The sequence below is a fragment of the Chelonoidis abingdonii genome, chromosome 1, assembly GCF_003597395.2.
Source record: "Chelonoidis abingdonii isolate Lonesome George chromosome 1, CheloAbing_2.0, whole genome shotgun sequence".
NCBI lineage: Eukaryota > Metazoa > Chordata > Testudines > Testudinidae > Chelonoidis > Chelonoidis abingdonii.
The window spans coordinates 129,264,048-129,408,226 of record NC_133769.1 but is presented as its reverse complement, the minus strand read 5'-3'; the positions used below and the strand labels follow the sequence as shown (position 1 = coordinate 129,408,226).

At 41.6% G+C, this 144,179-nt stretch overlaps 4 protein-coding genes and 1 long non-coding RNA gene across 18 annotated transcripts; 2 read left to right on the top strand and 3 right to left on the bottom strand.

Moving 5' to 3' along the window:
- Positions 1-24,915: 24,915 nt before the first annotated feature.
- Positions 24,916-35,812, bottom strand: MED21 (mediator complex subunit 21). The gene is made up of 4 exons (XM_032767301.2): positions 35,465-35,812; positions 34,098-34,212; positions 31,493-31,593; positions 24,916-27,693 (listed from the first exon to the last, which is right to left on the bottom strand). Exons 1-4 carry the CDS (start codon positions 35,504-35,506, stop codon positions 27,517-27,519), a joined length of 435 nt encoding a protein of 144 aa, XP_032623192.1. The 5' UTR covers positions 35,507-35,812; the 3' UTR covers positions 24,916-27,516.
- A 3,133-nt stretch (positions 35,813-38,945) lies between these two features.
- Positions 38,946-70,037, top strand: TM7SF3 (transmembrane 7 superfamily member 3). Of its 2 annotated transcripts, none has more exons than XM_032767297.2 (12): positions 38,946-39,393; positions 53,730-53,884; positions 55,265-55,415; positions 56,144-56,264; positions 58,254-58,425; positions 59,688-59,865; positions 61,643-61,729; positions 62,234-62,314; positions 63,067-63,219; positions 64,831-64,928; positions 66,506-66,668; positions 67,532-70,037. In XM_032767297.2, the coding sequence occupies exons 1-12, from the start codon at positions 39,309-39,311 to the stop codon at positions 67,792-67,794; spliced, it is 1,707 nt and encodes a 568-aa protein (XP_032623188.1). In that variant the 5' UTR covers positions 38,946-39,308; the 3' UTR covers positions 67,795-70,037. The 2 variants fall into 2 exon arrangements, with proteins under 2 accessions (XP_032623188.1, XP_032623191.1); XM_032767300.1 differs by lacking the exon at positions 38,946-39,393 and adding an exon at positions 55,079-55,162 and having other exon boundaries at positions 53,805-53,884.
- Positions 48,557-50,962, bottom strand: LOC142047402 (uncharacterized). The gene is made up of 2 exons (XR_012656649.1): positions 49,759-50,962; positions 48,557-49,105 (listed from the first exon to the last, which is right to left on the bottom strand). It is a non-coding gene; the product is annotated as an uncharacterized LOC142047402 (long non-coding RNA).
- Positions 70,038-73,406: 3,369 nt separating the features above from the next.
- FGFR1OP2 (FGFR1 oncogene partner 2) lies at positions 73,407-90,447 on the bottom strand. 2 transcript variants are annotated; one of them, XM_032767293.2, is made up of 6 exons: positions 90,267-90,447; positions 85,234-85,370; positions 84,179-84,296; positions 82,687-82,829; positions 79,317-79,430; positions 73,407-76,094 (listed from the first exon to the last, which is right to left on the bottom strand). In XM_032767293.2, exons 1-6 carry the CDS (start codon positions 90,268-90,270, stop codon positions 75,957-75,959), a joined length of 654 nt encoding a protein of 217 aa, XP_032623184.1. In that variant the 5' UTR covers positions 90,271-90,447; the 3' UTR covers positions 73,407-75,956. The 2 variants fall into 2 exon arrangements, with proteins under 2 accessions (XP_032623184.1, XP_032623186.1); XM_032767295.2 differs by lacking the exon at positions 90,267-90,447 and adding an exon at positions 90,096-90,203.
- Positions 90,448-90,495: 48 nt separating this feature from the next.
- Positions 90,496-128,976, top strand: INTS13 (integrator complex subunit 13). 12 transcript variants are annotated; one of them, XM_032767287.2, is made up of 18 exons: positions 90,496-90,571; positions 91,367-91,495; positions 94,218-94,465; positions 97,659-97,733; positions 100,700-100,902; positions 101,883-101,963; positions 103,867-103,957; positions 106,374-106,502; positions 108,283-108,367; positions 113,245-113,334; positions 114,293-114,382; positions 115,947-116,125; positions 116,977-117,147; positions 117,561-117,715; positions 118,912-119,142; positions 124,353-124,492; positions 126,653-126,788; positions 127,669-128,976. In XM_032767287.2, exons 2-18 carry the CDS (start codon positions 91,405-91,407, stop codon positions 127,706-127,708), a joined length of 2,235 nt encoding a protein of 744 aa, XP_032623178.1. In that variant the 5' UTR covers positions 90,496-90,571; positions 91,367-91,404; the 3' UTR covers positions 127,709-128,976. The 12 variants fall into 12 exon arrangements, with proteins under 12 accessions (XP_032623178.1, XP_032623179.1, XP_074926209.1 ...); XM_032767288.2 differs by having other exon boundaries at positions 90,551-90,567; XM_075070108.1 differs by having other exon boundaries at positions 90,563-90,730; positions 94,234-94,465; positions 116,977-117,151; positions 117,565-117,715.
- The last annotated feature ends 15,203 nt before the right edge of the window (positions 128,977-144,179 follow it).

Genomic DNA, 144,179 nt, shown 5'->3' with positions numbered 1-144,179 from the left:
ACTATTTAGTGTCTGAGCTGGAGATCTGGGACCAGAGTAGACCAAGACAGTGCCACCAGGGAGGAAGCCCTGGGGTACGGCCCGATACTAGGGTTGGGACTACTTAAAGGCTGTACACACACTTGACCAGAAGGGGTGCTTATGAGATGGGTGCCATGCTGGTACAGGCCTCCCTGCTCCCAACAGAACAAATAATTTAACTCTGCTCCATCCCAAAACAAGTGCAATTTTTTTTACCCTACTCAGCAAGAAGATCAATCAATTTTGGCATCTCACACTCAAGAAGGAGGATTTTCACTCCTCCAGCTCTGAAGGAAGCAGGGAGGCCAATAACAGCAGATGTTCTTCAGTCTCCCAGTGAGGCAGCAGCAGCAGTTCTTTATCCTCCCCACAGTCCGCAGGGAGGGGGAACAGAAGGAGCCAGTGATGGGCATGAGTTACTTCAGAGTGGGGAACACAGGACCATATCTAGTGCAGGGGAAGAAAGGAGCTCTTCCCACTACATGTGCTGAGGCCCATTACATGTGATGAGGCACCCGTCCTGCTTTGCTGCTCCTCCCCAGGAGGCAATGAGAATGGGGAAAGACAGCCTGTCACTTGGAAACTTCTCCTCAGAGCCAGAGGAGAATTTGACTCTGCAGTCTACAGGCAAACCCCAAAAAGTTAACAGGTCTGAGAGCACTCCAGATTGGCACCCTCCCAGGATAGAGAGCTAGAAACTGTTTGGTCCAAGAGCCATTAAACAGAGATGAGGAACAGCAGGAGATTGTGTTTTAAGGAAGGAGGGAAAGCCCTTTAATTTCTGCTCCCCACCCAAGCAGAGTTCAGACCATATAAAATGCAGTCAGTAAAATAATCTCTCTTGCAGGTCAATCTGCTCACATCACTCCCCTCTTTCAATCCCTCCACTGTCTGCCTATCAGCTATCACTTAAAAAGTACTGGGCACCTGTTGCAGAGCTCTGTATAAATCTACCTCCCTTATGTAGAATCCCTTGTTGAGCTCCACACAGCTTCCTGCTCCTTCAGCTCCACCACTGTTCACACTTGCCTGTTTGTCAGCTGCTCAGACAATCAACTCTGTGCTTCCTTCATATGACTCTCTATTCATGGGTTTTACCTTCCTGAAGTCTTCCTCGTGGCCTCTCCATTTTTAATTCCTACATAAGATCCCATGGCTATTGTGCTGCCTATAATGAGTCTTGTTGATTTGTTTGGAAAAATCCCTCTTGATGTTCTCCCGTCTGGACCTCTGTGTACTTCTGCCGAACCTTACATTGGAACCTCCTCACTGTAAGGACTGGCCCCTCTTGTCCATCTGGAAATACCTAGCACATCATTGGCATTACCACAAACCAATAACAGGACAGTGTGTTGGACAGAGAGGAAAAACTAATATTTGTTATGATTATTGTGGAAGAGGACAAGATGACTCTGTGGTTCTGTCATACTAGTCTCATACTCTGTCCTCATTAGCAAGATCAATTGATTAATTTGGCCTTTAGTCAATGGGAAATGCCCTTCCATCCCCACATACATTTGTAAAATTCAAGGTATCCAGATCACTACTAATCAAAGGTCATTTTCATTTAATGAGTGTTTGATGGCCTGACATGAGTTGGTGGCCTCAGTCCACTGGATATATGACCACAAAGCAAAACCACCACAGTAAATGGCACGAATTGCTTCTTTTCTGCTGAGAATGTTAACCCGGGTGCCAAAGGCTGAATGGACATGGAGAATGGCAGAGTACCACAGTCCCCATAGAGAAGGTCCCTCCAGGTTAATAAACATTATCAGAGAGGGAAGCTTGTATTGCTACTGCTCGCGCTGTAGCCATTTTGTGGCTAAACAGAAAACTTGAGTTTTTGGAGCTGTCAATCTGGAAGCTATTTCAAGCTTTAAATTCACTTGCACATTAATGAGAAAAATAAGGCTTGTTACAGAGAACAATGTATCATACTTAAGAGGATAAATAGCAAGATTCTGTGAAATAGGAAATAAAAATAAACAAAAAGATCTTACCCAAGGAAAATTACTCTGCATAACTCCAAGGATATTTACTCCACTTTTGTATAATCAGTTAAATAATTTTCCACTACATTTGCTCAGATTTATCCAATCAATTTTAGGTTTCTTTGGGAATCATTTGCCTTCAAGCCACATGTGAGAGAAACCAAAGGAATGTCTGTCACAGCCATACTTGGTATATGTAATTTGTCTGAGCAGCAGAGAATAGTTCATTGTCCTCTCCATCTAACTCAGAAAGTGAATGTCTCTTGTCTTAAAAGCTATACAGAAGAATCTACGCTCCTACTTCCAGTTTCAAAAAACTCTGCAAAACTTGAACTCACTGTAATCTCCTACTAAATTTGCAATGGACAGGTAATGCCAGAGAGAAAACATTAGGTTTTAAACATAGTGACTGTGCCCAGCTTGTTCTACTGAATGTCTAAGTGCTCATGATTAAGGCTACGATTCGGTCATGGATTCCATGATTATTTTAAAAGATGTTGGTGATTTCTTCGGCTTCAGCCCTGCTCAGGCTTCAGCTTCAGCCCTGTGCAGCAGGATTTGGGCTTCATTACTGTGTGTACATTCCCATGATTTATTGTTTATTGCCCACGTCCTGTCTGTAATTTTTAATAAAAATACCCCTGCCAAAATCATAGCCTTACTCACTATTAACTCGAGGAACCTGACATTCAGAAATTCATAAATCATGCCAGTAAACATCTTGCTTAATAAAGAGAAGCAGTTGTGAACGGGCAAGTTCACAGTTAACTGCTAAGATGCAATTGCCATACCTCAGCATCAGATGTTATCTACAGAAACTAACCACAAGTTCCCTTTATAAGGCAATGGCTGCAAAGTGTTTAACTTCAATTTTTTTTCTTTAGAAAAAGACAAGTTATCTTGCAGTTTTTTATTCTGGATGGGATCAAGTATAAAAGTTATACACACTACAAAATAATCTTTCTTCCTGTGACTGAAGTGCTAATCCTTTCCATGTATTAAATCCAATGGGCCAAATTAATCAAATAGGTAATTCTACTGGTATCATTTTATAGGGATGAATTTGATACTTTATTGGCGTATAGACGCCAGTGGCCTTTGGATGAGGCCTAGAATAACATTACACCTCAGACGATTAAAAATGACCTATTAAGGAAAATGCAGTAACATGATTAGAAAGAAGAAAGGTAACATAAAGAATATTGAAGATTACTTGGATTCCACAGTGATTTTTGATACATTAGTGACCTTTAAAATAAGGTTGAGTCCATTTTTGTATAAATAAATGTATTTTGGAAAAGACTTTTAAAATATGAAACGGGAGCAATCAGATCGATTTCCTACTACTGAACTCTTTAAGAGACTGTTTAAATATGAGGGTGAGAAGCAGCAGGTAGAGGGAAATACTCAACAGTGTTTTCCCTGCATGGAGCCTCAGTGAAGGGGCACAGCTTTCACTCCCCTGTTTTTGTGGCTGCCATCATATATGATGAATGGGGGAGACCAACAGTTAACATCATGTTGGAGGGAAAGTTTGGGTCATTCTGTCAAAAGGTATGGTGGATACGGGGGCGTCAATCAACATCTTGTGCACTGATGGTTCACCACAAGCTAAATTGCTGCCTATTAAGTGTATAAAGACTCTTGAAAGTTATAATTGTAAGACCAGTATTGTACTCTTTTCTAAGGACATAAAAAGTACTTTGGGACATTTATCAGTATTAGCTTCTTGGGGATTACAATCCTTAGGGGGCAGTGGAATATTAGGAATTGATTTACTGAAACAGCTAAGAATTATTGTGGCTATTCCTAATCAATCCCTTAGTGAATCCTTCGAACAAAATCATGATACAGTGATATCTGGAGTTCATAGACTATGTGCTTTAAAGGTACCTGCAGACTTTGTTCTTTCCAAATGGGAGAGTGATATACAGATGGCTATAAAAAGTTATCTACTGGTGTTTGCTAAAAACAAACTCAGCTGTGGAAAGGTGATAGCAGCAGTTAAGGTCATAGGACCTGACTGTAAGCCTCAGAAGCAGTATTCTTATTCAGCTGAGTCTAAGGAGGGTATAAAGGAAACTATAGTCGCATTACAAAATCAGGGTGTACTAACTGAATGCGAAATCCCATGCAACACACCAGTGTGGCCAGTTTTAAAAGCTGATGGCAAAACATAGCCTCTCACAATAGATTATCGAGCACTGAATAAGGTAACATCGAGAATGATGCCAGTGGTGGCGAGATATCCAAAAATTATGTCTTTGATTACTGCAGGAGCTACTTGGTTTTCAGTCCTTGATATTTCAAATGCCTTTTTCTCAATTCCTCTCCATCTAGACTACTTCTACAAATTTGCATTCACTTATCAGGATAAGCAACTGATGTTTACTTGAGTAGCTCAGGGATATCATAACGCACCAACAATATGCCTCAAAACAGTAGCAGCTATGTGGCATGGGCTATGCTATAAAAACAACATCATGTGCTACGTAGATGATGTGCTGATCGCAACCACTACTAGTGAGGAAAACATGGAAACCCCCCAAGAAGTTCTGAACAAAATTCTAACTACTGGATTTTTGGTGAATCCGTCAAAGGCTCAGTTGGTGTCCAAAAGAGTTACAGGCCAGGTCTACACTGCGACTTTAAATCGGTTTAATAGCCGATATACCGATTTAACGCTGTATCCGATCACACGACGTCGTCATTAATATCGAGTTAAACGGCTCCTTAAATCGATTTCGGAACTCCTCCCAAACGAGAGGAGTAGCGCTAAATTCGATAGTGATAACTCGGATTAGGGTTCATGTGGACGGAAATCGACGTTATTGGCCTCCGGGCGGCATCCCAGAGTGCAGCACTGACCGCTCTGGACAGCAATCTGAACTCGGATGCAGCGGGCAGGTAAACAGGAAAAGCCCCGCGAACTTTTGAATTACATTTCCTGCTTGCCCAGCGTGGAGCTCTGATCAGCACGGCTGGCGATGCAGTTTGAAATCGAAAAAGAGCTCCAGCATAGACCGTACGGGAGATACTAGGTCTGATCGCTGTATGGGGAGACAAATCTGTTGTATCCAGCTCCGTTACAGAACACGAAATGCCAAAGCGTTTGAATAAAAAACTCCAGGATACACAGCGCTGCGTGACAAGCGTAACGGGAAGCCAGAGACTCAAATGGACGCTCATGAAGGGAGGGAGGGGGTACTGAGGACTCCAGCTATCCCACAGTCCACAGCAGTCTCTGAAAATTATTTGCATTCTTGGCTGAGCTCCCAATGTCTGTAGGTTCAAACACAGTGTCTGGCGTGGTTCAGGGAACAGCTCCTCAGTTTATTTCCCCCCACCACCACGTGAAAAAAAAAAGGGAAAGATTGCTGTGCTATGGCGTTTGCTCAATGCACTCCGCGAAAAAGGCGCCAAAGGGTTGTCTGCTGCCTTCACAAAGGGAGGGGTGAGGCTGTACCCAGCACCACCCGGGGCAGTGTTTTCTGCCCCATCAGGCACTGTGCTCTCAACACGGAAGTGGGAACTATGGGATAGCTGAGGAACAGCTACCCACAGTGCACCGCTCCTGAAATCGATGGTAGCTTTGGACCATGGACGCAAACAATCGATTTCGGGATCCCACTGTGGACGCGCTAAACCGATTTTATTAGATCTGTTTTGTAATATCGGTTTAAGCTAATTCGAAATAATCGTGCAGTGTAGACGTACCCACATACATAGAACTAGGGGATGCAGGAAGATGCCCAGATACAGAAAGGGTGAAACTGATCTGCAAACTGCCCGCACCTGTGGACGTTAGTATGCTCTGATTGTTCCTGGGTCTTGTAGGATTTTCCAGAGATTTTACACAGGACTATGCCAGCATTGCAAAGCCACTGTATTCTTTGTTAAGAAAAGATCAGCAATGGAAGTGGGGTAATAAGGAGGTAGAAGCAGTATACCAATTGAAGCTGGCATTAACTGAAGCACCTGCCTTGGCATATCCACAACCTGATAAACCTTATTACTTACAGTTGGGATCTACTGAAAGAGTCATTAGTGCTGTATTATTCCAACATCAAGGCACCACGCTAAAACCAGTGGCTTATGGCTCAAGAAGTTTATCAGAAATAGAGTCCAGGTTTTCAAGTTGTGAAAAAGAAGTTTTAACATTGGGATGGGCTTTACAACACTGGGCTTGCATTATAGGCCTGTCTCCTATAATACTAAAACCAGCACACACTCCTGTACAGTACATCTTCTCAGGAAAGGCGAATTCAGGGAAGGTCAGCAATACGAGACTGGTAGCGTGGACTTTAACCCTTTTAAATAGGGAGATAGAAGTGCAAAAGGTTCAATATTTGGCTGCTGTACCCTATGCTTTGATTTCTGCGGGAGAAGCTCATGAATGCCCATTACCTGATATGCATGCACCAGCATTTAAGACTCCATTTCTCCCTAAATATGAGGACGCTAAAGAACACTATCAGGAAATCTGGTTGGTAGATGGATCATAATACCATCTACCATCATAACGGATGGATCCCCTGTTACTGGTTTTTCAGCTATGCAGGCTTCTTCAGGGAAGATAGTGCAAGGCACCATCAGCCATCACTCAGAACAAGCAGCTGAAATTGCAGCAGTGGTAGCTGCTTTAACATCAGCAGATCCACTGAAGAATATCACGGTGTGTACAGACTCCGACTGGGTCCTGAGGACATTCATTGATTGGATGGCAGTTTCGCTGGAGAGAAGCATGTGTTCGGCAGACCAACAGCCAATAGCTCATGCTTCATATTTACTATATGCTTGGAAGCTGGCAGAAGGAAGGCAAGGAAAAACTTTCCTATTTAAGGTCAAGGCTCACAGGAAAAATCAGTCAGACATCTCCATCCTGAATAGTGCTGGGGATAAGTTGGCAAAACAGGCAGCCTTATTGGGCATAGAAGCTGAATGGAATGTACCAACAGATGTTGTAAACATTGTCCATCCCACTGAAACCCTGCAACATCAGGATTTAAGGCAGCTTCAGCAGAAGGACACCAGTGTGACTGAGTTGTTGAGCAAGCAGCTGTGCAAAAGATTTACCATCTATACAGATAAGACAGGATTAGTTCTGGCAAGAAAAGAAAACCAGCAGGAAGGCATCGAAAGCATTCCTGTGTTAGTAATTCCATCCTGTCTCTGCCAAGAGCTCATTAAATTAGCCCATGAGCAAGGTCATTATGGAACAGAGAAAACCTTAAAGCACCTACTCACCTTAGGATGGTGGCCTTCAATGGTCAAGGAAGTAGAATCCTGGATATTCAACTGTCTTCGCTGTGCCATGTGTAACCCAGATTCAAGGATCCAAAAGGGACCATTACTTCACTGGCCTGTCGATGGCTCTAGGACAAGAGTGCAAATAGATTCCATAGGTCCATTGCTGAAGACAAGCAGAGGGAATCTGTATTGTTTAGTGCTTATAGAGCCATTCACCAAGTGGACAGAGGCCTATCCCATGAAAAATTGCACAGTAAACACCATTGCTAGAGTACTTTTAGAGCAAGCTTTTAGTAGGTTAGGGTTACCAAAAGTTATAGATTAGGACCAGGGTATCCATTTTACAGGCAAGCTAATGCAACAGCTTTGTGTGGCCAGGGCCAGCTCCAGCTCTTTTGCTGCCCCAAGTGGCAAAGAAAAAAAAAAAAGAAAAACCCAATTGAGCTTCTGCCAAAGAGGAAGAGAGGGATTGAAGGACCCGCCACCGAATTCCCACTGAAGACTGAAGTGGAGGGATTGAGCTGCCGCTGAAGTGCCACTGAAGAGGAACAGAGGGGACTAAAGGATCCGCCACCAAATTGACACCGCAGACCTGGATGCACTGCCCCAATAATGGACAGAGTGTTGCCCCTTTCTATTGGCTGCCCCAGGCACCTGCTTCCTTCACTGGTGCTTGGAGCCAGTCCTGTGCGTGGCACTTGGCATCAAGCAAAAATTTCATGTTGCAGGAGACCTCCAACCATCTGGTCAAGTTGAAAGAAGCAACCGCACATTAAAGAATGCTCTCAGGAAGATAGTAGAAATTTCAGCAAAAAATTGGGACGTCAAGCTGCCTTTAATTCTTATGGCCATTCGTTCGACCTGCAGTGTTACTGGGTTTATTCCTCATGAAGCCCTTACTGGACAAATGATGAGAACTCCAGAATACTGGTGATTAGAAAGAGGGGTGCCTCCAGATAATTATGCACCACAAGTCAGATTGGACTGCTATATCAAAGCATTGCTGAATACCACTGGCTTAGTGCAGAAGCAGGTTGCTGTCAATTTAAAGGGTGTTACCAAGGGTGTAACCAACGGTTAAAGGACAATTTATCTTTCATGGAATGGGACATAGGAGATAAAGTCCTCTTCCGATGTTTTTCAGAAAACCACCATTCACTGTCCCCTAGATGGGCAGGTCCAGCTGTCATACTGGAAAAGGCTAGTCCCACTGTGTACTTATTAGAAATTTCCACAGGGAAAAAGAGGGTTCCTAAATGGTTTCATTCTTCACAACTGAAGTCATGGAAAGGGAGCAAGTAAAAGATGATGCTAAGCTACCATAAGGTTGTAATTGTCTCTCTTTCTCTGTTTGTTCATAGGAAAGAAACAAGACCCCTTTTGTGATGATGATTTTGTACACAGATTTATTGAATACCAATAAGGTATTGTCTGTGTTATTGGTTAATCAAAACGAACATTGGTATTGTCTAGTGAACCACGAGTTGGCACATAAATGGGCAGAGCCCATATTCCCAGAAGTTAATTTGGAGGAGCTAGAGGATAACATGGAAAAGGACAGGGAACCTGAAGAAGGAACAACAACTCCACTAATATCCAGTCTACAAGCCTCAGCGAGACAATGGTATTCTAATAAGGCAACCGAAATAAAGAGGTTCCAAATGCCTAATGTGCAGACAACCACAACCAGACAAATTCCCCCCAAATGGATAAAAGGTCAAAGTAAGAGGCCTTGGAGACCAAGTTCATCTAGAGTAGGAGGACAACATTTCGGTCGCAAAAAGCAGGAAGACGTCCTGCTTTAGTTCCATCTAAAATACCTTTAGAGCCTGATTATTGGGTTACACCTGAAGATGTATTGTCAGGGCTAGTGAATGTTTATGCATATACTTTGAATGGATATTGTTATTTTTTGAGGAAATTGAAGGGAACAAGTCTATCATAGCTTTCACTATCCATGATGGCCAGAGGAAGCATGACCCTATGATCAATCCTCAGACGCAAATAAGGCCACGGGGTAATGTAAGTGGATGCTGGATGATCAAAGTTTATGGGGCTGTTCTAGCAGTGTACAAGATTGGCATGGTTCAAAATGTATTTACGCCATGATTAAATATAATAACAGAGTGGCTCCAGGTCCTTTCAAGGTATCCATCATAATGGGTATTACCCCCACTAATGTATCCTTAATAAATGTAAAAGTCTTCCTCCCTAGTCATCAAATGTATCATATTGAACTAAAACATCAAAGATGTATTGCTCATTGTAATAAGGTTCCTGAGGAGGTTGTAAAATCAAAATTTTGTGAAATGGAAGAACACCCTAAAATTTTTGGAGCAATATGCCACATTTTGTTAAAACTGAATATTTCTGTAAATGATACCGGAAACTAGGAATTGAAAGTCCTTTGGGGCTAAAAAGGACATTTAGAGTTTTTGTAACCCCTGTGCCATACATTAGTTTTGTGGGACCATTTGTAGCAAAAGAAGGATGTATCTCACAGTTTGATGATAAACCCTCACTTTGTATTAAAAAAATTGGTTTTAAAAGTTCAAGTTTCTGTAATCCCTATGCATACAGAGTGTGCCCGGTATGTAACCCCTTTGTTAATGGGATGGATGGCATGGGTACAAGGTAATGTCTTGCAACAACCATCTCCCCACAGAGTTAAGAGAGATCTAGCTGCTAAAATCCTAGGAGGGGTGGGAACTGGACTAGGAGTACTAAATATGGTAGATCAGCAGTTCCTGCCGTCATGTATAGGTGAAGTGGAACACGATATCTTTTCACTAGCCAGCCGCTCTCAGCAGCATTGAATGATTTGGGTGAATTAGGTTTTAATATTTCTAATATGTTACCAATATGGTTAGAAGTGCAAGAAATGGATCACCTTCAGATTCACTGCTCTATAGCCAAAATGCTTCTGAAATAAATGTAGTCAAACTTTACTAATTCTGGGTCACTGAGAACGAAAATGATGCTTAAAATTGTTGATTGGCTCTAGTCTAGCTGTTGGGCTCCAGACTACAGCAGTGGAATCTCCTGGCAGGTGATGTTAGGGTTTCCATGTTCCGTGACCGTCAAAAGGATCTTGTCCCATTCTTCTTCATGGAAGGTGATCTTGTAGACTGCAACAACATCGATGGTGTGATGGCAGCCCTCAACATCGTTCACGATCCAGATGAGTGGAGACTGTTCATTGATTCATCGAAGACGAGTCTTAAAGCTGTTTTGCTGCATAATGGCAATGTTTTGCCATCAATTCCAGTTGGTCATGCAGTCCATATGAAGGAAACCTATGACAACATGAAACAACTTTTGAGGTGCATAAACTATGACCAACATCAGTGGCAGCTTTGTGGCGATTTGAAGGTTGTTGCTCTCTTGCTTGGTCTGCAGACTGGATACACAAAGTACTGCTGTTTTCTCTGCGAATGGGATAGTCGTGCAAGAGATTCCCACTACATCAAGAAAGATTGGCCACTCCGACAGTCATTGGAGCCTGGGAGGAAAAGTGTTCAGCATCCACCACTTGTTGAATCAAGGAAGATTTTGTTACCACCCTTACACATCAAGCTGGGTCTGATGAAGAACTTTGTCAAGGCCATTGACAAAACACAAGCAGCTTTCAAGTACCTCCGTGGAAAATTTCCAAGGTTAAGTGAAGCTAAGATAAAGGAAGGTGTCTTTGTTGGTCCTCAGATTTGTGAACTTCTTCAAGATGATGCATTTGACCATGCACTGCGTGGCAAGGAAAAGACGGCATGGAAAGCCTTCCAGTTAGTGGCAATAAATTTTCTCGGAAACAACAAGGCAGACAACTACAGGTTGTTGGTGGAAAACCTCCTCAAGGCATACAAAAGCCTTGGTTGCAACATGTCACTAAAGATACATTTTTTGGACTCTCATCTAGATTTTTTTCCACCAAACTGCGGAGCAGTGAGCGATGAGCACGGCGAGCGATTTCACCAGGACATTGCAACAATGGAGAAACGCTATCAGGGCAAATGGAGCCCATCAATGCTTGCAGACTATTGCTGGACAGTGACAAGAGATGCTCCATTTAATGAATACAAGAGACAAGCCAAGAAGCGCCGAGTAGACACTGAATAGGACTAAACTATGTACATAATAGTTTTTTGCCTTTTGTTTCATAATAAATTTTATTTATATAACCCTTTTGCTGATTTTTAAAGTGTTACATAAACAGGACAGGTGAAATATTATCATGTAAAGCAACCATAAACACATGAAAAGACCTAGGTTTACAATTTATGATTAAAACTCTACTATCTACACAATATACATAGACATAAAATGTAAAAACTTAAATATCTTAGAAACAGTAGCCAATCAGTTGTTTTAATTGTCATATTTGAATTCAGCACATCAAAATACATAATAAATACCACATTTTATCTCTGAAGCAGATAACTTCTCAAAAATTGTAGACCAGTGTTATGGGAGCATTGGAGATACTGCAGTCTAATCTAACAGAGGAACTTGCATGCATGCAAGCGCAGCAGCTACTGCTCGATATTGCAAAGGCTATAATCAGGGATGGTTATAATGGTTAAGTGCCACCGGAAATTAAAAACATTATCTGGTCTAATGTCACCAAATTTGAAAAAGAAAAGTAGCAATGGTGGAAAATGGTGAATTTCAGCTATAACCATGCTAATGAAACTATCATGGCATACATACTTACGTTAAGGGATGCCATAGATGAAATAATTCACCCTGATTCCTTAGGGAATGTTTGTGAACAATTCTCTAATGATGTCTATGGAAAATACCAAATGGGTGCATGTAAGAAGAGAGCAATATTATTCTTTAAATCTGCAAACTTGCATGGAGCAAGACAAACTGGATTTTACCTATACCACTGGGGTACGGGAGGAGACTCATATTTGTTTAGATCCCCATAAAGGGAAATGTAACTACCGGCTTCACCACCCTCTGTATTTTCAAAATTCAGCTATAGTGGTTATTGATAGTCATTGTCGACAGGGGCAGCTCTATGATTTTTGCCGCCCCAAGCACGGCAGTCAGGCAGCCTTCAGCGGCGTTTCTGCTGGAGGTCTGCCAGTCATGCAGATTTGGCGGCAGCTGTGCAGGAGATCTGCCGGTCCTGTGCCTTTGGCATACCTGCCACCGACTTGCTGCCGAAGCCACGGGATTGGCGGACCTCCCGCAAAAATGCCACCGAAGGCTGTCTGACTGCTGCCCTCACAGCAACAGGCAGGCCGCCCCCCACGGCTTGCCGCCCCAGGCAAACGTTTGCTGCACTGGTGCCTGGAGCCATCCCTGATTGTCGGTGTATAAGAACTTTATGTAAAATGTTATTAATTAATTATTTTTATCACATTGAACACAATGCAGGAGATAATATATGTTTGTGTGCAGTCTTTTCTGTGAGGGGCTGCCGTATAAATATTACCCTGTCAGATGTGGAATTGAGGAACATAATAGCATCTTAATCTATCTATGACCATCTTCCACCTATTCATATAGGAGCAGACCGCCAAGTGTTGAAATATTTAACATACCATGAGGATATGGTCTACCATTTAAAACAGCTTCAGGCTCTAGGAGCTCACACCTTACTCACTGTACATCATTCTGTAGGTCAAATCAGAAAGATGTTAAAAAGAATCAGTGATGAAACCAAATCGTCCTATTGGTGAGAAGATCTTTTTACAACTAGACCAGGTGAATACAAAAAGGCTTAGGAAATCATGCTCCACCCAATTGTAGTAATACTCCTCATACAGATAGTTAAAGTTGTATATCTAGTAATAATAGCTGTGTATGTGTGTAGAAAGAAATCTAAAGCTAAAGATTCTGCAGTAATGCCTTTGTAATGTGTCAACCACATTATGGGTTCAATATTCAGCCGTTTTAATATAACAATGCCAGATGTTTGTTAAAAATGTTCACATCTGTCAAGTAGGGGATATGTAAGGTGTTTTTGGTACATGGTTATATGCTGTTATGTATTGTAATGAATGATGCTGCAATTCAAAATGGAGCCTAGAAATTCAAGATGGTGCATATGATGGGAAGGGTTTGAACTCCATCTTGGCACCCTTTCTTCATGGCATTTTCCTGCCAAAACTCTGTTTCCCACCACAACTTGAGGGACTGAGAACTGACTGGAACTGGTTGGAGGCAGTGCCTGCCAGTGTGCCTCAGGAATTCGTGCCACAGAGAGCATATGAGGGACTGTCAGCAGCGACACAGTCGCTGTCCACCATCGAGGCAGCCATGTCCAGTTTCTTTTCGCAGCATCAGGTCAAGACCATTGGATCGAGGCTTTGGCTACTAAAACCTGCCAAAGACTCTGATACTTACCGGACTCCTGTAGTCCACCAAAAGACCCAGTGAAGGCTTTGCTGTCAGTTCAGATCTGTTGATCTCCTGCTTCAGCAGTAGAGAGCCAGATATGCAGATGTTCCAGAGATCCTGACACGGACCATCTGTTGCCGGTGTCCTCCATCTGCAGTTAGAAGAGAGATAGTAATTGTTTTTCGGGCATTTATTAGTTCAACCAAGGGACAGTTTAAGGGTCTGGGCTTTATGCCCCCTTGCTGCAATCTATTCATGGGTATCTCTAGCATTCCCCATAGTGAATCTTCCCCCAGTTGTTTCTATCCCTTAATAAATCTTCTTTCTATTTAAGGTTATATTCTCTCTATCCTTTATTTCAATGCAACACAGGGGGGAGGCACACAGAGTTCTAACTCTCCCAGTTGATAGACACTGTTAGGAGTCGAACCTGTGGTATATGTCACCTCCTTATTCTACACAGAGATTTTGGGGTAACACCCCTCAGTGCATTGAAACAATTCAGGAATTTTCATTCTGCTTCCCTATAAACATAGTTTCTTTCAGTCCAACTTCACTTATGGCCTGATTCAGGAGTCTTTCCAATTACTTCAATGTTGACTTCACTTGGCTTTAGATAAGGTTCATAAACAGGTTCCACTATACATTCTGTTGTAACACAAAGGGTATTTCTACACTTCACACTCAGTCTGGGTCTGTGGGATCTGAGCTTGTGGATTCAGTGTTTCCAGGCCCGTGCATGAGCATCCATGCTGCATTGTAAACCTGGGTTTACAATTGCTGAACCTGGATCTGATTGCGTTGTGGACAGTCAGAACTAGTGATCAGAGCAGGAGTCAGGCCAAGTTGGGTACCAGAGAGTAAGAGTCCAAGACAGGCTAGAGGGCAAACAGAGTCAGGTATAGGGTTGCCAACTTTCTATTTGCAGAAAACCCAACACCTTAGCCCCACCCCCTTCCCTGAGTCCATGCCTCCTGCCCTGCTCGTTCCCAGAGGCTCTGCCCTCCCAACTCTATACATTCCCCCTCCCTCGCTCACTTTCACTGGGCAGGGGTTGGGCTCCATCTGGGGTTGAGGGCTCCATCTGAGGGTGTGGGCTCTGGGGTCGGGCTGGGAATGAGGGGCTTGGGGCGTAGGGGGGCTTCAGACTGGGGGGTGGGGCAGAGGGGTTCAGGGTGTGAGAGGGGGTTGGAGTGCAGGGGAGTGAGGGCTCCATCTGGGGATGAAGGCTCTGGAGCAGGGCTAGGGATGAGGGATGTGGGGTGCAGGACGGGGCTGCAGGTTTGAGGGGGACTCATGGCTGGGGCAGGGAGTTGGGGCACAGGCTTACCTCAGGCAGCTCCCAGTCAGCGGTGCGGGGAGTGGGGCACTAAAGCAGGCTTCCTGCCTGACCTGGCTTATGCTGCACCCTAGAAATGGCCACAGGTCCAGCTCTTAGACAGAAGCGTGGTAGGTGGCTCTGCGTGCTGCTCTCGCCCACAGGCACCACCCCCTCAGCTCCCATTGGCCACAGTTCCCAGACAATGGGAGTAAGGAGCCGGTGCTTGGGGCGTGAGCAGAGCACACAGAGTCTCATGGCCTCCCCGCCTAGGACCCGACCTACTGACCACTTCTGGGGTGCAGCACAGTGCCAGGACAGGTAGGACTAGCCTGCCTTAGCGCCATAGCACTGCTGACCAGACTTTTAATGGCCCAGTCGGCAGTGCTGACCGGAGTTGCCAGGGTCCCTTTTCCACCGGGTGTTCTGGTCGAAAACCAGACACCTGGTCACTCCAGCAGGCATCAGGAGGCAGGCAGGTAGGATCTGGTTAGCTGGAGGTCTGAGTCAGACAGGCCATAGCACAAACCAGGAGTCTGAGGTCAGTAGGCAGGCAGGGTCCAATTACCAGGAGGTCAGTGCCCTGGAAGGAAAATGGAAGGGAGGCATGGGCAGCGGGTATAATAGTCCAGGGAAGGCTAAGTGTTTGCAGGATGGGGTTTAGTCCTCTACGTCTTACATTTTCATATAGCTGAGTAGTCTACAGGATGGTGGTTTTGTAACTGCAGAACTCATGTAGCACTTACATGATTTTAAACACTGTTTCCTAGGAGCCTGACAGGCGTTTGTTACTGTTTTTGAAACAATGCTGATTGAAAATGATGCATTGAAAACACTCATTGTCAAATACAGTCTGAGAACTCTCCTTCGACTTCTATGTTCAGTACACACAAACAATGCTTGCTGGGGCGTGAGAAGATGTTTATCTAACTGCAGGATCTTGAAAATGTCCAGATATCAAAATTAATGTGCTTGCTTACTCTATCCATATAAATGTTTTAAATGACGTTGGTGGCAGGCAAAAAAAAAATAATCTACACTTTTCAGATACCTGCTGACAAAAAGTGTGAGAGAACTTTACACAAAGTCATCTTATCCACTTCTTAGCTATATCAAACAGCAAAGTCATATCACCTTCCCATGACCGGTGCAACCACTTAGGCAAACTAGGCGGTCGCCTAGGGCGCCTAGTGGTTGAGGGTACCTAAAAGCCTGCTCAGGGAAGGAGATGGAGTGGAGGTGAGCTGGGGCAGAGGGGTACGGGGAAGGCTGCCCGCGGAAACAGGGGGGGGCACACAGGGGAACCACTCCCCACTCCAGATTACCTCCACTCTGCCTCTTCTGCTGAGCACACAGGCCCCGCACTAAGTCTCTTCCAATCGGTGCCACAAGCCTGGGGGGGAGTAGAATTAGAGCAGCGCCAGTGTAACTGCATGTTCAGCGGAGGAGGCGGAGTGGAGGTGAGCTGGGGCGGGCTCCCCGGGCAGAGTTAGCCGCTGCAGCGGAAGGTGTTAGCTGCCATGGAGGGGGGCAGGGTTAGCTTCTGCGGGGGGGCTCCCCAGGCAGTCATAGCTGCCGTGGAGGGGGATGGGGTTAGCTTCCACGGGAGGCAGGCTCCCCGGGTGGGGTTAGCTGCCACAGCTGGCAGTGTTAGCTGCCGTGGAGTGGGGCAGGGTTAGCTTCTGGGGGGCTCCCCAGGCCGGGATAGCTGCCACGAAAGGGGGACTTGCAAGGAGGGGTAGCTGCGGCAAGGGGGGATCCCCAGGTGCGGGGGTGGGTTAGCTGCCACGGTCGGTGGGGTTAGCTGCCAGGACTCCACGGGTGGGGGTGGGGGTGGACGTGGTTAGCTGCCATGGGGAGCCGGGGGGTGGGGTTAACTGGGTGTGGGGGGGGTGCAAGGTATAAGTTTCCCCTAGGGCGTGAAAATTCCTTGCACTGGCCCTGCACGTCCCTTCTCAAACTCTTCGCTGCTTCCCACCTTCTTCAGAATCCAAGTCAAAATTACCCTAATTTTAAAACCTCACATATTCTTGCTCCCATAGAGCAGAATTGCTCAATGGACTATCAGCATACTAAGGAGAGCAGGATTTGTCCCTTTCTCTCTCCACGCCCTTCCCATTCCTATTGCTTCAGCAGCTGCCTCATTGCCTCACTACACAATTTTACTGCTATGTTGGTGCAAGAACCTCGTTCTCTGTAGCTCCTGGCATCTGCGATGATCTTCCTGGGCCTCATCCTCGTTATTTTTCCAATCTTTTAAAATCTCAGCTGGAAACAGGTTTTTTTCCCTTCTCTCGTTTCTCCTTTTAGATTGTGATTCAGGAAAACACTGGAACACATGCTAATTTTAAATGTGCTGAAAGTGACAGCATGTGCTTCAGTGCTTTCCTGAATGGGGTCTCTATTTCCATTTTTATTCTGTAAGTGTAGTAGGTTGGGAAGGATAGTCTTTTAGCTGCAGGACAGGGCCTGGAGCGAGAAAGCTAGGGTTCTATTCTCAGTTCTGCCACAGATGACCATAGTAAAGATGGCCACATCACTGTCTCAGTTTCTCCATCTATAAAATGGGATTTTTTTCTATCGTCCCTATTATTAAATCTATGAAATACTTTCAGCTACACCAGTGTATATCCAAAGTAATTCCAGTGTAACTGACAGTAGGAACTGGTGCTCTCAGGTTTAAAGCACTATTACGAATACAAAATGTTATACAAAAACAAGATAAATATACAGATTTATATATTAAAAGTATGAAGAGAATAGAGCCAATTTCAGTAGAATATATGCTATATAGTTACTATTAGACTTGATTACCATATCCTTTTCCAACCTGGGTAAGTAATATTTATCCCTTTAAATAAGTAAATATCAAGTCCATCAACAGAGGAAAAGCTGATGCAGAGGAAGGTATGTTTATATAAACATTGTGCTGTGCTTTGTGAATGTTAATTATAAAGAGAGCTTCAGGAGAAGCCCAGTCCTGATACCGGTGGCAGTCTAACAGTTCACTGAATAGACAGCCCTTGTATTTGGAGTTGGAGCTAGACATGCATCTATATAATAAATCTGTACAGAATGCTGCATTTATATCTCACACTAGTGAAACTAAGAAATGAAAAATCCCATAATTTCCCACCAAACAGACAGACTATACAATTCTTGCAGCCACTGAATGCAGAATTGAATGCTATATGAGTTTTTGACACTGGTTCCAAAAAATTGGAATTTGTTATATGGCCTTCTGGGATTCAAATACTCACACGAAAGTGTACGTGGCCCTCAAATTAAATATTCATTATAAGGACGGACACACACACACACAAATCGTTAGCTAAACTAAGACAGCCAAAAATTTCCCAAACACCAGTTCCATAAATAGTCTCAATCTGAGTGTAATACAAGCAAATTAAATAAACACTAGATAGCATAACTGGAGCACTAGGAATACTCATTTGTAATATAAATCTAATATTTTTCTCTCTTTTGATGCTGGAGCAGATTCACAGAAGTTAGAGATGAAAAGAGCCTATTAGATTATCAAGGACATGATCCATAGCAAAATGTCCATTAAAATTCAAAACCTTTATAGTCCTTTTTTCCAGTCTAAGTATAGATATCTGGAGTGACAGGGCTTCCATTGCTTCATATGTAAATAGATTTAACAAACTAATGTGTATATGCAGAAATATAATTTATTTCCCATTATGGCACAGTAGAATCTGAAAGCAATTGTAATGAAGTCTCTCTTTGTCTAGAGCACTGACTAGGGATCATCTGGTAGGAGCAGATGGGTGTATTACACACGATTAATTTTCTGTAATTACAGGATGCAGATCCTGCATGCCATGTTCTCTGAGGGCTTCAGATAAAGCATCAACCTTACTATCACCACTTTAGTGTAGAATTTCACACTCCATGTTAGACCCAGGGCTGGCTCTAGGTTTTTGCTGTCCCAAACAAAAGCATTTTTGGCTGCTCCCCCCCAGCTTTTTTTTCTGTTTGTTTCTTTTACACATATTTGTACTTTGCAGTTTTGTTTTGACTGTTTAAAATTTAAAAAAAATGAAAACAGAGAATTTGTAGTTAGGGAAATAAAACAATTTCCTACTAGTGTAATTTTAATGTTCAATTTTAACAAAATCACAATTACAAATAATTTGGGTTCAACTATATGCTGTAATGAAAAACATTAGTGTCTTCCAGTTTCTCATAAATTAAAAGAATTTATATAAACTGAGTTTTTCTGGTTTTTACACTTGCGTAGTCTTTCAATAAGTCAGTGAAATCTAAATTTTTTGCAATAGTACTTTCAACTGAAATTAATGCGAGTCCTGACAAACGATTTTGAGACATGGTGGACCTCAAATAATTTTTTAGTAATTTCGGTTTTGAGAAACTGCGCTCACCAGAAGCCACTGATACTGGTAATGTTAAAAGAATGCATAATGCTACAGCAGTGTTTGGAGTGAAAAAATCATTTCTTGCTATAAATTCTAATACTTTTAGAGGAGAAGTTTTAGGACTTATTAGCTCAGATAAAGCTATTAACTCATCATGCAATTCTACTTCAGCAGTGTTATCAGTACTGAGAGCTAAATGTAGGTCTTGGCAGTGCTTCATGAGGTCTTCTTTGGAAAACTGATTTTTAGTATTTCCAATATCGTATAAAAATTCAAAAGTTTCACAATGACCATCCAACTGACAAAATCTTTCTTTGATGGAAGTTATAGCTACATCCAAAATACAATAAAAACACTCGACTTTAAAACTTTTGTTTGGATCGAGAATAGGATCATCATGAGCCTCATAACAAAACTTCCTTGTTTTTTTCTGAGGACGAATGAATTGTTGAGGTGCAAATGTCGGTTCAAAATCAAGATCCTCTGCTATTGTTGTTGCTTCTTTGACAGTTTCTTCAAATCCTTCATCTGAATGGTATTTTTTTTTAAATAATCCAGCATTTTATTCAAAATTGTCTTTGCCTCGGATATGTCTATGGCTATGTTCTGCATAACTTTGCTGGTCAAATTAATTTGATTTAGAATATTATGCCAAATAACTGTGCAACGTGAAAATTGAAACTGCATCATTTTCTGAGCCAATGTTTCAGCTTAATGTCAAAATGAAGGATCATATGACAAGTCCTGGCTTATTTTGAATAGTGCATCGTAAATCTCTCCTGATGAATATCAGAATGGTCTAGTAGCATCTATCCTGCTTTCCCATCTAGTTTGACTTAGAGGTTTAAGTGTGAGTTTTTGTTCAAGATGCTTCTTCAAGACTGCCCAACGATGTGTGGAAGCACTAAAAAAGTTGTAAATTGCTTGCACTGTGGTAAAATATAAAACAGCATCTTTAGATGATTTGGTGGAGTCACCAACAATGAAATTGAGCGAATGCGCATGGCAAGGAATGAAAAAAGCTCAATTGTTTAAATTCAATATTCTTTGCTGTACACCTGCATGTCGTCCTCGCATGTTTGAGCTGTTATCGTACCCTGGGCTGTGTATATTTTCTAAAGGTATTCCATAGTGTTCCAATCTCTGTAGAATTACATCTGTGAGTGCTTTCCCAGTAGTTTCGTTCTGTGGTATAAATTCTAGAAAGTGTTCACAAATTTTCACTTCTGCATTTTCATCAATTTTCAGAAATTGTAAAACTATTGACATTGACTCAGATTTGCTCAGATCTTGAGTACAATCAACTATAATTGAGTAATATTTGGCACATTTCAAATTTGATAAAATTTCATTATGCACTCCATTAGAAATTAATTCTATTACCTCACCTTGTGTACTTTTCCACAAATAATGGGTGTGAATCTCTCCATCTTTCACTCTTCGTACATGCTCAGCCATAACATTATCAAATTTTGCCAATAACTCAAACAATTTTAAGAAATTTCCATTGTTATTCTCATATAAAATATCTGAGGATCCATGGAATGCAAGGCACTGTTCGGCTAGGAAATTGATTGCCAGTAAACGTTCCAACACAGCTAGCCAACGTAGAATTTCTGAATTTAGTTGACGTTGCTGCACCGCATCAATTATTGTACTGGAACATAATTTGTTTGACAGCTCAATCCAATTTGTCAATGAGTGTAAATGATTTGTTGATGTTTCATGTTCTTTCAAATACTGATGCAAATTTTGCCATCATTAAAACCTGCAGTTGCCAGAAGAATGTTCGAGTTACAGAACAGTTTGCAGCAAAAAGAAAAAACTACATCTTTGGTCTGTGAATACACTAACCACGATCTATTAATTTGTTCTCCATTTTTCATTTTTTTCTTCATGCTCGATGGCATAAATTGACAATTCGACTCATTAAATGGATATTCAAATGTAGGATCTAGTTTTGAAGGACCTTTTTTCACAATAATCATTCGCATTGCATCAGTAATTATTGTCGGTCATGTACTTGGATCCGATCCTATTTCAGTCTCTCCACCTTCCAATAATTGTTCTTCAGTTTTAGATTTGGATAACAGTTCTTCATTTCTGGACTCTTCAGCTGAAGTAGTAAATCTTTGGATGGATTGTGATTGTTCGTCTTTATCAGTTAGCGAAGATAATCTTTGGACAAATTGTTGTTCATCTTATCAGTTGATAAAGGTAATCTTTGGTTCAATTGGTCTTCATCAGTTGATGAATAATCACCTTCAATGCATTGCTTAGAGATTTCTCCTTGATTGTCAACTTTTTAAAAATACTTTTTTGAAGTATGAGATAGTTTTTCTAATTCTTTTTGCCGTTTCTCTCTTTGTTGTCGGTAGGCAGCACCGGAAAGTCATTTTCATTTTTGTCCCAGCATTTTAGCCCTATAACCACTGGTGCCGACGTGAAACGGAAATTAGTGCAAATGGCACCGATAGGGCAGCACAGTACACACACGTAATCATTATTTGAGTGACTATGTCACAATGTGACAATATTTTTCATGTCACACTCCTATTACACTACTGTACTTGCTGTAGATAAGGCACTAGTCATTGGGGTGAGAGAGCTTCCCATCAGCTGATATACACTGGACCCAGCCCTGCTGGCGTTTTCCCAGCGCTGAGGCCGCCCAGCTGGGAGCCTGAGGGGCATGCAATGGAGAAGCTCTGGGGCTGGAGGAGCCAAGGAAGAGGTGCTGGGCTTGCTGAACAGATGCTGCCCCTCTCTGCCAGGTCACTCGCCCCCTGCAGAGGGGGAGGCAGAAGGAAATTCCAGGCACTGGCACGCTGTGCGGGGCTGGGGAGGGAGGCGGCAGTCTCTGGGGATCCGCAGGCAGAAGCTCCCCAGGGGTTCCAGGGACACTCCTGCGTGGCCCGACTCTTACCTTGCTGCGGATCTGGCCCAAGGTGGATTCATCTCTCATCACCGCCGCTTCCACAGCCAGGAGTTGGGGCTGCTGCTGGATCCCAGCCCTGCTCATCCTTAGTCTTTGCTTTGGCCCCAGCACAAGTTGTATTTAGCCCGGGCTGCCTTTCCATTCCCCTCTCCCCTCCCCTGGCAGGAGGCGGAGCAGAGGGAAGGAGGAGGAGGAAGAGGCAGGGACAAGCCAGGAGGAGCAGTCCGCCCGGGCTCTATGTTCCGCCCAGGCCCCATGTTCCACCCATCCTCTACAGCCGGGGCAAGGCCACGCTATCGGCTCCTACAGCGGCTACACCCGCCCACAGGCGGGAACCAGTAGTGCAGCCATGCCCCGGCCGCAGAGGATGGGTGGAATATGGGCCCCAGGCAGGACAAACCGAGGAGGAGCGTCCCGCCAGGGATCCATGTTCCGCCCATCCTCTGCAGCCGGGGCAGGGCTGCGCTACTGGCTCCCGCCTGAGGGCGGGGGCTGCTGCCCACAGGAGAGCAGTAGGGACATAGTCCCCAGTTAGCTGGCTCCCTGTCCCTCCACACCCTGGCAGTAGAACAACAGGCTAGTTACCGCCCCCCGGGGTGGTCAGGATCCAGCCAAGGATGCTGCCTCAGGTTTGAGCTGGGGCCCCAGCATTATGCCGCCCCACATATTTTGTCGCCCCAAGCACCTGCTTCTTTAGCTGGTGCCTAGAGCTGTCCCTGGTTAGACCAGCTCTATGATGAATTGGTTTCTATGTAGTTTCATGAGAGACCTTTGAGCTCACCCTGACAGTCATCACTAGGAATGAGACTGATATTTCATTGCTTTGCCCACAGGAAAAAAATAACCTTTGATTGAATGATACAGTAGGGAAAACACCAGCAACATAGCTCCTCTGCTACTTCATTCCTCCTTTCCTCTTTCATACTCATTAAGCGCTATGAACCCTCTTCTGATGCTAATATACCTTTGAGTATTTGTTCCCATTACTGCTTGGGACAGTTATTGCAAAGAAGTCACCCACTTCAATGTCTGGGAATAATAATACAGAAGAGATGAGAATTCACACTATTTGAAAGTACTTTTCTTGCTGAATTCACCCCACTCTAGTCTGGTGGCTTATTTTGCTGAAACTGAATGGGCACTGTGAGTTCCTGTTCTCCTAGCATAGATGTTTATAGTAAAAAATGAGATTGTTTTATTCAACTGATTGCAGTCTTTGCTAAAGGGTGCTGTGGATTCTCAGGATAAAATGCTCTTGTTCAGTTTAAGTGGTTTAAATTATTATTCATTGGAATCTTCCATTAAGTGCTGGGTCATCTTTCCTCAAAGCACAATTTGTTCCCTGGGAAGTATTCCTTGTCAAGCTCAATATTCAAAGCTATTTCAGCTGTTGCTCAATATTTTTTTTTTCTTTCCATAACAGCACGTCTCCGTTTATTCTGGCATCTGTGAACAAAATGAGTTCTTGCTAGGGGCCAAAAGAGATTTCAGAATTTTCTAATACTTACTGTGTCCTATCATGTTTTTGAGCAGATTTCAAGCCACTTGGTGGAGGTAAAGGTCTCAGCTAGAATAAAGTGCCTTCTCTCAAGACCTTGTGACAAGCAGACACAAATAGTGAAAGAGATCTAAACTGTAGTCTCAGAAACCATAAGCCAAACTTCTTAGGTTTTTAAATTTTGTTTTGGGGATTTTTTTTTATGGGGGGAGGCAGGGAGGAATCTTTGAAGTGTAGCTTAGTACACCAATAAGCCTCAACACAGGTAATATTTGGTGGTCCAAACGTGGTTGCAAGATGTCCTCATAAACATCAGAATAAGGCAGCTACAGACAAAGGGAGACTCCTAATTTTCAAACGCACCTCATTATGGTAACCTAAAGATGAAGATATACAACCTCTATCTTTAAAGGCTCAATAAGACCGAAAGTGCAATTCATAGACCTTTTTACTATTCCTAGATAGCATGGTGAGAGATACATTACATATGTAAGCAGTCACCCTCAACTTCCAGATGGCTTCCACTGCTTCATTTCTTCACCTCAAGGTGCCTCTGAGCTGCACCAACAGCTTTCTTTCGTCTCTACCAAAAACTGAGGCCATGACAAGCACGAAGGATTATTAGTGCTGTCACTTCTCTCCCCCCTCCCAACCCCCACTTATGAGCTAAATTACTCCTTTCACAAGTATGGGGTTTTTTTGGGGGAGGGGGATGCACTGCACAGCCTCAGGCCCTTGAGGCCCTTCTATGCAAGCAGTTCCATGTTTTCAAGCTCTCCATTGTCCTGAACACAACCAGTAAATTTGGGAGTACTGTACTAGTTTTAATCCACTTTCCATTAGTACTGAAACAAATGCTGTCTATGAAAGCACCACCATGACATATTACTACTTGTTATATGAATCATCCTTATTTCCCCCATTCTGTGCTGCAGACCTGTCTATGACTCAGGCTGGACAACAGAAGCAAGGGGGGTGCAGGTTGAGCTGTTAGGTTATAAAGTGCAGGTGAAAGTTTGCATTGTGGAACTCAGGCACATCAGTATGTGACCCACCAATGCTGAGTAACAGATGGAAGTGTGGTTAGAGGTTGTAACTGAAAAACAATCATCCTCCTTAAAAAGCAAAAAAAGGAAGCATTTAACCAATTTCCTTGCTTTGTTTTATTTTTTACTATATTGTCAATAAGCAAATCGTGACATTTTAGTAGAAATACTGAGCTAGACATCAAGGTGACACAAAATGTGTGTATGCCGTACTTTACACCGACATAAGAGTTAAAGTTCTTCACATGCAGGACAAAAATAGGTGTTGAGACCAGTATGCATTTCAATATTAAGGTGGCTGGCACATTAACATACTAGAGTAAGCCGCAAGCATGAAGAAAATTGTTTTAAACAAGGAAATCTGCAATTCCAGCAGTAGCAACTTCCTAATATGGAAACACAAAGAGCACAAAACTGAAGTATCCAAGGATAATGTAACCATGCAAAGAGAACTTCTGAACGGCTAAGACATATTGAGTTTGGGTTTGCTTCTGGCAAGTAAACAGCTGATAACAGATCTTAGAGCCACTGTGCACCTACACAGATGTTAAAATGTAATTAGGGAATCCATTTGAGAGTGTGAATTCAAGATTTAGGTTACCCTGCCATTTAATCCATCTCTATTGAACTCCTATAGCAATATACCTCAAAACTCCTTTGAGATTGGGAAGTTTTCTCCATCTTACAGATGAGAAAATAGACTGCTAGCTCCAAGTTAAGCATTCGTTAATTCTGGTACCTCACTTTCACAGCACACAACTTGAGACATGAGCATTTTTTTTTAGATGTGCTGAGCACATCTCCCATGACTTCAATTGCAGTTGGCATCTGACATCTATTTAAAAAAAGAAGAGTTAGGCCCTGAGAGTCAGCACCCAGAATTAGTACATATTTGTGAAAGACTGAGCTCTAGTGACTTATCAAGAGACAAAAGAAGCCTATGGCATAGCTGGGACCACAGCATGGGCCCCCACTTCTATTTCAATAATAGACTATGTTTCCTTTCTTCCATGTATCTGAGTATCGCAGGAGTCTCACAATAGCAGGTGAAGCTCTTCATTTAAGTGTGATTAAATCATACATTTCCATTTTAGCAACAATTAGCAGTACTTACTACGTTGTATTTAATTACATTGTGAAAGTCCTCTTTAGAACAGCATACTGTTACAGCCGTAAGCGTACAAGGCGTGTCCCATGACCTGCTCCACTCTTCCTTTTACAGCACCATTTAATGGATGTATGGCTCCTTGCATGCATTGCCATTGGTAGGTTGCCAAAAAACAAGTTCAAATTGTTTCAGACCAGCTGAACACAATAGAAGCATAATAGTTCTATGTACATTAGGGAAATTTTGCCCAGTACACACAGATAATCTGAAATCAAGAAAATGAGTAGACTATATACACACAGACTCCAAGAGAAGCCAGTCTATCTTCAACGAAAAAGTGGCCAAAGTAAAATTTTTAGATTGCTAAGGGAGAAGGGTGTACACTCCAGTACCTTTTGCCACAAAGTTCAAATATTGATCAAAACATCCCTAAAAGCTTACTGTTTGAATTGAGCCCAATTTTTCTGTTTTTAATTCACATCATTAGGGGCACAATTTTTTTCAGTACTGAAGAACTCTTGAATATCTCAGGGACTACCCCTTTCATATTTACACTCACACAATGTCCATGCAGTGGCTACAGCAACTGCTTACACAAGAGAAATATCAGAAAAGAAGTTAGCTTCCATAACTGGTTTCTATCCCTACTAGACACCTTCCATTCCTTCTCCAACTCCTCTGATGCAACTACAACCAGCAGCTCCTCCTCAGTAGGATCTGCTTTTACAGGCACACTCTTTGTCACGAGAAACCTGGCATGTGTAGAAACAGCTGGAAGCAAAGGTGTACAGCCAATCCCATATGATCTGCTAGCAGCCTGCAGGGACCCAGCAAGTGCATCAGGAACCACTAGTGCTCCACAGTCCCATTTGTGAACAACAAATCTGACACATGATCTTGGCACTGTCTTTCTTTTTAAGTATTAACAGAATGCAGCTGGCAAGAAAACTGTATAATAGCTGGCAGCCAAAGATGATAAAATACAGTCAAGTAATAAGAATGCCAAAGAGTCACAGTAGAATCATAATTACACAGTACATATAGCAATGCAAGAGGTGAGCACTGGAACAACCTCAGAATGCACAGCACTTTGCTCATAGAATTCTGCAAAGTGAAGCTCTATTTCCTGTAAAAGCCTCACAATAAAATAAGACACCTTAATCTTGAAAATTTAGAGGCGAGGAAGGTTACCAAAAATATGCTGAGAAAATTTTCCCTTATTCCCCAGTAGGAATATACAAATTTACATTGCGAAGATGACAGCCCATTAGATACACATTTACGCATAAGAGAAGCGAAACTTAAAAAAAATAGTATTTTGAAATAAAGGAAATACATTAAATGTGCAATGCTGGAGCAACATGAACACCAATTCTTAGTTTATAAATGCTTTTCATACCAAACTTGAGACAATATAACAAGACTTTTAGGCTTTGACAAGTGACATGCTTTTACCATACTCAGTTCACTCAAAATATTTACGCAACAGTACGGCTCAATATTACTGTAGTGTTTGATACAGAACTTTGTGAATAAAATCATTTTTTAAAACAATCTAATAGTTCGCTTTTGCAGCAAAATGCTGCCCCCTGCTGCTATGAATCTGGAACAGGCTGGCTATGACTACCACTTCTGGTCTTCAGCTGTGATTGAGCAATATCTGCTAGGGCACTCTGTATCTTTTCTAGTAGCATATCCCCACGATAAACAACCTCTTCTAGACGGGCAGCTGCTTCATGGTTTTCCTCCTCTAAACGATACAGACTAGCAGCCTTTAAATACAAAAGAAAAAAAGTTAAGGATCTTGAACATCACATAAGGCAGAGTTTTCTTCAAGGGGATGGGTGAAGGAGTTGTTAATGCCTGTGATGAAACACAGTAAGAGCCCCATCTTTAGCTCCTACATCAGTCATTCTCTGCTGGAGTTCATGAATATTATTTACCCATTACAAGTTTGCCATCTAAAAATGCACTCCTCGTCTGGAGACTAAATTAATCAACAAAAATAGATGTTTTTGTTTCTCAGCTTGCCAATTTTAGATTAACTCAACTACAGTTTTCTTAAACAAAAATCAGAATCTTTGTCTCTACTCAAAAGAGATGAATAAATTGTAAGACTTCCAGATCTCACAGTGTTAATTACTTTGTACTACATTGTCCAACAAGCTCACCTTTGGAACTGCACAGCCAGTGCCTCCAGTGAGGGCCATTAGACATATACACGTGGAAGACAATGAGAATTAGACTCTATTTGTTGGACATGTGACGGTAGCTGAAATATGGGCATTTATACTAAAGGTGTGGTAATGGACTAGCTATCTGAACAGAAAAGTAAAAAAAGGTCACGTCTTGGGTGAACAATGTGGCAGCCCTATCTATACATTTAGCATACTATCTGTGGCACACTGAACGAGAGATGCCACTAAGGGTTACTTGATTAACAGGAACATGCTGCTGTTGTGAGATTTACACTGCTGGCATGTTATGGACAGTTCCAAGCTCAAACTGACCTATCAGCCACTTACATGTTCACAGAAATAAACCTATCAGTGATGTCATTGTCATCTTCGAACTTGAAGGATGATCATCATTTAGGATAAATTCATGAAATCAGGTTTCAAGTCCAGCTACATTTTAAGTTACGCATTAGTGTCAATAAATTGAGTCTTTTTACATTGCACTTCTAGAACCTCTACTGTTTTACTGAGGTAAGCATTCAGCCAATTTCATCCACCCCATAACATGCCTTGTAAGGGTGGATTGCGACACCTGTTTGTGACAACACACCAATTTAAGAATGGAAGTAAAGAACAAACTAAAAAAAACCAATATCCAATTGGAAGTGTAACTAGAGGACAGTTTGACTAGGACTAAACATTTATCCTTGCACAACGGGGCCATGGAATCTTTAATTATCACAGGCACTGGTCAAGGTCTTTCTTTTTAAAATCGAAATGCAGTGGCCCCTAAAAATCAGGCATAGGCACTGGTGCAATCAGCTCAGAGGAAAGCATGCTTTCTACTGGGTCATCAAAACCAGTTTCTATAGTGCCTTGGTTTTCCCACACAAGCGCAATTAGGGTCAGACATGGCTCAGCTATGAAACATGACAATCTGTGGTATATCTGCAGATAAGACTAAAATCTATTCAGCTTACTTATATGGACTGTGAAATTACACTGATGCTTACATAGTCTGAGTTTTTAATGTAACTACACCTCTAACCCGATATAACGCAACTCGATACAACACAAATTTGGATATAATGCGGTATAGCAGCACTCTGGGGGGCGGGGATGCACAGTCTGGCAGACCAGCGCATCAGAGTGTCTGGCTCCACCACACTGCTCTGAGCGGCATGTTAACGGTGGAAGGTGAATGGAGAGGTGAGCGGCAGGCAGGAGGGCGAGGAGGCAGGCGGCGGGAAGACAGCAAGCAGGAGAGTGGCGGTTGGGCAGACGTCGAGGAGAATAGCAGGGAGGTAAGCGGTGGGCAGGCGGGCAGTAGGTGGGGTAAGGAGGCAAGCAGCAGCCCGGAGTGCTGGGCAGACGGTGAGGAGACTAGCGAGGAGGCTGATTTTGTCCCAGACCCCGCACCCCTCTAGGGATGGCTCCAACACACTGCTCTGAGTGGCGTGTTAAGGGGTCGAGGGGTTGGATAAGGGGCAGAGGGTCTTGAGGGGGCAGTCAAGGGACAAAGAGCAGGGGGGAGGGGTTGGATGGGACAGGGGTTCTGAGTGGTCAGTCAGGGGGTGGGATATGGGGGGGTCAGATAGGGGGCGAGGCCAAGCTGTTTGGGGAGGCCCACCCTTCCCTACCCGATATAACACGGTAAGATTTTTTGGCTCCCGAGAACCATATTATATCGAGGTAGAGGTATAATATGTTTAGACACTACTGTAACTAGAGATCTAGCAGAATATAGCACTTTTGTTCGATATCCTTAAACTATTTGGAACAGTATTTATTAAGCCTTATTTATGCTTCTCCAAGTTTAGACATGTCTAATCTCTTTTGTAATCTGCAGCGATCCTCTGCAACTCTGAGACTATCAACTCATCTCCAAGAACTGAAAATACAAAGTTTACTCTTCAATCTTAAAATTGCTTCAGTGTAGCATAGGGAATTAGGGCTCGTCTTTGTACACATAATTACAAAGTAATTGGGAAAAAAAAAAAATCAGAAGACAGGGCTAGGAAGGGCAAGATAGGAGGACCACCAAGCAAGACTTGTAGAAGGAGATGAGCACTGCAGTAAACTGTGTCAGGAGGTAGGACTGATTGCTGGAGAGACCCCAGCAGGAGCCACACGTGCCCTTTGGAGGGAAAAAGGTTTGGGGAAGCAAGTGATCTGCTGAGCTGCAGGAAGGTTTCCTTATGGAGCCAAAAAATGGAAAGAACTGTAACATTTCAGAAATGCTGAAAGTCCTTTAGAAAATGAGTGGTCTAGACATAAAGCGGTAGGACCATGTCAGATACAGCGTTTAAGTGAAACTTGCTTGTGATGTGCGCTTATAGAGACTGGATGAAACCTGCTTTGAGAGCCAGAAAACTTGCAAATTTCTTTTAATAAGAGAAAAACAAAACGTATATTAAAACAGTTGTGTGTTTAAATATTAACTTAAAAAAAACAACACATGGCTCTTACAAGTAGTTTCAGATGGTGATGGAGAGGGCAGAATATTTAGGAGCCCTGTGAAAAGAAAAATGAATTTAATATAGCTCAGAGTTCCAAAGTTTAAGTCTTCCCATCCTGCTTCAAGTTTTAATTTAGGCTATGTAATATTTCCAATAAATGAAGCGATTGATTACAGGTACAATGAAATCCCGCTGTAATGCGACCTCTGGGGTCCAAAAAATCCCAACGTGCTAAATGCGGGGTTGTGGTATAGCGGGGTTTCAAATCAGTCAGGTGGTCCCCAAAGCCATGCATTGAGGTGCACTGCCTAGTGCCCCTGGTGCCTAGTGCCCAGCAGGAGAGAGGAACTGCGGCTCCCCACCTGCTGGGGACAGAGAACTCCGGGGCTGCAGGCGCCGGTGCTCTCTGTCCCCGACAGGTGCGGAGCCATGGCTTCTCTCCTGCTTCAAGAGGAGCCATGGCTCCACTCCTGCCGGGGACAGAACTCCAGGCGCTGGTGCTCTCTGTCCCCGGCAGGTGCAGGGCCGTGGCTTCCCTCCCGCTTCAAGAGGAGCTGCGGCTCCCCACCTGCTGGGGACAGAGAGCACCAGCGCCAGCAGCCTCGGAATTCTCTGTCCCCAGCAGGTGCGGGGCTGCAGCTTCTCTCCCCTGCCATGGTGTTGGGGACCATTGGTACAGTACCATACTGTACCTTAAAGGGGAGCCAACCTGCAATTGCGTTATATGTGATTTTGCGTTATGGCGGGGTTTGACTGTACTTTTTTCTTGGGGAGGTGTAGGTGGGTGGACAAAATATTACCTCAAACTGAGCTAAGATTATATCCTTTACACCACCTGCTACTTCGGGCTGGGATATTCAGAGGGGACTAAGAAGGTGGAGATTTTTTTTTTTTTCCTGTGTTTCAAGTGTTTTAGATTTTAGTGATATTCTTACCTGCAAAGCTGCTGTTGATTCTTCACTAGGTAATGAATCTATTAAAACATCAATATCCTTAGCAGTTCGTGCAATCAATGCTGCAAACAACTGAGCGTATTCTATTAAAAAAATCAGATCCGACTATTACAATTTAATTTACCTTTCTAGAGAATTGTAATAAACATAGTGCTCAATGAAGGAACAAATGACCTAGAATTTTACTCTGAATTCCAGAAGACTTGCACTGATTTCTAACTCCAATGTATTCTAAAATTTTAAACATTCTTTCTTGTATTAAAGCCAGTGGTAATATCTTCCATCTGAAACAAATCTAGTACATGCTAATGTTCAAAGACTGATTTTAAATCCTATCAAACAATTAAACAAATGGCATTGGAATAGTAGTCCCCTTACAAAATAAGGCAGCTCTTAAACCAGATTCTCCATTCTAGCAACATATCAAACATTCCAGTTACAGTATGTTACATATTCTGGAGCATCGAGATACTCTTTTTTAACTAGCACAATGGCCAAATTCAAGGAAAGAATTGAAAGATTAAGAATTAGATTAGGATAATGTGATTCAAGTCTGAAATTTATGAAATGTTTACACCAACTTGGTAACAGATCCAGAGAAGAAGGATTCTCAGTATGGTTGCTTAATAGATTTACAACTACCACAATCAATTTTGCCACTTAAAACTTAAAATGCTTTTACTTTGTTAATGTACAAATGCTTAGTTGGAAAAGCTTAGTTATCACTTTGTTAGTGACTGGATTTTAATTTAACGTCTAAATAACATGAAAATGTGCGGTGTACTTTCAAAAGGATATTACTAATCTAAAGTCAACTCTGAATGAAAATGTTTTAAATCATGTTACGAGTAAAACCCCAGGTTATTATAGTTGAAAAATTAAGAGGGAGAGCTGTATCTCCTCAGCTTACTTTGTACATTTGCCAAATTTTTAGTTATATTGACTGTTTCCCCTGTTTGTATGGGTGTCTCTCACAGCTGCGAGAGAGAGAAAATTTTAAGATAGGAAACTGATTATAAAACTCGGAGATAGGTGTAGTAAACTATATTTTCAAACTTGATTGTATTTCAAAATGACAATGTTAACTTATATGGTGATGGCACAGTACACATTTATCACCTTTATACAGAAATATTAAAGTTGTACAGATTGTACTGAAGCTTTCGAAGCTGTCACTACCCAAAGATAAGAAACTTACAGGGAGACTGATTGGCTAAGAAAACTTTGGCTTGTCTAGAACCTGGACTTTAACTTGAACAGTTACAATATTCTGAAATACAACTTGCCTTGTCTAGAGTTTAAGACTGTTAGATCAAGTCATCTTATATGATCTAATGCCTGTAAACCTTAAACAAAAACTTGGGCTCCTGAGTCATCACTTAGCAGATACCAGTACCTGGGATTGGACCAGCTGTCACTAGAAAGGGAGCAAATGAAAGCTCTGCTTTTTGCACCTTTAACAAGCTCCTCACAGCTGTCTCTAATATCAGATGGGAAGCCCTTTCAAGCCACTGTAGGAGTGGTTGACAGTTTTCCAGAACTGCAACAGAGCATCATTGGTGCACAGTGCTAGCCTCAGTTGAGATTCCTTAGGTCAGGCCTAATCTGATCCAAGACATGTGTAAAATATAGGGGACTAAAGAGCCATTTAGGCATATAATGTGTCTTAACTAGAAAGCCATGTTTAAAAATATTCAAAAAATTAGGGCCATCCCGAGCATATAAATAAATAAATAAATAAAATAAATATTTTCTAAATATACATATCTATATGACTCAGCTTCCTTCCCAGCTTGCTTTGTTTTTTCATATATAGTATGATAATATACTGCTACCTTGATATAACGCCACTTGATATAACACAAATTCGGATATAACGTGGTAAAGCAGTGCTCGGGGGCACGGCTGTGCACTCTGGTGGATCAAACCAAATTCAATATAACATGGGTTCACCTATAACACGGTAAGATTTTTTGGCTCCCAAGGACAGCATTATATCGAGGTAGAGGTGTATTCGATCATATATTTGCTTTATCTTTAGAAAAATGCCCAGAATTAATCTATAAAAAAGTACAGATGGACAAGAGTTTTTGGTAAACTAATATGGATGTTAAATTTTATAATTGCAGACAACAGAGAGAGAAGATATAATTCCAAAAATATTAAAAGCAAAAACACAGGTAGATAGATAAGCTTTATACTCAAACTAACGTAAAATTTCACACGACTGGTACATTATTGGTTTGGCTTTTAGAAACAGAAGTTTCCTGAACACTGACTAAGAATCTTCTCATAACAGTGATCCTTATAAAATAACTGATGTTTGAATTATTAGAGCTATATTTATAAAAAAAGGACCATGAGAGAGACACAGTTCTGTGTGTAACTTTGTCAAAAAATATTTCACGTCTCAATCAATTCACTTCCCTACGGAATGTGCAATTATCCATAAGTTGGCCTGAATCACAACAACTGTTACAACTTCTGAATTAAGTTTCTTAAGCTGAAGTTACTTAATTCTAAACTGACACTACCTATTTTACTGGAGAGTAATCATGTTTAGTTAATGAACACACATAAAACTAACCTTCTGTAGGATTAGCCGGCTGGTCTTTGTTTATAGCTGTCTGAATGTTATTGAAGGAGGCAGGTGGGCCACATTGCTGCAATACCCCAATGGCATTACAAAACTGGTCTGCAAGCTACAAGCAAGATGAAATAGGTTCACACAATCATTTTAGTCTGTATTTACACTAAAGATAATCAGTTCAAACTTTTTGCCTCAACAACCATTACACAGAATTGCACTTCAATAAATTAAAACAGTTAATCCAAGTCTGCAGTGAAGATCCCAATTCTGCCTTCTGTGCAAGTGGATGGCTCTGATTGCACTGGGACTTCATGACAATGCAAGTGTCCACTTCCACATATCAACTAGCAGGATTAGGGATTAATTAAGATGCTACCATTAGCATACTCAAGTCCAGGACAAAACTTTGGTTCCTAAATCCTGGCCTTTAGCTGCTCAGCCCACTGCGGAGATAAAATGCTTTCTCCCGTTTCTCTGGCCACATGAATAGGTGCTACCTAGGCAGTTACTGAGCCCAGTGAAATTAAGTGGGAAGATTATTGCAATTAGAGATAGAGAGGGAGCAGTGTCCTCTCACCAGCACCTATCAGAAAGGCTCACTAGAGCAGAGCAGACACATGGCTGCACTCTCACAGGGCAAGTCCTTTTTAACAAAGCGTTCAGCCTCAAACTAGCCATTTCAAGAGGGACCCGAAAGAGTGACTTAAGCCTGCATCTACTCAAAGGGCTTGCGGGACTGCTCCTCTGTAGGGTGACCAGATGTCCCAATTTTATAGGGACAGTCCCAATATTTGGGATTTTTTCTTATATAGGCTCCTATTACTTCCCACCCCAATCCCAATATTTCACACTTTCAATCTAGTCACCCTACTCCTCTGGGAGCGACTCCGTGGAAAAGCAGCGTCCCCCCTCAGCAGCCCAGGACGGGGTAAAGTCTTCCACTCCACTGCCCCAGGAACGGGCTGCTCTGGCCATTCCTCACACTGGCAACAGCACCCAGTTCCCGCCCGCCGCTCTGGATAGCGCGAGCTCAGTGCTGGCGCGCGGGCGGCGCGAGCTCAGCGTGGGGCGCCCCGCCGAGCTTCACGGGGGGAAGGGGAGGCGCGGGACCAGCCGAAAACGCTTAAAAGCCCAACGGCCTCCGCGTGTTGTTTTCAGACCGAATCCGCCGTCACCCCGGCTCCGGCCAGTGCTGGGGCGGAGGGAACGAGCAGACGCCTCAGGTTTGTTACCCCGCCCGCGCGGGGCCCAGAATCCCTCCCCCCAGGGCACGGGAGCGACTCGGAGATGCAGGGACCGATGCGCGCTCGGCGGGAACCGACTCGGCCTAACCCCGATCTGAGCCGCCCCGACTCCAGCCTCACCGAATTCACCGCGTCCTGCAGCTGCGTTAACCGGTCCGCCATGATGCTCCCCGAACGCCCATCCCGCTTCCCTCCTGCCTATTGGACAGAGCCTAAGCGAGGCCAGGCCGAGCAGCCAATGGGCGCGCTTGGTGTTGGACGGTTGGGGTGGAGGGGGGACTGGGCGGGGCTTTGCGTTGTTCTCTTTCGGGTCCGACACTCGGCTGCGGCCAAGATGATGCCTTGGCTGCTGCGGGGCGCGCGCCCCCTGCTGGCTGAGGGGCGAGTCGGCAGTGGCCCGGGCCGCCCTCCGGAGTGAAAGGGCAAGGGCGGGGTCCGGGGTCCATTGAAGTAAATGGAAAGAGTCCCGTTGACTTCAATGGGCGTTAGATGAAGGGGCGGGGCATCCTGGGGGGGGGTCTAAGTGTGGGGAGCTCTGAACAGCGTCATGTGATATAAATAGGGAGGGAAACAAGGTGGCCCAGGATTGTTTTAAATCCTCCAGGCAGGAATCACAATTTATGAAATGTTTTTTTAGACTATTAGAGGGGTAACTGTGTTAGTCTGGATCTGTAAAATCAGCCAAGAATCCTGTAGCACCTTCATCCAATGTGGGAATAGCACAGTGGTTTGAGCATTAGTCTGCTAAACCCAGGATTGTGAGCTCAATCCTTGAGGGGGCCATTTAGGGATATGGGGCAAAAATCTGTTGGATGATTTAATTGGGAATTAGCCCTGCTTTGAGCAGGAGTTTGGACTAGGTGATCTCTTGAGGTCCCTTCCAACTTTAATAGTCTATGATTATAGACCAGGGGTCAGTAACCTTTCAGAAGTGGTGTGCCAGGTCTTCATTTATTCACTCTAATTTAAGGTTTTGTGTGCAGTAATACATTTTAACATTTTTAGAATGTCTGTTTCTTAAGTCTATTATGTATAACTAAACTACTGTATGTAAAGTAAATAATGTTTTTAAAATGTTTAAGAAGCTTCATTTAAATTAAAATAAAATGCAGAGCCCCCTGAACTGGTGGCCGGGACCCAGGCAGTGTGAATGCCATTGAAAATTAGCTTGCGTGCCGCCTTTGGCACTTGTGCCATAGGTTGCCTACCCCTGTTATAGACCAACAGATGTATTGGAGCGTAAGCTTTCATGAATATCCACGAAAGCTCATGCTCCAATATGTCTGTTAGTCTATAAGGTGCCACAGGACTCTTTGCTGCTTTTCTAGACTGAGTTGTAGCTCTATAAGGGTTTGGACACAAGCAAGACTCCCAGGTCTCGAGTATCTTAGTGACAAATGCAATGCTTTGTGATGGCACAATTTGGCCCATCCTTCTGTCTTAGCAACAGGTTTAAGCTAGGATGGAAGCAAAATTGTAGCTCTTCCATCAATGCACAGATTTGTCATTCATTTGCAGTATTACCAACTCTCAAGCCCAGGCTCCAGTACTCCAGTGAACACACCAGAATCTCAGATTTTTTTTTTAAAAAGGGTTTCTACTCTTCATACTCCCAGAGAAAAGCTGGAAAACATGCCCACAGGATACTCTAATGAGTCAGAAAGCACAAGGAAAATAAAAAGAACTCAGTATTCATTATTTTAAAAATAATCTCACAATTTTTAAGACAATCTCATGATTTTTGTATTCTTGGGACTGGCAAAACTGCTTGAGCATTTTGTTGACAAAGTAAACTCTCAAGTCAACTAGGGCAATCAGTTGTGCAAGTAAGTACAGAATCTTAGGCCTGGTCTACACAAAAAAATTAGATCAGTTTAACAACGTGGCCCAGAAGAATGAAAAATCCACACCTCTGAGCAGCAGAATTAAGTCAACCTAAATCCTCCTGTAGCCAGTGCTAGATCAAGCAAAGAATTATTTGATCAACCTAATTACCACTTCTTAGGGAGGTGGATTGCTTACATACAACTTTCCCATGCTGGCCATGCTTTAGATTGGAACCTTGTCACAGCAGCTGTTACTATGTGTGTACAGCACCTAGCACAACAGAGTCCTGATCTCAACAGGCCTCTAGGCACTGGTCCTATTGGGTTCTGGGATGCGGGCAGGTGCAAGCCCATCACTAAAGGACCTTACCCCAGCCTTAGGGGAAGATCCATAAGGTCTAGGAACTCAAATAATTAAGGGGAACAACCAAAAATGTAACAGGGGCAGGTATGAAGGTCAAAGGGTCAAATAAAGGGAGCCTGAAGGGCACACCAAGCAGAGAATCCCGGAGAGCGCCCACTGCTTCTTGAAGGTGTCAAGAGAGCCAGCAGACGCCACCCAGAGGAACCCAGATGTGTGAATGGAGGGAGGACCGATGTGTGAATGGAGGGAAATAGGCCCACAATAGCAAAGAACCCCCTCAGCCAACATCCTCTGCCTGGTGTTGTAGATGGCAGCTTTGGCTATTGCCAGGAGGACGTTGACTAGGAGGTTGTGCGACTTTGTGGGTCCATGGATAGAATGTGAGTACAGGAAAAAGTTAAGAGAAAAGTGCAGCCAGAAATGTAAAAGGATGTTCAGGAGGAGCTGGAACACGGGCTGCAACCTGGTGCACTCCAGGTATACATGTGCCAGGGTCTCTCTCACGCTGCAAAAAGGGCGGGCGTCAGGGACGGGGATGAGGCGCACCAAGTAAATGCCCGTGCTCACGGCTCCATGGAGGAGCCCCCAACAAATATCCCCGGTGGGCCTTGGGACTAGGGTGGAATATAGGCTGGCCCACTGGGGTTCTTCACTCTCACTAGGTGGCAATAGGTCCCGCCACTTAGTATCGGGGCGGGACATGAGGGTGAGGAAATGGAGCATGTGAAGCACAAGCATGTACAGGTGTTTCCTTGGTGAGTTCTGGAAGCGAACCGGCTGCAAACTGTGCAGCTAGCTTGCGGTGTATGGTTGGGACTAGAGTGGCCAGAGTTCCTGATTTTATAGGGATGGTCCTGATATCTGGGGGCTTTTTCTTATACAGGCTCCTATTACCCCTCACCTGTCCTGATTTTTCACATTGCTGTCTGGTCAGTCGTGGGACAATCGGGGAGGCTCATGGGGTAGAGGTCTGATGAACAGGACTGTAGGGCCTGGGGGATGCACGTTGGGCGAGGAATACCCTGCCGCAGGACCTAGTCAAGGTAAACCTGAGCAGCGGGCACTAAGGCTGCCCTCACCTCCTGAAGTACGCACCAGGTAGCGCAGAAGGCAGCGAGCCCCATGCACTGAGCAAGAGTCAGGGGATGTACCCAGTCTCTGAGTCTGTGGTCATAGTCCAGGAGACTTCTGCAAGAACCAATAACATCTCTGACAGACATTCCCTAGTGCTAACATCTACCTTAACACAAACCCTAGTGCTGAGACTTGAAAACCACTGACAGTGACATGCACAAACAATACAAAACGGGAGCCCTTCCTCCGTTAGTATTGGACGATTAGTTTTTGTCCCTTGCGCAACTAGTGCCAGCCACTCTGGAGGCCCCTCGCGTGCACTGTTAAGCAGAACTAGCCCCTGCTTAGCTCCGCGGCGCCCGCACTTCCCTGGGAACTTGGCATCTCCTGCTCTCCAGCCCCGGCTGCTGTTCTGCGAGGAACCAGCGAGAGCGAGAGGCGCTCGCCGCGGAAGCGAAGCGAAACACGGGGCTGACTGCCGGAAGTGGGAGCCTGCGCTGAGCCTGCTGGTTAGAAATGGGGCTGAGCGGAGGCGAGGCCGGCTCGGGCTGGCTTTAGGGTGCATGGGGCTGGCCCCCGGGCTGCGATGAGGGGCAGTGTCTGCTGCCTGCCTGCGCCGCGGAGTTAGCGTCTCGCGAGTCGCCGTCTCGAGGAGTCCTGCTCCTGCCCCTGTCCCTGCCCCTGCCCCATCGGGTTTGCAATGTGGTTCGTGCGCTTATTCCCCAGCGCCTTGCTGGTCTTGGCGCTCGTTTGCAGGCGTGAAGCCTTGGTCAGCTCCAGCGCGGGTAAGATATTAAGCGGGATGGGCTAGGGAAGGAAAGAAAGGGTCCCCTCTGGCCGGGACTGTCAGAATAACCGCCCCTCCACATACACACGGCAGAGGCACCCCGTGGCTTGAAATAGAAAGTTGGCTCCTCTTTCACTTCTGCATGGGCAAAACAAGCATGCATGTGTTTTAAAAACAGATCGCTCGCTGCTTATTTCCCCTTCTTGAATATTTTTGAACTGTGTTTGCAAAAGATACTTTCATAAGCCGGTGGACACCTCGAGATTGTTTGCTCCACAAAGATAGTTAAGAGCCAGGGATAATCTCTCTCAAGCTGCAAAGATGATCCTGGATCACAGCTGCTAGAGGCTTCAATGAGCTGAAAATAAGGGGTGGCCTAGAATAGTTTGTCAGGATTCCTAATAATTTCTCTGTCCTGGAGCAGCCGTGTTCCTTCTTGGAATCTTTATTTATTTGCAAATAACGTTTGAATAGCTGTCAAAGTACTTTGCACACTAGGATGCATTCTGCACAGTGGGGAATTGGCATGAATTGGGTTGGTTACCAAAATCAGGTGCTTTGCATAAGCAGCAAAGTGATCATGAGCACTATAGGCTTTAAAGGAGCATGTCATGTGTTTCCTAGGTCAGGGCTCAGTCATATGTTTTGGCAACATTGAGGCTTTTTTCCTGCTGTGAACAAGCATTTCATTATTGAAGAGAGAATCGTAATAGCACTATGGCTAGCCTGTAAGCAACAGTACTGTCCTTCTCCTGGAGAGCATGAGTTCATTGAATGGTAAAACAGAGCAGTCTCAAAATTGGTTAAAACAAGAAATTGAGCAACTACTTGTATGCCCGCCTTGAAATATGGGCAGTTTCCTTCAAACTGTTGGATTGTGATGCACAATGAAGGTTGGACAGCGTGTGTGTTTGAATAATGGATGTGGAAAATAAAGGTCCACCTGATGGATGCAGTCTGTTTTATACAAAGATATCTCTGAAATCTTTTGAAGTTCTAGTTGTAACAAAATTTTCAGTCTGAAGAGATTATAGCTGTATTGTTCACAGCACTATAGTTTGAGGCTGTATTAGCATTGCCCTAATTATCCTTCTTGTCCCTGGTTCATAAACTGAATGAGAGTCTGGATACACTGGACTTGAAACTTCCTTAATTCAGAAATGGTTTTTTGGTTGGTTCCAAACTTCTGATATCTGTCTGTTCTAAGAATTGCAGAAATTGATTTTAATCTCATTTTGCTGACAACTAGTAAACATTGTGGTTCCTTTTTTAACTTGACATTTCTCTTTCAAAAGCCCTAAGTTGTGCAAAAGTGTTAAGCAAATACATGAATTTTAGTACTACAGATATCGTGGTTACTTCAAGCATATGGACTCTTCTGGATCAGTGTGTCACCTTGTCAAGTCAATAGGCAGTGGAGGTTTAGAGAAACTGATTTGTCTAGTAGAGCTGTTTTTTGTTTTTTAAAGCTTGCAAAGTGTTGGTCATCTCTTGGCTAATGATCCAAGAAATAGCCATGACTATGAAGCAAACTGTTTTAAAAGCCAGGTTCTTGAATCCAAATTAGTTCAGCAGTGCAATGTCATTATATTGACATAAGTCTGTAGTGTAGACCAATCCATGCATGGCGACTTGACCTTAACTCTGAATTTCCTTTTTTAGCTTGTCTCTTACAGTGGCGAAGGCACTCAACTACAGTCCTGAAGCTCATGAGTTCAAGTCATGTTCCATCTTGCACTGAAAGGCCACCTCCAGTTCACCCAGCTGCAAAATGGATAACTGGTTCATGGGGTTAGGGATAGTCAAAGGTAGTCAGATGTGACAGTGGCCACATCTCTCTCCCTTGTGTACTGTTGGCTGTGAAATTGACTTGCCTTCACCACATCTGTCCGATGGTTTGGGAGATCTTTGATTTGATTCTTACAACTTTGCTTTAAATTTAATATCATTAGTAAAGCATAAAAAATATTTGGCAACAAGGTACTTCCAGCCCTTGTCATATGTAATAAGATTTTAGGCCAACATTTAAAAAAATTATGTGTGCGCTAATTTGGTACTCAACTTGAGACACATTGAGTCTCCTTTTCTCCCTCCCCTTGGAGATGCTGAGCTGAACTTAGTTGGGGGTGTGTTTCTGAAAATCAGGCCCTGAATATCTCAAATTGGGCACCTAAAAGTAGCGAGCACTTAAGAAAACCTGGGCACTTAAGAAAATGAAGTGCATTGGATTCCTGTGTTTGTAAAATGCTGGTAATGGCTTCCTTTCTCACCTAAAAAAGATGAGAGAAAGAAGTCTTTTTTCACACTTCTTATGGTTATTTGGTGTTGATTTCTGCAGTACGTTAAAGTGGGGAAACAGCAAAATACTGAGCTAGCCCACTTCCCCTTGGAGGATGCCTGGCTACGGTTGCAAGGCAGACCTACATTTTTATAAAGCTGGTCAAAAAATGTAGGAAACACTCTCAACCAGCTTTAGATAAAAAAAACATTTAACACATCTATGACCAAACACTTTTTAAAGTAAACTTGAAATATAAATTAATAATTCACTTGGCTAGGAATATCCAGTGGTTGTTGATGTGCTTTGTATTAACAATATATCTTCTGAGTTTGGAGGAAGTGGCTGGGTTTTCTTTGCTAGCTCTCTAATTAACCCTTTCAAATGTATATTGGTGTATGAAAGAAGTTAGGTAGGTCCGATCTGTGTCCTTGCAAATGCATTACAGGATGTGTGTGTCAATCTAGTTTCTAATACTCCCCTTGTAATCTCTGCTGAAATTCTAATTCTGCACAGCAGTACTACTGGGTGAACAACACCAGGTTGGTACAGGAGATTTAGGCTATCATATTTCACCGGGATTCTTTTTCTTTTTCTCAAATGGAAGAAAACAGTTGTACTTGCCTGTCACATAATGGCACAGCACTACAACAGTTGTGTTTATAGTGCAGATAGGGTAACAATGCCTTTGTAACAAAATGAAAGCTTTGTGTAGTCTATGCTGTCCTCTCATTTCAGGGAGCCAGTTAAGACACCTAGCACAGGTGGAAGTTAACTGACTTGACTCCCTTTCCAGGGCCTGCTATATTTGCAGTGTATTGGGGGCTTGTCAGTGACCCTTCCTTATGCTTATAGTTCCTGCACATAAAATACCACCATATAAAAGGGCCCTCTCGATAATCTTAAAGACTCAGAGTGCCTTGTGACATTTAAGAGCAAAAGGAGGGACTATAGAGGAGTGGTTGGGTTTCCCCTCCCTTTTATTTGCTGAGTTAGTTTGGTTCTGCTGCCAGTGTGGTTCCTTGATTGAGAAAGTTTGTATGGAATCATTGAGACAAACATGGAAACAACTCAAGGTGATTTTTCCCTAGTGGGAAAATGGGGCAATAATGTGATGAGCGAAAATTGAATGGCTTGGGGGAGTAGTCTGGTAGCAAAATACAAGTTTTTGTGAATACTTTGCTTTAGTGTCCATGCAGTGTTTGTTTGTTTGGTTTGGTTGTTCTTGTGGATTGCGAACTGAAAAACCCTAAATTCTAAAAAAAACTGCCTTATGACCCCCTGTCACTGCTTAACACTTAATTCCACCCTGCTCCAGATTCACAGGTGAGGTGACAGTGAAACCCCCTTTCACTGAATTTCAATTTTTTAATAAACTTCATATTAATATTTTGTTATGGAACATAAATTAGTTAAAAGGGTACATATGTTATCTCCATATTAGTGTCTGTATTAGGAATATACCTTACTAATATGCTTCCTCCTCTCCCAGAGAAACAAGCCAATTTATTGTTCTCTGAACATGCTCACTTAAATTCTCACATACTCACTCCTGAGGAGTAATTTTGAAATATTGGACAGTTATAGACATTAACAGATTATAAACAAACACATGGTGCATGAGAACAGCTGACTATGTTCCAGGAATATGGAATGGTGTATGCAATGACATGTACTTCAAAACCACCTTCATGAGGCAGAAATACAAGAGATCCACAAAGAAGAAATCAAGTCAAGGATTGCTGCAGTTGCAAGGGACCGAGAAAGCATTAATAAGAAGCCAGAGCTACGTATTGATCCCTTAAACCCCACTAAGCACCCAGAGGAAATAATAAACGTTGTCAGTGGTAGAGTGGCACCGCTATCCATCAGTGTAGATGACACTTACAATTGGAATTCACCAAATGCAAGAATTTGAACGAAGCTGGCCCACAGGGTTCTGTAACACAATACCAAGGAGAGCAGAGCCACTGGCAGGGACAAAGCATATACAGGTTTGTCCAAAAAAGGCATTTGACACTTGTGTACAAGCAAGTTCACGAGAGGTTGACATGAAGAATATTTTGTCCCATGAGTTAGTTCCTGTACCAGTGTCGATGTTCTCTGACTCTGGTGACATGAGACTTTCCAAGACTAAGTTTAAGCTAAAGAACCAGCTGCAGATAGAGGTGTCAACTAGACACACTTAATAAGACATCACCTGTAAAGTCACTGACCGTTCCACTTCTTTCAGTGGTGTGCTGGCCAGCAAGTGATATTCAGGGACTTTGTGTCCAATTTCTGAGTTTGCACTGAACACAAGCTATCTGCAGGTGATGTACACCTTGTCTTTGAAAAGTGCAAAGACGTCATCACAAAGAGTGTCACAAGATCTAGCAGAGCTACAGAAGCAAGCAGTGTGCATCAGCTGAGTGCAAGTACAGAGCTACTGCCTCAGAAAGTTGTTTTGACGATAACTGGAAACAAGAAACTTGATTAACATCTTTTGTACAGAACTCATGCAAGACAAGAATTTTGACCAAGAGAACCTATTAGAGCACAAGCTAGTGATTGCAGGTAGAGACCACACCCCAGCTGAAGTAAAGAGGAAGGTGTGGTGATCAACAGGGAAGATATGGCCACCTGAGGAGTCAGACAACCTCCTTGTGCAACAAATAGTGATGGTTGCAAAAGAGAATCCTGTGGGAATTATCAGATAACACTGATGATTGTTTTACTCTTGCATCATCACCTTGAACAGGCCTAATTTCTTAAGTGATTATGGAATCTCTAGTTCAAGAGAGCTGTAATAGACATTCATGCTACTGCAGAGCAACACAAGAACATTGTGCCTGGACTGTTAGCTGCCCTTGCACGCTTGGGCAGTAATGCAGTAGCATCCTATTTTGGCCTTGCCACTGTGTTGAAGATTTTGTGAGCTGGTTGACATCCGTGCAGCAGTGCCTGATGGCTTTGAACTGGCAAACTGTGCCACCATGTCAGAAGCATGGGAGAAATAATGTGCAGTGAAAATTGGTAAAGGTACCACATCAACACCAAAGGTCAGTTCCCTACCACCACCAACTGAAGCATTTTATAGAAAATAAGTGCATCTTCAGGCACGAGTGTGGGAAAAGTGCTTTGGAGTATTTGGTTAAAATATTACTATAACTTTAACAAATATTTTGAATGTTTTTTCACATTAAAAAGTGTTCAACATATGAATTGAAAATTAAGGTTCATACTGTATCCCCCCCTCCTGCCTCATATACGTGTGTTAGTCATATACATATTAATGATACTGCAAATATTAATACGTGAAATGCCTGTATTAACAACTCTTGTGCCCTGTTTTTTGCATGCCCCCAAATAATGTGTGAACACTTGTTGATGGGTGGGGTGGCAAGGCGGGGATGAAATGTTGATAATTCCAAATGCTCAGCAGTGATAATCATCAGGCAGACTTTTAAAATGTATAGTCTTGAGATACAAAATTCAAAAAAACTTGTATGGACCCTAAAACAAGGCTGACCGGACTGACTGCTGGGCTAGAGTGGTAATGGGACATTTATGTCCCAGGGTTATTAAGCACTCTACAGAAATGCAAGATCCCTGGCCCCCAAAAAGGTGACTTTCAAAGGCGATGATGCTGCACTGAGCTTGATGCAGGTGAATCCCTGCCTCATCAGTCCAGGAGGAGGGCCAAAACTAGCATCCTCCAGAGAAAAGATGGGATACAGTACAAAGTGATGAAGCAGTGGGTTTTGAGATGCACCTACTTACTTAGTTCTACAGTTTTTCTGTTCTACATTAAAATCATTGTGCTCTGATCTTAATGTTAATGAATATCCAGTAAGCAAACACTAAGTAATATTTGCCAAGTGCCACTGCCTCTGATTATATTTTGCTTTTAATTCCAGGTCCAGCAAACAAAATTCCTTGTTATCTCTAGGTCACCAGTTCAAATCCTGCCTGGTTTGGTAGCAATCAAAAGTCATCACTATCTGACTGTTTGTTAACCTTCTAGAAGGGAGGCAAAGAATTGACTAGACCTGTAGACTGAACTAAGCTAATATCCGCTAGAGGTGATCATTCAGGTTTGGGTTTCCTTGTCCCACTTTTTCTGTCCAGTGACTAAGGTATGGTCTTGGAGGACCTGGATTCTATGTCTGGCTCTGCCACTGACCTGCTATGTGAATTTGGGCAGATAACTTCACATCTCTGTTTCCCTCCCACTTTTGCCTACTTAAACAGAAAGCTCTCTAGCACAGAGGGGCCTCAATCTCAGCTGAGCCCCCTTAGTGCTACTGTGATACCTATATTCAATACAGGGACGGCTGCAGCGACACAGCCAAGTGGTTGTGCAGGTTATGTAGTGATCTATGGGTGGAGGACTTTATGTTCCACTGGCTGTCAATATGACACTTTTTACCAGTACTAAGCTTCCCGAACTTGTAAAAATTGTGTATTAAACTGCTCATGGCTTAAACACATATTTTTATGCCTTTATACAGCCTGACATGTAACTGAGAACTTGTCACATAATGGTGAGGGACTCCTAAGTAGACTGTTCCTTTTCCATTCATCACTTGTTGATGCAACCAGTAATGCTGTACAAGCAGAACACATGTCTACTTGGGATGACAAAATAACTAGAGACTTTTAAGAAGAAACTTTTAATAGTAAACCTTAGAGTAGGGAATCTTCCAACTTGATATATTTGAATGGGGGGAGGGAGGGAGATGTCCTCTCTAGTACCTCTATCTTGGCTCTCCTAAACTCTTAATAAATGATACATTTCATTTATTGGTGGCTTTGGCTGTTTACAGGCCTCTGTATAAACAAGTCGATGGACAGACAGATCTTGGACACTGCAGAACAAACACCTCAGTTTGCACCCTTTTTGGGCTTTTTGCATAGGCATGGAGACTGAATTGCCCTCTCAGCTTGCTTAATGAGAGCCAAGATGAATTGAACCCTTATTCCCAGTGCTTAATTTGTAATGAAAAAGGTGCCAAGATTCAAACCATTTTTTTTATATTCATAACTAATGTGCCAACCCAGAGATGCCAGTGCTATGAACTGCCAAGCCTAGAAGTGCCGGGGCTCAGCACTGGCAAGCTCTGGCATAAATTAAGCACTGCTTGTTCCTGTAGATTGGGGCTGAGGCAGTGGGGAAAGCCTTTCACTGGTCATACGGTGTCTGTACTGTGGCTAAACAAGAGTTAAAAAGGTTATGGAAAATTCTCTTTTGTATGAATTTAGTGCCTGTGAAAAATTCCTCTTTGATCGTAGCTGTCTAGAAGGCAGCTTTTTTGTTGATGTTGTTAAAAGCCAAACACCAAGAATCTGTTTTCTTTTCCTTTTGGGGTAAGAAATAAGTTCACTTTCATTAATCAGGCTACTGCTTTAATTGTGGAATTGTTTATAAATGATCTTTCTTAAATCTAAATGTCTGAAATGATATGCTCAGAGGCTGCACTGAGGGGAAGCCTGATATGTGACAGATGACTCAAAAGTAGGCATGTTAAGTCTATCAAGTGATGTTTGTGTGGATTGCATGGCGTATTAGTTCTGCAGAATCTGTAGAAACTTTTTAATATGCAATCTTTTAGCACCCAGGAAGGTAACTATCAGAATGTGAACAGAAGGTAGCTGTGGCTGTGTTTGTTTTTTTGAATCTGCAGACCACCTGAAATAATGGTTGAAAACTGTGACTATTTCATTGCTGATAAGGTGGAAGGGACTGGAAATTATTGCATGGAAGAAACTATGGAAGGGAGACATTCAAAGAAAAGAAACTAATGACAAAAAAGAGAAATAACAGGGATCCTAAAAGTGAGCTTATTTCCCAGCGAATGATGCTGAATGCAGCATCAAGGTACTACAGAACAAAAGCTAAGTTTTGAGTTATAACTCTGCCCTTGCTCTTTGTATAAATTTGTTGACATAAATGGGAATTATCCCTATGGACTAAAGGAAATATGGAGTAGTAAATCTGTAATTATGGCCCAACCCCCAGTTTGAGAACCCCTGCCTTCACTACAGAGAGAGGTTGACACAAGTTACGCTGACAATCATAAACTGCTCTAGTTACATTGCTTGTGCATGTTCACACAACATTCCTTTTGTCAGCAGAGCCTGTTCAGTTTCTGCTCTAGCATCAACAGTGAGAGCAGTGCACTGTGGATAACAATCTGTGCTACTCTGCACCTTCTGCAGCTGGGAGTTGTGGGAAGGCCAAGTGGATCGCAGTGCATCATAGGTGCAGGTTCAACATCCCATGATGCAGTTTTTTCTGTCCCATCATTCCATGGGCTTCCAACTACATTTCTTGCCATGTTTTAACAGTCCCTGGTTACTATGTGCCCATCATCTCCACCTGAAAGCATGGATCCTGCATTGCTCTCTACTGTTGTGGTCAGTATTATAAAGGACAATACAGCTGATCATGCAGTATCTCATGAGCTTCAAATCTGAACAGGAATATGTCATGCCTGCCCTGCTGTGTGCCATGGAAAGAAACAGTACCAGATTACTGTTGGCATTCACGGAGCAGCTGTACACAGTGGTGGGATTGCATCTTTATTCACACCTGGGATGATGAGCAGTGGCTGCAGAACCCTTGGATCTGCAAAGACACCCTCCTGGAAAGGTGTGCAGAGCATGCCCTAGCACTGTGGCACAAGGACACTAAAATGAGAGCTGCCCTCTTGGTGGAGAAGTACGTGGCGATTGCTGTGTGAAAGCCGACAACTCCAGGCTGCTACTATTTAGTTGTGAATCAGTTTGGAGTCGGGAAGTCCACCATGGAGGGTTGCTTCCTAGCTGTGACTTGTAGTCTGCAAATGTGCCAGTGTATTAATTCCAGCAGCAACCACTGTGTGTAGAAGACAAAAAAAGATTCTTTGAATAGTTTTTTTATTAAACAGCAATAAACAATGCACAGAAAACGCTTTGTTGAAAGGGACCTACCACTGAGAGGAACACTCTTGTGATGGAGGCTCTCGTAGCTGTGTGTAAATCCAGCTTTCATTTTGGAAGTGGTAGAGTGAACGGGGGTACTGCGATGGACCAGGAAGATGCAAGGAATGTATGGGAGGAGTTTGGGGAGGGCATGGCAAGCGGTTCTGTATGGGCCAGGGGGTAAGGAGGGTGAGCACACAAGTGTTCTGTCTGCAGCTCAGTTAGGGACTTCAACATCTCCGTTTGGTCCTCCATCACTTTTATCATCTGTTCCTGGCCCACTAAAATTCCCTCCTGGCCCAGTTTCCTGTCCTGGCTATCTATTTAAAATCATTCATTAATTGTCTCCCCAACCTGTGTTCTTGATCTGTGGCATTAGAGGATTGGAGCACCTCCCAAAACTTGTCCTCCTTGCTTCTCCTGGGTCACTTCCTTATCTGGCAGAGGCACTCCACTGGTGTGTAGGGGGTTCCCCTGAAGGCCACATCTGCAGAAGCGCAAGAAACAATAAACAGAGGCATGATTGTTAGAGCACTTACAGCATTGAATCATAATAGTAAAATACACCTTTCTCACTGTCTCTTGGCAAGCGCACAGCTCTGCGAGCACCCTAAACGTGGTGAGTTTGGCCTGGGTGGGGTGGGGAGTTTCAAAATGGGGCAAAAGGTCTAGGTGACTTTTTAAAGGGATCACTGCAAGCGACTACGGAAAATATTGTAAATTCTGCCACCATTTTGCACAGGCGGGGGTAACTGAAGCCGATATCTCACTCCTGAAGGTAAGCAAGATTGCATCTCCTGCACGTGTGCAGCTTCAGACCTGGTCCCTGTGTGATTACTGATTAGTGTGGAAAAGTTATCTACAATGGGGGAAGGAACAAAGCAACTCTGCCAAGGAACCTTAAGCAGAGGATTGGCAAGGCCCCCCAGGAAAGGTCCCTAGAGATCTCTCTGAAGGATTCCCATGAAATCTCAGTGTGTTCCGCAGGGTCTCCATTGCGTAGCTGCACAAGGGAATTGGAAGCAGACACAAACACAGCTAGTTTTGTACATTTCTATCCCTTAACTTACTTCTAGCATATAACAAAGGATAGCTCTGCCTCATGTAACTGAGCAGTACTAACTCAAAGTGAGCACTTACCAGAACTCCTGTCTCCTGCATCAAGTGCGCCACAGCCAGAGTGCTGAGACTGTCTCGAACTCTCTGGAGTTAAGAAGCATTCCTGGCATGACACACTACCAGATGACCCTATTGCTTGTCCCATCTCATCCTCCAACTCCATTTCTTTGTCCACCTCTTCGTCCTCGGGGTTGAGTCTGCTGGCCGCTATCTCCAACCCCCCTGAAGTATCCATGGGGCTCTTGGTGGTGGAGATGGAGTTACTGCCGAGGATGGCATCCAGCTCCTTGTAGAAGCAGCAGGTCTTCAGTGCATCACCAATGACAGTTTGACTCCGTTGCCTTCTGGTATGCTTCCCTCAGCTTCTTTATCTTTGCACAGCACTGATGCATGTCCCGTTCATGGCCCTTATCCAACATGCCATGGAAATCTGCCCATAGATATAGAAGTTGTGACTGAAGCAGAGCTGGGACTGTCCAACCTCCCCTCTGTACAGAGCCAGCAGATCCCACTACTCTAGTGTACTCTATGTGACAGATCATTTAGTGTGTGGAGCTGCTACGGTCAGCTGGAAAGAGGCAATGTGAGCTCTCCATGCTGAGCAAACAGGAAGTGGAATTTCAAAAATTCCTGTCCCTTTAAACAGGAGGGGAGGGGCAGATGCCTGTGTACCTTGATCCGCTGACCAGAGTGGTCAGGATGGGCATTGTGAGACGCCGTAAAAGGCCTTTGGGAGGTGACATCACCAAGTGCAGTGTCTACACTGACACTGCATCAATCTAACTTTTGCTGCAGAAAGCCCTACACCTCTTCTCAAGGTGGCTTTATTGGCATAGCAGGAGAGTTAAATCAGTGGGAGGAGCATTGTAGTGTGTACAACTCCCACTGTTTTTGTCAACGAAAGCTGACTTTTGTCAACAAAACACTTTAGTGTAGACAAGGTCTTAGTGAAGGTTGAGATGGAGAATATGCATTCCTTGCAGGCTTGGTGCAAGGCCTGTGTTGTATGAAGTAAGAACTAAAACCATAAATGGGGCTATTGTTGCAATCAACGGGACCATCTGAAAACATACTATAGAGCAGGGGTAGGCAACCTATGGCATGTGTGCCAAAGGCAGCACGCGAGCTGATTTTTCAGTGGCACTCACACTGCCCAAGTCCTGGCCACCAGTCCGGGGGGCTCTGCATTTTATTTTAATTCTTAAATGAAGCTTCTTAAACATTTTAAAAACCTTATTTACTTTATGTACAACAATAGTTTAGTTATATATTACAGACTTATAGAAAGAGACCTTCTAAAAATGTGCAAGGATAAAGTTTTCTTTTGATAGTTCTGAATTCCTGTGCATATAATCCAGTCTGGCTGTGGTTGCTGCTGCTGTAGTCCTCCCAAGTCTCATACCCTCAGTGAGGCTAACTTTACAGTATCCTTTTGAGGGTTTAAAAGGACACTTGACCGCTGCATATTCTGTGAGGGGATTGGGGAAGGTAATCAGCAGCGCTATCCTCAAAGCAAATCCAGTCCATCTAACAGAGGCATGGAATAATAGGCAACATCTGTGTCAGCATTTACTCCATGATAAGAGTTGTTCTGCTGAGGAAGTAGCTTACGTATGTTTTTATACCCGGTAAGTTCTCTGCTAGCTAGGCTACTGGTTGGGAGCAGAGAGAACTTATCATGAATTGTGCCTCTTGGTTTAAAACTGAAGGCTTGTCTACACTTACAGCACTGCAGCTGTAGTGCTTAGTGAAGATGCTCCTTATGCCTCAAGAGGCGGTAGCTGTATCAGCGGGAGAAACCCTCTTATCGATCTAGCACTGTCTACACTGAGGGGTTAGGTCGGTGTAGCTACATCACTCGAGGTATAGAAAATCCACACCCCTGAGCAATGTCGTTATACTGGCATAAACTTGTAGGGTAGACTAGACTAGGGCTGATAGAGACCTAACCTAACCAATAAAGAAGCTAATAAAACAAAAACGGAAGACCCACTGATTAAAAAAAATGAGCTTCTTTAACTATGTGACAAATAGATTTTGAGGTCTTTTTATGTAGATTTTTTTTTTTTTACTCCCCTCAGCTACTGGCACTAATTAGGCTTTCTTGCAGAACCTGAATAACTAGTTAACATGTTAATTCTTATTATCTGGTATGCTGGGTCACACAGTGTGGCTCTTTAATGCAGAGGGTGTACCTCTCAGTTTAAGGATCACACTCCAGCAAGACTGCATTATTTAAGGGAAACTGTCCTGGCTTCAGGCCCCAAACTTATCTTTGAATGAATTAACTTTTATCAGATCTCCTCACTTAGAGACTTACTGTGCCATCAATGCAGAATTGAAAGATCAATGTTGTCATGGCACAATCCCCACTCTGAACCTTAGCGTCCAAGAGATGGGGTACCAGCATGAATTCCTCTAAGCTTAATCACCAGCTTAGAACCTGTAGTGCTGCCACCAACCAGGAATTACAGTGCCTGGTACACTCTGGTCCCACCAAAACCTTGCCCGGGGACTCCAAGACCCAGACCCTCTGGATCTTAACCCAAGGAAAGTAAACCCTTTCCCCCCCCCGTTGCCTCTCCCAGGCTTCCCCTCCCTGGGTCCACCCGAAGATCACGGTGATTCAAACTCTTGAATCACAAAACAGAGATGGAAAGTGCACTTCCCCCCCCTCCTCTCTTGTCCCTCAGTGCTTGCGCTACATGATGGCAGAAAGTCATCCTAACACAGAGAGAATGGCCTCTTCTCTCCCGTTCCTCACTTTCTCCCACCAATTCCCTGGTGAATCCAGACCCGTCCCCTGGGGTCTCACACCACAGAAAAAAACAATCAGGTTCTTACAAGAAACTTTTAATTAAAGAGAGAAAAACAGTAAAATATTTTGTAAATTTAAGATGGATTAGGTACAGGGTTTTTTAGCTGTAAACACTGGGAATCCCTCCCAGCCTAAGTATTCAAATACGAATTACAATCCTTTCAAGCAAAAATACAAATTTGAACTCTTCCAGCCAAATGCACAATTAAACTCCTTCCAGCCAAAAGCACTTGCAATAAGAAAACAAACATAAGCCTAACTCGCTCTTAATCTGAATCTGTCTGGTATTCACTATTGAACTTATCAAGAGGCCTGTATCAGGAGATAGAAGAGAACCTGGTTGCACTTCGTCTGGTCCCCTCTGAGCCCAGATGTGAACAACAACCAAAAACTAACAGCACACACAGAAACTTCCCTCCCTCAAGATTTGAAAGTATCCTGTCCCCTGATTGGTCCTCTGGTCAGGTGACAGCCAGTCTTACTGAACTTGTTAACCCTTTACAGTCAAAGAGATATCAAGTACTTCTGTGCTATTAGCTTTTCTTATCTGTTTATGACAAATGTGCACCTAAGAAAAATGTTAAACTTCTCTAAAGTGGCTGGGCATGTCTTCACTAGGAAATCTTGGGTGAATTCTGGAAGTTTTGCCATTGAGTTCAGCAGGCTCTGGATTCCTCCTGATATGTCTGAAGACTGTATCGTGAGAATAGTGCACTGACCAGTCAGTTATGCCAGTAGACAAAGGAAAGTGGCATTCAGCATCATGTCAGCTAATTCAACTCATCTTATTTATTCCATACCAAATGCCATTTGCCTTGTTTGCAGTCAGTTCAGGCATGGCCAGCATTGTTGGCTAACTCAGTTCTGCACAACATAAGACTTTAGTGAGGACAGCCCCTTTGATGGACACTCTTCGTGGGTCCCAGGCTTAAACTCTCATTATGGCTTTCTTCTGGAGAAGCAGATCTTTTTATGGTCTGTGGTGTTCTGATGGGAATTTAATTAATTTTTTTTTAATTTTATTTTATTTTTTGTACCAAATTCTGCTTTGTCTCCAGATAATTAATTTTGTACCCTGTAAATCTTTAAACTCATTACATCTGTCTCCTTCCTTCCCTCCTTTTCAAAGATACCAACATAACCTTTTTGATTGTTGGATATTTATGTAATACAGGTCTTCTTGAACTCACTTTGGACAAGTTCAGAAATGTGCTACTTAACAAGACCATCCCAGTGGAAGCTGTAATAAGGAATATTGCAAGCAATGTGACTGTCATTATTTTTCAAGTACATTCCCACCAAAAAAATGTAACCATCTCTTTTGATAAGGTATGTATGAAGTTGGAATCCAAATTCCTCTATTGTGCTCACATTAAACAATGGCACTCACCATTAGAAGAGGAAGATTAGAAAATCACTCTGTAGTAAGGATAAATTTATGTGGGGGGGGGGGCAGGGGGGAATGAAACTGCATGAACCATACATATGTTTTTAATGTTTTAGTCTAGCTCCCAGACTTTAGAAATAAGAATCTTTCTCATGTCTATTCAACTTTCTTGTAGCTTATGTCTCACAAAAAACATAGAGCCATTTTGTATATTGGGATTCTGAATGAATGAGCAGTTGAATGCAAACTGCCCTGAAGCAATTTGTGGTTCTGTCACATGACCTTTGAAACATGCTGTAACATCTCATATTTGACCTAGGACTGACATCAGTATACCAGTTCCCCACTCAGTGCTCTCCACTAGGCTACAAACCTTTGGCTGTTGCAATTCATATTTATAGGTGTGGGTGTTGTAGAGCCCTTCTTAAAATCTTGTGTACAGTTTTTTTGTTCACCTAATTGCCGCTTCTGGATTTATCTTTAACTTTAGTGTGTGGGATGAGGGGGAGAAATGCTCTTGAAAGCTCAAATTCATTCTCCATTTTGATTTGACACACACACTGACACCCCCCCACCCCCACCCCCAATGAACCATAAACATTCTTGCTGCTGAACTCTAGGCTCAGTTCAGCAACAGTAGCATTGGGCACTGTAATTTAATTCTGTTGCAAAGAGGTTGTAACTAGTTTGTGGGACAAAAGGTACCTTCTTCAGTATAACCTCTGTACCATTAGGTAGCTTTCCTGTGACTAACCCCGTTCTCCTAAGCAAAACTTTTATGGGCATTTCAGCAAGGACTCACTAACAGGGTATTTGGAACAAAACTGGGGAACTTATGATTGGTGGAGGTGGTGGCTGTGCAAGTTTCTTCTCCCAACACTTTAACCCACTCGCTTTTCTGGAATATTCAGTAGTACTGAACTATTGCTGCAGAGGTAACTGCATAAAGCATTGCTTTTTGTGTAGGTCCTAAATAAAGCAAATATTGTGATCATTCTGTTGCTTTTTTAAATTATTATTAATGTAAAACCATCACAAATGCAACATAGGGATTTAGAAGTCTGAGAACATTGCCTCAGACTAATCACTTCAGTGTCATATTTTGAGCCCAAACTAAACAATATTGCCTCTTAAAGGAATAAAATAAAAAAGCCTGTGGCTGGCTGACTTGTCTGGAGTATGCAAAGATGTAATAGCTGGCAATGGGATGTATGCCCCAGGTAATGTGTGCCTTCAGGAAGGAGTTCTCTGTGTGTCTGTCACTCTGCAAAAACCTACTGCTGTGCTGAAGGTGTGCTTGGGTTTTATCTGTTTGTTTTCAGAATTCCTCTGCAAATAGCTCAGGAACTGGAGTAGACACAGGGTTAGTTTCCATCCTTCGGCCTCAGCAGAGTGTGTGTACATGGTACCTGCAGTCTCCGGATACCAGCCAAGTGTTGAGCACAGCTGTTTCTTTCGCTTATTCTGAGAGAGGTAAATTTTCTTTCCCTCTCATTCTGTTCTGGGATAAGAGTTAAACTACAGATCTTTTCTCCGGAAGGCCATATTTGTTGCACAGTACTATATGTAGCTTGCAGTAAACACACCAGAAGTCCTGACACTTACTGGGGAATGGATGCCAAATCTGGGTTCAGCATTAATCAACTGATTTGATTGATTATGTTGAGATCTAACATTTAAAGCAATTGTTATCTTGGAGCTGGGTGTGCAGGCTTTGCTAGTCTAGAGCCCCAGTCCTGCAAACATTTATTCCCATGTTTAAGACTAGTCAGAGTTTCACCGAAGTCCAAAAAGAACAGGAGTACTTGTGGCACCTTAGAGACTAACAAATTTATTTGCGCATAAGCTTTTGTGGGCTAAAATGCACTTCATCGGATGCATGGAGTGGAAAATACAGTGGGAAGATATATACACACAGAGAACATGAAAAAATGGGTGTTGCCACACCAACTATAACGAGAGTAATCAGTTAAGGTGAGTCCATGTGACTTACTCGCATGTATATACCTGTAGGATCAGGACCCTAGATTTCAAGATCTTTGGAGAACTGACTATGCCTGTTGGTAAATACCAAATGAGGCCCTAATAATAGATACAACAAAAGCGTACTATAGCTTCATTCCATTGCACTGCTGAGAATTCTGCATAAGGGAGAAGAATACTTGCTACAGCTAACTGTCTTATTTTGTCTGTGTTTTTAGATCCTATCCCTGGAGGCTGCAATCTGGAATTTAACTTGGAAGTTGATCCCAATATTTATTTAGAGTATAATTTAATTGACACACGCATCAAGTTTGCGCCTGCAAACTTGGGATATGCTAGGTGTGTGTAACTTAACAAATAACTTTTCTTGTATTGCATTTGTGCAGAGCTGGAAATGCTTAATAAACAATATTATCCTGCTGGAAAGGTTGTTTCTCTTAGCAAGAGAGAATTTTGTGTATAGCAAAAGAACTAGACTGCAAATGAGGGGAGATGCGTAGCTGATCCTCAAAATAGGTTAACTTTGTGAGGGAGAAAGGAAATGGGGTGACGAGACTATTCATAGATTTGTGAGAGAAACTATACTAGCTAAAACTTTTGATGTTTTACCCTGGTGAAGAATACACAGTTATTGGGACTAATGATTCTTCATGGGAAAACATCTGTTCTGTTCTAGAAACCATTCTGTACTACTGTTTTTTGTTTTTGTTTTTTGTTTTTTGTTGTCATTGTTTCATTCTATTACTATGGCTCGCAGGCCGGATCTGGCCTGTGAACCATTTTAAGCCGGCCTGCGAGCTCCCACTGGGGAGTGGGGTCTGGGGCTTGCCACACTCCAGCCGGTGTGCTAGGTCAGAGGCCACACCATGTGGCTCGATCCCACTGTGGCTGGGTCACTGGCTTGGGGGCTGCACCACGCAGCTTGACCCCACTCTGGTGCTCCATATGGGGTGCAGGGTCGAGGGCTGCACTGTGTAGCTCCCGGAAGCTCTGGCATGGCCCCACTCCGGCTCCTATGTGCTCCAATGGGAGCTGTGCCGTGCCTCTGCATAGGAGCCAGAGAAGGGACATGCCACTGCTTCTGGGAGCTGCTTGAGGTAAGCGCCACTCGGAATGTGCACCCCTGAGCCTCTCCCCATGTCCCGACCCCCTGCCACAGCCTTGATTCCCTCTTCTGCCCACCGAACCCCTTGATCCCAGCTTGGAGCACCCTCCTGCATCCCAAACCTCTCATCCCCAGTCCTACCCCAGAGCCCGCACCTCCAGCTGGAATCTGCACCCCTTCCCTCACTTCTGCCTAGCCCTGATCCCCCTCCCACCCTCTGAACCCCTTGGTCCAGAGCACCCTCCTATACCCTGAATTCCTCATCCCCACCCGAGACCACACACCCTAAACCAGAGCCCTCACCTCCTCTTGCACTCCAGCCCAATTCTGTGAGCATTCATGGCCCGCCATACAATTTCTATTCCCTGATGTGGTCCTCAGGCCAAAAAGTTTGCCCACCCCTGTTCTATTACCATGATACCAGGATCCTTGTCTGGAAGACTTATGTAATCTTGCTGCTTATCACCTGCAGTCCTAATCTTCTGTATAGTGTAATGCATCATGATAGATGGCTCTTGGCAGAGGGTGGGGAAGGATATAAGGCCAGATGGAATTTGTGCCTTTGTCAAAGCTTTTCTAAGGGAACGTCTTCACTAGCAACATTAAAAGTAGCTGCCAGCACTGGGAATGTGGCTCCCAGTGCTGGTGCACTGTCTACACTGGCACTTTACAGCACTGAAACTTGCAGCACCGAGGGGTGTGTTTTTTCACACCCTTGAGCGAGAAAGTTGCAGCACTGTAAAGTGCCAGCGTAGACAAGCCCTAAAGCTCTATGTTGTTGGATGGATTCTAAGGTAGATCTTTCTTCTGCATTTTAACCTACTCAGGGGAAAACATGAATTCTCTCCTAATGTCTGTCTGGCTGTTGTGACAATTTAAATGACAACTTGGAAAATCTGTGGTGTATTTCCTTGCAATGGCTTATGTTAAGCATTAGCTATAATGGCAAAGTCTGTTATGTGCTGTAGAAATGCCAAGTAAAACATTATCTCTTTCCCAGAAGATTTTACAGCCTGCATGTACAGCTTGGAGACAGATTGAAATCTAAACTCTGAGCCTGAACTTCTTGAGAATGGGCTTCAGGGATTTGGCTCTGACTTGATGTTGAAATATCAGTGTTCAGATCTGGCAGAAGCAGAACTCCAGTTAGCAATACAAATCTAAGATAGGGACTCTTGATCTGGGCATGTGGCTAGTATAAACTTTTGTTTGTCTAATTCCAGAGGTGCCAACCCTCCTGTGTGTGATTCAGGGACAGGCCAGAACTCTAGATGGCGACTGCACTATGACATCTATCAGTATTTCTTACCAGAGAATGATCTCTTGGAAACTGCACTCCTGAACCACCTGCGAAAGATGTCTGATGTGCAGAGCGTCCGAGCTAATGGCATTAGAGTAAGTTTGGCCTTTTGGATTGCCAGCAAAGGAATGTATGGGGGAAGGAGTGAAACTGTTGCAGTGTTGTAACCCCAGGATGCTATGTTCCCTCTGGGTTCTGTTCCATGTCATGACACCACAACTATTGACCTCTATTTGTGGAGTGTGACATCTGTGAAATGGATATCTTGTAAAGCTATTAACTGTCAGAAATTGCTGTATATATGCCTTGCCTTCAGGGTATGTATGATCAGCTGGCTGGCCCATTCTGATAATGGGAAAACTTCTAAACTGATGCTCTGTTATAGAGCTTTGGTATAGGGAGCTGCCTGGAAAGTGGGTTCTAACTTCCTGTTCAGTTTGATTCTATTTGCCTTGTGACTTTTTTTTTTTTTTTTTTTTAAACTTTTTTATCGTGAGTCTCAATACAAATTTAAGAATGATTGATTGAAAATCTGATTTCTGCCTTCAGTCTTGAAGTTTAGCCTTGCCAGTATGGCCACTGTCTCCTTTTTAGCAATGGTACTGAGGCCACAAGCTGGCCCCAGTAACATGGCCACTGAGGAGGAAATGTGGGGTGGGAGCAAGTGAAGGTAGGGGGCTTGCAGGAGACTGGGGAGCACGGAAGGAGAATGTGAATAGCACACTACTTCTCCTGTCTAGCTAGGGAGAGGATTAGAGTGGGATAGAATGGCAGCTCTCCACACCACAGGGAACAAGACAGGGGAAGTAGAGCTCCCTGTGAACAGGATGGCTGCACTTGCATATTTATTCAAGGCTGAATTTTTGACCCTTTTAGCTTTCTCCCAAATTGGGAGCAGGTCGCTTCCTAATAAAAGTACAGAATCAGGGAATCAAATGCAGGCCAAAAAAATGCAATTCATGATTTGGTGTTAAAAATCTCAGGGGATGGGGGGATATTGCTGACTTGAGGAGTAGATGTAGAGTCTGATCCATGAATTTTGGGTTGGATTGGCAATACTGAGTGACGGCTTGTGCAAACTGGTTTATAATAGGCAGAATTCTCACTGAAATCAGTGAGACTTTGGCACACAGATGACTCTTGGATTACATCCCACATTTACTTAACTCTGCCTCTAGATCTTTAAACACTGTTCCAGAGTCAGTACCCAACATGATTAACTTGGAGCTTTCTTAGATAGGCTTACCAGGGTATCCTGGTTGGATGGCATGCGCCCCAGGCGTGATGCAAAGGAGGAAAGGGGCAGAGCCCTTTGTAAGATGACAAGAGTGTTTATTGACAAATTTTGTTTTTTCAGCTGGTTTCCTTAACAACTGATGAAAAGACCAGTGTACACTTCTCCTCACTCCCTGGACAAGGAGTGATCTATAATGTCATTGTGTGGGATCCACTTTGGAATACCTCTGCTGCATATGTACCTGTTCATACCTATGCCTGTAGCCTCACTGCCCTCGTGGATAATTGTTTCTCTCTCAGTAAGTCCAGTAGACTTGTATGTATGTTTTTTGTGTTTTGTTTTTTTTAATATGCACTTGTGCTTTCAGTGTGAGTTGATCTATTTAACGTGCTCAGACCTGGGCTTGGGCTTCTGCATTTGTCAGCAGCTTTGGAGAATATCTAACACAGAGCAAGAAACCGCCAACTTTATGGCATTTTAGTGTGTTACTAGCATGAGAAGTGATTCTATGATAGGGAGTTTCCCTAGCTTCTTTCAGTGACCTCAGAACTAGCATTTACACTTTAACTGCCTACCCAAGCTGTATTCTTAATCTCGTGCGCCACAAGTAAGAAGGATGCAGCAAATGAAATGCATTGGCTAATGAATATGGCATATGGATTAGAATAGGACCCAGCTCTCTCCAATAGTTGTGTTAACATGGTAGTGCAAAAGGGAATAAAAGAAGTATGAAGTATACCTGTCACCAAGCTGTTGAAATATGACTCTGCATGCAGTGAATGAATCTCTTGAGTAAGAAGGTGACATTTTTTACATAACTGCCTTTCTGACCATAACGGCACAAGTGAGTGTCGACAGCAGGAAAGCACAGTGCCTGATTCGGTGCTTCCTTGCAGCTCACGAAGTTGCTTACACCTGTACAAAGTGAGTGGGAGGCATGAGGGATTATTGCGAGGGAGGGACGCCAAGCTGTCATTCCGACGCTTATAGCATGTTACGCCTGGCTGATATATGGGGGTAAATGACTGTGCAAGAGACAGGAAAATCTGACCCATGATGTTTGAAAGTGAGTTGTAGCAGGTAGATACTCTTCTGAAATCATATATTGTAACTCAAGCAATGGTATTTAAAACATTCTGCAGTCTGTGGAAGATCTGGATAATCTTCTTAACATGTTCAGAGAATCAAATGAACTGTAGTGTCCATTTTCCAATGGTTGTAACACCAATAAGAATATTGCATGCAGTGTCTTGCAATGGAATATTAGAGGAAACTCTTCAAGCATCTTTTTGTTTAATGAAGATGAGATATTAAACAAATGACTGTAAGTAACTAAGCCTGGTCTACGCTATGAATGTAAGTTGATTTATCTACATCAGTTGAGTGTAGAAAATCCACACCCCTGAGTGATGCAGTTATACTGGCCAAACTTCTGACAGAACTGTGTCAACAGGAAAGCTTTCCCCATCAAGATAGCTACTGTCTCTGGGGGAGGTGAAGGAGCTACATGGATGGGAGAAGCTCTCCTGTTGGCGGCATCGGGAGCATCTTCACTAAGTGCTACAGTGGTGCAGCTGCAGCGCTGTAAGTGTAGACAGGCCCTGAAGGTCTTTAAATTGTTGCATAGTGCCATTACGTGTCATAGCATTCTGGCTCTATGTCAAAGAGGATTGGGACTCACTGTCTAAAAACTGCGGTTGGGGGTTGGTATAGTGTTGTAATTTAAATACAATTGGTAACTCGTACTATTGGAATTTTACTTACAGGTTTACATGACATGTGACGTAGTTGGAGATCTTAACTTTTGCTTCAGGCTCTACTCTTCGGAGCTCCACTCCTGCATTGATATTAGAATGGGAAGGAACTACTACCCTCTGTGGGATGGAATTGGAACTATCCAATAGTTCCAAACCCTAGTCCGATAAAGGAGATGCTCATGCAGTACTTTGAAGGAGTGGAGGAGCTGTCAGTACCCATAGTGTCCACAGCGAAAGCATATGTAGCCATGGCTCGTTACCTTGTTCACACCCGTGCGGGTATATGCACACCCAACTTTATTTTTTGTTTCCTTATAGGAAGACTCTCCACCAAAATATTCTTCACCACTTTTGCTGTTCTTGGTCTCTTTATTTGCTTCTTTGGTCACAGGTTCTGGAAAACAGGTACTGCATATTGTGGGGGCTGAGGTGTGGTTGTCTTTGTTTTGAATGTAATAGGGCTTTCTGGCTGTAGATTGAACAAGCATAATCCTCACTCTTGATCACACGTGTATTTCCTGTTTAATGAGGTTTGCTATAAGTGTTACAGGAGGGGACCCCCTGTTCTTGATCCCACAATTTTATAATGGACTGAAAACTTGTATCTGCAGTTGGTGAGAAACTGGCTATAGACGTCACAGAACAGGAAGCTAAAACTAGCTGGCGGGGACAGGGCAGTCTTATCGTAGACTGGCTGAGTTTTAATGAAGTGAGCTAACTTTATTTACCAGTGCCAAACATTTGGGTGGGCCTGTGCTGTTTGGTTATTTACTCTATGCAAACTACATTTTTATAATGAAAATCTCATTTCCTGGAGAATAGATATCTTTTTAACTGTACATAAAAGTAGGCTTAGAATGGAAAATTGTCAGAGAGCATATCAAACTATTTTTTTCTCTATTTTTTTAGATTTGTTCTACATGGGCTTCATCGTCACAGGATTCATTTTCTTTGTATTATTTGCTAGAATAACCTCCCTTAGCTATGATGGTAAGTAAGGACAAACTTGTGTGTGAGAGCAAGCAAGCATGATTGGGGTCAATGACAATGTCCCATTGAAATCAGTTGGGACTGGATCATGGCTCTTTGATAGAAATAAAAGTCGTCCAGACACAAACAAGGTCAACAAGATTCTGTTATGGTGAATTAACATGTGAATTTGCCGTCCTTAAAATTAAAAAGCTGGATCACTTTTCTGAGCCATAATACAGATTGTCCCAATAGTATCCAAAAGCCCAGACTAACTGCTGGCTTATGATCTACTACTTTTGACTTAAGGCGAACTGTAGGATGGCAGAGGTTAAACTGGTTGGATTTGAATACTAGAGGAAGGCCATTATTTTAGAAAGTAGTGAAGTTGTATTGTGCCTCTTCCTCCACTGTCATTGCAGTAAGAAGGGATGGTCTTGTGGTTAAGGCACAAGCCTGGCACTCTTATTGCAATGACAGTAGAAAATCCAGAAATATTTGTGTCTCATACTGACTCTCTGGTATTCTGATCAGTGTCAGGAGGCATTTCAACAGGTACACATGGCTATAGCCAATTTTAATGGCTTCATTATCATTTGGGTTTCATCTGATAAGGGTCGACTTAATAAACTTTTATATAATTGAGTAGCATTGCATACCAGCTCAACAACTGTGATCTTTTAGGACCTTACCAAAACTGTTTTTTACAGGAATTCACCATCTTGGACATGCTTTTCTTACCACACCCCCTTTCCCCCCATTCTCTTTTACAGTTTGTCTGATTCTGACAGCAGTAGCTGGACTTGTTGGAGGGCTTCTCTTGGTTGCTTATTGGTGGAGATTTGGCTTTGTCCTTCTCTGTATGTTGGTTGTTGGACTTGTGCTGGGATTCTTCTTCTCATCAGTGATCTTCTTCACTCCACTAGGTATGCCTTGTAGCATTTTCTGTTACTGTCTGAATAGTCATTCAGACACTGTACTGCTGCAGTGACACCAAACTACAGGGGTAGGGGCTGGCTTCTGAAGTAGATTCTGATGTCTTGCTACCTGTGTAGCTTGAGACTGGGCTTCTGGGGAGGATGCCACATGCTGGCTGATCTGTGGAAAGTGACTAGAGGATTAAAATGGGTGTTAACTGATTATGTACTTCCGAAATGTTGGGAGAATTACGTAGTGTGTCTGCAGCACTTTTTGAAGCGATGAGTGTCATTGCACATGGACAGGATGCTGTTTATAATAGAAGCTTTTTTTTAAAAAAAAAATCCCCTAAGATGTGGCAGGCCACAAATGACTTTGTATTTGAACATGTTGGGGCTCCTCCCAGAGTGCTTGGTATTAAATTAGATTTCTGAAACAGCAACATTACTCCCTGTGCATGTAGATCCATTCTTACTTCTTCCCCCTCCCCCCCCCCCCCAACTGATTCAAAGTCTGCAAGCCTGTAACTTGGGGAAGGGACAGTGCTTGAAGATGTTCTGAGAGCTGCTCCTTGTCTGGTGTTGAGTGTTGGGAAAGTAAAATACAAACAAAAAACCTTGTGCATAGTCATGTCCTGGAGGGAGGAGTTTTCCTCCTAGCTGTACCAACGTGCTCTTCAGTGTCTATTCTGACGTAGCTAACAGGTGCGGCTGCTGTTCCCCCTAGTACATCTTTAAAAAGACACTACTTAAAAGGCTGTTTGTACAGCTAGGCTATTGAACTGAAATACTTTTGGGATAGTGGTGTCAGCAAAGCTGCTTCCTTCTCTACATCTCCAGAGACTGCATTCATCTTGCTGTGCCATGGCAATACTGAACTCAAAGTTCTTTCTCTCTCCAGCTAACCTAAACCGTCAAGCCAAAGATCAGATTGGGAGAAGGGACAGCTCCAAGCTGTAGGTTTTCAGTTAGGTTAAATGAACTGTATGAAAGAATTCACTAGTGCGTGACTTAGAGATTATTGCAGGATCAGTGTCTGTGTGCAGACCTCTGAAGTCCAGTGACATTCCAAACTGGTACAGGGATCTGCCCATGCAGAGCTTGTGAGATTGGGGCCTTGGATTGTGAACGCATCTACTCAGTAAGACAGTCTCTTCTTTGTATATAAAACTGCACTGGAGCCGCTTGGAATCTTAAGAATTTTTTCTAAATCTCTTGTTGAAAAAATTTGCAAAAAGTTAAAATGTGAAATGTCATAAAATTTTTCACTTCTCAATTAGTTCTACTTGTGTACATTTATGGTACAGTAGTTATAGTAAACTCAGCAGACTGGCACTGACTGTTGTGATGGACCGCAAATGATGAAGATGTTGATTTTGTATAACACAATGGACAGAAATGGACAGGAAGAAATTCAGTGCCTGGTCTGTTCTGCTGCCCATATGTAACTACATGATTTTCCCCTCACAGTACTTTTGGAACTTATTCTCAGAACTCCCTGTATATTGGGATGAGACTCTAGTCTTAAAATATTATCAAGTGTTGTGGTCCTTTACTTTGCAAAATCAACTCCATGAAGTCTCACTTGTGGCTAATTCACAATGTGGTGTGTCTCCACAGGAGACTACAAGGTTTTTCGTGATGATGCTGTGTTTTGGGTGACCTTTTCCTGCATAGCATTGATGGTGCCAATAGTCTTTGTTGGCTGTCCAAGAATTGTAAGTATTTGCACTACCTGGCTTCACTTTCTACAACAGTTGAGCATATGTGTATCTCTGAAAACAACATACTCCTCTAAAATTTTTGATAGAGGAAGAGGTTTGCCTAGGGATGTAATCAAAGAGCCTTGTGCAGCTCTCCAAAAAGTCCTGACTCTGAAACCTTTAGAGCCTGTTCCTCACTTGTATGTTAAATACATAATTTGTGGCATATTTTGTTTGCATTGGGACCCCGTTGTGCTGGGTACAGTACAGACACACGCAAAACAGTCCTGAAGAGACTATAATCTTTAAGGGTATGTCTACACTGCCGTCGGCGGTGTCACTGCAGCATATGTGGGCATACCCGGATTAGCTTTGATTTGACTAGCTCAGACAATAGCAATGAAGCCATGGTGGCATGGGCTAGCCTCTAGAGCAAAGGTTCTCAAACTTCATTGCACTATGATCTCTTATTACTACACGACCCCTGGAGGGAGGACCAAAGCCTGAGCTTGAGCCCTGCTGCCACAGGTAGGGGGCCAAAGTCAAAGCCCAATCATCGCCGGGGGCGAGTGGGGGCCCAAAATCTAAGCCCAAGCACTTCAGCCCCAAGAGGGGGCCTGCAACCTGAGCCCCACCACCCAGGGCCCAAGCTCTCAACTTCAGCCAGGGGCGGTTGAGCTCAGGCTTTGGATTTGACCCCAGGCCCAGCTAGCGTAAGCCAGTCCTGGTGACCCCATTAAAATGGTGTCATGACCCACTTCGGTTGAGGTACGGGAGGGGGTTAGGGCTCTGAGTTGGGGGGGGTGCAGGCTCTGGGATGGGGCTGAGGATGAGAGGTTTGGGGTGCAAAAAAGGGTTCTGGGTTTGCGGAGGTTCAGTGCTGGGGCAGGGGATTAGGGCACGGACTTGCCTCTAGTGGCTTCCGGTCAGTGGCACAGCTGGAATGCAGAGGCAGGCTTCCCGCCAGTCCTGGCACCACAGACCACGCTGCGCCCCAAAAGTGGGCAGCAGCAGGTCCGGCTCCTAGGCGGAGGTGCGCAACCAGCTCTGCATGGCTCTCGCCTCGGGCATCTCCCTTCCCAGCTCCCATTGGCCAGGAGTGTGGAGCCAGTGCTCGGGGTGAGGGCAGCATGCGGAGCCCCATGGGCCCCCCTGCCTAGAAGCCTAGTGGACCAGCTGCTGACCACTTCCGGGGCGCAGTGCGCAGTCGGAACAGGTAGGTGCTGACCAGAGCCGCTAAGGATCCTGGGCAACCCACTACCTTACATGCTGTGACCCACCCAAACTTTGAAAGACACTGCACTAGAGTACACATCTAGGGTCCTGGCTCAGGCTGCCCTTGCTTCACGGCTCTGATCTAGCAAACTTAATAACAAACTCGGGTATGTCTACACATGCTGCAGTTGTCCTACCGTAGTGCAGACGTACACTGAAACAAGCTGCAACGAGTGTTTTGAAACAAATAAAAATGGGGAACACAGGAGGGAAGACAGGGTAAAAAAGAACTCTCTCTGTGTTGTCTGTATGGAAAAGATAAAAAGAGGATGTTCTTTAGCTGGCTACTGAAAGATCTGACCTTTCTGTCTTTGTAGCTGAACATATTGGCCTGTGGCATCATAGGCTCTTATTCAGTTGTCTTAGCTATTGCTTGTTACCTGTACACAAGCCTTGCTTACATTACATTGGACCTACTCAGGAGGATTCTGAATGATGATTTCAGCCAAGCTTACACCAATGTGCCCTTCCAAACAAATGGTAAGTAATTAGGTTTTGTCTCTTCACAAACTACTAAGTAAAATGATTTGAAAGCTTTTACTGAGAAGAGCTACTCCTTCTGGCGCCATAGCTATCTGGTACTTCCATGGCTTCTGCGTTGTGGTATGTGAGCACCTCCCATGAATTAAGATGACTATTCTCTCTCTTCCTGTCCACTGAGGGATTTTTTGAGGCTTTTCTATGAATGTAACTTAATGGGTGAGGAGGTGGGTTTTGCAACTTTCTTTAGAGCAGCTCCAGGCTACTTGGCAAGGATGGGCTGAAGTACATGGCTCCCAGATGCAACTAAAGGCTCTGGGCTTCTGTAAGATCCCAAATTCCAATCCGATTTTAAGAGAGGCTAACTTTTACCCAGTGTGAATCCTGTAACAAATGCCTGGATCATGCCAAGGCGAAGGGGTCCATTTAATAATTAAGAACTGGTTTGGGAAACTTTCTCCCCACATACTAATCTTCACTTAAAAAAAAAAAAAAATCTTTATCACCACAACATGCTTGAGACAAATGATCTCCTATTTATAGATGTAACAATGGAGTTTAAGTGAGTTGCCCAGAGTCCTATAAGAAGTAGCGAGGCAAAACTGGAGTTGTAAGTTTAACTCAGTCCTGTACTTCAACTACAAGAGCACCCTCTGCCTCGACAAACATACTGTGTGTATAATAGGTACCCAGCCCTGTATTTTCCATTCCCCTATGACAACCTGCTCCAAGCCATGCCAGTGTGCAAATCAGCATCTAAATCTGAGCCTGACCTTTCCCCCCACAAAAGCAACGTCGCTGGACTCAGGGAAATCCCTTTATTCTGATACTGTTTGAATGAATGGCTTCCTATTCCCCTACAGATTTCATCATCTTGGCAGTATGGGGGATGCTGGCAGTCGGTGGAATAATGGTGCAGCTTCGCCGAGAGAGACGTGAGGTACCCTTCCCACCACACCCTTATCGTATCTGGAAGCGAGAAAGGGAGCGCAGGATTACTAACATCCTGGATCCTAGCCACCACATCCCTCCTCTGAGAGAGAGGATCCATAACAAACTATCGCACATCAAAGAGTTCTTCCGGAAAGAGCAGCCAGCTGGGGAAAGAACTCCATTGCTTCTGTAATTAACCAAATGGTGCACATTGATAGCTACTCAAAAGGGCTCTAAGCATCTAAACTGAGCTGGTGATGACCAGCATCTGTCCAGCAATGCTGACTTAGTGTTCTTATGACCTAATCCTGCTTAACAAAGCTACAGTGTATGCTGGACGTGGAAGACAAATCTTTATCTAGCTGAAACGCTGAATGCTGTCCTGTGCTCTTTCTCAGTGGCCCACTTGTCCTGCTGTAAAAACTTCTGGTTCCTGCAGAGACCTTGCACTAAGGGTGGAGTATATTTGAGTGCAATGACCAAGGTGTTTCTCTTTGAGTCTTGTTGTGTTTGTTGGAAATGTTTAGGTATGTGAAGTCTAAAAACAAAAGCCTGAGAAGGTAACTTGTGATTTAAATATGTGCAATGTCAAAACTCTTCCCTTGTAATGGATTTTCAAGAGACCACCTTGATTCTCACCGGACATGAGCATCCTATGCTGAACATACAAGGAAAGAAATACTAAAGACAGACTAGATATTGAAGTAGCCTAACTGCAGTGTTTTCGCAACTATTAAACCTTCAGTATTGGTACGAAACCTTTTTTAATAGGTCTTTCATAGGTTTGTGAACCATCACAAACTGTACAATATTTGTGCTTTAATTGCACTGGATCAACATTTGTATTCTGTGTGTTCAGCAACTGGACTCTGCCTCAGAAATCGAATAAGAAGGTTCCTTTTCACCCTCCCTTTTAAGCTATCTGTGGGGTGGGATGACATCCTTTCAGTACCAAGATGCTTGTCTGGTCTGTGCTTGAAGAGTTGCCCTGAGTCCTACGAGAAGCAGTGAGGCAAAGCTGGAGTTGTAAGTTGTCAGAGATGATGGCTTGCTGATCAAACACAAGAGTCCCCTCCCTTCCTTTAGCTTCCCTAATTGCTTCTTAGAGCTAGGAACACCTAAGGGCTAATGGCCTCCTTGTTTCAGCTACTGTACTTTGTAAATAGCTTTGGTTCCTGAGAATTGATTGAGTTAGCTCTTCACAGAAGAATAACCTCAAATTCAGCACTTCTGTATTGAAATGCAGATTTTTTTTGAGCTTGCTCAAAACACTAACCCTGCCTCTTAATCAGTGCTTTTCCCTCCCCTGCCCTTTTGGGTTGAGGATAGGAAGAATATACTGCAGGTAAAGTATAGACCTGAAGCCTTGCTGGTTGGTAATAAATATACTTCTCTGACACTCCAGTTAGCACACTGTGTGTGAAAGGAGTTACCAGACCATCCTTCATATTCCCGAGAGCTAGTGTCCTTTTCTTTTTAATCACTGCTGGAGAAGTGAACAAGAGTGGCTTAGTTTGGATCACTCAGTAAAACCACAAATCCAAGCTTTCCTCCAGCTCCTCCTTCCCGGCCTCTAAATGCAGTCCTTTCTCTTGCGTGTGTGTGTGGCAATAAAGTCCATACCTCCCAAGTCCTGATCTAGCTTATGCTGGCAGTTGTACCTCCTTCCTCTTCCCTTATCACCCCCGCTTGTATACCTCTAACTCCTAGGCAGCAAACAGCATTGACCTGTCTTGCTTTGTTGTAATGCTCTTCAACTTTGTATTAAAACAACCACTAACAAATAGTAAAATACTAAACTTAGCAGTGCAACTTGATGGCTAAACTGAAATTCTTTCAATATGGGATACCACCTTGAATTACAAAGTGGTAAAAGAATAGAGTTCTTTAACTATAGCTTTTGAAAGCTGCAAAACATCTGATGGCATGAGTGGACCAGAACCTTAACAACAACAACAAGCCTTCCCTTGAAATCTTGATACTTCAGACCATTTTAATACTACTTAAGCTAATTTTTAAAATGTTCATTATGGGATGAAAATTAGTAAAGAAAAATGTGGCATAGTTTCACAGTTTCTTCAAAGGCTGATTTAACTTAATCTTAAATCAGTCATTCATTGTGGGAGCTAAAATGCAAGGGCCAGATTATAGCATAGCTCAAGTGAAATCAATAGAACCAGTTGAAGATATGGTCTTGAACATGCTGTCTTTCAAATGTCTCAAGGGGAAACCTGTCTCTCATCATCTACTGGACTGCTGCTCACTGACTACCTTTTATAGCACTGATGGCCAAAGTAGCAAACACTTAACTTGGATATAAAACTACCCTTGTATATGTTTACCTTGTTTTTATAATTGCCATGATTAACGTTGTGAAAGAGAAAATGAGAGTTGCATTTGTTCCTATCTTTTATAATAAAGGTTTTTTCAAGAGTACGTGGAATTGAAGTCTCCTCTTTTAGAAGATTTTACCACCTTTGGTACAAATGTTATCAAAACCAATCTGTGGAAACACTTTTTGTCTGTTCTGTAAGTTTCTTGTGGAGACATTGAAAAGGTGAGTTTGGAGGCTTCATTTTATCTTTTGTACAGTAAAATCATGAGTTCCCATCTGAGATCTGGGCCACGTTGTGCTCAGAGTCCCTGCTCAAAGACCTTTACACCATAATCGAAGATTTGGAGAAAGAAAACTATAGCCATATTTTACACATTGAGGAAATTGATTAAGCAACTTGCCTAAAGTCACACAGGAAAATATTGGCAGGGATGGGAATGAAAATCAGATCTCCTGTGTCCCAGTCACAGCCTTAAAACGTGACCATCCTCTTGAATTTTGAGCAAAGCTTTTTCTAGTCCACTTGAGTGCTCTGAGAAATGTCCTTTTGCGTGGTTTTTGTAACTCTACCCTCAGCACTGCTCCATGTTTTCCAGCATTGTTTCCCTATGCCTGCTTAACAAATCAAGACATTAATTCCTAAAGATTAATATGACACCAAGCTCCCCTTCTAAAACACAGCCCACGTGCCCTGATACTAGGTCAACTTAATGAAGCACTGCAGCTGTAACAACATTACTGTAGTCAATTACCAGCACCAAACTCTTACTGTGCTATGACAGAACTTTTTAGTAACCAGGACTTTAGAGCTACTTTCTCCCTCAAACCACAAAGGTTTCTTGTGGCTGACCCTTACTTTTTCAGGGATAGCTCTGGCATGGCCAGTATCCTACCTTCTTTTAATCATTAGGACTACTCGTTTTGGGTGAGAGAAAATGGGCCCTGTCCATTTCCACAGTGTAGGCCAGAGAGCAAGGGTCAGATTCTCCATGGAGTGTGCTGTTTGTCAATTTAATGTGAGATTATCACTGTAATGCACATGGGGTTGTAAAGCACTCTAAGACTGTTATAAATGTCAGCCAGTGGGAACAGTACTGATTGTTGTGGGGATGGTTGTATTCAGTGCCCTGTGGCTGCAGAATTGTTCCAGAATCTATTTTTATTCAAGAATCTTTTTAGTTCTTATAATGCTGAAAGCATGAGCAGAATGTAAACTCAACTAGTGTATACAGTCAACCTGAAACAAAAGCTCAGACATGAACTAGCCTATTTTTTTTTAAATGGTTAAGTGACAAGTTTCAGAACTCAGATTTTTTTTTTTGAAAATGATGCATCAATCTATCCCAGCCTTCCCCACCCTACGCAGCTCTCAGGCCCTTCAATTTCCCACTACCACCCCTAATGCATTTAGGTATTATCAATACAAAATCTACAGTCTCTAGTGAAGACAATATAGAGACAGCATGAGATTGAATTTGAAACTAAAGAGGCTACTGTACCGACCAACTCCATATTTAGTTCAATAAAACCTCCAAGTTCTAAAACAGCTTGAAATAGGTTTTAAAACTTAAATCCAGTAAAGGATATGGTCAAGCAATAAAAAAAAATTGCAATTAATTGCATTATTAATAAAATACTATTTAAATATTTGTGGATGTTTTCTGGATTTTCAAATATATTCAATTACAAGTGTACAGTGCTCACTTTATTTTTGATTACAAATTTGTACTGTAAACAAGTATTTTTCAATTCACCTAATACAAGTACAGCAGTGCAATCTATCATGAAAGTTGAACTTACAAATGTAGAATTATGTACAAAAAACAGCATTCAGATGTAAAACTTTACAGCCTACAAGTCCACTCAGGCCTACTTCTTGTTCAGCCAATCACTCAAAGAAGTTTGTTTACATTTGCAGAAGATGATGCTGCCTACTTCTCGTTTACAATGTCACCTGAAAGTGAGAACAGGTGTTCACATGGCACTGTTGTAGCCAGTGTCAAGATATTTATGTGCCAGATGCACTAAAGATTCCTATGTCGCTTCATGCTTCAACCACCATTCCAGAGGACATGTTCCCTTGCTGATGATGATTTCTTCCTGATCACAATCCAAAGCAGTGAGGCCTGATGCGTGTCCATTTTCATCATTTGACTCAGGTGCCACTAGCAGAAGGCTGATTTTCTTTTTTGGTGGTTTGGGTTCTGTAGTTTCCACATTAATATGTTGCTCTTATAAGACTTCTGGAAAGCATGTTCTACACCTTGTCCCGGTCAGACTTTGAAAGGCACTTCAGATTCTTAAACCTTGGGTCAAGTGCTGTAGCTATCTTTTAGAAATGTCACACTGGTACCTTCTTTGCATTTTGTCAAATCTGCTGTGAAAGTGGTGTTAAAATGAACATGTGCTAGGTCATCTCAGACTGCCATACATGAAATATATGGCAGAATGTGAGTAAAACAGAGCACAAGACAGTTCTCCCCCAGGGAGTTCAGTCGCCAATTATTTAATGCAGTTTTTTTTAAATGTGTCATCAGCATGGAAGCATGACCTCTGGAATGGGGGGCTGAAGCATGAAGGGGCATATGAATGTTTAGCATATCTGGCACGTAAATATCTTGCAATTATGGCTACAAAAGTGCTATGCAAATGCCTGCTCTCACTTTCAGCTGACACTGTAAATAAGAGGCAGGCAGCATTATCTCCTGTAAATGTAAACAAATGTATTTGTCTTAGCGATTGGCTGAACAAGAAGTGAGACTGACTGGACTTGTCAGCTCTAAAGTTTTACATTGTTTCTGAGTGCAGTTTTGTAACTTGTATAAGGTGAATTGAAATACTATTTATTTTTACAAGTGCAAGTATTTATTTGTTAAAGTGAGTATTGTACACTTCATTGTGTGTTGTAATTGAAATCAATTTGAAAATGTAGAAAACATCCAATATTTAACACTGATTAAAACCTATTTTATCCACAATTACATTTTAGTTAATTGTGTGAATTAACTGCAATTAAACATCCCTAGTAATCGCCCAATTTTCTATTATACATGTGAGTTAATGTTCATAGAAGGAGCAACCTGAATGCTGATGTAAATTTATTTTTGAACTCTGAAGGAAAAAAGTCAGATTTTAGTTTTCAAAATTTAAGAAAAAGATTTTTTGTAAAGTGTTCTGTAATAGCAAACTACTGTAATACTTGGTTTGAAAGCTGCATGACCTTTGATAGAGACTAGGCAGTTACTTGTCCAAACTGACCAGAGTCTACAGAGATTAAGTGAAAAGTACATTTGATTTTCAAATTTTAGTTCCTTGTCACTTTACAAGAAAACCTGCCTCAACATTTAAAGGAAGTTCAGGGAAGGCCATGACCCCACTAATTAGACATCTTTTCTAGAAATATAAAATATTAAGCATGCTCATTCTTGAATGTACCTTTTTGCCAATGTTGCTTTAATCATTAAGGCATCTATATTTTCAGTCATCTTTATTCATAAAATAAATTTACTGTACAATACACATTCCCAGTCATATGTTCACTTCAAGCATCTGCACTACAAAAATAGTGGGTATGTGATGGAAAGGTAGTCACTCCACACAATGTGAAATGTATTTAAAACTCTAAAATTGAGTTTGTTTTAGGGATGGATAGGGAGAAATATCAACACATGTAGGTGAAGACTAGGAATAGATAAATTAAAATCATGTTTTGTATTTACAAAAATAAGCACTAGTCAAGCATTGTTTCATAATAGAGCAACCTTAAGGAATTGCCACAGACTAACAGCTTCCTCTGTTATACAAGCTAGGAAATTACATTTTTTAAAATATGTTCAAGATAAAATTTAAGATGGCTTTTGACACCAGTCAGTAATGGCTAAAAGGGAACTCTTTTACAGCTCTCAAATGGAAATAAAATCTCTCGAATGCTGATATAATAGAGGCATTCTATAACATGCACTTTAAGTTCCTAAACCAAAAGATAGGATGCTGATTGTGTAGTCACTGTCAAGAAACAGAACTAGTGATCTTTTCAATAATTTTTATAAAAACATATTTTGTAAAAAGCAAGATTCCTTGAAAAGTTTGGAGAATTTGATCCACAGTTAGGAGTTCTCATCATTACAATGCCTTTTGTCATTGCCATAGGAGCAGTTCAGTCATTTCAATGATTAACTGGCATATTTACAAGCTTCACCAAGCAAGTTCATACAAATTAACTCAAATATTAAAAATTTTTAAATCACTTCAAGGGAGGGGAAGTTACTATGTGAATTAGTAGCATCACTGTACCAATGGCTTAATCATTAACTTTATAAACCCAAGTTTTTCCACAGGCTAATAATTCAATCTTAGACATTTATATCGTGATACATTTTAGCCTACAAGGGCTCAAGAGTTTTGGGTTTTTTTAACTTTGAAAAAAGATTAGTTTACATTTACAATATTTAATCTGATTTATAAAATGAAGCTTGAGTAGCAGATTAATAGGATTCAAACAACTTTTGCTATGTGAAAGTTTGAGCTGCCAAAATATTCAGATTTGGCTAGTGCTTGTGTGTATAACAATTTTTGGTGAAGGCTTTTACTATACGTATTTGAAGATTCACTTTAAAATTATGAAATTTTTTACATGCCAGAAAAAATATGCAAAGGAAGTCACACACCAACTGAGAGTTTTTACCTCCTTTTCTTATTCAGGGAAGCAATTTGTCAAATTTACACTCAAAGGACAAAAGCCATGCAAAAGTTATTTCCTCGGCTTTTCACGTCACACCTACTTACTGCAGCACATGTAGCCCCTTTAATCTGATTCCAACAGTTTAATTGGGAAGTGCCAGCTTTTCATTTCTGCATTTGCCTCAGGACTTAAAGAACTGGCCCTATTTTGCTCAGTGAAGCATGTTAAAAGCACACTTCAGTCTATAAAGGGAGTTGAAGCAAACTAAAAACATTTTTATACCTCATGAAAGTGAGGGATTAATAGCACTATTAGAGCCTACTACAGTCCCAGCTTCCTCAAATGGTTCTTTCAGTATATCTTATTTCAGCTACTTCAGTTTGGGTGTTTCCCAACTGCAGGATGAACAAACATCTAGTTACAGACTAGAAACAAACCAACCTAGTCTTCTACAGTTTTGAAACAAAAGTCTGAACCCTTTCCCCTCTCTAAAGGTGATTGGCTACAGAAAGAACTGAGCAAGATGGGAGCAGCTCTTTTAATGTTACTGAAACAATTTAAAAATAGATTCAGTATCTGCAAAATACTTTAAAACAGAAGTATTTAGAACTGCTCATTTGTATGAGCAGAACATACTGTAGATACCTACAGAAAGTACCTTCTAATATTAAATATTATTTACCAGTTGGTTTATTGCTGAGTGCTGATAAAGATTAACAGCATTAGGAATAACAAGACTTGTCATTTTAAATGAGCTATTTCTTAATTGCCATACCAAATGCAAGTGATGATCATATTTTGAAGCGGGATTCTTCAGGTCTGTGTTTCCACTGACTTCAACCAGGAATTGGATTAGGCCCTTAGGAATTGGTAATACTGTTGTGAAAGGTAGTTTTGACTATAAAATTTGTTAAAAGAGAAACAGCAACATGGATAGTACTTAGGGTCTACCTGTTACTTTAACTACTCTTGGCCAAGGAGACTGATTTCAAGTGTCACATTATTTAGGCAGGTGTCCTTTTTATGATCAGTAGCTTATACACATTTTTCATGTGTGACTGTTTACCTTGTCATTTGTTCTGAATGGATTAATATAAAATCTCCAAATTCCACAACTGTATTGAGAAGCAATTTCCTACAAGAGTTAGGTCTATGGCAATCAACTAATCTGGTGCTAAAAACCTTGATATACTGTACAGTGTATAAAGCATTAACCTGAAGTCTGATTTAAGATACAGGAGCTTTCTGGTGCCCTATTCAGTAACACATGCTTGACAAGTGAACCCTGATACCCTAAGATGTTAAATGTGCAACAAAGTTTGCTGACTTCACAGAATCTTCAGCTCTTCCTCAGGCTCAGATCACTGCTTGTTACTAATGCTGACAGAGATGTACTCTCCGATACATCTTCTTTCTTGAGATTCAGGAATGATTCTCTGGTGATCTGAAGGATTTCTCTCAGGCCTTTGTTTTCTTGCTAAAACATGCCAAAATAAAAAAACACACTTAAAATAATTCCAGGTGAAAATCAGGACAAAGAAAATGAAATTATTATTTTGGATGGAAGAGGAAGAAAGTAGTCTTACATTAACCTGTGATTTGAGAGTGAGGGAGTATTTAGGAGTTCTATTTTTTGTTTTACTGAACAGGTATCTTCAATATCAAGAAAAGCATTTAAATGAAGAAGATGATAAGCATTGTTTAAAAAATAAGTTAAATTTAAGCTAAGTTTTTTCCCCCCTCATCCTCAATGGGAAACCCTTATTTAAAACATTTCTCTGGGGCAAAGCATTGTGCAAGCACATAACCAGAAAGCTGCACTGCCTACCCCAAACATTCAAAAAGTGACCCCAAAAATATTTTTTAAGACAAAGACATGCATGTGGGTTGGAGGCTATTTGCCTTCTGGTTTCTGAACCTTCAGGATACACTCCTGTCACATTTTGAAAGATTTTGTCTACAACCATGAGGGCTAAAAATTTAATTGTTTAAAAATGAAAGCTGAAAAACTCTCAATCATTTCTCTAGGAGCTGGAACTTTACATAAAACATCCTAGTGCAGGACTTATGAAAAAAAATCACAAGAGTTGGAAACAGAGCAAAACTGATTAGTCTTATTGTCCAAATAGTGTATAATGCAAACAGGAGCATAAAAATAAATTAGATCAAGCTAATTCAATAATATATTACATTTTGTTAATTTTGTCATGAGATTGTTTTGGGTGGCACTAATATGATGGGAACAACAGGATCGGAAAATTTACATAGAACAGAAGTGGAGACTGAAAACCAAGAATGCAAAGCATCCTTTGCCATGTAGGGTTAAAATGGCAGTAGGTGTAGAGAAAATTAAGCTTTCTTCTTCAAAATTACTGGCTTTGCAGACTTCATGGTTAGAGGTGATGAATGTTGAAAATAGTTATTTGAATGGTTCATACAGATCCTTAATTAAGCTGAATAGCATAGCATTCTGTAAAGGGCACAAAGAAGCACCACTGGTAAGGCTCTCTCTAGTCTGGACACAGATGCAATATTCTCTACAACAAAGGAGACAATTCAAAGTCAAGGTAGACAACTAGAGCCAAGGAAAATATTTGGACAAGTGTCTCTCAGAATCTAGTGAGAGCCCAGAACTGATGTGAGAGGAACCCAGGCCTTTATGCTCTAGATCCCGTAGGGTGCATTAAGCTTTTGGAGCCTGAGTGGAGTTGAGCCACTGCCCCAATCTCAGGGCACCTCTCTTCTAACTGGCACCCCTTCTGAGTGTGAACCCACTATCCAGCCACCTACCCCTTCTTAGCTCAGCACTGACTCCCCTGCATTTAAACCCACCCCTTTCCCAGAATGCCACCCAAAAGGTGTGACGCCTCCAGTTTACAGTGCAGTAGTTGTAATGCATACACACTTAGACTGTACAAAGTGTAAACTTTAACATGGAGTGGGCAATAATTTTCACAGGAGGGCCACTCCACTAATTTTGGTAAGCCATCACAGGCTGCACATTTCTACTATATTTATGGAGGGAGTGTGGGTTCAGGAGGCGGTTCTGACCTGGGATGGGGTTGGAGTGCAGGAGAGGGTGCAAGGTGCAGGCTCTGGCCAGGAGGTGCTTACCACAGGTGGCTCCCGGCCGGTGGTGCAGTTGGACTCAGGCAGGCTGCCCGCATGCCATGGCCCCATGCCGCTCCGGGCTGCTGCTAGCACATTTCTGTGCGCTGCCCGCGCTCGCAAGCACCAGCCCTGCAGCTCCCATTGGCCGGTTTCCAGCCAATGAGAGCTGTGAGGACAGTGATGGGGGAGGGGCAGCACACGGAGATATGCCAGCAGCAGCCAGCCACTTTCAGGAGCTGTATGGGGCCACGGCAGGCATGCAGCCTGCCTGAGCTCCCCACTGCACCGTGGGACTTTTAGCAGCCCAGACTCAGAGATCATGAGGGGCAGAGGAGGCCAGACAGAAATGTTCATCATGGCGGGCTGGAAAGAAATGTTAGATGGGCCGGATCTGGCCCACAGGCTGTATTTTGCCCACCCCTGGTCTAACACCTTTATGCTCTTACATACTTAATCCTGTAAAGCACAGGAGAAAACAGACCATGGAAAACAACAAAACATCTTAACCACAATCTCTTTCACTAGCTCACCTTTCTGTTGGAAGTGTTGAAGAATAATCTGGATTTTGCAAGGTGGGCAGGATATCCCTTGCCTCATGCATGTTGTCACAAGGGAAGTGAGCTCTCCCTCACAGGCTACAGAAAACAGCCCTCACGCAGAGACCAGCCTGTGCTCTTTTAAAACCTTCACCATCTGTCAGGTGACACTCATGCCAGCTTCCCTGTATGAGCACAAAGTCACTTCCCACCTGCTAAAGCTGTTCTTCAGTGCAGGGACCAGTCTCTTGTCTAGAGTGACTAGATTTCCAATGATTGGATACTTGAGACAATTACCCTCTATTGTTGTTTTGCCACCAGCCTTTGGCATTTGCAACCCTACATGGAGGCAGACAGACCATAGAGAAAGCAAAAGACTGCAATTTCAAAATGGAGAGTTTGCAGCCTGACACAAATATAGGCTTCATAATCTCACACAATTCATAAACTAGACAGGCACATTCCCAATTTATCATACCAGGATACCAACAAAGAATTTTCACACAGTGGTCAAGTAGTGCAACTAGAAGAATAAAGAGAGAAAAGAAACGGGGGGAAAGGGGGCCAGGAAAAGGAAATGTTGTATTAAAGGCTAATTCCAGTGATATAAAAGCTGAGCATGATCCCAATGTACTCAATTAAGCCTAGGCATAATATGTAGATAGTATGTAGCTCAGTTCTCATATAAACACTTATTTCAGCAACTCTGCACTTCAATTACTTGCTTCTGTCACCATAACTAAAAGCAGATAGAGAGAGGAGATGGGCCAAGCAAAATAAATATGTTTAATGCCAAAAACGAGATGTAGATTAAAAAAAAAAAAAAAAAGATATATAATAGGTGGTCAAATAAAGAGAGCTTTAAGTTTGAGCAAACCCTTGTAATGTTGAGCAAGAGCGTTTCAAAGGTACAAAGTTCCTCTGCTTTAAAAATACATGTTACATTGTAATTTTATTTCAAAATGTGATAACACTTGCCTCAGTGCATTTAGCAGCAGAGGTGGGAAGAGAAAACCTTGTTGCTGTCATAGCTTCTTTGATGTAATACTTACTTCAAGCTGAAAAATACGCTCCTGCTCTTTGCAACCCTGCTGCTCATCAATTTCAATGGCTCTTCTCATTACTGCTGCCATTTCTGTAATTTGGTCCACATGCACTTGTAGCTCCTAAACCATAAGTGAAATAAAAAGCTTTACCAATACATTTTCTTTCCTGCATTAATAAAAGTGAGCATTAACTGCATTTTAAACTACTGTGCCAGCTATCAGAAGTTTGAATTCTACAATAATTGAGATCTAGCAGTAAAAAAAAAAAGCCACACAACATTCCAACATTAACTAATATTACTGTGACATAATTTATCCAGTAAACTTAAAAGAAGAAAGACATCTTAGCAAAAGGCTTCTTCAGTCTCATGCCTGTGGAAGTTTGGATCAAGCTTGTTACAGTATCACCAAAACTGACCACATAATCCCTACAGAGGTAATAATAATTTCTTTGCTCTTGTTCATCCCTAACAGTCCTTGCAGTACATCTACTACTTCCATCTCTGTTTGTGGGATGGTCCAGACAACTTCTAGTTTTTGTGAGGTGTCCATCTATGTTTGCACTTTAATCAATCTTTGTTATCTTGCCTGCCCACTAAAGGACAAATCTGTTCTTTGGTCAAAATTTTCTATTTTACACCTCACCTGGAAGATTAGTCCCCCATTGTCATCTCCCCCCACCATGCTGGGGAACTGATTCTACACCAAACCAGAGGGAAGCATGTCACTCATATCACCTACACCATTTTCTGCACCTATTGATTTTGATGTATTCCATTTAAACTCTGCTTTGCTTAGTATATCCGATGACATCAAAATAGTATGGCTACACTAAAATCATTCAAGAGCATCTGAAAGCCAAATATTAATTAAACAACAAAGCTCAAATGATTCCCCAAAACAAAAGGAATTCCTTGTATATCCCAGGAGGGTTTATATTAAAATAAACTGAAATCAAAAACCTAACTATTAAAAAAGTTGAAATAACGTTTAGGCTTTAATAAGTAAGTTACAAAGTTAATTCCATCTTTAGCTTGTCCCATTGTGCCTACGTATTGCAGAGGCTTGAAAAAGCCCACGATCTTGCTAAATATGCCTGATCTTCAGGACATCTGCTACAAGAGATATGGAATTTTCTTTTTTGTTTTGGGTCACAATAACAATATTCTTCTATTATTTACTATTTTCAAAAAGTTAAAGTAAAACTAAATAAGATCTGGTGGGGGGTGGGGGGAAAACCACCCCATTTTCAAATGTACATTCTGATTTGCTGCCAACTGCCTTCTCTCCAGACCATAATTAAGTGCTTCATGGACATGTTGAGATGCACTGACAAGGAAGAGTCCTTCAGGGTTGTTACAAGGACACATTTCAATCACTAGTTTAGAGTCATTACAATGTTAATATGGATGTAAACTTTAATTTTAGAGTACTACAAAAAAAGTTAAAAGGTGTGCAGTAACCAGTGTTTGAGTTGCAATAGCTCTGTTTGAAGCATTTGGTTGTTTTAAAAAAAAGTTACCATATGGCACAGCAAGGATCAAGTGCCTGCAAAAGAATTTTTTTTTTCTTTTTAAATAGTCAAACCAGTTTTTAGGAAGTTTAAGATTAAACTGTTCATAGCAGGAAACAGAGCATATTTCTACACCATATTTAGACCAGTTTTCACTACTTAACACCATACAGATTTTTTTTTTGGCATATATATTTGAAAATATTTATTCCAGTCTCTGTTTGAAAAAAAAATTCAATTGCGGAAAGCAATGTGGAAAACTTCAGTAGACAAGTGCCAACAGTTGCCACTTGGTAGAAAGGTGTTCACTGGTAAAGCAAGATTAATTCCTTGGACACAAAATTTGGAGTAATTATATTCTAAATGCCCATAAGAGATGGACGCTCTTAGACTGCACTTCAAGGTTATCCAACATTACTGATTATACAAACTTAGTAAGAAGTACAAATGGTGAAATTCCAGGCATCTAGACACATTAAAGTCTCCCCAACAGACATACTAAATGGGACTGAATTGGACCAAAAAGATCAAGAGGGCCCTGAAATGTCTCTGCTAAATAATACTTTCCAAACAAAATACTCTTGGGATAAATCAGAGGGAGATGTATAGTTTCCTTGCTTAGGACGTGAACTGTTACTGAAACAAATGCAGTTTCTTTTAATGCTTCATCTTCATACTTTTCTAGACACAAACTCACTTTATAGTACCTACATTTTTTAGCTCCTAATGTTACATTCTATTCGAAATTCTCTCTTCCACAGAGGGAGTTTTTCCAATTTTTAACCCAAAAGGCTAACTGGAAACTCCAAGTAGAAGTGAACTGAGGGAATATCCCACTGTTTTATTCTCAGCGTTTATCTGTGAAGTTACTTCTGGTACCTAGCAACGTTTATTTTTCTATTACTTGTATGTAAAAATCTATTTCAACAGCTCTTCTAATGAAATAGTTTACTGTAACAATTGCAGTACTTTCCATTAATTAAGAGTTTATTGTGCCATCTTACAAAAAGGTACAATTTAAATGCATGTATTAATTACTTTAAAAACATGAACTGAACATTATCACCTTCTGGTAAAGCCTATTAAAAAAGTGAAGAACCAAAATAACGTGTCAGCCTTAACTAGGAGCTGAATAGCCTCATACATACATATATATCCTACTGATGGCAGGTTAGAAAAACATTGGCTTTTAGTAACCCTTTACTATTCTAGCTTTCCAGGATAATCAAGCAGCTCACCCAATATGGACAACTTCCAGATCCACTCAGACATCCTACAATGCACTGGTTACTCCATAGCATTTCTGATTAGTGCTGAAACAGGAAGCCTGCCTGAAGGGGTGGGAGAAGAAAAGAAATGTAAGCCTGGTTATTCAATATTCAGAAGGTTTTCCCAAGAATTTTTTCAAAACTAGTTTAATACCTTCAGAAAAGCGGTTGAATATTGAATAAAACAAGGCTTACCTTATTGACCCAGCACTGATCACAGAAGCCATTAAAAGTCACAAGTGCATGCTGGAACACTGAGCTGATCTAAATTATTACTGGAGACTATGATAGCCAAGAGTCCAATATGGCACAGCTGCCTCTCCCTCCCCATCCCCCAGGTCTACAAGAGGAAAAAGAGAATTATGGAAATGTAGTAATGAAATGCTATTTGATAAATGCCTAAACACACATCACAAGCATCTAGTAAGATTGATCTGTTAGACTGAACAAGCTTTCCTGTCCATGTTTAAGTAGGCTATGCTATAAAACTTGGGAATTGCTAATGCACTTTTTAATACAAAATGACATGTGCTCAATTATCTTATTATATTGACACATGACTACAAGTTAGAATTTTTTTTAAAAAACGTATTACCTTGGAATGTTGCTCTTTTAACTTCGTTATTATACCGGGATCATCCTTTTTGCTCGCCATGAGCAGCCTAAACATCTGCTCTCTGTATTTGCTCATTATGAGTTCCAAAGCAGACTGATGTTCTTCGAGAGATGTACGTAGTTCTACAAACAACAATTAAAAATTGCTTCAAGACATGCATGCAAAAATACTTCATAGGAGAAAACTAATACAAGCTCTTAGACACCACCAAACAAAGTCTGCATAGCGCTTGTGCTGAGAAGTTCTCCCACAGCCAGAACCTACAGAGTCCCTTTATGCTGCTCCAGCCCTTTTAACTGGAGTCAAGTGGCCAGAGAAAAGGGTAAGGATCTCATTCCTAGTGCTCCACTTAAAACACCCAGTGCAGAGTCCATCAGGAAGTTACTTAGGTTACTGTTTTGATCTGTAACTCTGCAGAGTTTGTCTGACTTTAAACGTGAGCAAAACTTTGTTTTGTTTTGAGATACAATATTTTGTGATTCTTCAGTATATAGCACCAGCAGTTAATTTTCACAAAGCTAAGCTTTTCTGCACCAAAGGCTCAAAGCAATTAACCATTACAAAATTAATAAAGGGAGTGGAATTGTACTTAGTAAGCAGGGCTGATCTTTGAGTTTCTAGTGCCCTACAAACAGGTAAATAACTTCCTACATGAGACAAGAGAATGGTGAATATGAATCTGTAAGTGCCCCCTTGCTTAGAGTACCCCAAAACCATCAAGTCAGAAGACATTTCACTAGACTATTTTTTTAAAAAGTAGAAGCCTCTCCTGTACATAAATAAGTTATTTTCTTAACAGTAAGACATACACACACAAAGAGATAGATATATTCTGTATAACAACAGTGATTAATAGTCAAGTCACAGGATAAATAAGAGCTATAAGACCTATAGAAAATTGCCAGCAAAACTACATTTTAAAAATCTCAAAGGAAAAATAGTATGCCTGAATTGTTTTTTTTTTGTTCACCATTGTAATAAAGAAGTCAAATCTCCAAATGTCTACAAACCAGTGTATATGACTGTTTATACTAGAACAGCAGTTCTCAAACTGTGGGTCGGAACCCCAAAGTGGGTCCTGACCCCATTTTAATGGGGTCACCAGGGCTGGCTTAGACTTGCTGGAACCCGGGGCTGAAGCCAAAGCCAGAGGGCTTTAGCCAGAGTGGTGGGGCTCAGATTACAGGCCCCCTGCCCGGGGTTGAATCCTGCGGGCTTCAGCTTTGCTCCTCTTGCCTGGAGCAGTGGGGCTCAGACTTCGGTCTCCCTCCTCGGGTCATGTAGTAATTTTTGTTGTCGGAAGGGGGTCGTGGTGCAACGAAGTTTGGGAACCCCTGTACTAGAAGAATTTAAGATTAGAAGAGAAATTTCTTCGGATATGATCCTACATCCATTGAAGTCAATGACAAAACTCTCACTAATTTCAATGGAGCAGGATCAGATCCTTAAAGAAGAAAATATTAAGCTTCACCTTTATTTTCCTGTTGCAGTTCTCTGATCTGCCTGTTTTCCTGCTGGATACCCATTACTAATGTAGATCGAGGCCGATGTCTTGCAACCTCATTAAGTTCTTGAATTTCTTCTTGGTACTAGTAGAATTAAACAGATTTAAAAACAAAAATTTCTTGTGTAAATGAAGGCAAGCAGGTGTATTAGTCCTGACTGACTAGTTTCAAAGTTGGAATCTGACCAATATTAAATAGCCCTTGTGATACACTGCTTATTATTAATTAACAAACATTTAAAGACCATTAACAAGAGCTAATTTTTAACACTCTTATGTCTGAAGGTTCTGCTGACCATTATAATTCCCCTGAGATGCAACATTTACTTCACAACTTTAAAAAGATAACATATTTATTAGTTTTTCTACTTTACTGAAATTGTTAATATGACAGGATGTCTCTCCCAAACGTAGATACCACACAGCCTTTATCACCACTGACCCACCCACAGAATCTAGTAATATCCATTGGTTAAGATAACAGCAGAGGGGAAATTACTACCCACTCAAAATAAGCTGAACAGGATACTTTGTCATAGAAGAAAATCTAAAGATGAGATGAGAATACTCATGCAAGGTAAAACGAGATTGTTCTTCTGCAAGTCTCTATACAAAAATGTATTAACTGAGATGTGCAAAATTAAGCAAAAATATTAAGCTACATTTAACTACTTCACAAAAGAGCAGCACACGGACATTGAAAATGCCAAAATAAATCATAAAACCCAATCCTACAGACAGAGGACCATGCTTAACTTTAAGTATGTACATGTTTGCAGGCGGGGTCATAGTAACCAACAAGTAATTTGTTTGTAGAATCATAATTACTAGAGACAAGAGACCTATTGGATCACAGATTTCATCTCAATCCCCATGAGATCACCAGAGAAGGTCCTGGATATTAAACAGATAATGCACTATACTGTAGGAGTCGACAATATTTAAACCAATTTTAAAATAGCGATGTTTCAAGTGTTTTTAAAGTGTCTTTTTAAGCGAGTAAGCAAAATGGGAAAACAAACCTGCTTCATCGCTTCCACCCGCTTGTTGAGAGCTGTAGTCTGTTCAATAAGAGCTTCTGCTGCGTTGTCATGTTCTCTTAGTCGCTCTACTAGTGCTTTAGCATCAGCTAGGGCTTTCTCAATTGTGCAACTCATTTCTAAAAAAATTAATTTATTTCCAAGACAAGGACAATTTATCATGCAGCTGTATCACCACCATGTCATACCTCAAAAACAATCAAATGTGTTTTCATTAACTCAGAAGCAGTCAGATACCGTCTTTCCCTCATCCCCAAATAAGGAGAAACATCCTCACATTGCAGGAACTATTCTCTCCTGGGGAACAAGGAAACTCTGCATCCCTCATGGAACCCTGAGGCCCCTCATTTCCTTCACCCACCTTTAATCCCCCAAATTCATCACAGCCAAGAGCTGAAATGAAACTTTTGCAATTACAAAAATTATGTTACATTAACTGAAATTCAAGACACTTAATTCAGGGTTTGTCAAACAGAGGTTGCCGCTTGTGTAGGGAAAGTCCCTGGTGGGCCAGACCAGTTCATTTACCTGCCCCGTCCACAGGTCTGGCCAATCACGACTCACAGTGGCCACTGATTGCTGGTCCGGGCCAATGGGAGCTGCTGGAAGCGGCATGGACCGAGGGATGTACTGGCCGCCACTTCCAGCAGCCCCCCATTGACCTAGAGCAGCGATCCGCAGCCACTGAGAGCCACAATCAGCCAGACCTGCGGACGGGAAAGGTAAACAAACCAGCCTGGCCCACCAGGGGCTTTTCCTACACAAGCCGCGACCTCTGTTTGAGAAACCCTGACCTAATTAAAGGCCATCAAAAATACAGGGATAGCACTTTCCCCCTTTATTTACATTTCAACCAGATTACTGCAGCTAATTTCCTGGCAATCTTAATAATGGAACACTACGTTCAAAGGACATCCAGAAAGTTCTGTTTCTGAGACTTAAATTTATCCCATAAAATTCAGTAATACAAGGCAGAGATGGAACCATAGGTTGTTTGCTATTCTGAAAGCAGAATGGCTGGAATTTAATATGGAACGAGAAGGAAAACTAGAGCAAAGAAAAGAGGGGCAGATGTGTTCAGAGCTGGCAACTTCATTTTGGATTATTGTTCTGGCTCGTTCCTCCAGAAGGTATACAGCAGTCAATATGAGACATGAAGACCGACTTCTTGCAAAGAAGGATAAGCAGGAAGCACAGAATTCTGGAGGACTTGAGGAGACAATGGTGTGACTTGCAATAGCCTTTTTGGGAAATGTATATGAAAAGAGAAAAATAAAAAATTATTTCTAAATTTGGTTACTGAAGACCTTGTGGTGTTGAAGCTTAAAAGTTGTGTCATTCCCTCGCCACCAACATATATTTTAAGGTCCCAGTGATGTATTTGAGAGGGGAGAAATCTAGAACTGATGTTGAAAGGCTAGGAATAAAGGTACATTTTTATGAATCTTGAGTGTAGAGGTGACCACTAACCAGGAAAGAGGAAATCACCCAGGGAAAAATTTGGAGGCCCAGAATAGATGATTTTTATCTATGTCTAAAAGTGGCTCCAACTACCACTGCATATACTTTCCTCATGTCAAAATATGGACTTTTTAACTGAACTGAGTAACACATCAATTTAGGACACAAAATGAACATAGGGAAATCAATTAAAACTTTGTGATCTATCATTATAGCCATTGTGACCAGTCCCTCACTATGGCTAAGGTAGCAAAACTGTATATATTCAAATTTGAAAAACTTTGGCGTTATGAGATTTTATACCCTTAGTCTTGGTACTCAGATTATATTTGGTTTCTTATTTGGAGATTTTGATGCAAAGTCTCTTCAGTTATTTTTGAGTTCAGAGTATGGAGGAAAACCCACATACTTTTTCCATTAAAAAAACCTGCTCATGCTTTTGAGCAGTAAAAAGAGCTACAGTAAAAAGACAGCAAGAGTTTAAAACTTGGCATAATACACCTCAACCTCGACATAACGCTGTCCTTGGGAGCCAAAAAGTCTTACCACGTTACAGGTGAAACCGTGTTATATTGAACCTGCTTTGATCCACCAAAGTGCACAGCCTCGCCCCCTCGGAGCACTGCTTTACCGCGTTATATCCAAATTCGTGTTATATCGGGTAGCGTTATATCGAGGTAGCGGTGTAGTAGCCCTCAATGAAGAGTAGGGCTTTTATTTGCCTTGGGGAAAATTATAAACTATTAAAATAATAACTTCTGAGCATGCTTACCGAACACTTGCCAGGGGGGATATTTTCAAAAGCACAAGAGCTCATTTAGGTACCAAACTTCCCTGAAAAAGTCAATATGAGTTGGGAGCTTAACTCCCTTAAGCCCCTTTGAAAAATCACAGCCAAGATTTTAAGCAGATCCTAATGAAGCCCCTATTTCACTACTGTTTATTCTGACAGACTAGTCCAGGATGCGCTGGTTAAGATGGAGAATGATTCAATGAATCAAACATTTACATGTGAAGCAAAATCATCCCCATTCCTACCTTACTACGATTGGTGGGGGGGGCGGGGGACGGACAATAATTTTATGATTGCTCAACAGCGTTCCTGCATTTTAAGAATATGCAGCAAATCTACTTCTGCAAAGATTTTGATATCTATTTAAATTACACATAAGTTTTAATTCCATTAATCTCACCAAAGACTCCCTCTCTGCCCTGAATACAACATGTAATATACAAACATGTTTACTTTTGCATTTATGTAAAGGTAGCCAAGTGACTTTTCAGGGATCCCATTGGTAGAGAATGGAAAAAAACTTGTTTATTCAGCAAGTAAGCTTCACTTAAAAACTGGCAGATGCAGGCTGGCTGTTAACACTACAAACATTTACAGGAAAAAGTTAAGTCTTTCCTGTTTAACAGGTGCATCTTTAACAGTTAATCTTGTGGGTTATGCTTTTCCGTTTGCGGTACCTAGCCAAGTTCTTTAGAATTGTGTGTGTTGCCAGATACAATCAGATTGATTTGTTTTGTCTTAATCGGGTGTTTTATGAATATTAATGGAGAGTTGGCTCATATGGTTTTTTTCCCCCACTCCCAATCTGTGTTCTTGTTCTTTCCAGGTGAGAACGCTTATAACAACAAACACAAAAAGTTTGGCCACACACGCTGGCAAAACTGTAATAGAAGCAAGGTTATCCAGAACCATATTTAGATAGTTTAAAAATTGTTCTCTCATTTAATTTTCCAGCCCAGTATGAATGGAGCCTCACACCTTACAGGAGAAACATTTTTTGAGGTCTATATCAGAGCTTATATATCATGAACTTTGATTCAACTACACCATTACTGGACTTTTCAGTGCTGATGCACCTTTCTAGGCAAATAATCAATTTTGCCCTTCCTACATTGCAGTAAAAAGCTCCTTTGTAGCAGAACCAGCAAGGTTCTGAACTACAGTGAATGACTCAAGAAAGCCTGTGAAATGTTTATGCAGGATGTATGGTTTCATAGTTCTAGGGGACTTCTTGTGCACAGTTGACATTTAGGGGCACGTCCAGGAGAAATACAGCAACATATGTCCCACCAAAAATAGTGCGATCCCAGGTGGTGCAGAAGACATTCCCAGTTCTGATGTTAGTGTCTTTGAGTGGGAGATTATTATTTACCAATAGCTGAAAGCCTGTGCTGTCACATGGGAGCAATTTGTAATGCAATGTGTGTAAAACAGCTGAAACTGCCTAAGAAAGTAAAAATTGGACAGTAACAGATTGAACCTGGTTGAGACTCCAAACATAGTGAACTTTCAACCATACTTGTAGCTGCTTCCATCACATCACACTGTACATTCATTTTAGTTTTCAGAGTGACACACTGACTGACATTCTTGGAACCACAAGCCAGGAACCCACTAGGCTGGGCACTGTACAATCATTAAAAAAAAAAAAAAAAAAAAAAAAAAAAAAAAAAAAAAAAAAAGAAAAAAAAAAAGGATAATCCCTACAGCACAGAGTTTATGAGACTTTCTACTCAGCAGTTTGGGCTGTGCTTTGGAAAAAACATTTTCAACTTGAGCAGAGATGTGACCAGTCTATCTACAGAGTTAGGAATACATCACTGAATCTATATATCTGGAAGGTTTTCTTTGCAACCATTGGGGCAATAAATTTAACACTTACAATCTTAGATTCTATAACAACTGCAGCCTCTCTCCTCCCCCAAGGAAATGCCTGGCTTGAGATATCCACTTGCCATTTAGATGCTTTTTCACTGATTTCAGAAATGTCAGGGTTAGCACAAAACAAGATCAACAGCTCTGGTAGCACAGCAATACAGCCACCTACATGCTCCCTTCTTGCCACTTCCAGTCGCTAACTAATTACTTTGAATCTTATCAAACTCAGTTGCCTTAACAACATACTAACCCCCCCCCCCAACCTTCCTGTATCTTTCTGCCTTTCTCCATCTCTGCTAAACACCTCTCTGCTCGGTTTATTTCTCTCCCTTTTGATGACTAATTTTCAAACACGGAACAGTTTTACCATACAGAGCCTGGGCAAAGGCACGTCTGGGCGAGCACTGCACGCAACCCCTCGTAAAACCCAGAGCGAGCAGCATCCCCCTTCGTACATTTATCAGGAAAATCCCTCCGCGTCGGACAGCAAAATATTTAAGCGATGCCGCTGTGCGAGCACCCGTGTTTGGGACCGTAGCCCTTGGAGAGCCGGGGGGGAGGAGGGGGTGCTTGGCGAGGGGTGGCTGCCCCAACCTGACGTCGGCAGGCTCCAGTTGCCACACAGGTGCGTGCCCGATGGGGCTGTTTTGGTGCCGCAGCGACGGGCGCTGGGTAGGACAGGAAGGCGGGCGGCAGCGCCCGATAATGTTACCTCACGACAGCGGCACGTATCGCGATACTAAGGGCGCGCGCAGGTGGACGAGGCCCTCCCTGGCTAACGTTCACTGGGCACGGCCACAGGCGCCCGAACGTCACAAACACCGCCTCCCCCGGCTGAGCACAGCGCCCCCCGCCCCGCTCCCCGTAGCCCTCCCCGACTCACTCATAGCCGGTGGCTCCGGCAGCGCTAGGCGCCGGAAGCGGCCGGAGGCCGCCGCTTCACAGAACGGCGAGTGCGGGGGGAGGCGCCAGGCCGAGGAGAGACCCCATGAAGGGGGAGCGAGACGCTCCACCACAGCTACCCGCCGGGAAGAAGAGGCAGGAGGGAACAGAGACTAGATATCGCGAGACTTCCAGCCTTGCCACCTGCTCGGCTTGTGGTAAAGTGCCACAGCCAAATATCGCGAGAGTGTCAGTTTCTCTTGCGAGCCCCTGGGGAAGTCCCGCGAGAGGCTCTACAGACGGTGGGTGAGTCTCGCGACATCACTTGTGGTTACTGTAGCCAGGCTCGGGCGTGGGGAGTGAATGACCCGCGGGGGGAGGAATCGCTGTGGCCAGGCCCGGGCAGCGGCGACGGGCCCTCGGGCTACTGGCTTAAGTGGCAGCTTCAGGGTATCGGAGCCTGAGGTGGGAGCAGAGCAGAGAGCCTGGCTGCTACCCGCGGGTGCCAGGGCCGCAGCGCGGCCCAGCGTTAGGGGCGGGCTGTGAGACAGCGGCGGTAGGAGGGGGATGGAAGGCAGCAGGCCGCCGCGCCGCCTTCTCGTCCGGGTGTAAAGCCCAAGTGCGCCTGCGCGCCCCCTGTGTTGGCAGAGGATCGGGCAAAAGTAAGAGACCCCCCTTCCCCTCCCCCACCCTCCGTGTGTCTCCCTGAGGAACTGGGACTCCTGGGTTCTGGTCCCTGCTCTGCCACTGGCTCTTCCAGCTCCCTCCACTAATGCTGGGCCCAAGTCTTCTTCGCACGGCGCTGGTAGAGGTTAAGGTCTGTCTGTGCTAACTGTTATTAACATCCGGACAGCTGCGCCTCTTGTTGAGATCATCGACAGAGCTCGCTAGTGTGAATAAGCCTTTAGAGACTGAAAAGAAAACCTCACGTGAAGGTGGAGCACGGTATGACCCTGCCCGCCCTAGGCCGAAAAACGTGCTTGTTTATTTCCAGAGGGAAACAAAGCCAGCGTGTGTGTGGTTTGCTTGTTCCTTTATTATTATTAGTAGTAGTAGTAGTATTTTTTTTAAGCTGCTTTGTCATTCAAACTTTGTTTGCAGTGGTGTTATAGTCGTGTTGGTCCCAGAATAGGAGAGAGATGGTGGCTGTGATAATATATTTTATGGGACTGATTTCCGTTGGTGAGCAAGACCAGCTTCAAACGTCAGGTCTGGCAAGAAGAGCTCTAGGTAAGCTCAAAAGCTTGTCACTTTCATCAACAGAAGTTGGTCTGACAAATAGGGTGACCAGACAGCAAGTGTGAAAAATCGGGACAGCAGGTGGGGGGTAATAGGAGTCTATATAAGAAAAAGACCCAAAAATTGGAACTGTCTCTATAAAATCGGGATATCTAGTCAGCCTACTGGCAAAAGATATTACTTCAACCACCTACCATTCTAAAGTTTTTACATAAACATATTTGAATGATTATAATTCTAAAAACATTCTAATGTCAAACTGTCAGTGAAAACATTTCTTGTTTTTAAAAGGGATACAAAAAGAACATCAATGTTTCTAATGTAACTGAAAATCTCTAAAATTTAGAAGGCTTGAGGGGAATAGGATTGGAAGGACTATTTGGAGTGTGACATGGATAATGTGTGGGACCAGCTATTGTAAATTGGATAGGGATTTGCTAACTGTTAGTGAGGCTTGGTTTGCTGGAATACAAAAATTTCTATAAGGTGGGGAATGCGTCTGATAACTTTGTTCTATATAACATTGACTTAAAAATATGAACTAACCATAAGTGCTGAATTCACTAAGTGGCTGCTTGTTTTTCATTGTAAGCATACTATATTTGAATTCTGCAGGTCAGTGCTGTGCATAATGAATAGTGATTATTAAACTGCCATGAAACATCACGGTATGAGTTTTTCTGACTTAGTGTACCTAGAGTTGAAGAAAATGATAAGAAATAAGCGATTGAGTGGACTGAAGTTATGAAAACAGATTGTCAGTAGTTAAAACAATGTTTACATTTTATTTTAAGTAGAAAGATTTATGCTCATTCTAAAAAATGCAGAAAGTGAGTTTGTTTTTGATCTTCAAGCTCAAATGTGCTATTGAATAACAACAACAAAATTATAGTGGAAAAACAGAACATTGACAGCATGGATGTTTCTGAAAAATGCCATCTTCAATACTGAGCGTTTCACCAAGTCTTTAACATTGGCTTAATTCTGAAGACAAAACTTAAAAATGATTCAAGAGTCTGTGAAACCTTTCCATTACTTAACTGGCATGACTTACTCCTAAATACAGAGATCATAAGTTGAGCCCAGAATATGAAGAAGCATGGTTGGTAGAACATAATCTTGAGTTCCTTCTCTTCTGGCACTTAGAAGCTGAACATCTTGATTTCTACCTTAAATCTGTGTTTGTGAAGGAGATTGTGTCACATCCACATGGTGTGAGAACTGTGGTAGAAAAATCACAGGGCACTGTACAGTTGAATTCAGTTTTTAAAAGACCTCCTGTCTGGTCAGCATCGATCAAGAATACTTTTAACTCATTTGGAATGGTTCATAATAGGAGGTTCTGAAAAAAACATATCTGTATGTAAGGACAGATACAAAAGCTTGGAAGTCTTAGATAGTTCATAGTCTGAGGACTGAATTCTTTGGTTTCCTTACAGAATAGAAACTTTAGACAATTGTGTTCCTTTTAATGTTTGAAATTTGTTTGGAAGCACAGCTATAATACTGTTTGCATCCACATTCAACCTGGTTACAAATGGTGTCTTAGCTGTGTTTAGAAACTGTCCAAAAATCCTGATGCTGACGCTGGGGAGACTACAGTAGAGTTTCTGCTAGCAATGTTTTGTTTCAATAGTTCTCCATGTTGAACAGAGAAATAACATTTTGATTCATGACAATTTTGAAAGAACACGGGTAACTTAATCTCTGATTTCAAATAATAAGTTTAAAATAGTTTCAGGTAATAGATTTGGGCCCCCAAGTTTCTATGCCAATTTTTAACTTTGCAGTCTCATTTTCCTTTTCTTTAAAATGCTTTTCTTTCCTGTTGCTGTGTGAAAGATCCATACGAACAAAAGGGAAGTCTCTGTCTACAGAGGTGGAAGAGAAACTGACAGTCTGCACAATGTTGTCAAATGCACAAACTAACAAACTGTAAAAGAAAAGTTTCTTTGCTCTTAAAAACGGCTTGTCTTAAGTACCTCCACCCAAGATTACTATAAGTGGTTAGAAAAACAAAAACAAAACACACAAAACCATACAGATGAGTGGCTTTTTAAAAGTTGACATAGCCAGCACAAGTTAGCATAGTTTCTGGTGTGAAAATAATGTACTGAGAAAGCTACATTTGGTTGACTGAATTTGCTTTGCTATGTGTGCTGAGCGCTGCGCCTACAAATATGAACTGCTTTAGAGAGACAAGGTAGGTAAGATCATATCTTTTATTTGACCAGCTTCTGTTGGTGAAAGAGAGACAAGCTTTCAAGGTGCACAGAGCTCTTCTTCAGGTCACTGCAATGAACTGCTTTGGCTGCTGAAAAATTGCTTATTGCTCTGTAATTCATTATTTTCAGAAATAATATTTTAAGGTATATTTTTAAATATACATGCAAAAAACCTGACCATTTACTAATTTCATTTTTAATCCTTATGTGAGGATGACCTGCAAAAAAAGTAAGTATTACTAGTTGTTAGTTCAGAAGGATTTTCTTTTTAAATACCAACCATATGTAAGGCAAACAAACAATGAAAATATGTATTTATGGTGGAAATATTTGCTCACTTTTAACTAAAATCTTACCAAGAGCAGCTCTCTAATAAAGTTAATGTTTGTAGCACAAGTTTAAATAAAATAACACTAAACATCTTCAGAGGCTCAAAGTTCATATAGTGGTCTTTTCATGTTGCTTTGTAAGTTTTTGTCTCATTTCAGGATTTATTCATTTCAGGAGGAAAATGAAAATTTTCTCTGAGTCCCATAAAACTGTTTTTGTTGTGGATCACTGCCCGTATATGGCGGAATCATGTAGACAACATGTTGAGTTTGACATGTTAGTAAAGAATCGGACCCAAGGAATCATACCCCTGGCACCCATATCAAAATCACTGTGGACCTGCTCGGTGGAGTCATCTATGGAATACTGCAGAATAATGTATGATATTTTTCCTTTCAAAAAACTGGTAAGTGCTTCTAAAAGTACTGCTTATTGTAGAGATTCTCATTTCAATGGGTGCTCTTTTAAAATTATTTTTGGATGCTGTCAGATAGAAAAGCAGGTATCTTAGATTAAAAACACTGGAAATTTTAAAAATTAAATTTTTCACCATTTAAGCTGTAGCATTACCCTTTTCACTCAGTTGAACAATGAAAATAGTTTCATTTTAGTTTATGAGCATTTTCACTTTCTGGTTATCTGCTCTCTCATTGCTTTGGTTGCAAACCCTGTGGGTGAGCTTTTAAATCCATACCAACTATAATAATATTAATAATTATTATCTGACATACATTTAAACATTAAATCATTTCTTTTGATCTCAGGTTTTATGTAATCTAGATTTTGATGCTACACAGACTTGGATATAACTTTTGTAAAACTTGATGGAAAAAAATAAAAAATATAAAATATTTGGTATTACTAGGAAAATGTCATCTTAGAGGAGAAACTCACTTTCCTCTTTTATTTAATCATTTACATAATTAGTCACAGATGTCTCCAAGTAAATATGGAGTGGTACGTCATGGGATAACGGTAAAAGCAAGGCAGAGAAATAGAATAATTGCCCTCATTGGCATATCTGACTCCGTTGCTGAAATGACAGTAAAATGTACTGCCCTCTCAGTCTATTGTTTGTATGCAGGATTTAGTATGGGAGACAGTTTCTGTGGCTTCATGCTTTAGCGCTGCTTTCTGTATTGCTGGTCTTCCACTTTTGGGGGTAGAGGAAAATGCAGTCTTGCTGAGGGATTGATAATGTGTTATGATCCATTTATCTTGCTGTAAGAAGTTAGTTTCGTTCAGAGTCTTTTTAAATAATACAAAGTACATAAAACACAGAATTGGAGCAGGCCTTTTTGTTCTCAAACTCATTTATTTTGTTTTGGAGTTAATCTGATATGTTTTGGACAAAACTAAGGAGTACATAGTGGATCGCTTAGTCTGTTTTTCTTTTGGCATGCATTTGAGACCTCTCCATCCCTTTAAGACCAAACAAGTCACTTCTGTGATTTATGGTTCCTTTTCTTCATTAACCTGGAAATCTGAAATCCTAATGGCACTCCTTGGTGCATGCTTGACATCACATACAGCTGCCATAATCCACTGTGCCCAGCATGACTCTTGTTTGCATCTAAGAGTAAGACGGGTTTTTTTAGGTGCCTACACTTTGGTACATAAATGAAAGAGAATCACTGTGTTTAATGAGAAAAGGAACTGTGAATTGCAATCAGAGATAACTTACTTGAAAACATTATAAATAGAAAGATGAACTTTTTTTAACATGACATAAGCAATATGTATTTGTAAGAAAAATAAGTTTAAAGTAAGTTATTAAAGAAATTAAAAGTGAAAGATTTTACAGAGCACAATTTTTTATCCTTTTTGTTTTGTAAAGTAAGCACTGTGCCTTTTAATTAACACTTCACAATTATAAGATTTAGTATGCCAGATTTGTCATTGGGCCCATTTGTGACCCTTTTAACTGTTATTGTAATAAGGTTGTTCCACTCCTTTCTGTCATAAATATGTTAAATTCTTTTGTAGCTCTCTGCAATGCCAGTTTAATGGAGTGGCAGTTCAGCTATTAAGAGTAAATTGTAATTTCTCTCAGTCCCCAATTCAGCAAAGCATTTAAGCATGTACTTAAGTCCCATGATGGAGATTACAGTGAAGTCAATTGGAATTAAGTACATGCTTAAATGCTTTATGAGCCTTCACATACTCATAGATTAGATAACTTTATCTTCATCGCTCACTAGGGTATTTACCTCAATGATCTCCTTTGATAGCAAATTCTACTCACTGATTAAGTGCCATGTTTAATTAAATAACAGAAAAAATACATCTGTGCTCAGTGATAACTATTGCTAATGAAAATATAACTGAGATACTAAGGGAGTTGCTCCATTTTTTTTCTCCTGTTAGTCTTGCAGTGGTAAAAGCAGTGTTAACAGTCAAAATCTGCTCTGTGTTTATACTCTACTAACAGATACGAGATGAAGTCAGTGTTAATAATGACTTTCTAAAAAGACAATTAAGTGTACATGGACATTTTTTCTGTGTCGTCTCTGCACTTCTAAATGCTTGATCTTTGCTTAAAATAAAAAGGAGATATGTTAGTCTGGATTTAGCACAATTGTTATAGCTTGTGGTCACAGGTTAGTTTGATTGTAAAAATAACATGAGGTTTGAGTGACCTATAAAGATAATACTCTGGCCTTTTATAGGTGGAGCCCTGCAAATCCATGGATATGTGCTTTATATTCGTGGACCATTTTTGGTGGCTCGTGGCTTGGATGCAGGGCTCTAGGAATCTCCCCACAGCAGTCAGGGTGATGCTGTAACAGATGGGATGGGGGCAAGGCAGATGTTCAGGCCCCAACAGCAGGTGTGGGGTAGAGGAGGTGGGAATGGAGCTCTGACTGCAACACACACTTTTCCAAATGGAGCAGCTGTCACCCAGCCCTCAGGCTCCCACTCAGTTCTTTGAATCCTGCAGCAGCGGGCTGCGATATGTGGCAATAGCCTGCTGAACATTCTGGCGTCTGTAGTGCCCGGCTTGCTTAGACTTGCTTAAACTATAACTCCCAGAAGGGAGCATGACCATGTGCTCCTGCACAGTGAGCCAAGTGCCATTTTGAAAGAGGTGTTGTTGTACTTTAAACTAGTGGGTAGCAACAATGGGTCCTGTGAGGAGAGTAGTTGTCGCCCCTGTCTGTCCTGGCCAGGTCTACATTTGTTAGAGCTGACATGGCTGCGTAGGGATGTCCAAGCCCCCTGCTGGGAGGGCGGCACCACACATGAGTGCCCAGGATTGTAGCCTCTCTGTCTGGAGTTGGGGAAGGAGGTGCAACAAGGGCAGAGTGGAAGGCAGGGCAGGAGATCTCTGGGGAGAAATGGGTGGCGATTGGGGACTTGGCACAGGCCTGTGTCCCCGTGCATGGTGACCCATGGAGCTGCTAGTAGAGCCCCGCTAAGCCACGGATTTCCACTTCATATCCACGGATGCAGATATGCGCAGACTATTTTTGCAGATTGGGTGTAGATAAAAATTTTGTATCCATGCAAGTCTCAATTTGTGGGCATGTGACAATTATCGTATAAAAAGAAAGAATACATTACTGTGACCTTAAAATTTTGCTTTGTAACCTTTTTAGGTGAATTTCATTGTAAGTGATTCTGGGGCTCATATCTTAAATTCCTGGAGCCAAGAAGACCAAAACTTGCAGGAGGTATGATTAGGACATGATATCTCTATTTATTTTGTGGGGTTAGTTTAAACTAATTATAGTGAAAGAATATGCTTTCTTAATATATTCAGTAGGCAGCATTTTATCATGGTATAACATACCAATGTTTTAGTTTTTTTGTCTTGTATATTTTGTCTGAGAATAATAATTGGAAAGTGTTAAATTGATTCATTTGTTTGAAGGAGAATTCTGGATTTAGCAAGATTGTATGTCTCTCACAGAATAAGGTTTTGTGTGTGTGCAGTTCACCTAACTTTTCATCTTAAGATACTGGTTTAAATAGAGACAACAACTTTTAACTTTCTTGTGTCAATTTTAATTTTATGTGTGTATCCTTTCAAATCTAGATGAAACTAGCTCCTCTTTTAGACTCGCTTGAATTTTTATTTGGTGTTTCTTTTATTATTCATCCTTTAAAATCACAATCATGTAACTAACAAAGGAAAATAGGCAAGAGCTGTAAAATTCTCTTTATTGCAAAAAGTTACAAAATAATCTTTTAAAGAGATTCACTAAAACACAGTGGGAATACAAAGGGGAAAAAAGGTAGTAATTTAAAGACAAAATTAAAAGGTACTCCATCACAGGCTTGACTTCTCTGTAGTACCCTTTACAGGGCCAGGGATGGTACTGTAAGCACTCTCTGCATTAGTCTGTAACAGTGGTTCTCAACCATAGATACATATACCCTTGGGGGACTTAGAAGTCTTCCAGAGGTATCAACTCATCCAGATATTTGCCTAATTTTACAACAAGGTACATAAAAAGTACTAGGGAAGTGAGTACAAACTAAAATTTCATATAGACAATGACTTCTTTATATGGCTTTATATACTGTACATTGAAATGAAAGTACAATATTTATATTCCAATTGATTTATTTTATCATTCTATGGTAAAAATGACAATGTAAGCAATTTTTCAGTAATAGTTGGTGTGACACTTTTTTGTATTTTTATGTCTGATTTTGTAAGCAAGTAGTTTTTAAGTGAGGCGAAACTCGAGGGTACACAAGACAAATCGGATTCCTGCAAGGGGTACAGTACTCTGGAAAGGTTGAGAATCACTGGTCTATAAGTTGTGGTCACCTGCTTGGAGTAGGGAGGTCTGTGCCATAAGCTCAGGGTCAGTCTCAAAAAAGTTGAAACATTCAAAATTTGTCTATTTTTATTTGTCTGGCCAAGGCAAGCACTTACTTGCAGCACTTGAAAGCAAGGCCCTTACCTGGCCCTGGGGTTCTGGGAGAGCACCAAGTAACTCCTCTTTCCCAGCCTCACCTATCTCTGCCCCAAGCAGAAGCTGGCAAGCTGCCTTAAACTGGCCTGCTGTCTCCCGATTAGTCAGTGTCTCCCGCTGGTCCTTTTAAGCATCTGGAGAGTAAGTCTTGTAGGTAGGCCAGTCTGACAGAGGAGTTGTTGACACCTCCAGCTTTGGGGCAGAGAATGCCTAGTAGACGCTATCACATACTCCGTTTGCATTTTGACTGGAGCTGGTTAGAGATTTTCTGATGGAACAGTTTTTCATTGGAAAATAATTTGATAGATCTAGAGAAACATGTTGATTCTGTCAAAATTTGATTGTAAACATGCAAACCAGGCTGGTTTCCTGCAAGCTTATCCTCTCCCTTCTCTGGGAGGCTGGAGTTCAAAGGACTTCCTGGCTTCAAATCCGCCTGTCTAGTGGGCTGCCCTGGAAGCAGGGCTTCTAGGTTGCCTGCTGGGCAGGCTACTTCAGAGTGGAGGTTCCAGAGCTTCCAGGGAGCCTGGGACCTAGGGGATCATAATTCATTTTCGAATCGCCAAAATGTTCCCCTTGAGATGAACATTTTGGTTTCCAAAGCAAAATAAAACAAACTCCCAGTTCCATGAAAAATTGAGTTTTTCAATTTTTTGTCCCAGTTTAGGCCAAAAAATTTCCTTTTTCCTGGCCTGCTCTAATTTTAATGTCTGAAGTAAACTATCAAAGGTCTAATTTTACCATCAGAAATAGCAAATGGTCATAGTCTTGGTAAGAAAGAACTATCAGGAATATCCTTGTCAGGACCTATATAAAAATCTTAATTCAGATGAGCCTCTTTTTGGTCGTAATTATATTAGTGAAATAATAAAAATTATGTTTTCAGCCCAAAAGAAGTAGGTTTCAGAAAACTAGAAGTCTGTAATAAAGGAAGATAATGGAAATGGTTTTTGCAACTTTCGGAACAAAACAGCCATACTGGGTGTGGCCAGTGATCCATCTAATTCTGACAGTGGCCGGTGTGTGATGCTTCAGAGGGAATGAACAGAACAGGGCAATTTCAAGTGATCCATCCACGGTTGTCCAGTCCCAGCTTCTGGCAGTTGGAGGCTTAGAGATACTCAGAACATGAGGTTGTGTCTTGGCTAATAGCTAGGGCCTTACCAAATTCATTGTCCATTTTTGTAAATTTCATGCTGGTAACATTTTAAAATCTTGAATTTCACAGTGTTGTAACAAAGCATGAATGTGTATTTAAAGACAGCAAAATATAAACATGTAAAGCCATTAAGTAAGCATTTCTCAACATGGGGATCCCAACCCATGAGGGAAGCGCAAGGCTATCATAGAGGGGATCACAGTACTGCCACTTTTACTTCTGCACTGTTTTTAGAGTTGTGTGGCTGGAAAGTGGTGGCTGCTGGCTGAGGACCCAGCTCCACAGGAGTGCAGAAGTCAGAGTGACAGTGCACCATATCGTGCCACCCTTACTTCTGCACTGCTGCTGGAGATGGTGAGTTTAGGGCTAAATATTTAGCCCAGCAAATAGGTTATGGGTCAAAATCCATTGAATATTGCTCTATTTTTTCCCCCTGACAATGTTAATTTGTATGTAGAATAAATTGTAATTAATGATTTCTAGTAACAGATCATTTTACTGTAATAGCGAAGATCATAACTTCACAACAAAACCTTTTTTTCTTTTTAACCAGTTAATGGCAGCTCTAGCAGCTGTCGGACCACCTAATCCTCGTGCGGACCCAGAATGCTGCAGCATACTGCATGGTTTGGTTGCAGCAGTAGAAACGCTCTGCAAAATCACAGAATACCAGCATGAGGCCCGAACCATACTAATGGAAAATGCAGAACATGTTGGAAATAGAGGAAGAATAATCTGCATTACGAATGCCAAAAGGTGTTTACAGGATTATACGATTTTTTATTTATATGTATGTATATATTGGAAAGCAAAGGTTTTATAAGTAGGCTGGATCCTTTGTCTTCTGATTCTTTTTTTTTTTCTTTATGTAGTTCAGTATTTTTATTTTGACATATAATCCCTTTAATAGTTAGATTTTGGCTACCAGTCTTTTACAGACAAGTTCTATCCTAATGTACTCCACCAGGAAAGGTCAGCTGAGGCACTCTAGATAACAGCTCCTTGTTTTACATAAGTGAGCATTAATGGTAGAGAGTTTCCAGGAGAGAGTTGGTTAAAGAGTTTTGGTGGGCTAAGGAGTATAGTAGCGTAGTGCTGTTGGGATTAATGGTTTATGAAGAGTTAATAATTTTGATACAGAATTAAAGCTTGTCTCCACATGGAGCTATTCAGGAATCAGAGTGTATTAAGCTAAATTGGAAGAAGGTACCCTTATTCATGAATAAGGGAACGGGGAGGGGTGTCTGTAAATTACTGAACAGCTAGTGTTCTTGAAATTCACAACATATTTTAATCCAAATTAATTTTCAAGTGAGGACAAGTCCTTTGACCTATCCTGTGCCATCTTGCTCACAGGCAGAGCAGTCCACAGATGCATAAAAAGTTGCAGATTGGGGCTTAGTGTACAAGATTTGAAATTTTTGTTCAGTTGTACAAGCATCTAGGAAAAAATATAAGGTTGTGTATATTTAACTAAAATTATACTTTGACTTTTTTAAATGTTGCAAAACAAAACGTATTTATACTTTTGTTGAAGAATTTTTAAACTGACATTTGCTCTTATTTGTGCTGCTTCTACATGCCAAAACAGTAAGAGCAATATGTTAGTGAAACAAATGTAGCCACATAAGTTTTTCAAAATCTTCTTGACCTGTAAAAGTAATAAGCCATTTATTAAAGTATTTGGGTTAATTTTTTCTCTTTTTCTAAGGTAATTGTTTTCCCCCTTCTTTTAGTGACAGCCATGTTCGAATGCTTGAAGACTGTGTCCAGGAAACTATTCATGAGCATAACAAGCTTGCAGCTAATTCAGATCAGTGAGTGTTCAATCTGCAAGCACAGTTTTTCTTATCTCACATATGCCAACTTTGATATGTCTTTTATGAAATATTGATCTGTATCAGTGGTGGGCAACTGGCCCACAGGCCGCATGCAGCCCATCAGGGTAATCTGATTACGGGCCGTGAGACACATTGCTGATGTTGACTGTCTGCAGGCACGCCCCTCGCAGCTCCCAGTGGCCATGGTTCTCTGTTCTCAGTCAATGGGACCTGTGGGAAGCGGCAGCCAGCATGTCCCTGCGGCCCACTGCTTCCCACAGCTCCCATTAGCCGCGGAAAAGAGAACCGCAGCCACTGGGAGATGGAGGGTCATCGCGTCCCGTAATGCGATTACCCTGATGGGCCGCAGGTTGCCTACCACTGATCTATATGATGCTGTTTATTGAGAACATTCAGATGGCCCCTCAAGATAAACTTAACAGAGAGAGGAAACTAGATGAGGAAGATGCTAAAACACAACCCTGTAGTTTGAGGTCTTGAGTTATAGCCATTATGTTTTCCTGTACCATAGCCCTGCGCAAGACTGCACTTCTTTGGATTGGTATCTCTTAAAGCAGTGAGGTATAAAGGAGAAGAGTGAAGAAGATAATTTAGCCCAGCTGTGGAAAACATCTCTGTAATTAATCATCTATCTGAAGAATATCTGATACTGCTGGTGATTAATGCTTTGAGCAATGCATATTGGTGGCAGCACTGAATTAGTTTTACATGCTGGTTACTTTTAGCCTGCAAAAGCTTCTGTGCTTGGAAATTGCTTTTAGTTTTCAAATAGTTTTGTTTGTTTGTTTGGCCTGGTATCTCTATTGAAACTTGAGAAACAAAATTACTAGGGGGAAGGAATGTTATGTTAACATAACATATATGTTAAATCCCCTTTCCCCATCTTCTGTCTATCTTGTCTATTTAGATTATGAGCTCTTGAGGGCAGGAACTGTCTATTACATTGTACATGGGGCCCTATCCTGGTTGGCTGTAGACATTTCACAATACAAATAAACGTTGTTAATATAATCCACCCCATTACATCTAACTTTCATTTCACCATTTGCATTTTTTCATTTTCATAAATGTTAAAATGGTACTATGGGTCCCAGGAAATAAGGTTTTTATTTAAATGCTATGTAAAGGTGAAAAGATTTTGTGACTAAAACATGTCACACTGGAAACAATGGAGGATTGGAAGTACAAGATCTGGGTTCTTTTTCCATCAGCCAATGTTTTCTTGTGAAAACTTCAGGCAAGTTGGATAATGACTGTGTGTGGAATTCCAGGAATTGGGAGGTGAGGGTGCTCAGCATCATTCAGGCTATTAATTTCCATTTTCTCTTCTGTATCTAATGGGAATTAATTGATATTTTCAAAACACTTTTTTAGGAGCAGATCGTCAGCTGGTATCAATTTTGTTATAGATTTATTGACTTCTGTGGAGCTATGACAGCTTACTTTAGCTGGGGATCTATCTAAGCCACTGATACTTAAATGGAAGGTGCTACAGAATTACAGTGTTGTTTCGCACCTCAAAACTCTCAGCTGGAAATCTTACCATATTTTCAATTATAAATTCGTAGAATTGTAGGACTGGAACGGGGTCTTGGGGGATCATCTAGTCCAATCCTCTGCACTCATGGCATCCCTGACAAGTGTTTGTCTAACCTGCTCTTAAAAATCTCCAGTGACGGAGATTTATGTGCTTATAAAATGGAATAAACAAACACCAAGTCCTGACAAAATTTGCTCAAAAGCAGAATTTGTCTCTGGTGCTTCTGAGTAGTGCAGTGTTCAGGAAATCAAGTTAGTCTTGCATGGAAGAGAGTTGACATGAATTATGTGGCATACAGCTGCATTGCTGACCTACTAAATAGAACATTTGATTTCTAAGCCTCATGCAGATCCAGAAGTGTGAATTGGTCTTAATCCACACCTATCCAGTTGGTGAAGATAGCCTTGTTTCAGATCGCCTTAAAAAAGAGGTAAGGAGCTTGAATTGTTTTTAAAAAAAAAGGGTACTACTGTACTGAATGTCACAAACCAACTTAGGGCAGATCTACACTTAAAACCCTGCATTGTCACAGAGGAATCGCTGTAATGCTTAATTGAAGACACTCGTATACCAACAGGAGAGAGCTCTCTTGTTGCTTCCTGAGAGGCAATAGCTATGCTTCTCCCATCAACATTGTGCTGTCTTCGCAAGGGTTAAGGTTGGTATAACTGTTGCTCAGGGGTGTGGATTTTTCACACCTCTGAGCAACATAGTTATACCTACATAGGTCTGTAGTGTAGTCCTGGCCTTAGGTAGACAAATACATGCGGAAAATACAGCAGTAATGTTTTGAGTATCCAGTCTCTGGGAAACTATCAGTAAAGCAAGAGGCATCTGTGACAGTTTCTGAAGAAGCTGACATCATAGAACAGACATTTTCAGTGTCTGTTTCTGATAACTATTTTCCCCTCATTTTGCAATTGGCATGCAGTTGTGGTATCTCTTTTGTCAGTCTGCTTGAGTTTTTTTGCTACCTATTGACTTTGCAGTAAAGCCATTCATCTTATAGTTTTTGCAGATTGAGCTGTTTAGTGACCTCTTGAAAGGAAAACTGTTAGTTTTAATTTGTGGGAAGGAGATTATAGTACAATGAAAAAACAGGGCCTACATGAGATATTTACTTCACTGGGACTTCCTGTATCCATGGAAGAACACTTTGCTGGCCACTAGGAACCTCTTCTTCCCCATACAAATTTCTGTTGCTGCTGAGCTTGATAGCCTACCAGAGCTTGAATATTGTTAAATGTTACATATATATTATCCTAACCAACCTGTCAGTACTTTGACTAAGGCCTTGGCTACACTGGCGCTTTACAGCGCTGCAACTTTCTCGCTCGGGTGTGAAAAAAACACTCCCCTGAGCATTGCAAGATACAGCGCTGTAAAGCACCAGTGTAAACAGTGCCGCAGCGCTGGGAGCGCGGCTCCCAGCGCTGCAAGCTAATCCCCATGGGGAGGTGGAGTACATGCGGTGCTGGGAGAGCTCTCTCCCAGCGCTGGTGCTGTGACCACACTCACACTTCAAAGCGCTGCCGCGGCAGTGGTTTGAAGTTTTTGAGTGTAGCCAAGCCCTAATTGTATTTCACAATATGTTATTTTAAACTTGGAAGATTGACTTGTTTGTGTCTCTTTATTTAAATGTCAGTGGAAAGAATATCTGCTTCCAAAGTGGTGATTTTGCACGTTTGCTTGTGGCGTCTCAGGAGTAGATAAAATCCTATAGTATTTATCCACATACCAATAAAATAAATGTCCTAAAAGAAGAAATTGTATTTTATAAATAATATTGACACGTTGAGTTAAAATCGTTCTGTACACTGATATTTCATTGCTTATTTACAAGTGCATGTTACTGGGCAATCTGTATATTTGTAGTGATTGTAAGTCAAAAACCATGCATGTACCAAGTGGTATGTGCCATGTGCTCTGCTGTTCTTCACGCCTGCTCTGTTTTAATAATCATAAGATGTTGGCTGTAACAGATGTAAAGGAATGAAAATATATTTATTTTAAAGAAAGCTTTCTAGTTTGACTCTGTCCCTTTAAAATGACCAGATGAAAGTGAAACTGTTGAGTTAATTGAAAGTGTGAAAAAAAATCTGCAAATTTATTTTTTAAACTGTCATCCTGAACATTAAATAAATCCAACTCTATATCTCATTGTAGGAGTAAAAATAAATATTATACTTTTCCTGCCACAGAACCTACAAATGCTTTATAAACTTCACAGAGCCCTTGTATAGAGTGTTAAATATTTATGCAATGGGCATGAGAAGCAGAGAGTACTCTTACTCCTTCACAATATTCTGAGGTTCCCCTCTATAACACAGTCCTCTGCCCAAGGAAATTTAGACAGGACTTCCTTGCAGCTCATTATATCAGCTCATCACATTTAGCACTTTATCTCTTCAGAATGTTATACAAGTGTATATGAAACATACATATGAGGTAGATGAATAAAAGACTACTGTCCCCACTTTATAGATTGGGAAAGGGAGACAGATTTATGTCAGGCCCTATGACAGATGAGTGGCGGAGCTGAGATTAGGATCCAGGAGTTATTGGATTCTAGTCTCATGCACTAAGGTGGCCTCTTGTTGGCAGGAAGGGTCACAGTTTAACAACTCTCTGGTGTTCAGCGTGTTTGACGAAGTTATGACGACCAACAGAACCAAAGTGTTCTATATAACATCACTGCACCTAGGATGACTTTAAACTGTTCATATCCTTTTTTCTTCTAAGGAACCATATGTCACAATTTCTGTTGAACTTGGTGATGCAAGTCACCAAGCTTAATATTTTGATGATTGAAACACTGATGCTGTACATTTTATGTCTTTTTAAAGCTTTCTCCGGTCTTAACCAGTGAAGTACATAGTGTCCGTGCTGGGCGGCATCTGGCTACAAAACTGAACGTTTTAGTACAGCAGCACTTCGATCTGGCTTCAACCACAATAACCAATATCCCTATGAAGGTAAGATTGTATCTATAGCTTTATGATAAGTAGCTGAATCACTTACTTTAAATTGTTTTGAAATTTTAATATTTATTTTAATTGAATTTTTACATTGTTTTTCTCTCCATATCATATTTTCTGTTTTTTATTAGCCCACATTCAATGTCTGTGACCAGGTTAGTACATTTTAAGAAGGAAAAAAAGGAAGGATCACAGAACAAAATGCTGTATTGCTATGTCAGCAATTCAATTCGGCAATACAAGTGTTATTTCAGTCCGCTTCATATTATTTTATATAAATACAATCTTGTTTATTCAAATTACTTTGTCTGTGATTCTTTTGTCTCTTACAATTGTGTTCATTAGATATGCTTGACCTTTGTGCATTTTAGTGGTTTAGTGAGTCTTTTTTCCTCTGTGTCATTTTCATGCCCACCCAACCATAAAGGTGTTTGTAACTAATAGTTTCTGACCAAAGGATAATGGTTTTTCAACTGATGTTGAGCTGCTTAACCAAGAGGGGGAGGGGAAAATTACTTTTGCCTCTAGTAATGGAAGATATTAAATGACTCCCTCCTCCCCCCACCCCAAAGCTACATACATCCCTACTTCTCGTTTATTTTTCTTTTTTATTAATCTTCATTGCCACTGGGATTACAGTCAATGTAATTAAAAATTCTAATTGGCTTTTAGTAGGTAATAACCCCCTAGCTTCAATTACATTTTACTGTCAGACCAAGAGCACCGATATTGAAACAAGGGGAAGTTTATTAGCAAAACTAAAGAATGCACAAAAGGAAAAATGTTATTACCCAGTGCTGACTTCTTTAAAATGAATAAATGATAGTAGTGTATGGATTGTGTGTGTTAAATTAAGTAAACTGATACTTTAGTCTGTTTTGACAACTTTCAGCTTTAACATGGATCATAGCGTAAATGTGATATATATTTTTTTCTTTTAGTTTCACAAATACCTTGTTTGTAACTTACTGCCCTGTGTGCTGCTGGTATGCCTCTTCCTCCTACCTTTGTCTTTTTTAGGAGTAGAATATGTTGGGTTCCCTGTGTACTATTTACTCAAAATAAATTCCCCAAGATTACTGTTCTGTTTTTGCTAATTTACTATATATGGTGTTTGCTAATGCAGCTGTTTAAAGATGCTGTGTCCTTCTTTTAACAAACATCCAGTCTTTAACTTCATGCCTGCAGTTAGAACTATTGAATAGCTTCCAGTTCTTAACCACAGGAACATGATAAACTGCTTCTGTAAGTGGTTTCATTCGTTAGTTCAGGTTAAAAAGAAATTCTCAGAAGATTTAAAAAAAAAAGGGGGGGACTCTGCCAAAAGACTCTTCTAGTAGTTAGAATTACTGGGTGCAGGTTAGGAAATTACAAGTTTCCCAATCTGTTTCTTGTAGCTCTGAGTGTAAGGTTCTACTATGTATCTTTCTTATATTACATCTTTAAGCTTTATATAGAGAAGAAGAGGAAGGGGAAAAAACTAGAATTTATGTCAGTGTTCTTTTATCTGTGTGTTAGGCATTGTGCACATTTATGGCATTTATATAAATAGGAATATCATAGATTTAAAGAAAAAGCTGGCTATTGCATCTTTAAATAGATCAGAAAGCAAACAGGTTCTTCAGCGTTGCAACCCCTTATTGTCTGATTCACTTGGAATTTTATTTTCTATTGAAAGGTAAAATGTAGAATATCATTCACCATTTATAAAAACAACAAACAATCCTTTAAAAAAAAAATAAACCAGATTCTTTTTGAATTTTCTTTTTATTTAAAGGAAGAACAACATGCTAATACATCTGCCAATTATGATGTGGAGCTGCTTCATCACAAAGATGCACATGTAGACTTTCTAAAAAGTGGTAAGTAGGGAAAAATGTAAAAAGAACGTGGTGGAGTATTCTAAGAATTAAAAATGTCTAATAGAACACTTTTATAAAACTATTTTAAGATCATTCAAAAGCTCAGGATCTGGGCTTTAAATTGGTGCAAACTTTAAGCTTCTTCAGCAAGGACAAGATTTAACTAATTATAGCAGATTTAATTGAAACTTTAAATTTTCTTTACAACAATTTGAGATGTAATGTAAAAGGAATTGGTCTTGGAATATTCAATTTAACTGATTATTTTTAAAAAGGAGACATAATGAAGGAAAGAATAACACATAAACATCAAACTAGATTAGACATGCATTCAGAATGTGTGTGTTTGGAACCAGACGCATTTCAAGTTGTCACTTGGATGTAAGAATGCCGGTTCGTGAGTTAAGAGACCAGATGCTTAAACTAAATTCCAGGAGTTTCTGAGCAAGACGATTGTGTGACAGGCCATATTCTCTTTGATGTTATAAGGAGTATTCTCTATCCAGGTAGCTGCATGTCAGTGTCTAAATAAATATGGCAACCAGTTACTTCACTGACAGACACACAGACTTGTTTCCAAAAATTTGAGACAATCAAATGTGCATAGGAAAGTATCATCCTCTTTGATGTACATCTGGGTATGCTAGATTAAATTTCTTGTAGAATACTGACAAGTGCAGTCTATTAGGCTGAACAGTAATTCTTTCCTCTTAAAATTGACAGAGATGATTTGAGAATTGAACCGTATTCTCCCACAGTTTTTTCTCTTCCAGTATGATCTTTAGCTTTTGGTTTCATCTCTTACTATCCTCTGATAAAGTTCAACCCAACTCGAGTGCAATTTAGAAATATATTTAGTTTGAACAGCTTTGCCATGTAGAATACTTGTGGTCTAGAAACAGGGTTTTGCTGTCTGAGCTCTAATTTAGTGTACAAATACTGGAAGGCCAAAATTGGCTTTAACTAAAACATTTTCATCACTTTGAGCAGATACAAACTTTCACCTTTAAAATATTGAAAGATATGAAGCAAATATCCCACCCTTTTCATTTAGAACCATCTGACCTGGGGGTAAGTGGATGGCGGGTTTTAATGAGATGTGTTGGTGTTTTAGAAACAGATTGAATTACCTTGGGTTACTGTGAGGGAGAAATTACCTAATTGTCTTTTACAATTATTCTGTCAAAGCATTTGAGTGATGTGTAATCAAAAATGTTATTCAGTTTTGTCTTTAATTGAAGCAGCAAGGGAAGAGAGAGATGATGGGGTGTACAATAATTAAGGTTAAGATTCTATCACAGGTCTCTAGTAAAAGTCAGGGACAACTCGTGGGCAATAAACAAAAATTCATGGATGCATGCAACTTGTCCCTGACTTTTACTAAAAACATCCTGGGGCAGGGGGATGGACAAATAAAGCACTGCCAGGGCTTGCAGTTGCTCCAGCCTGCTGCTGCTCCAGCCTCAGGGGGGCTGATCCAACCGCCAGCCGCTGCTTGGACAGCCCTAGGGCTGGCTGCTGCTCAGGCCCAGAAGTCCTAGAAAGTCACAGAATCCATGACCTCCGTGACAGAATTGTATCTTTAATAATAATGCATTTATATTGATCTGGACATGTATTTTCTTGTCTTCTGAACTTAAATGAATAATAAAATTGCTTCTGCATCCTCTTTTCTCCCCCCCACCCCCTTTCTTTTCATCCACAGTCCATTCAGTAAAATGTGGGTTTTTCTTTGTTTCTCTGTGTAAATCTATATATATGGAGGCCTACACCCTTTGGCCCCCTCCCCTCCCAGCTACTGAGAAAGGTGGGAGTGCAGGGTTTTCTAATGGCATACTGTCTTTGAAACCTGCTTGGGACTCCATCTTTTATATCATCCTGTGGCTGGGAGATGTCAGGTGTCTGAAAAATTGAAATGCCCTCAGTAAGCCTTTGGCTTCTGGAAGGATCATTCTCACCTGAAAGCCTTTTTGCAAAGATGAACAAGGTACTTCCCTACACTGCTCTCTTCCCAACCAGCAGGACAGTGAAACTGATCCAGGGTTCTGAATTTATTTAGTGATAGTGCTTGTAAGGGGGCAGGACTTACCACCGCGGTGCTTCCTGCTGGCCATCCTGAGAATTAGCTCTTGGCCCTTCCATGGTCTGCCTTCACCTTAGTGGGGTCACACCTGCTGTCACTACTGTCTCCACTTTTTGGACCCACGTCGCTCCCCGGACCACAGCGTCCTCTTCTGCGCATGGTCCTCCAGCTGTGCCACCACACCGGTATCTTCCCCCCTTCCAGAGGACTAGCAGTCCTTAGTCCCACCACTTGCCTCAGCAGCCAACTGCAGTCCAAGGTCTAGCCCCTCGCCTCAGGGGCAAACTGCAGTCTGGATATCGGCCACCTCCTCATTGGCAAGTGGGGTACAAGTGGAGGGAACCCAGGCACGCCTGCTCATCTGGGTCCCAAACCAGGGACCAAATAGCCAGCAGCAATCTACTGCCCTCCTGCAGTTTGCTGCCTATTTTCCCTGGGCTGCTTCCCCTGTAGCCCTAGCCCGCTCTCAGCCCTTATTGCAAGGCCCCAGCCTGGCAGCAGTCAGCCAGCAGCTCACCCTCACGCTCTGCTGCTCCTGCCCAGCACTGCTCTATCTATGGCGTTTCTTCAGCCAGTCCTCCTCCGTTGCCTTCCAGGGAGAGACTCCCCTCTGCTTGGCTGAAGAGCCCTTTATATACAACTCTCGCTGGCCCTGATTGGCTGCTCCAGCAAGCCTTCCCCCATCCATGAGCTCAATAGGCCCTTTCCTGATGTGTGGGTTCTGTGCAGCCTCCCTGGTGCTGCTTTTAACCCCTCCTTCTCCCTGTGTGGGGCAGCTGCCCCACCACACTGCTAGTACTCTTTTAAGTTTTCAGTCTGCTGCAGTTTGAGAAAGCTGTGAGAAGCATCACAGATGGAGTCTGTCTGTAGAAAAGCAGGACAACAGTGTATATTTCCTGGCCAGATTTAAAATGTTCTCTTTGCAGCTATAAACAGAAGCCTAGATTCTGTAGAAGTCAATTGATACTCACCTGGGAAAGTTTACTTGGACAAGTTTATGAAGCAAAATGAATTTTTCAAGCTCGTCTATAGGAATATATTGGACAGGAGAGAGCAAACTAGGCCGCATTTCCAATTTTAAAAACATTAACTCTGACCAGGAAAGTGGCAATTTGAACCAGACTTTTTTTTTTAAGGCATTGTGGCTGCTGCATATTTGAGATTAAATAGATCTGACTGACGTTCTTTAGAAGATCTCTGTTTGAATATCTAAAAGTATTGCCATTATCTTATCCTTAACAGCAACCTGCAGGGTTGACTTCAGTGTAATTTTTTTTTTTTGTGGGTAAAGACTGCTTGTAGAAGTAAAGGATAGATCATGCAAGACCCATTAGTACTTTTCTGTGATTTCATATTCGGAATGGACTGTGTTTATCACTTAGTCTGACCTCCTGCATAACCCAATATATACCCATTGACTCTTGCATCTAGTTCAGCCATGAGTTATTGGTCTGGAGCAGGGGTAGGCAACCTATGGCACAGGTGCCAAAGGCAGCACGTGAGATGATTTTCAGTGGCATTCACACTGCCTGGGTCCTGGCCACCGGTCTGGGGGACTCTGCATTTTAATTTAATTTTAAATGAAGCTTCTTAAACATTTTAAAAACCTTATTTACTTTACATACAACAATAGTTTATTTATATATTATAGACTTATAGAAAGAAACCTTCAAAAAACGTTAAAATGTATTACTGGCACGCGAAACCTTAAATCAGAGTGCATAAATTAAGACCTGGCACACCACTTCTGAAAGGTTGCCGACCCCTGCTCTGGAGTGTAATATTTTGAAGTATATTTTGTAAGTGGCAACACCAGTGATTTGAAAGTTCATGTAAAACTTACCTTTCCTTAGTGTGTGCAGATTATTGGAAGTTCAGGTTTGCAAAGCACTAATTAGCAAGAATCTGCCGCATTGTCTTGGAAGTATTATGATATGTCTATGTATTTTATTGCCTTCCTGTAATTCACTGCTTCCTGTCAGACCAGCTGTAAATAAGATGGTTGTGAGGAAGTGTTTTAGCAATGTATCTTAATACACATGGCCAGAACTACATGATGAGAGGTGTTTGCATTGGACAAGAAAGGATAAAGAGATTGAGAACAATACCTACTGTTTTTTTTGCAAAAGGGAAGAAAGCAATACAACTTGTCAAATGTGTTCTTGAGAGATATTTTCAGGTACGATTTTTGGGATGTGCTGTTTAAAATAAAATTTTAATTATAACTGCTCAGTTCAAAACAAAGAAAGTGCAGAATTTTTGCACAGAAGGCCATTATCCATCCTTTGAATGTATTAGACATTTTAAAAATAAACTTCTTGTCCTGTTATAATTATAAAAGTATTGTAAATATATTTTTGCTTTAAATAATAAAATGAGACTTAGAGGAACACCTTTTCAGGAGCCTCAAAGTGGCTGTTATGTTGAACGTGCCTACTTGAACACGTATGTATTTTGCATGCATGGTTTCTTACACCCAATTTTGTCTGTACTGCAAAGTTTACAATTGTAAATGTTACTTCTGAAAACTTCTGGGTTAGGGGATGTTTTGAAGCTTATTTTGAATATTTACTTTTTAAAAAATCATCATGTTCTCTTTCCAAAATCAAGTTCAGATTCCAGATAAGACATTTTGTGCATTAAACCCTCTCATTCAAATAATAGGAGGTTTGTGCAGTGCCATCATATATTTATATAAGGTTATAATTGCTAGATTTTTGTATTCTGTAATGTAATGAACCAAAGACTACTGACTAATTTATTATGGTACATTTTCTCTATCTTGATGTTGCAGGTGATAATCATATAGGTGGCAATAGCAGAGAGGGTACATTTAAAGAAACTGTAACATTAAAATGGTGCACGCCACGAACAAACAGTGTTGGTAGGTACTGTATTTTTCTGTACATGTTTGTGAAACACTTTCTGTCCTGCACTAGGTCCCCCCCCCCTCCCCCGCCCCAATGGCATCCAAAATTAGAAATATTATTCCCTGGTGATTGCACTACAGTTCCTCTCCTTTTGTTCCTATACCCAGTGTCTTTGCACAGCTCTACCTTTAAACCGCAGGCTCAAACAGGCTGCAACTCTACTGCGTGATTTGGCAGCTGTACGTGTTAGTTAGTATCGTTGTCAGACCTGAATGCTCCTGGCTGGCTATCACTGACCTTTTTATGTAGGAGAGAGGGGAACCAGGATTTTTCTCTCTGCTACGAACAAACTGCCTTGTTCGCATAACTAAAGTGGTTCTGTAATTTCCTAGTGCGTAGTTTGTCTTTTCCCTCTTTTAGTTTTCTTGTGGTTCTGGCAATCAGCAGTTTGTAATGTATTTGTAATTCTCTCAGTAACATTGCTCTGCCGCTTCTTTTCTTCCCTCCCTCCCTCAAGAAATTTCACAAAAAATCATTTCAACTAATTTATAGACTTTAAGGTCAGAGGGACATTAGTTGATCATATGTTACCTCCTGCCCAATGGACGGCCAACAGCATCTACCCATTCCACTTCATAACAACCTAACCTATGTCTGAGTTATGAAGTCCTCAAATTGTGGTTTGAAGACCTCAAGCTGCAGAGAATCCTCCAGCAAGTGACCCATGCCCCATGCTGCAGAGGACGGCAAAAAACCTCCAGGGCCTCTGCCAATCTGCCCTGGAGGAAAATTCCTTCCCGACCCCAAATATGTTGATCAGTTAAACCCCGAGCATGTGAGCAAGACTCACCAGCCAGCACCCAGGAAAGAATTTAGGCATTTTGTAAGAGAGTAGCTTCAGACCCTCTGTGTAGTGTGGTGTTTTCTATCTTTGGAACTAAGCTAAAAACCTTTTTGCATTTTATTTTTCAGAATTACATTATTGCACTGGAGCATACAGAATCTCACCTGTTGATGTAAATAGCCGACCTTCCTCCTGTCTTACAAACTTTCTTCTCAATGGTAAATTGTTTTCTTGGTTAAACATATTTTAAAAATTGTTAATGTTGAAAATCCATTTTTAAAAGTATGTAGGTATATCCACGTTGTACAAAATGTTAAAAAGTTAGATATTCACATTATTACCAATGTCATATTAACACCTAATCTGTGTAAAGGACAGTAATGCAGAAGCAGGATAGTCCAACAAGCATCTAGACTGATAACTATATTTGAATGCAAATGGAATAAAAATTACAATTTGACTCTAAACCTAGAAAAGGGGAGAAGAGATGGGAAAGAGAGGAATCCTGATAGTTGTTTTTTTTCTAAATCCCAACATAGGTTCTGTGTTTAGTAATATACATTTATTTTAATATTACATCTGTTCTTGAATTACAGTATGGCTGATAATATGTTTGATCACAATGCTTAATAGTGTTGAGTATTCTTTCCAAATAGAAATGTAATAACTAAGGGTTCTTCCATCAGAAAACTGGAAAATAGGTTTTCTTGCTCTTGTAAGTTAAGTGGAAATTGTTCTAAATTGCCAAGCATTTGCAAGTTTCTCTGAAACATGCAGCAGAGATTCATAACAGAATAGGAACTTCTCAGTGTATTCCTCTTTCCTTCACTGTCTCTTATTCACGAGATTAAAAAATACCTTCCCTGCTATTCAACTTTGTAAACTTGCTAACTTTGATTTTAAGTGTAATCCAGTTTTGAGCTAAGGTAGCAATGATATATTCTGTCATATATAGAGAAGATAGGCAGCTGTCAGCAATCAGGACAGAATGAAGTATTGGTGACTACTATCTTTACCACCCACAGTTGATCCAATTAGGTAATCATGTGACTTCCTACATTTATTTTCATATACTAAGAGGGCATTTTGCCTGCTTGAAACTGACATACTAATTAGCATTGAGGTCAACCAAGGATTTGGTTAGTCAGTTTATCATTCAACTGTTACCATAACCTTCACCCTCAAAAGGATATATTTAGTAGAGTTTTCTCATGCATACTCTTAATTTCAAGAAAATAAGCTATTTTTGACTTTTGTGAACATGAAAAAGTGTCCCTTGAAACAAAGAAATTTAAGAGACCCTAGTGCTCAAATAATACACAAGATAGTTTTTTAAACTGTATATTTACCATATCCTTAGTCTTCAGTGAGAACAAGGTATGTGTTTGGGTCACTGCTTGGTTGACAAAGGTATATTGTAAACTATTGAAAATAATGATCCAAATACAGTATAAGACTTTCATTACTTTTTACAAACATTTATCTCCATAAGAACTATATTTTCTGAATGATCAAAAGGTAACAAATAAAGTACATAGTTTGGGCTCTTTCTATATAATGCAAGAAGAGTGCTGTGTCCCATAATAGCCTATCTAAAGACAGGAATTAAAGTTCTATAGGAAACAATTGTAGATCTTCTAATTTGAGTTTAGTAAGAGACCTATATTTGCTTAACACCGCTGGGGGTTGGGTGGCTGAGTGGTTAAATATAAACCTGTAGAATACCTTTAAATGTAAATTGCTGTACTCAGTAGCTAATCAAACTGATCTCAATTTTAATAGGTCGTTCCGTTTTGTTGGAACAACCACGCAAGTCTGGTTCTAAAGTAATTAGCCACATGCTTAGTAGCCACGGAGGAGAGATTTTCCTGCATGTATTGAGCAGTTCTCGATCAATTCTAGAAGATCCCCCTTCAATTAGCGAAGGATGTGGTGGGAGAGTCACAGACTACAGGATTACAGTAAGATACTACTATTTTATATTTTTAGTTTTACTCAACAATTCATCAGAATTCAGGGGTGAGGAGTGAGGTGAGTTGAAACAGACATTCTGTACCGTAAGAAATTTAGGTCACTTATTTAAAAAAAGAAAGCACACCTAGATCAACTATTTCTTCATTCTGTTATTGATAGTCAGCATTTATTGACACACACATATGACCACTTTATAGAAACTTTCTGTCGCTATCCCATATCTGTGCTTGCATGCTGTAGGCAATATGAACTGTCTGAAATACTCTCATTGATTACTCTTTTTAAACACTGTTGATCTCAACAAAGGTTTGAAGTGGACTGGATCCATATAGCCCTGCACCCAGCCCTCTATAAGAAGGATAATTGTCATAATGAGGGTCTTTGAGAATAGCTGGATTGAACAGATAAAAAAGAGCTGGAGCGTATAGACTCAGGTGTGGAGGGGGCACTCTAAAGAAACTCATTTTACTCTTTTTAACTTGATATCTTCTGCATTCAGTGCACATTAGCAAAAAGTGGACTGTAAACAAACAGAATAAAACTTTAACATATGTAATTCGTTATTACCAATCCAAAGCAGAGCATTTGTTCCCATGTCCTACAGTTTTTTGAAGTTAAGGTTTCATGAAGTTAAGATTTGACAAACCTCTTCCTTAAATGCTTTCTATATGAATTCAAAGTAGAATTGCTAATACGAATATTGAACACAGACCTATAGTTTTTAGGGCTACATTCCTTTTCCTTTCTGTATTCATAATGGAGGTAATGTTTTGACCCATTCAATGAAAGTTACTTTATTAGAGAAGTTCCTAATTTTATCTTGTTTGGTTATCATTAGGATTTTGGTGAATTTATGAGGGAAAACAGATTAACTCCTTTTCTAGACCCCAGATATAAGATCGATGGAAGTCTTGAGATTCCTTTGGAACGAGCAAAAGATCAATTAGAGAAACATACTCGTTACTGGCCTATGATTATTTCGCAAACCACCATCTTCAACATGCAGGCTGTAAGTGATCATGGATTTGTAACTTTTCTGTTCTGTTCTGTTCTGGAGTAAGTTTTTAAAACTGTACTTAAAGAGTTAATATCAGTAAAAACTGCATAGCTGATAGCACACTATAGAAAAATCAACAAAAACAAAATCAGTTAGAATAAGGTTTTGGCTTTCACTTTTGATTAAGTACTTTGTGTATATTTTACAACTATAACTCTGTACCCAAATGTCTCCCATTACATAGAATTGAGTTGAATGCAAAGCTGTTGGGTTAAGTGGGAGACTTCATATAGTAATGCATGCTGGGGACACTTCAAAATGTAGATTAAAGGATTTTTGTATTTTAATGTCAAGCTCAAATATACTTCTAAATCCCAGCCCACCAACTAAATGCAGATTTTGTTCTGTTTTGTTTTGTCTTGAAGGTAGTGCCATTAGCCAGTGTTATTGTGAAAGAAGCTCTGACAGATGAGGATGTGCTGAATTGTCAGAAAACAATATACAACTTGGTAGATATGGAGAGGAAAAATGATCCACTGCCAATTTCAACAGTTGGTACCAGGGGAAAGGGTCCAAAAAGGTTTAACATTTATTAATTTTATTGTACTTTTTGCAAAAAATATATCACATCTGCATACATTCCAGATGAACTTTGTATTTTAAGTTGGACAATCAAAGGTAATTTAGAGTCCACTAAACTACTTACGTGTGCAAAATAAATGTTGTATATTGTTTGGCTGCATAATTTAAAGCTGTAATCCTATTCCCCTGGTTTCATGTTGTTAAAAAAAAAAAAAAAAAAAAAAAAAAACTCAGTTGTAACTGGAAACAGGTTCAATCACATCTTACAAAGAATAATATTTTTATTATATTTAAGACATTTTTTAACGGGAAAAAATATCACACAGAAAACACCATCTTGAGCCTCATGTAGGTTAGAACAGAGGAAATGCAGGTCACCACTGGACTCATGGAAACCAGACACTTCCAAAGTATATTTAAAGTATTTTTAATATTTGATTATCTTAAAAGTAGTCGTCATACCATTGTTGAAACATTTTATATAAGAGATGAAACTTCCCTTACAACAGATTTGGAAGTCTATGATATCCCATCCATTGGAATAATGATCTGCATTTATTGTACATCAATCTAATCCTAGGTAGGATGGTTTCCTGAGTATGAAAAAAAGTCAACTACAAAAGATACTTGAACTATTCAATTCTGTAGTGTTATATTACAATAATTCTCTAATATTTTGTCTTTAATGTCTGTCTAAGAGAAAAATATTAAAATTCATTTGAATCTGACAATGAACAGATGGATTTCTACCTGTCCCAACATTGAAAAAGAGAGTTTCTTCTTGCCTCTTGAGTTGATTGGCTCAAGTGACTTTAATAGGTTTTGGCAACGTCTCTACAATAGCTTTGACCCAGGGAAATTGATGATTATGACTCAAGGGGAGATTAGGGTATTAGATTTAATTATAAATTCAGGTTTGTTGGAAGCAACTGAGCATGTCCACATACTATGCAGCTCTGATGCTTCCAAGAATGAAACAATCCAAAGTGATGAGAATTCCAGTAAAAGGGAGTTGGAGAAAACCTACTTTACTGAGACTTCTTTTAAAAACTTAGGCTCAATCTACAAGACAGTAACTGTTTTGAACCTTGATTATTTAATGCATAAATGGCTCTTACAAGGTGGAGGGGGAGAGAGAGAGAGTGTCTGTGTGTGTGTAAATATGTGAAGGTTTTATTTTGTGCCTGTGGATAGAGATGAACAATACCGGATTATGTGGAATGAATTGGAGACCCTTGTTAGAGCGCATATAAGTAACTCGGATAAACACCAGCGAGTCTTGGAGTGTCTCCTGGCTTGCAGGAGCAAACCTCCTGAAGAAGAGGAGCGCAAGAAACGAGGGAGGAAGAGAGAAGAAAAAGAAGACAAGTCAGAGAAATCAGGAAAAGATTATGAACTGGAAAAACCCTGGCAGGAATCAGAGAGGTGAATTTTCTGAATTGATATATGCTTTCACGTACTAGTATGTAATGCGGCATATGCAGCACAGTCTAGCGCTTGAATTTTTAAAGGGTTAAGTGATTGATTTAACTAACATGATTTTAGCTTGTTTATAAAAGGCACACATGTAAGTGTAAGTATAAATATCGATACCCCAGTTATCTGATGTTAAGATAAGTTTCCCAAATATGACATTTAGTTTCATGCTTATATTAAGGGTACACTTATAAGTAGTTTAGAAGGGAGATAAGAAGATGCATGTTTTGTAATGTTTAATCAATTTTTATAATGGCCAAAATAACAGTAAGTTGCTTGACTTTGACTTCACTATCTATAGCACTTTCTACTGTTTAGATATATATCTGTCCGTAACATACTACATCTGTTAATAACTTTGTGTAAACAAACCCTAAAATGAAGTGAGACTGAAAACTATAGACAAATGAATTTCATTTATCCTGAACTCTGGCTGATAGACATTTAGATGCTCCAGGTTTCTCTGTGCTGAGTTTTGTGTAGATGAGCATCAAGATTTATTGATTATCGACCAGCTTTCTATGCCTTAAGAAACAAAAAGTTGTCCTGTTAGCTGATATGACACATGATCATGAAGGATCAGTTAATCTGTCTAGTCATGAATTTCTTGTATATTTTTTTTTCCCTCCCCTTTCAAACGTCTCTTCTAAAGAAGTCATAAAGTTGAGACTCAGAAAAAATGGTTAATCAGCTCTAAGCTCAACTTGTATGTGCTGTTCTATGTGCGTGCACGGCCACTAGGGAAGATGGATGTTTTGTCCTGCAGTGTTGTGAGCATGCTGACGATACTTAGGGTATGGCAGCTGTACAGCACTGTGAGTTAAACCTGTCTTCGTACAGCTGAGTAGGGAAAGCACTGCAGCCTGTTCACACTGACAGCTGCCAGTGCACTGTCGTGGCCATATTTGCGGCACTTGCAGCGGCAGTGGGAGCAGTGCATTATGGGCAGCTATCCCACAGAGCACCTCTTCCCATTCTGGCGCTATGGTTTGTGGGAAGGGTGCGGGGGGTGCGGGGCATTCTGGGTCCTGTCCCAATGCCCCGTGATGCATCGCTTCGCATCCCAGCAGTCCCTGTGTTTCCGTCCACATTTGGTGCCATCTTTCAATGGTTTCTGTGCAGCGCGATCTGTGTTCCATTTTGGTCTGCGGGAAATGGAGCCTGAACTGCTGACGAGTATGCTGACGAATCTCGCCAGCACGTCACATTTGGCAGTTGAGCTGTTCCTTAAGATCCAAAGTGACAGTGAGGAGTCCGACGATGATAGCGAGTCATGTAACGCATACAACACAAAATTGCTTGTGGCATTCACGGACATGCTCAGCACCGTGGAATGCCACTTTTGGGCTTAGGAGACAAGCACTGAGTGGTGGGATCACATCGTCATGCAAGTCTGGGATGACGAGCAGCGGCTGCAGAACTTTCGGATGAGAAAAGCCACTTTCGTAGGACTGTGTGAGGAGCTCGCCCCCACCCTGTGGCGCAAGGACACGAGATTGAGAGCTGCCCTGCGGGTGGAGAAGCGGGTGGCTATTGCAATCTGGAAGCTGGCAACTCCAGAAAGCTACCAATCGGTCGAAAACCAGTTTGGAGTGGGAAAGTAGACCGTTGGAATAGTGTTGATGCAAGTTTGCAGGGCCATTAATAGCATCCTGCTAAGAAGAACTGTGACTCTGGGGAATGTGCAGGACATTGTGGATGCCTTTGCACAAATGGGTTTCCCTAACTGTGGAGGGGAGAGAGATGGGACACATATTCCTATTCTGGCACCACCTGACCTAGCATCCGAGTACGTTAATTGGAAGCGGTATTTCTCTGTGGTTCTCCAGGTGCTTGTGGATCACCGTGAGTGTTTCATTGACATTAATGCAGGTTGGCCCGGAAAGGTGCATAATGCGTGCATCTTTCGGAACACTGGCCTGTTCAGGAAGCTGCAGGCCAGGACTTTTTTCCCAGAGGGGAAGATCACAATAGGGGACGTCAAAATGACCATTTTGATCCTTGGAGACCCCGCTTACCTGTTAATGCCGGGGCTCATGAAACCATACACAAGGAGCCTTGACAGCAGCAAGGAACGGCTCAACTACAGGCTGAGCTGGTGCCGAATGACTGTGGAGCGTGCTTTTGGCCGTTTGAAGGGTCACTGACAATCTCTGTATGAGAAGCTGGACTTGGGCAAAAACAGTATCCCTGGGGTTATATCCACGTGCTGTACCCTCCATAATATTTGTGAAGAGAAGGGTGAAAGATTCAGTCAGGCATGGACCTCCGAGGTTCAACGCCTGGAGGCTGAATTTGCACAGCCAGAGAGCAGGGTTATTAGAGGGGTCCAGCGCAGCGCTGCAAGGATTAGGGATGCCTTGATGGAGCAATCTGAGGCTGAAAACCAAGAGTAATGTTTGGTGCTCTGCATGGGAGTGAAGTGCAGTGGTTACAATGTTAGTAGGAATCTATTTGCTAAGCTGATTTGCAGTGCTTGTTTCTTTCCTGGGCTAAGGTATCTTTTACTTTATTCAATAATAAAGAATGTTTTCAAAGCCAAAAAATCCATTTATTGAAAAGAAAATTCATTTATTGACACACAACTGTTTGGGAATCAGAAAGGGCAAGGGGGTGGGGTGGGGAACGGTACAATCCCAGATTTGCGTATGTCCTGTTTGGAGTGCTGTGCAATGAGTGCTGCACTTCAGGATGGCTATACCCTCTGCATTCAACCCCCAACACCATGCAGTAAGGGTCGTAGTTCTCAGGCCTGGTTGGTGAAGATACAGGTGTTGGAGGCAGCTGGTGGCAGTAAGAACCCAGATGTTGGGGAAAGTGGGTTGGAGGTGACATGGGAGCACAAGGTAAAGAGTTTTGGGACAAGGGCTGCGGGGTGGGGGTGGTAGTGCTCCGCTTGCATGGCTACAAGCACCTGGATAGAATCCGCTTGGCACTTCAGGAGGCTTATCAGCCGCTCCATGCTTTGCTTCCGGTGCGCTGCGTTTTCCTTGCAGATCCTGCTTTCACTCTCCCACCATTCCTGCGCTTTTTGATATTCTGTAAGAGTTGGATGCATCACTTCGTGCAGCATGTCGTCTTTTTCGCGTTCTCTTTCAGAGTTTTTTGCAGTCTCTCAGCCGGTGATAACACGGACAGCTGAGATCTCAAGGTTGCATCTGTAAAGGCAAAATGCAACACTTAACAGAGGCAGCATTGTTTATACCAGACAGAGTAATGATTCCCCCGCACTTAAGGAAGGCACACACAGTCTACACAGTAGCATAATTTTCCCATCCCAAAGGGAGCGCAAATAACCCACGGGAGCCCCAAAATGGTGAGTATGGGGGACTGATTGTTTCAGGGCTGTACTGTCCTCTGGGTTTCTGTGTCTTGGAAAGAGCCAATAGCTGCAGGGGGCACCTACACTGAACACTGTCCCAACATTTTCCACAGGAGTTTATCCTGGAAGATATCTCGCTGCTGAGGGTGACCTGGGAAGCAAGGGAGGGTCTTCTACTGCAATGCAGCTTCCACCCTGGCCCATATGCAGCTTGCCTGTGTGCAGCAATGGTCCCCCTTCCCCCCCGTGGCACGGTGGCGCAGACATGTTAATCTAACTGGGACAAGGACCACGGTGGCTCTCCCAATAAACCTGCGCAAGCGCATTGCCCTCGTTCTGGATGAGACTTTCAAAGAGATTACCGTGATGTGATAGACCACATCAATGTGCTATTCCGCATCTAGGCATGCATGCAGCCCTAACCCTCCTCTCCCGAAAAATTTCCTTCCTGAAAATAAAAGCTGCTTACCGGGAACCTGGTCTTCTGTTTGTCCTCCACCAAGTACTGGCTGCTGTGACTGGCTACCTTCCTCCTGGCTTGAGAAGAGCTCCTGGCTGCATGCCTCCAGGGATTCCAGGGTGTCTCCCCCTGCCCCAGCACCTTCACTCCCGTTTTCCTCCTCCTCCTCCCCCCGCTTTGAAGTATCCGTGGTGGTGCTTACAATGGAGGTGGGGTCACCCTCAAGTATCGTGTCCAGCTTTTTGTAGAAATGGCAGGTCGTGGGGTCAGCGCCGGAGCGGCGGTTTGCCTCATGGGCTTTGTGGTAGGCATTCCGCAGCTCCTTCACTTTAGTTCTGCACTGCAGTGTGCCCCGGTCATAGCCCCTTTCCATCATGGCCCTTGATATCTGCCCAAAGGTATCATAATTCCTACGGCTGGAGCGCAGCTGGGACTGGACAGCTTCCTCCTCCCAAACACTGATGAGGTCCAGCAACTTGCCATTGCTCCATGCTGGGGCTCGTTTGGCGCGTGGAGGCATGGTCCTGGAAAGATTCACGGATAGCACTCCATACCTGGCTGAGCAAACAGGAAGGGGATTTTTAAAATTCCTGGGGAATTTAAAGGACGGGTCTGACAGTTGGTCACCTGAGGTCAGGGCAGTAGAGTTTGAACTGATGAGCAGAGTGGCTAGAACAGGCATTGTGGGATACTGCCGAATACTTCTGGAGGCCAATCAGATCGCATTGGACGGCCACACTGGCGCCACAGGGAGCAGCAGCAGCGCAATACTCTTTATTCCTCTCGGGGAGGTGGAGTACAAGCAGCGCAGTAACCGCAGAGGTACAGCGCTGTATGTGCCTTGCCAGTGTGGACGGGGAGAGAGTTATAGCGCTGTTGGTGCTTTATTGCACTCTAACTCTTAAGTGTAGCCAAGCCCTTAGACCTACCTGTGCGTGTGGTCAAGTCCAATACTATGATTTCCTTTCTCTCTTAGTGTGAGACAAAGGTAGGGATGCAGATGGCAGCAAACTGGTTCAGGCTCAAACCCGGAGTCAGCAGTAGATTTGTGTTGTCCGGATGGTTAGCAACAATTGCACTTTTAAATCTCTAGCACAACCAATTATCACAATAATGAGTGCAATATAAATATTGGTAACTAATTGAAATGAGATTGAGTTTCAGGTCATTCCCACTTCCTTTTGGATTGCATCCAAGAAAATACTTAACCAGTGGCTTTTCTGGTTATTTTCATCGATCTCGTGACTCTCAACAAAAAGCAATTGTTTATACTAGGACAGATGTTATATGAATAAACTTGAAGAGCACTGAAAACGAGAAGTGTGTTGTTGATGCTCTCTGCTGTCTCACCTTTTTTTTTTCCCTTCCCCACTTAAGATTAAAAGGTGTACTGGATCGTGAAAAAGAGGAACTGGCAGAAGCTGAAGTTATAAAAGATTCTCCTGATTCTCCCGAACCACTCAACAAAAAGCCTCTTATTACAATAGATGAAATACCTCCAGTGGAAAAAACAAAAGGTAAATCAAAATGATTGCAACAGATTTTGAAAAATAGTAAGTCAGGTGAAATTGGTGTGAATTGCAAGATCTCATATATGGTTGTCACAGCCGTTCATATTTGCTTGAATAAGATAAAGGTGCATCTCTTGAATATCCTGTGTGCAGATTTAATCGTTCAGTGCTAATGAGAGTCATGGCTAAGTCTTTTATACACAAAGTGGGTGGTGAGAGAGGGTCAAACAGAATCTTACTATGAGTTGAACAGTTTTGGTCCAGGTGGAGGAATGAAAAACGAGCTGTGAGGTTGAAGGTTCAGGGGACTGACACAAAGCCTCTATGTTCCTGATCTGAGTTCCATCTGATTGATTGATTGTTCATCAAGGGCCAGGCTGTGATAGTTTTAAATGTGTTTAGTACCTTACATTGTATGTGGTCCCACTGATTTTGGTGGAATTACATTTGGAGTAGTAGCTTCTCAATGTGCACAAAAATCTCAGTCTCATCCTAATCTAGGTAGTAAATTTATTGGGTTCAAAATTCATTTCCTTGTATAGAGATGTCACTAATGTAGAATAAAAAGTCTTGAGGATAACACAGAGGAGAGCGGAAGAGTTACTAGAAAATATAAAATGTATTTACTTGGTGAGGGTTCTATTCTATAAAGACACACTACTCCAAAATAAAGTGCTAAATAAGGCATAGAGGTGGAATACAATGCACTGTACACCTATATTGGAAAGAAGGCCACAAAAGCCAAGTTAAGACAGAATGAACAAGCCTTAGCAGGGGACATAAAATTGTTTTATCCTAGAGTGAGGTGTTAACTGCAGAAGAGTTGAGTGTTGGAGAGATTTGGAAAGTTAGTTTTAGTGAATTCTGAGAGATGTCTTCTGATTTTTGTGTGTGTATAATCTATTGATCAGTGGTTTTCAACGTATGGTCTGGGGGTCCACGGGTTATGTCTAAAGGGTCCGCAAAAGGTGACTATGAAAATAAAGTTTCAGATCCCAGAAAAGGCATCCTGTTTTTCTGATCAATCAAAAGTATTTGAATACCCCCACCTACAGGTCAAACCCAGAAGTATTGTCATTACCATAGATGCCCATAGTTCAGTGCCCTGTCTCATTTTGCATCAAATGCCTTGCTGAGCATGTACAACATTTATAAAATATCAGTTTTCAGGCCAAGACTTCTATGGTGGCGGTTTGCAAACCGCTGGTTGAATTTCCAAACGGGTCCACACTTCCATTTGCAATTTTTAGGGGTCCACAAATGGAAAAAAGGTTGAAAATCACTGTGTTAGTTAATTGACATGCTATGTAAAATAGAATATTGTGGTGTGGTCTGAAGGTTCTAGAGAGAGCTGCAGTATGCAGACCTGGAGCTAGAGTACTCCCTGGAGCAGTCTGCAAAAGGTAGAGTGAGATGGGGTAGTTCGCATACTGAGGTTCGCCTCAGCCAATATAACAAATGCTGATGGAAAGCTCAGAGCGCTCTGTTGCTGCCCACTGTCCTTGTCAGTTCTGGGTGGGGATTTTTTTGGGGCTAGTGGGGCACCATTCTTGCTGGCTGAACAGCTGTATTTCAGAGCTGTCAGCAGTGGCTGGTGCTGAAAGGAAAGTGACCACTTGACACTCTGTCAATCAGCTGGAGAGACCAGGCTGGGATATCAAGGGGAGGAACTGCCTCCTTTGATGGCCCCACTACCATATATTGCAGTAGAGTAGCCAGTGCTTCAATTCTGCCTTTGGGACAAGGTTTGATTGATGCAGAGCAATTCCTTGTCTGCTACGGGTTGTGAACAGGATGGGGTTTGCCTCCTTTGGATCCATTTACTGCTCTGCATAGGCATAAAGCCTGGCCCAGCTTCATGTCCACAGAATAGTAGAATCCATTTTGGTCAAATGTACTGAAACCATAAAATAAACCATATGGAACTAACATAATGTGGGAAAAGGTAACCTCAGAACCTTATACCACTAAACCTCCCACCTGTTTGCAGCTGTCATGTTCATCTAACCTACAGTGTAAGTTTCTTGCGATAGGGACCATGTCTTACATTGGTCTTTAATGTGCTGTGCTGGTACTGTATAATTTGTTCTGTAAACTTATATTGAATTAATATTTGAGAATTCATTAATCAAATCACCTTGATTCTATTTTCAAATCTAATCCTAGGGCCAATGTCCTTGCTGTCTTTGTGGAGCAATAGGATTAATACAGCCAATTCCAGAAAACACCAAGAATTTATTGGTCGTCTGAACTCTGTCAACAATAAAGCTGAGCTGTATCAACATCTTAAAGAGGAAAACGGGTTAGTATTGCTGAATACATAATATATTCTATATACAAAAATAAATTAGTCATAGTAGTAATCTGTTAAAAGGATTCCTTACCTCTTGCATAATTTAAAATTAAAAAAAACATTTTTTACGGGAAAGAAATTCAGTGATCTCAGTTTTCATCCATTTGCCCCTACTTCATTGCACCCCTCCCCCTAACTGAGCAGGGCTGAATGCCACCCTGTTCTCTTGGATTGTTTCTTACACAATCCTTCTTATGCTTGTAGGGGGCCAAATAGGAAACGAGATTAAGACGCAAACTCCCCAAAACAGCATTTCCATAAAAGTAGCTAAATCAAACATGGCAAAGATAAAACCATTGCATCTTGTACAACGCATTAAAGGAATAATAACATATCTTGCATCCCCATAAATCCAGCAGCCATCAAGTAATTGTTAGAATGGGAGTGGCCAACAAATTAAGCAAAAGGGTAAAAACAGGGAAAAATGTTAAATACTATTAAGGATTTGATAGAAACTGTTTCAGCTCTAGAGATTCAGAGGAGCAGACCCTCCACAGTCAGACACAAGGCTGTGTTTTGTCTTGCCTTTGTTAACCACTGCTGGAGTCAATAATATAATGTCAGTCTTATCTGTGATTTTATATATGGAACTTATTGCTCATTTACCCTAGTTGTAAATGGAAAGTTCCTTGAAAGCAAACTTTCCTCTGGTTTAATGATTACAGCATAATGAGGTCTCTTAAAAAATAGGGTTAGGGTACCAGAAAAGTATAAAGAAATGTTTATATAAAACCACAGATTTGCCTTTTATTTTTAATCATTTGAGTGCATGACAAGTAAACGATATGCTCTAACTGACCAATTGTCTGGACCTATTTTTGTATTTCAGAATGGAAACAACAGAAAATGGAAAAGCCAGCCGGCAATGAATGTTGGTTTTTAAGAACTGTGCTTGGCCATATTTCATGAATATTTTATGCTGGATTTGATATTGGTACCATTTCAGTCAGATTGTATAGATCTGTTGCTTTGATTGGTTTTACATTTTTCTGATTTTATCCTTTTTCTATTAAATGTAAAATTTGCATTACATTCAGTGAATTGTGTGCAAATTGGATTTGTCTTGAAGTATCTTATAATCATATTTTAGGATGAAAGGATGTTTCTCCTACACACACAAGCAAACCGGTGAAATGATACAATCTGATTTTTAGGTCTGTTGTTTAATATTGGAAAGCACAATATTCAAGCATTTTAAAAAAATGTATTTGAGCTTTTTTCTGTTGTATTGATAACATTTTTAGATCTGTGTGAAACTCCTCAAGAGGCCATGCTCTAGGAGAAGAGAAATATAATAATACCTACTAAGTACAGACTCTTAATCTGGAGTTCCTCGTTGAGAGTGTGCAGTTCCAGATCAACAGTTGGGCAGTAGGGTGAGAAATGGTTTAAAACCTTCACTAGAGTATAAATGATTGGGGTAAGGGTTTGAACTTTTTAAACAAGATGAATTATTAATTTCGTCAAGAGAATTATTCAGTTTGAAAGCAAGGCTTTTCTAGTAGCTATTTATGCCAGAATTAATAAAACAAAAATCCTTGCCTTTAACTGGTAACTGTCTGCTACCTTCAACTTGCCATCCACAGGAATGTACAGAAAGAGGCTACTGGATATAAAATAAAACCCAGTTCAGAGAGCAGGGCCCAATCAATTATTCTTTCTGCGGTCATGCAGCAGAGTTACTCCAACCTTTGCTGAATTAACTTCCTTTTGCTTGATGGCAGCCAGTAGAAACAACTGACTTGGGTATACTACAGTGCAAGATGTGGTACCATGCTCTTACTTTAGGAAGAAAGGTAGCTGGCACATAGGCTTTTCTTCTAAATAAGTTAGTATGTCACATAGCCAAGTTTCACAACTGAGAAAAGTATGAAAGCCACAGATGATGATGGCTGGATCAGAACACAAATATCATGTGAGTACTCCTTACTTACATTCATAACTGCTGACCATTTACCGGGATAGAAATAAAATACAGAGCTTCAAGGTGATTACATAGCAAGTATAATGTAACGTAATTACAAAGTAAATACATGGTTTATTTCTTTCTTGATATATGATGATTACTTTTAGAGTCACCTGGTGTAATTATTTAAGTAATCCATAGTATCAGTTAATAAAGAGTACTTGCATGATATTTTGTCTGTCATATTTTACATTTATATGGCGATTGCTGAGGTTCTCAAAGCTTGGTGTCACACTGCTGAAATCCAGTGACCTCTGGGATGGGAAGGCAACCATTTCACAGCACTTCATAACAGCTGGGGGAGGGAAAACTTTGACCAAAGATGCTAGAGCAAATCTCTGCATTTATAAAAGGGCTTACAGATATTGAAAGTCCTCTCAGAGCAGACAGGACTGATATTTTTTTTTTCTTTTTTTTTTTTAATAAGGACTCATCCGAAAGATCTCTGCAAAGACTCCCTACTCTTGAGTGTTATAGAATCTTTAATGGCCACAAATACTCAAGTCCTTTGCTTCCACCTCTTATCTGAAAGCCAGCATGTCCTGCAGCACAGGGACACCTACCACCATATTGAGGCATTGATTCAGTGCTGATGCAGAAAGAAAAGTGCCACCTAGAGCCTTGCAATCTGACAAGACCTGATTACAAGTATCAGGTTCAGATGTGAAGACAACCTGACTCTCTGACTTGGGTTGGGTTCTCTGATCATCTCCTGCTGCCCCTAGGGTTGGCAGCTCAGTGGCAGCTGCATGCCCTGCTCGCACTGACGGGTGCCACCTTGCTGCTCTCAGTGCTGTGCAGAGTGAGTGTCCCAACAAGTCACAGCACCTCTCACTCCACAGTGCACACACAAAAGTAAGGCAGGAGCAGGGCACATGGGCCACCACGTTGCCAACCCCATAGGCAGGAGACAATTGGAGACAGATTGCAGCCACAAGATGTGGGGAGCGGGAAGCTTCCACCAGGCCAAATCTAAAGGATGAAGCCACAACGTTAACACAAGCTTGGGGGAAGTATTAGTCATGTCTGAAAGCAGCTTGACATGAGTTTGGGTCAGCTGTGGGTTAGTTGGGTTCAAGATGGGCTTTAAAATTAGGCCAGCCTCATTTCTTGCAGTACCTAAGATTTTATGGCAGTTTGTCAACTTAAAATTTACTTGGCCTGAAACCACTATCTGATGTGAACTTCCTCCTGTCTATACTGAAGAAGATTTTAAGTCTGGAAGCTGAGCATTTAAATGTCAATATTCAGCATTAGTTGCTGTTATTTGTAAAGAAACGTCAAGCAGAAGTGCTTATCCTTTGTATCTGGGCATTCTCTACCTGTCCCATCCTAATGTTCCATTAATATTAGGCTGCACACTTAAAATATATGACTATTTAATCACAGGAAGAGAAATCCTGCATGTTCTATTAAAAGCAAACATACTTCATAAACAACCCAAATAAATAGCTACACATGATTCAATACAAATATTTTGCTCTTCTGAAGTACCTGCCATACAAGATCTCAAAGCACTTTACAAACAAATGGGCCCCAGTTCTCCAAGATACTTTAGCATGTGCCTAATGTTAAGGACATGAGCAATCCTATTGAATTAATTAAGGTATTGATATACTTCCAAGTAAGACATGCTTACATTTCCTGCTGAATTGGGGCCATACTTTCATTTCAAGCTTCACAACAATCCTGTGAGGTAAGTGAGCTTGTTACGTGTATTATATTCTATATTAATTATCTTTGTTCTGCCCTTTTGATGCTTACCCAACCCCACCCTTCCCCTGCAATAGCACCTTTGAAGCCTCATACCTCCTATCTGGAGAGGTTTTAATAAACTTGTATGAGATAGTCTTTTAGGTCAAGATATTCAAACGTGGGCTCCAAAATAAATAGCTAGATTTCCTAGAGCTGAGCCCTCAGCAGAGATGGCATTCTGGGCTTTTAACAGAAATTAAAGGTTTGGGTGACTTTCTGTTCAAACTTTTACCACATTTTAACCCGTTTTAACCTTTTAATGGCGGTTCAATAAAAAAATAATATTGTTGGTTTAGGTACAATGTTATATTTAAGTGCCGACAGCATGGTTGATGCTGCATAAGAAACACATGAAGACAGTTCCCTCACCCATGATTATAATTTACAAATAGATACATCTATTATAGTAGCACTCACAGGCCCCCATCAGGATTGTGGCCCTGTTGTGTCAGATGCAGTGCAATTGCGTAGGCACTTAGTCCTTGCCCTGAAGCTCTTAACAATCCAATTTGAAACAAGACTCCCATGTGAGTGTACTGAACAAAAGGAGGAAAGAGGGAGAGGGATGATAACAAGATCCTGTGGCTGTGCAGGCTTGATCCTGCTCCATAGAAATCAATGGCAAAACTCCTATTCACTCCAGTGGTACGAGTTCAGGTACAGGTTGACTGTTCAAAATCATTTGACGTTCCCAAATGTTGTTCAGCCTACCAATCAGAGGACCAGGTCCTCAGCTGGTGCAAACTGGCATACCTCCATTAATTTCAATGGAACTATTCTGATTTACATCAACTGGAGACCTGGTAACCAATTGGTTGGTTTCTTGTAGGTATTTCAGCAGTTGTCCTAAGGAAGAAGCTTGTGGATAAATGCAACACTATAATCCTGAAGCAGTGCCATCAATTCATACAGAAGAGCATCCTTGATTCTAAACCAGACTATTGCGGCCACATTCACAATGATTCAGCTGCTGTTACAAAAAAAAACCCATAGCTCATTGGTTAGGTATAGGATGATACTGTCAACAATTTCAGTGCTGCTTGTCCACACCAGCAACCATGGTGCAGTTCTAATAGTCTTCAATATAAATTAATGATACATTATTGTTAGCTCTGGAAGTACATTTTCCATAATGAACCTGGTACGTGCAGTCGGAATGTATAGGCTGATGAAGAAAGGGGGATATTTATAGGTAGTGCCAATTGAAAAAAGCCAGTTTTACCCTCAGCTATAAAAGCAAGTTTTGTTACTTGTATATTAATCCATGTTTTATAGATCTGTCGAGATTGTTCTTTTTATTAGCTATTTCATTGTGTTGTAAGTGCAAAATATCATTACTTTTACAAGAGCACAGCATTGGCAGAGAACAAATAGCTACCCTAAGAAGATTTACTTTGTAGCTGTTGGTAAATGTAAAGGATAGATATATATTTTTCATAGTTACAATTCCAGTGGGTCTCATGGCCCTTTTCCATCAAAATCTTTACTACTCTTTTACCATGGTGCAACCTCACAGCAGAGTGCATTTCATGAATGCGTCCTTTCCCAGAGTGCTCTATAATGTGATCCTATGGCATTTCAAAAAGCATAAAATGGAAGGAGATGCTAATCTGAGGGAGAATTTCTACAAGTCTATAGAGGTATATGTGAATTAGTGAACAATTTAAATATCTTGTGTGTTAGGTTATAACACTGTGTGGTGAACTTTCAGTTTGTTGGATATACACCTTACATATAAATTCTTTTAATTATGGCTTCTTTTAATATGTTGTGGCACTAGAACCAAGATCTTGAGCTGGTCTGGTCTACAGTGGAGAGTGTGAGCCTATGCAGTTTTCACTGGCATAATTCCCTGTGATCTTCCTTTAAAAACACTGCTTTGCTTTTATAGTTAAGCAGTCTGCATTGCTCTAGTTTACGAAATGAAATGTGTGTGAGTTTTTGTATTTTATTAAATACCTTTTTTAAATACAGGTTTGAAAAGATTGGGATACAAACACTTAAATATCCAGAGTCTCCAAGAGATTCTCTTGCTTCACCCAAGTCTGAGATGAGTAAGTAACAGGTAAAATTTTCAAAAGCACCTAAGTCCCATTTTCAAAAATAACAGGCATTGAGGAGCCTTTGTTCTATTGATTTTAAGTCAAACTTAGGCTCTAGGGCCTGGATTCTCAAAGGTATTTAGGCTCCAGGAGCCGAAGTATATTTGAGGATGTAGGCTAATGTCACTTATGTGCTTTTGAAAAACTTGCCCAGTATCTATAAAAATGTATGATTATGAGCTAATGGTTAGACAAAGAGACTTGGGTTCTTTTCGTAACTGCCATCACCAACTTGCTGTGTGACTCTGGGGAAGTTATTTAAGCACTCTGTAAAATAGGCTGATGTTTCCACTCCAGTTTTTCAGATTGTTCTGAGGCTTGACTTCTAAAATATATTCCGATCCTCAGATAAAAGGTGTGAATGTGAAGTATTTGTTGTTAATCAAGAGGGAGAAATCTTTCATAGAGTTGTAGAAATGCTATTCTGACCTGAAGGTCATTTAAATCAAGATACATATTTCTCAATGTTGTAATTGTAGGGGTCCTGACCCAAAAAGGGGGTTGAGGGTGGGGTCACAAGGCTATTGTAGTAGGGGGCGCTGCAGTACTACCACCCTTCTGCGTTACTGCTGGCGGCAGCACTGCCTTCAGCTTTGGGCACCTAGAGAGCAGTGGCTGCTGGCTGGGAGCCCAACTCTGAAGGCAGCACCGCCGCCAGCTGCAGCACAGAAGTAAGGGTGGCGATAGCATACTTCTGCGCTGCTGCCTGCAGAGTTGGGCCCTCAATCAGCCTCCACCACTCTCCAGCCACCTAGCTCTGAAGGCAGCAGCACAGAAGTAAGGGTGGTATTGTCATCCTTGCTTCTGCACTGCTGCTGGTGGGATGCTCCCTTCAGAGCTGGATGCCCAGCCAACGGCCACCACACTCCTTCTGCCTAGCTCTGAAGGCAGCGCAGAAGTGAGAGTGGCAGTGTCACGACACCCCCCCTAAAATAACCTTGTGACCCCCCCCCCCCCGCCACAACTTCCTTTTGGGTCAGGACCCCCAATTTGAGAAACACTGGTCTCCCCCTGTGAAATCTGTATACTATAGGGTAAAGGCACACAAAAGACCAGATTTCACAGGGGGAGACTAGATTTCATGGTCCATGACACCTTTTTCATGGCCAGGAATTTGGTAGGGCCCTATATATAGGCACAGTCTGAGCTATGTCAATACTTGCCTCTTGGCAGTCCTTCCATATTAATCTGTTGCTACACAACAAACCACTAAACTTTTGGTTTTGTAACTAAACCTGTTTCTTTTGGCGTCTTGCATTAATTGTTAGTTCCAGAATTCTGTATTGTGATATCACCTTAACTTTTAGGGTTTAACATCTTTTTCAAATTTAAAACCGAATACAAAGTTAAGACGTTTATCATTTGTGCATTTTCTTCCTGAGTAATAGACAAATGTGCCTCTTTGGAGACAGATTCTTAGTATAATGCAGATTTAGGGTAATCTCTCCTGTGACTATTGCCTTGATCACTGCGGCTAGTAATATCTACTTTGTAATGAGGTGGGAGTTGATATTTTGGAGGCTGGAAAGGTGGTAGAGACTGAGGCAGTCTTGAGGCAACAAAAGTTACATTGGGCCTGCAAGGTTGCTGTTGGGAAGAAGGTGGCACAGGTATCCATAAATGTGGTGAGGGTGGAACCTCCTGTTGAAGTACAGGTGCTTTGCGGGGTTTCAGCATGTCCATTTCCAGGTCAACATAGTCAAATAAGAGTCTTCCCTGAAAAGTCGTAGACTGTGATTCAAGAATCTTCTTGTGATATTTACAACAATGGTGGGCAACAATTATCAGAGCCACCATGATGGTTGCACATAAGCTAATTAGCAAGACATTTCTAATCCAGGAATTGCTCTCTTCTTTATATGTAGGGAAGGTACTGTTTAAAGTCCAGGATCCATTAAATGGCTTTGTAGTGGGCAAACAGATTCCTCCATACGAAACATTCTCAACGATGTCAATTTTGTATTCTGGCAACATTGCCTCAGCAAAGTATGGGCTGACATTCCCCTCAGGTAGTCTTAGTTTATTCAGCACTTCCTGGATTTCATCTCTTGAGCACCAGCTCAGTGATCTGTTGCTGCTTGTACACAGAGACCTGTTGTACCATGAGATTACAGTGGACCCAGGTCTGAGGGCAGTCAGTGTGATGCTCTTAAGACTGCTGGAGTTTAAAAATTTAGAAAGTTTGTCAAGGAATAAACCAACCCTTTCTCTCTCTCTCAGGAACGAGTGGTAACTATTTTTCATTCTGATGGTATAAATATGGCATGGAATGCTGGTGGGTCTCAAAAGTTCAATGATGAGAGGTTCCCAAACAGTCAGACCTCCTGAATCTGTGGCAGATAGCACAAACTCCTGAGGTGAATATTGAAAATCAGTACTAAGTGGATAGCCATACATGGCTTGGAGAGACACATTAAACTGAAGCCAGCTTTCTGGCCCTGATGGTGAGCCGTCAACTGGGTTTATTCCAAGGGTCAACTGAGTTGAGTTGCCATCTTCCTGATCATAAAATGTGTCAGCAGGTACTGAAAAATGGAACTTGCATCCAATAGTTGCTGTTATGAATTTAATGGAGTTAACAACTTCAGGGAAAGTGTTTGTTTGACCTACAAAGGATGAAGTAAGCGGGAGGGAAAGTTACAAGAAATAAACAGCCTGGCTGACAGTGAATGATGATAAAGAAACCTTGTAAAACTTATGGCAACTAATTAGTTTCATAGATTTTTATCGGGGGTAAGTATGCCCTGCCCCCTCTCCAGTGCATCCCTTGACCCAGCCTTTCTTGAGCACCACCTAATGACTCTTTCCTATGAAATAGGTAACTTTTACCACATGCAGAATTATGCTTGTACCCATGCTGAAGATAGCTTGAAGTCCTTTCAGTTACTTCCCCTCTTACTAATTGATCAAGAAGCTATAGTGTTGCACTTGGGTTTCTATAATATCCATAACTACCTTCCCCTTAACTAGGAGGGTCACTTAATCTTACATGGCAAGGTATGATTCAACCTCCAAATATCTTCTTAGATGAAGAATGGCTCATGTTCATAAAGCAATATCAATTTCTGAAAGATCTGGGCATCGCATACAGCCTTCATTCAAGTTTCATATTCTGGGACAGATGTACCCAAAATCTAAATCCCAGACTTGAATTACTTTTCATTGCTTTGAGTCTCCTCTAATTGCTTCTTATTGGTTTCAGGTTTGACTTTTTTTTTGTCTACATTCTTTGTTTCCTTTATGCTAATGACAGTAGTTCCTCAGACCATTTCAACAGGAAAAGAGCTATTTCACTTTTTTAATCTGCATTACATTGGGTGGCTATACAGGTTTTAAAATGACTGGCTGACAACCACCTTGCAGGGCCTTTTGAACTTCCCTTCTGGGATATATGTCCTTGGTTGTTCTCTTTTGGTCATCAACATAGGGGCCACCAACAACTGGAGGCTTTAACTGAGGAAAGGACTCACTTCATTTTTGGGTTGATTTGACTGATGCTATAACTTTGGTCTGTAATGACACTGAAATTTTGTCGGTAGTATACTTCAGCAAGAATTTTGCATGTGTGTTTTGCCATGTATTTGCATGTAATTTTAAAACCACATCTCTCTCTCCCTCCCTCTCTGTATATATCATATATAATATAAAATAATTATGTAGTATATAAATTACTGTTACTTTCTAGTCAATATTACTACCTGGCTACTACAGTAAAATGTGTTTTTGTATGAAAGGTTTCATAGAGTATAGCCACAGCATGCTTTGCAGTGAAACCTGCATAAGGGATCATCACCAATATGAAGTTCCATTTCTGCAACCATTTTACTCCCATGGTTTCCAGTGCAATTTTGTTTGACCTTTAAGACATTGCCTCTACTAAGCAACCAATTTTGGCTGTTCTCACATGTGGCTGCTTAAGATGAGATTCATTTAAATACAATTGTGTGACTTCAGTATTGCATGCAAGTAGAAGCTATAGTTATAGTGGTGTACCTAGGGCATGTTTTAGGTGGGATTCTTGTGCATTTATCAGTGCCAGGGTTAGGCATGAAAAAAATCAGTGAATTATGAGCACAAAGGCTATGAGGTGCTTCCAAATGGTGGGTACAAATGGGAGAAGGGAAGAGGAGGTGGAAAACAGTGTAACACTCCAAGAGGGCAGGGAAAGAAAGGGAGATAATATTCCCTTTTTTTCAGCAGTGCAAGTAGGGCACTATGGTTCGGTAAGCAGTACCAGCAAGATATTTATAGCTGGTACGGTGTACCGGAAAGAGGAGCAGCAGAACATGGAGCTGCTGGGCGGCCCCACACCTGCCTGCAGCTCCTCCGGTGCAGCTGTACCTCTCCCAGCCCTTCCTCACAGGGTCTCCTTCATCTGTACAGCAGCTGCACTGGAGGACAGGGCTGGGGGTAGTACAGCTGCGCCGGAGGAGCTGCAGGAGTGGGGCTGCCCAGTGGCCCCATGTTCTGCTCCTTTCCCTACTGCGCTTCCTGGGAGAGCCCTATGGGGGCGGGGCTGGAGGTGGTACAGCCACCAGAGGAGCTACTGGCATTCTACTCCTTTCCCTGCTGCAGTTCCCGGGAGAGCCCTGAACTACAGGGCCACCAGGTGGTCCCATGCAGGCAGCTCCTCTAGCATGGCTGCTGTATGGCCCCAACCCCACCTCCAGCCTTGTCCTCCAGCAGGACTGCTGTACAGATGGAGGAGACCCTGTGTGGAGAGAATCAGAGATTACATGAGAGGGGCAAGAGATTTTAAATTCCATGGTGGAGCATGAAGAAGTAGGAAGGAGACATCTGAATTCTGGAAAGTGCAGGGAGGCAGAGAGATCTTCAAGACTAGAAAAATATGTTCCAACTTCTGACTATGGCTGACATTAGAAGGGAGGAGCCACTGTGCATATGGGAGAGACTGAAGTTTTTGTTATGCTTTTGCTTTCCAAAATAATTGTGTATATTACCTGGAGTTATGTCCTGAGGCACCTGTGACACAGAAAACAGAGGACAAACCCATGAAACATGTGTAGATTGCAGTGATTCATATGTGAGGAATGGCAAGCTGCTTGTATCTTGGTAGACCAATGAAGATGACATCTGTACCAGCTCTGTGAACATGAAATGATTAATATTTATTATTGTATTAGATGAGATATTCTGACTTCTTAAAAAAAACAAACCCCACATTTGTTTTAATACGTTCCAGTGTTAGCAACACTGAGAAGACTTTTTTTAACCATGTGATTTCCAAAAAAAAAAAAAGTCAGAAGAATGGAATGTGAATTTCCCCATTTCTGAGTGGCAGCTACCTGATTCTGCCATTGATTCATTGTGTGGTCTTGGTCAAGTTACTTAACTTCTTCATCTTGATTTCCCATCCTTAAATGGGGGTGATGCCAGGTGGCAACAGTGGTGTTAAGAATCAAATAATTAGTTGAATATGTAAAGTCTATAGATGTGAGGCATTAATTTATTTTATTATGCAGTAAGTTGATATTAAAAGTCGCTTTGGTCTCAAGTTGAAAATATGTATAGCCAAGTGTTCAGTAGAAAGAGTGTAATCGGAGATTTTCTTGACTCTGGAGCACATGCCCTCCCCGCCCCTTCCTGTAGACACTACTGACTGAACCAGTCACCAGGATGACTGCTATCATTGGATTAGAAAGATGCTTTTGAAAAGCACCGAATGGCATGTCCTTTCAAACATATTGGCAGGAAAATCTCCCTAGGGTTGTGTTGCTCCCCTGTGGCCTTTGATAAATGACTGAACACTGACAGCCTCAATAGTTAGAGCTACCAATTTTCATTCCTAGTGCATCAAAATAGGAACTGAGCTTTACAAAAACCCTTTCATGAAGGGCAGTTCCTGGATGGTACATTGAAAATGGCCAGACTGGCATAGGCCCTGTGATAGACCCAGGCCAGTTGGTAACAGCAGAGTAGTAGAAGAGAGAGATACTGGCCACTGGATAAGCAGTCTTCTGTTTCCTGAGTGACCAGAGCAGGGGCTGCTCCAGGCTAATGAGAACACCTGACTCCAATTAACGTGCTAAGAGTCAGGTGAGGCTGTTAAGCACCTGACTCTAATTAAGGCCCCTCTGATGCTATAAAAGGGCTCACTCTAGTCAGGCTAGAGGGAGCCAGAGGAGAGGAAGTGCGTGTGAGGAACTGGGAGCAAGAGGTGTGCAAGAAGCTGAGAGTGAGTAGGCATACTGCTGGAGGACTGAAAAGTACAAGTGTTATCAGACATCAGGAGGAAGGTCCCGTGGTGAGGAAAAAAGTGTTGGGAGGAGGCAATGGGGAAGTAGCCCAGGGAGTTGTAGCTGTCACGCAACTGTACCAGGAGGCACTCTACACAGCTGCAGTCCACAGGTCCCTGGGCTGGAACCCGGAGTAGAGGGTGGGCTGGGGTTCCCCCCAAACCTCCCAACTCCTGATCAGACACAGGAGAAATTGACCTGGACTGTGACTTCTACCAGAGGGGAAGGCTGTTTCCCGACCCACAGGGTGAATCAGTGAGGCAAGCAAATCTGCCAATAAGTGCAGGATCCACCAATGTAGAAGAGGAACTTTGTCACAGCACCCAATTCATTCCAAAATCTATAAATATTTTGACAACCAAAATGCTTCACTTAATTTTTCTAGTATTTAAGATCTGCCACAATTACCACTTCTAGTGTTTTTTACAGGCAAATTATTATCCACAAAGGAAGCTGCATGAGCAGTGGCAGTGCAAGCTTCTTCAAATGGTCTCAGAAATGTACCACCTCAAGATCCAGGGTATAGTAGAGTCTCTGAGTCCATTCCGTTGCTATCCTCTCTCCTCAGGTTGCTACAGTTAGGTGTTTTGATGGTGAATGTGGGCTCATGTCCGCTAGAATCAGGAAAGAATCCACCAACCCCCTTCACATTAGTCGGCATTTCCCTAAATACCATGAATGACAAGACATAAACCTTAAACGTACCTTGTGCATTGTTGTACAGATGAGAAGTAGCATTAAATATAGTTCTCACAGATATTTCTGCAGTGTAGGATGGGATGTTTGACATTTTAGTCAACTCCGAGGTAAACACTGTGACGTTTGGCAAAATCATTCTAGTTCCAAGAGATTTGTCTGAATTTAAATCCTTTGTGTCACTAGGTAAAGCACTTGGAAAATGATTTTGTGTTCTGATCTTGCTGCTGTCATAAGAAGTAAATATCTTTGTTGGTCTGGACAGCTCAGAGCTGTCAAAGCCAGCAAAATCTGTAGGCAGAGTAAGCAATGGAGCATTATCAGGATAGGACTGTGCTGTCAGACTCGTTTCATGAGAAAGTCCAGCATCACTGGGGAAAGTGCAACTTAAAATAGAAGAATCCAATATTGAGGTAACATAGCTTAATTTAGATTCTCTATCCCAAATCAATGTGTCCATGTGGATTATAGAAGGAACTGAGGTTTCTTCTTCAGTAAATGGAAGTCTGTCTGTCTGTGGGATAGTCATAAAAGAATTAGACATGTATTCATAGCCATTAAATAGCTCTTGACTCAGATGGCTACCACCTGACAAAAGTAGAAACATGTCAGTAGTGGGAGGTGTAAAACCAAATAACGTAGTCAGTTGTACTGCAGTCGATATGGATGTTGAAAGCAGCTTTTCAGGAGAGATGATTGCATTAGATGGTATTCCAAATTCAGGAAAATGGGGATAACCAAAGATGCCATCTTCCTGACGGCTATAAACCGATGTCATTAATATTTCTTCTGGAAAATGTGTTTGAGGTGCTGTCTTAACAAGAGATACTTCTGGAGAGGTTAGAGGCCATTCATAATGTATCTCTGTCATTAAAGTGTGAATGAGTCTTGAAAACTGGCCTTTACCAGTTGGCTCAGTGATGTCAAAAGAAAGGACTGATAGAAAATGATGCCTTGATGGCTCTGATTTGCCAGACTGCAAGAATGCATCCAACTCTTGCACGTGAGATTGTGGTTGCTCTAAGAGGAGTGGCATACTGGAAACTGTATTCTTCAGCCCCTTAAATTCTCTTGAAAGAGAGGTTTCTGTAATGATCAAAGAAGGTGAAAGTTCAGGAAAAACAAAAGCAGAGAGGTCTTGAAAAATAGTCCTAGACATTGGTCTTTTACTCAGAAAGTTCTGTGATGGGCCCATTTCTAAGACCTCTAAACTCCCTTGGCTTGTTACAAAAAGTGGTGTGAGATCAATGTAACTGGTGACAGTTGTGCTTGCTTTGTGGAAGGAAAACCAAGTCTGAACAGGTGATACCACAGTGTCTGTGTGTAAGTAAACAAGTGAATTTGGTGGCAAAGTAGTAAAGACATCTTCTCCAGTTGGTTTCACCATCATTTCAGTAATTTTCAGTGTAGGTGTTGGTGTAACCATTAACTGTCTGCGTTGTCTTCCTGAACGTTTTCTTTCAAATCCTTCTCTCAATTATTCTCCAGCCTGCAATTTCATATCCTAAGAGCTGAGAGAGATGGTGTGAATCAACATTGTGTCTTAGAACTTGAATTAATTCATAGAGCATTGCAAAAACTCCACATCCAACGGGCCAATAGAGTCCTATGTAATGGCTTTCCATGAAGCTGACATGTCTAATATCTTCAGCCAGTATTGTTAGGTTCCTTCTGCTTCTGTGTATCAAACCCTGATATGGATTTAGTGCCAATGAGGTGGGATCCAGATGGAGATATTCTGCCATGGTGCATACCAGAAAGAGGCGTTGTTGAACATCCAGCGATTCAGCTGCAGCATGGATGATGATCTCAGCAGAGGTGAGAGAGCTGTCCCTTGAGCATCTTTCAGAACTGATACTGCAAGTCCAAAAACGTAGACAGTAAAACTCCTTTTATTTTACCCCCTTTTACGTGAAAAAGCCTAAATTCAAACAACAGGAAATGTCCCCTGACATACATCAGTTACATGGGGAAACTCTACCTCTTAGCCAAGTTCCCTCCTATCTGGATAAATTTCAGGTCCCCATTCCATTCAGGCAGTATTTGTATATAATTACAGTTTATATTTAGCTTCATGATCCCCTATTTTGATCTCACAATGAACAGTTTATCAACCATACATGTCCTCTTCCCTCCCCCGACCCCCAGGTCAGAATAGGTCCTGGGTCTTTTCTGGTCATACAACAGTATGGTACTCATCTAGTCACCGTTTCCTCCCTCCCTCACCCCCCCCATGTATTTGCTGTTCATTTATCTGTAGGGTAAGAAATGAAAATCTGGACAGTATTTCTTCCCTTCCCACCTCTTAGCTCTCCACCCCAGTGTTAATTTTTGAGACACTCCTCACCCTGTATGTTCTTCTTAGACCCCAGCTTCCTTGATGATTACAGCCCCCAATCCAGTGCCCACTAAAGTCAATGGAAAGACTCCTTTAACTTCAGTAGGTACTAAATCTGGCCCTGTGTCTGCCTCCTTCCATTCAACCACACTTCCTCACCCTTTTCTTCAGCTTCGCTTTTCCTTAATAAACAAATCCTGCATCAGGTAGATGGACCCACATTTTTTGGGTCCTTTTGGCCAAATGCATTTGTAAGTTGCTGACATTTAAGGATACTCACATATTGCCCTTGGGCATGTGACTTAAGCCAGTCTTCTTTTCTGGGATCAGAATGCTGTCCTGAACACGAAGGGTGAAATTTACATTGGCTCTTGGTGTCTTCTGAACACATCCATCTTTATGGGCGGCTACATTCAGGTGGTATTCTCCATTCTCCTCATTAACTGGCAGTCCTTGCAGTGTACTTGTGTTAGGATTGAACTCCAACCATTTTGGCAAATCTGCACCATTAGCCAACGTAATCTATTCCATAATAAGACAGAAGACATACTGAGTTCTAGGACCCGCACATGGACATCGCTATTATAGCTGAAAATTATACAACAAAAGCTTTGTGCAGAAAAGACTAAGCTAGTCAACAGAACCAGCTGCAGATGTTCTTAAACATAGCTGTAAGCTATCAATAGGGTTTTATTTAATGGCAATTGCCTTAATAAAAAGATGCAAAACAAAACAAAACACCAAAGTTACAATAAAATGTTAACGTACTACATCATTTATTGCTTATTCATGATCAGTTTAATAGTCAAAGAAACTGGCTAAAGATTCTGTTTTTCTGGCTGGGGAATTCTCCTCCTGTAAGTACAGTAAAAAGGGTAACCAGATTTCTAAAAACCTGCCCTCCTCTTGGCCTATCTCTTGCATACATTCTTGGTGTGAAAGCTTTTCCATTACAAGGACAGTCCATATTTTACTATGCCACCGTTCCATTGGAGGAGAAGTCACGCTTTTCCAGTAGTGTGCTAACAATAAAAAATAAATTTGTCTTTCTGTCTAAAATGTAGATATTGGAGCATTAAATGAGCAGGTCAGGAGACCTCTGGAAAAGCTGACGGTGTTTAAAAAAAATGTTTGAGACTGCAGTCAGCAGCCATATTTGACATTAAAGACTATTTAGTGCCTGAAATGTCTTTTGGGTGTTTCTTTAATATATAATTAATTCAATTGTTATGCTGAAATTGAAGTTAGGTTTTAAAATAATCTTATTAAAAATCCCTCTAACTGTGTATTTAACTCAGTCTTACCTTGTACTGGGTTATCTTTCCCTGAAAGGCAAATGATGGTACTGGGTAGTAAAATACTTTCCCCATAAAGGCTATTGTGTCTGGGATGCCTTGAAGGATCTGGATCTCCTCACATGTGTTGTTTGATTCCTTGGGAACTGCAGCAGGCATGATTCCTGAGAGAGATACCAGTGCAAGAAGCAGCAGTGTTGGTAAAACTTGCCTCTCCAGGGGCAGATGGGACCCAGAGACAAGAAGCTTGTCATCAGTACCAGTGTGTATCCTCAAGGCATCCATTCTCACATTGTATGTATGTGCCTCTGAGGTAACTAGAGGCTTCTGCTTCACTGCATTTCAGAGCTGTAGGAGGGAAGAAAAAAAATACATTTACAGTTAGTCGTCGCTGCTTGTGGAGAAGCAGAGAGATTTAAAGCTTCCTAAGACTTAGATTGTGTTAATTAGAACCCACTTGTTTAATTCTAGATGAGCAATAACTAAAATGATTGATTGGTTTACAGATTTCAAGCCACCTCTAAAAAGCCACAATACTCACTGTTACTGCTCAGCTCAAAAGTCTTTACTGAAAGATACAATAGAGCCACAAACAGCCCTTTATGCTTTTTAACATGGTTTCGTTTAGACACAAGGATGTTCCCATTTCTGCCTCTGTCATGAGAAAAGACCACCTGGTCTCTAGGGGGTGAAATGCTAGACTAGGGCCTCCTGAGGGGGGCCTTCAACATATGGCTTAGAGAAGTGCCTGGGAAACTGCAGTGTAGTAACCTGACCTGGCAGCCTTTTTTTTTTTTTTTTTAATGGTAGGAGGAGGAAAGGCATTATTACAGGATGCGAGGCAGTTCAAGGGTTAACATGTTGGTCCAGTTTCATCTCTGATATCAACCCATTGAGGGTATTGGAGTAGCAGTGGAGATAAATTAGATCC

Excerpts from the sequence above, each read along its gene's own strand:
- INTS13 (XM_032767287.2), top strand. The coding sequence starts at position 91,405 with ATGGTGGCTGTGATAATATATTTTATGGGACTGATTTCCGTTGGTGAG. Across the intron at positions 117,148-117,560 it reads CCATCTTCAACATGCAGGCT|GTAGTGCCATTAGCCAGTGT; the intron begins GTAAGTGATCAT and ends TTTGTCTTGAAG. Across the intron at positions 117,716-118,911 it reads AGGGGAAAGGGTCCAAAAAG|AGATGAACAATACCGGATTA; the intron begins GTTTAACATTTA and ends GCCTGTGGATAG.
- TM7SF3 (XM_032767297.2), top strand. The coding sequence starts at position 39,309 with ATGTGGTTCGTGCGCTTATTCCCCAGCGCCTTGCTGGTCTTGGCGCTC. Across the intron at positions 58,426-59,687 it reads TCCGAGCTAATGGCATTAGA|CTGGTTTCCTTAACAACTGA; the intron begins GTAAGTTTGGCC and ends TTGTTTTTTCAG. Across the intron at positions 62,315-63,066 it reads AACCTCCCTTAGCTATGATG|TTTGTCTGATTCTGACAGCA; the intron begins GTAAGTAAGGAC and ends TCTCTTTTACAG.
- MED21 (XM_032767301.2), bottom strand. The coding sequence starts at position 35,506 with ATGGCGGACCGGTTAACGCAGCTGCAGGACGCGGTGAATTCG. Across the intron at positions 34,213-35,464 it reads TGCAGGACGCGGTGAATTCG|CTTGCAGACCAGTTTTGTAA; the intron begins GTGAGGCTGGAG and ends TCTTGCTTGTAG. Across the intron at positions 31,594-34,097 it reads GCCGGCTAATCCTACAGAAG|AATACGCTCAGTTGTTTGCA; the intron begins GTTAGTTTTATG and ends TTTTTTTAATAG.
- FGFR1OP2 (XM_032767293.2), bottom strand. Across the intron at positions 79,431-82,686 it reads TAAAAGAGCAACATTCCAAG|GAGCTACAAGTGCATGTGGA; the intron begins GTAATACGTTTT and ends CTTATGGTTTAG. Across the intron at positions 76,095-79,316 it reads AGCGTATTTTTCAGCTTGAA|CAAGAAAACAAAGGCCTGAG; the intron begins GTAAGTATTACA and ends GGCATGTTTTAG.